Raw genomic sequence first — 120,124 nt, forward strand, 5'->3', positions numbered from 1 at the left:
GGTAGAGGGTGAATTAGTCTGCGGCAGAGTGCTTCATGCAGCAACAGATGGGATCAATATTTACAGACACTCCCCTGCTTTAGACAGCATTCATGTCAGTACGAACAAACAATCCTAACTACAAGCGTAATGTCCAGCCCACACACTACACTACACGTTCTCACAGACTAACGTACATACTCTTTTCTTGTCCTTCACTCTCCCCTCCACACAAAGATACCCCATCCTGAGACAAAAGTGCAGGTAGAGGTTGACAAAAGGTGTCTATGGATCTTTTGAGCTGCAAACAGCAACCCCGGTCTGCATTCACCCTGCAATTATCTCCTTACAGACCTAATCCTGGCAGTTAAGTGGCTGGCTAAAAGCATGTGTACACAAACAGAGCCAGAGAGCAAGGTGCTGCATGCCGTTTATCTGCCATCGCCATCACAGCATGTACAGCCTGACAGGAAACTAGTCAATGTGAACTTACCTCTAGAGATGCATGCAAAAAGATTAACACAGAACATCATATTGTGATTTTTTAAAATTTTTTTGGAAATTACCACAGGACAATGTAATTGTTTGCTTCTCAACCGTTTTACTGCTGAAGACGATGGAAGCCAACAATATCGGTTGTCCATCAAGTGACTTTGTTGCTAATAGCTTTGCAAGGTTAATCTTTTTCTAAGCTTTCAATCGAGCATCGATGTCCCTGAAACAAATTCTTCTAAATTTTCTTTTCTCTATGTGATTGATCCTTGCCTGTATTTGTTCAAAGGCTACACACAGATTTTCTTAGTTGACTGTTCCTCTAGCCGACCTAAAATTGTTCCTGACTGTTCCCTTGAAGGACGTCCCAATGCCACATATGCTCTTGTAGAATAGAATTAAGTGAGGGAAACATCGATAAGGTAGGGAGATTCAATACTCAATCAATGTGAGTTCCATGTGAATGATCGGCACTGAAAAACAGACTAGAAGAATCCGTAAGTCCGCTGTGATACTCCAGCAACCCCGTGACCCACAAAAGCGGAGGAAACGGTACAGAAAATGAATGTATGATTGAATGGATCCCTATAATAATAGATGAAGACATGATTAAAAATATTGTGCACTTACTCTAAAACATACAAATGTTAAGTTGTTATTGAAATGTAAAATAAAATAATAACAACAGAGTGTAACATTTTTGATTCTGAGACATCATAAGAAGACATAGGCAATTTGCAACACAACATCCATACTCCAAAGTATGCAACAGCCACCCTGTATAAACTGCAAAAGCAGAAAAGGGTGGGAGAGGTAACTTGAGCCAGTGTGAATGGACTCATTGTTGCTTTGGCTTAATTAGGCGTGACAAGTGAGGCGTGAACAGATTCCCATCATTAGGCCCCTAAAAAGTCCATTAGAATCAATGGGCCACACTCCGGTCAGACTTTCTGTCTACGAGCCAGCCAGCCTCCTGCCCCTTTAACAGGGCACTGGATACAGTTACAGCCACCCAGCCACGGTGAGCTCAAACAAGGCAACTCTATCGCTGTGGACCTAACACCCAAGGTAATGCAGCTGACGCCATGTTCAAAGAGAAAGAGAGCAATGATAAGGTAGGGACAGAAGTGCATGACTGGTGTTTTTCAGTACATGAAGTGTGTGTGTACAAGAAAGAGCTTGTGTGTGAGGGAGCAGAGTGTGTGCCCACAAGCACGAGTTTGTGTGTTCGACAGAGAACTGTAGCAGACAACGGATCCCGGCAGCCAGTGTGGCTGATAAACTGCTTGGATTAGCAGGCACTTCTGGAGCCCAAGTGGCTCTATCAATACAGGACCAGGCCCATTGATCTGTTGTCTGGGTGGGTGCTGGGGCTAATTCCTGGACCTTGGCTCTGAGTGCTCCTCGCAAAGGGAGGTGGGAGGAGGATGGGGTTGGGGGAGAGACTGGCTGGCTACAAGTGGCGCCATCCACAGACCCTACTGGATTTGAGGCTCTGCGTTTACCATACGGTAGACCAACTCAATAGTCTCATTACCACAGCACGGCTTATTGAAGGATATGAGACCAGTCCAGCATGTATTACAGTTCTCAAAAATTCAATAAGCAGTCCTTTGAATAACCATTTATACACACAGATGACTTCATGGCGAACATGGAAAAAACTGGCGCTGAAACTAAAACATATTCCCTCACATGGCTAATCAGGAAATTATAAATTCCGCTTGCTCTGTTAAGTAGCTACTGTATCATGTTTAATCCACTCAGAGAAGCTGTAATAATATTACAAAAGACAACATTTACTATCGAGTAGTTGAGAATGATTAATTTCCATATTGAGAGTTTGTTTACCTGAAAGTTTGTAAACTTATCCTCGTAATGAGATCGGTTTTCTAGTGGACGTCAATGAGCAAGAGCAAGGTATATCCTTACCAGACGTTTCTGTAAACAAATTACACTCCCAAAACTTTTGTCACTGTCTGGTATGGAAATTGCAGAGTGGTGACAAATGAATCTTATCTAGAGTAGAGTAGCCCACATTAGCACCTCCGTGTAATCCCTTTCTGTCAAAGATATGACCAATGGAGTAAGGGTGGAGTGGAGTAAAAAGGATAGTATGATAAGAAGGGGCAACTCAGAGGGGTGAGGTTTGTGTGTGTGTGTGTGTGTGTGTGTGTGTGTGTGTGTGTGTGTGTGTGTGTGTGTGTGTGTGTGTGTGTGTGTGTGTGTGTGTGTGTGTTTGTGTGTGTGTGTGTATGTGTGTGTGTGTGTGTGTGTGTGTGTGTGTGTGTGCGTACGTGCGTACGTGCGTGTGTGCGTGTGTGCGTGTGTGCGTGTGTGTGTGTGTGTGTGTGTGTGTGTATGGGGTGGTTGAAAGGAGTAGTTATGATGTAGTTATAATGTACTGTAATTATAATGAATCCAGAGTAAATAATCATTCACCATGTGTAACAAACAATAGACTTTCTGACTGTTTTAGTCACATGACCACAACAGGAAGATAAGTAATCTAAAACACACACACACACACCAAAAATAAATCTGAGAGCTATGTCTTGCGGATATAAAACATGACGGAGGTGGTTCGTGCCGGAGAGTTGGACATTAGGATAACTGGAGATACCAACAGAGCTAAGGATAACGTAGAACACCGCGGTGGAATAAGAGAAAGAGAGAAGAGTGGATGATGGACAGGTCTACTTCATGCAGTGGTAAAGAATGTCAAAGGACAAGCACTCCGCTGAATATTTAATGGCTAAAACTGACTGACTGATTCAGTGCCATTTTCATTCCACCGCTCTCATACACAACCTACATTTTCCTGAGATGCCAGAGCATAGACAGGTAATGCAGCACTAAAAATATTAGTGCTACAGATCACAGGTACACAACATACTGTATGTTAATGCAAAACAATGAATAAACAAGAAACTAACAAAATAAAAGCATTGAGATTGATATACTGTGTGTGTGTGTGTGTGTGTGTGTGTGTGTGTGTGTGTGTGTCTGTCTGTCTGTCTGTCTGTCTGTCTGTCTGTCTGTCTGTCTGTCTGTCTGTCTGTCTGTCTGTCTGTCTGTCTGTCTGTCTGTCTGTCTGTCTGTCTGTCTGTCTATCTATCTATCTATCTATCTATCTATCTATCTATCTATCCATCCATCTATCCATTAAATAGAGCTAGGGTTAATAATATCACAGTTTTGGACAAGTTTGTAATTTTGATCTGATCATTAAAAGTAAAGCAATAAAATTTATTACGACCCATCGTATGGAGAACATGAAGACTCAGTGGTGGAAATATACTAGTACTGTCATCCAAAGAGCCACTAGCATGCCGATGAAACAGTCCAGCTGAATGTGGCATATTTTTAGCGCTATAATGCCAAAGGCATCAAATTTGATACAAGCATATCTGAGACCTATTGCATCAACTTATGGGAAAATCTTCTCTCAAAGTTCTCCTGTATCCTGTCTGATACTCTGGTATTCCACTGCCTGATGAATATTTTGAAATATTAGTAATATTCTAACATGAACATTAAATGTGTTGAACCAAGATATTATTACATAATTTTTGCATTTTAGTACGCAGTAAAATTGTGTGTAAATTTTGTTTAAATTTGACACTATAGGTATAAGGTGGAATTTGGTAGTAAATCCCTAATTTGCCATTATCTTTCTTTTCTTGGTGCAATGTGCATTATATTGATGATTGTATATCATATACATGCTTTTGTCAATCAGTTACACAAATTAGAGATTGAAGTGTTATATTTACAACAAATAATTGCACTTGAATATTGATAAACCTATATATCTTACTTTAGATGGCTAAACGGTAAAATGTTGAAGATGTCCTACGCTTCTGTGATAACAATTCAAGAGACAGAGGATGTGATGTCTGCAGATGATGATGTTGGATAAAGACTGTATCCCTAGTGCAGACTATTAAGAGAACTCTAGTGCCAGTAATAGCAATTGAGTGGATGTGCTGACGCTCACTCACACATCACAGTTACAGCTTTCATCTAACTATATTTCTTCAATAATTACACTCACCTGCACACAGCTGCAGAAAAATCTAAGTTCATGTCATAATGTGTAAAGATACAACAGTTTGCAAAAGAAAATGGTCCAAACACTAGGTCATACTCTAACGATCATGTGGAGAATTTATGACGTGACAGGTTGACCCGTAATTACTGGGTTTAGCAGAAATATGGAAAGGGAATATGTTTGAAAGAAGGCATCCTTAATAGGCCTGACTTACATGAAATATTTTTTTTCCTCATTAGTAGAGCACAGTGCTTCGTGTAGCACGACATTTATCCCAGATTAAATATCCCATGTAGCATTTGTTGAAATGTTTATGCAACGCAAAGAAAAATAGTGAAGGACAATTAATGCTTTTTTTAACAACTGCACTTGAACACACACAACATAAATTACTATTTTGAGATATCTTCAATGATATCAAAACACACAAAATAAACAGGGGAATTCTTTGTTATGTCAAATGTGATCTAGGTGCCTTTCAAAGCTAGATTGTTGAAATATGACAACAGGTGGAGTTGTGATATAGCGTCTTAAATATACTGTATGAATAGCCTATAGTCAGAAGTGAAGTATGTGTTCTCTTATTTCAGCCTCCATTCCACCTTGTCACCACTTTCCCTCATTTCCCCCTCTCTCCTATAGTCAGAAGTGAAGTATGTGTTCTCTTATTTCAGCCTCCATTCCACCTTGTCACCACTTTCCCTCATTTCCCCCTCTCTGCCCTTACTGGGTCATCTCCATCTCTCCATCGACTCTCATCTTTCAGTCAAACCATCCCCCTAAAATCAACTCAAAGTAACGTTTCACCTCCAAATTCCTTCCAGAGACATCCGTTACCTCTCTGCAGCCTTCAGAGACTAAAGCCATTCATATTTGATTCACATTTGAGCAGAAATGGCAGTAATGTCTCCCATAATAATGACAAGTGTAATCAGGCGGGCTTTTGATGGGCTAACGGTTGGACGCACAATCCACTACTGTGTCAAGAGTAATATTACATTTGGCAGCTGTGTCATATTTTTCTAAAAGGCTTTTCTTTGATTTTTCAGACAAAAAGCTCTTAAGATTCCACCGACGTTTAAATAAAATTTCCTTTGTAACCATATGTTTTTGTTAGAGGAGTTTTCGTTTAAATAGGGTTTTCCAGTATTCTTACATAGTATTTTCATGTATTTTCACCTGTTGGCAATTGATTTAAATATATTCATTTGAATACATCTCACAAAGAAGGATTATATATATATACCCTCAGATATATATATATATATATATAAATGAATATGATTAATGTTCACATTCAAATGTTTTCTGGTTTTTATTCTCAGATGTTGAGAATAACTTTACAGAACTCTACAGAATTATAATCCAAGAATATAACTCTGAATATTAAAAAATTATGTCAGCTTATAGTTTAGTGACCATAGCCAATGGATGTATAAAACACCTGAAACATTGAAAACAACAGGTGGCTGAAACAGCCTGACATGCTGACTTCATAAAAAGACATCTGAATTAATTCCCTTTATTCTATTTTTTACCATCGCTTGAGTTTGGCTATTTTTTTTACTTTCAGACATTTCGTGGGTCTAACTTACTCTCCACCTCACCAAGCTGTGAGTGTTGACTTTAACAAAATACACCTGTGTGTTATTAACAGAAACATTCCTACAGGTGAAAAGGTTCTACGATGACTGGGGGATGGGTGGCGGCGGCGGCGGCGGCGGCACTGAAATGGCTTTAATGTGTCATGTAATCGCGACAAGTGTGAGATCAAGCAGGTTTTGATGGGCGAACTGTTGAAGTGCTCTCCCCTCACATGTCAGGAGGGATATCGCAGTTGGCAGCCTTGTCACGTTTTTCGTAAAAGCTTTTCTGTGATTTGCTGACAATAAAAGGCGCTATTGAGATTCTCACCACATTTATTCCATTACCTTTTCTCTCCTCTGTTAGGGAAAAGGAGCCTCTGCAGCCATAAGCCAAGCAAATCTTCAGGCACAAAGCTGCATTAATCTGGGATATGGATCAATGGTAAATCAATGAAAATCCTGTCATTAGCTTCCCTTTTTTCCTGTGCAGGCGTCATCTTCCTCAGTCTCCTTCAACTGCGAGCCAATCATTTCCAGCAGGCTGACTAATACCGCACTCAAAACTCTGAAATGTGCTTTATTCTTTTACGTATCGTTTCTCCTTGAGGTTTTTGGCATCATGTCCTGTTTGTGTGGATTGAGTTTCCAGTTGCACATTGCTGCTCAGCCCAGGACCTGCCTAATCAGGCCAGACACCACACCAGAGGCCTCTTATCCTACCCCTAACTAATTCCAACCTCACCAACAACTTCCACTGCTCCTCTACTGGGCTGTCAGGGGCCAGAGTATGGCTCCAATCAAACCATACTGACGGCAAATAGCTTCCAGAGCTGTGCCAAGCCTATTATTTCACATCCAGAACCTGCACAGGCTCAGGTGCAATTGGTCAAGCTGGAAAAGGACGAGGGTCAACTTGGGGTTAACACGTATTACAAAGCATTCAAAAGTCTACACACACGCAAACGTTATCACAATTCTGACAGCAAAAGTGCAGTCCTATCTTTCATACACTTAAATTTTATCTTATACAGTAAAATCAAGTTTAGACATGTGCCCAAAAGGAAGTGAGGATTCTTGAGGTTGGGTCTGAAAACAAACTTTCAGGAGGAATCACATTAATTCTAAGTAGAGTTATAAAGTTGGTCGTCCTCCCTCAAAGTGAAGCCACATTATTTCGATAATCATACAGGAAAGTCCACACTGTAAGGGAAATATTACATCGGTTTTTCTGATTATTTCAAGACAGGAAAGGAAATTGGTGTTGCCCCAAGAATGATGAAGTCTACCCAGTCAGGATGTCATACAGCACTTTGTGATCTGATGCTGTCAGATTGCCACAGCTCATCACTGGGTACATGAAAGGCTCACCTTTGAAATGCAAGCTACTGAACTTGATTCTAAAGACAGCAGCCAGGTGTGAAATGATTAACTACCCAGAATTTGCTTTCCCATCTCTGAAATGTCAAGGTTGCCTTCCCTCTACAGGCGTTGCCAAAACACACAGATTAACTGCATTCCCCTAAAGCAACAGCCAAATTGACCCAACTTTGTCTTTTTCCCTAAATCATTATCTTCAAATCTGCTCCCTTGTCAGAGGAGATTGGCATGTTTACTGAAACAGGGGACAAACTAGTTTCTAAACTTTCATGTCACTCTGTAAATTATTTCCATGACTGACACATGGATCATCACACCTACATTCCCCCCCCCCCTCCTCACAGACCTCATTCTCCCTTATATGTAGTTTGTTTTAATTGGAAAAGCGGATACAAATATTTCAAGTCGTACGGCAAGTCGGAGTCTCTGCGGCGGTGGTAGAGGAGGTAATGTGAACCTTTAAAACTCTTTAAGTGAGTCCCTCACTATCTTGGCCTTGGGGCAAGGCAGGACTTGTTTCAGCACACCTAAGCGGAACATCGCCTGAAGCTGCGATTCGACAGTAATTTGTGAGGGGTCACTGGGGCAGTGTGCGGGTACAAACGGAAGGAGGGCATGATATTACTCATATTTCTTTATTAGAACAAATTATAAGAAGCTCGGATGTTTTGGGGATTTTTTTTTGGTCAACACATTCCTTAAGTTAAGTATTTTTTAATCACATAGATGAACAGCTTTCGCACAAACACACAGGCCAGGATCTAAATAGGATTATACAGTATAAAGGCCATGTCTGATGAAGTTACCAAACAAAAGACGATTTTCATCAAAAATAAATGGAAAAATCTCTTTCTGAATTGCTCTCTTGTAGTATGTGATTCCCTGTGTGAAAAACTGCTAGTATTACCATTCTGAGAAAAGGGGGGTGGCAAAAAAAAAAGGAAATGCATCTTGGAACGCACATTTGGGACTTTCCTGCAGCAGGAGACAGGATAAAACAAAAGCTGCCTATGATTGGCTGGATGAGTCACAAAAAAAAAACGAAAAAGCATCCGGCAACATGATAAGAATAAATCACTGTAGTGTGTGAGTGTGTGTTGATTACTTGTGCCCATCATGGGCCCCCTCCATTGCAAGTCAGCTGTGCTCTTTGAGAAGGAGGAATTAATAGCCCCAATGATAACTCTATGAGTGATTAGTGTTGCTAAGAACCAACAAATGTCGAAATACCCTTGATCCTCACAACGCCTCAGTTGTTCCTCTATTGGTCCATTTAGAGATTTAACCCATGCAGTTATATAAGTCTATCTTGTATGAGTATTTTGGGACCTTGCAAAGAATTTTTTTCCCAAATATGAGTGAAAAGAAGTGAAATTACTGTCTGTTGTTCTCCTTCCTTGGCTCCCCTTTCCCTGGTTCCCATCTCTGCTCTGTGTCTCCCTCACCTCATCACCTCTCAGTGTCTCACCGCTGTGAAGAAAGGAAGCCATGAGGAGCATCGCAAGCCTGATTTATTTGATGCACCAATCTCCTCTGTGCAGTGCACATTTGTGTGCGTGCACATATGGAAGGGGATGAATCACTCAAAGAGGAGAAGAGAGATGAAAGCTATCATTAATAGCACATCATATTTGACATGAGGTCCAGGTGAAGAGGTAGGACAGCTTCGGTGAGGTTCACGGCAGACATATTGCATCCATACACAAACATATACACACAGTTATCCCTGGAGTGTGCCCCTCCCTTGTCAGCCAAGTGGTGCTATGCTTTGATCTTGACACTGGATCAACCCAATCCCCCATCTCGTTTCTGTCTCTCTTACACTTTCCCTCTCTCTTTCTTTCTCTCTGGCTCTGTCTCCCTCCCTCCAGCCGTCTGGATAGCTGACCCAACAGCCTTGGGGTGTTTAGGCTCTGGAGGGATCCCAATTTCCTCTTCTAATCATGACATCATCCTGCCTCAATAGCTTAAAGATGTGGCCAGGATATTCCTTGCTTCCTTGTTCTGCAGCCTCCCATCAAATTGCACACATTACGTTTTGCCAGCCACACCAACAAACTCTATTACACTCTGTTTCCTAAAAAAAAAAAAAAATAGCAGGAGCTAGCGTACACGTGGAAGGAATGCTGCTCGGTTGAGGGTTCAACATCATGGATAGTTGACCTCAGTATGCGAACACATTTAGAGCATTTGTGCATTTTGTTAGTGATGCATATATAAGTTTCAGTGCAGCCCGTATCCAGGTCATGAGGTAATTGAATAGTGCTGTTCATCAGTAGTTTGGCGATAGAGTCACAGCCTCCGACATGATTAAAGTCTAAGGCTGATTAGAGGTGAAGAGTAGCCATGGCCTGCCTGGCCTGTCAATAGCTGTTAACTTCAGCTCCACCAGCTCAAGCAATCACACCAAAAGAGGCTCATCTGGTCGACCAAACTGTGGGTGTTTCTTCTCTTCTCTTCTCTTCTCTTCTCTTCTCTTCTCTTCTCTTCTCTTCTCTTCTCTTCTCTTCTCTTCTCTTCTCTTCTCTTCTCTTATTTCGCCTCCGCTGCAGCAGCATTTCAGCCCTGTTAAGTGAGCAGCTAATAAAATTCCCAGATTACGATCAAATTTTTAATTTTCTGCCAGGCCGACAGCTGTGCTCACCCATCAAGCACATAATGAAATAATGTGAGTGGAACATTTCGGGCCAAGATCACCATTGTCATCTTGAGGCTCCCTTTAGTCACAGCAATTTTTCAAACTGACAACAAACTGTGCCGTTCTTGAATACATACTGTATTCACAAATGCGCTTATCTGTTTATCATTTAAAACTAGTTCATAATAATTATACTAATACTCAAGTATTTTGTTTGTTTTATTCAAGTTTGGGTTGGCTTTATCCCCCTGAACTGGAATGATAGATTTCTGATTTTAGTTAAATGTAGTGGGTAACGCTAAATACACCCCTGTATCCTGTTTATGTACCAGTCTACTTCCGCTTGCTTTTACTGTGCCAGTATGAATTAAAAACTCACAGGGACAAGGGATTGAGTGTTGCGGTTTGGGAATTTGGGGTTAAGTTTCATTTCTACATTGGATTAAAGATAAACAGCGGTTGCTGCAAACAGCCAGGCTTCATAACCATAGGAATCCATGTGCCATACCCCTAAACCTAACTGACCATCCAGTGGAATGGTCCCATCATTTCTGGTAGTTAACATTCCCATCCACCTGTTCCTGCATCAGCTAATGAGAAGGTCTCATGGGCTCAACTTGGGGAAAGATTCATTCGCCACTGCTGAGTCTGGAAACATGAGCCCTGAATTCTAAGTCCATAGAGGGAGACTTTCAAACCAAAGTGGACCAACAAGGATCTCAAGCTCTTAAACAGATTTCAAGCTCTGAAGAGGCCCCCAGTAATCATATAATAGTTTTGTAGTGATCATAATAATTATGGATGAGTTTTCATTTTATATAACATTTTATTTTATTTGGTCATTTATATTTTATAAAACTTTTTTTTGTCATTTTCAAATTTATATGACTGTATATATTTACATTATATTTTATTTAGCTGTGGAAAGGCTGTCATTTATAAGCCTTGACACCAAATTTGAAATGAAAACAAGATCACACACCGAAATTTGCATAGAAGAAATGACGGCAATCAAATTAATCACATTTATCATCAATGAATCACAGTTAATTACATACAGTATATACAAGTCATTCGTTAGCATCAGCATAGTTGCTTGAGGTGCTTGCTGGTCTTCCATCTCTGCCATGTTTAAGATGTCCCACTTTCTTTCTTTTTTATATTCATTGCTAAAGCGTCAACAAACCTGTTATCAAAGATGATCCTCCTGACTTGTTGTGAAGGACAGCTCACCTCTGAAATATGTGCACTCAACTTTGCTTTTATTTAAACTTCCATCTGGAAGCTTTTTAAAGTGAACCTTGCTGTTCAACACACCAGGGGATGTTTCCTCACCCTTTACGTTATATGCATTTAATAGTCCTTTGTGAAAATCTGTACTGGAATTACATGAGGAAATTTCAGTAATTTATTTAATTTGTGTCAAGTGAAAAATTAACACATTAGGTTTTGTAGATTAATCAGGAATCACTAACGGGTTTTAAATGGACACCTTCAGGTTTCCACAGGGAATGATCAGGCAACTACAAGAAAAAATGCAGGCAGATGCCATGAGAATCCACAGAAAGTTAACGCCGTAACCTTTACTGTAGTAGACTGGATCGCGTACAGCCAAGGCATGTTTTATATTAAGGGATAAGACGATTGGAATAAGATGCTTGAACTTGGCAGTGCTAACTTTTATGGTGGTAGAGAGACGGTTGACGTAAAACTCACACAGCCGTTTTTCATTCTTTCAAACTTTTTAATCTTTCATTCAAAATTGCGTTGGTGGAAATTATGCATTTCTCACCGTGGTGATAAAGAAATACCTCCTGATTTATTAGAAAAACATAGCAACACTGATCTGGCAAATAAAGTCATCTGACATTTATAAAAGAGACATTATACTGTCTGTTTTCTGAAAGCCTTCCAGTCCGGCAAAACAACATACCTTGAGTTTGATTACCGGTTAGCACGTGTACTCATGCACTTACGAGCATATCTCTCCTTTTATTTGCAAAATGAGAAAGGTGGGAGAGTCAGGGAATTGGATTCCTCCGACCCTGCTGTTCCTAGTCAGTGCTGCTGTAGACAGCTGGGCGCCCACTACAGTTAAGATCAGAGGCCTTGATAACCTGGGCTCTGATTTATGGAGAGCAAGCGGCCTCTGCAATCACCTAATGAGGTAGAGAACGCAGAGTGTTTACATGTTTATTAGATAGCTAAAACCAGCTGGGGACACTTTTTCCCTCCACCCCTGTTTCTCCCTCTTTCTCTGTCTCAGCATTCAAAGATCAAGTCGCCACCAATTTCCTCTGGAAGACATAACTATGAAATGAAATTATGAAGCCTTCCTACCTGGCTATCTTTCTGTCTGTATAATCACGCTACATTAAGTTTTGCACATCATTCTTGTCCTAAAATAAATCATCAGCATCATAGCCGGAGAACATCTGCGCCCCATTTCTGATCCTTACTTAATTCTGACATAAAATCCTGATCCAAAAAGAGAAGAAGACTCAGCAGAAGCCAATATTAAGGGGAAAACAAACACGCCTTTTTATACTGTAGCCAGTAATTAGTGGCTGGTTAATAGAGATACGGTCACGGGCATGTAACAATGAGTGTTTGCCTTCTTCGTAATCAGTCTGGCACAGGCATTTTATGATCCCCAGCAGACCCTATTGTCTGCTTCCACATCCAAAACTGCAACACATACTTTGCACACTCTCATTACAGGAGGTCATAGAAAGTGTCCCCAGTAGGGGCTCTAAAACCTCAAGGCCTTTTCCCAGCTAACGGCAACTGAGGCTTACACTATGTTGCAGCACCTTGGCCTCAAAATCTGCAGCTTCAACATCGCCTTGCCCGCCTGTATTGGTAATTCAGTTTCTGTGTTTGTGTTTGCCTGCACGATTGCGTGCATCCATTTATAGACACTTTCCGTAACTGGAAATTAGATCTCACAATCCCTGTTGCTGACTATTCTCTTAAAACGAAAAGCAGGAACAAATGGTTGTAAAGGCCTATCCTTGTTTTATGCAAGTAGTTTATGTGAATGTGCATACAAATGGTATCATTTCCAACAATGTTACGGAGGTACAAAGTTACAGCTCTCAGTGATAGATGGTAAAATAAGACGCAAGCACAAGATCATACTATTTCTCCCTCAACATCTCTGGAACCTTACAGCACATGGAAAAATCTGCTGTCCAACAAAAAAAGAGAAGAAATAATGCACAACAGACTGATTTCTCTTGTACTCTCTCGCCCTCTCTTTCTCCTTTTGGCCTTGTAAAACCTTAGCAATCAAATATGCGTTCCATCTCATCGGGGGTTTTGTTTTTGTTGGTGCTTCTAAGAGCTTGTCATTCAATGACACAGAATCTGCGCCGCCACTTGGTTCTTGTTACGTGACCTGTGAGCACAGCACACCGTGTCAGAATGGTTGCTGGATCCAGAGAAAGTTTTGCGTGGCTCCTGACGCTTCTTGAAGAATGGGTGACCTGTGCGATTACAGTGTCAAGCTCTTCTGACATTTCTCTGCTTAGCCTTTTGTCATTCTGGTACTTGTTATCGACTTCCTCTCTTCATTTGTTCAGTTGCCTGCCTGTTCTGACATTTATAAATCCAGGGAACATACTGCAACTGTTGGCTGAGAATTAAGTTCAGCTCCCCTGCTTAAAGCCTGACCCTCTGCTTAGTTTCTCCTGACATGTGTTTTACCTATGTGGAAAATACCCACGCAAAGATGCAAAAATATAAATCTTACTAAAGTCCTTGCACAAGGAGGCACAGACTTTGGTAGAGACGGATTTGAATTATGAACCTTCAACTAACTCCTTGGCAGAACAGCTAGATTCCCTTAGGGATAAATCAATGCATGCTTTAAACAGCAGCAGATTTACACACCTACTGGTTTTACACAGCTACAGTTACATACTGGAGGAGCTTAATCATCAAAGTCTCTTGTCTCAGGTTCTGTATTCCCTCTTCTCTTTTTGTCCTCAGATGCCGACTGAACGGCGCTCCCAACCCCAACAAATCACTCATTTTTATACAATTACCTCCCGCTCCCTTTCCTGCACATGGCTGGGCACAAGTGTCGCTCGTCTGTCTGCCATTGTGTGCTAATTTTAGGCCCATTATTTGTTCTAACAAATGTGCAATGGGCAGAGTCACTTTCACATTAATAGTTTGCACCCAGAGGGGAAGTCTTCCCCCTCATCATGGATCAAAGGTCTCCTCTATTGTATCTGACTTCCTGTTTCCCTTTATAGCCACTGTGTGTTGTGTTTTCTCACTCTCTCAACCCGGACCGAACTACACAGAGCTTCAAATTGGACACTGCTGTGAATGACAAGCATGAGGAGATGCCCTTCGACCTGCCCGACGACTGCAGGAGAGCCGTCAGGTGATTTGTGGCAGAAGAGAAGAGGGAAGACGCAGAGTGAAATCTCGTGCCGCTGATATTGTATGTCCGCAGAGAAATCTGGATTCCATTGTTGTGCTGTCAGTAGAGGTGTCCAAATTTGATAAAATATCTCATCTCAACTCTTGAGCTCAACTCCCACACATGGTGCAGCAGCTGAGATTACCATGACCTCGGTCTCCCAAAAATAAACTTTTTCTGAGTCGATCAGGCAACTTTGGACTTTTGACAGAATGCAGAGTGAAAGCCAACTACACTTTATTTTCACGCCAAAGGTTTCTTACAGATCACACCAAGTGAGTGTCTACTTTGGACTGCAGCTTCTCAGTGTTACAGGAAGCAGTGCAGTAGCAGGGGTATAACAAATCTCAATCCACCTTTGTACAGTGAGCAGCTGATCCAGGGACAGATAGTGTACAATAAATAAAAATGCCCCAAGCAATTTCTTAACTGACGTTTTACTAAGTGCAACATAAATAGTTACAATACAGAGTGTTTAGATACAGGCTTCCATATCATTTATAATGAGCTTTAATTTTACGTGCATCATTTTTTTTAGCTTAAGCTATCGTATGAAGAATACATCACTTCTTTGCTGTATTGACAGGATTCTGTGGTTAGGCCTTTTTCCTTCAAAAGGTATTTAATATGTGCTCACTCTGTGAAAACATGTCACACACACACACATGCACGCACGCACTCACACACACACACACAGTCATCTGCAGCAATAGAAGTTAACAGATGTGTTATTTTGTGATAAACAAATACCAGACAAGGAGCTGGACTGAGAAGCCGTGGCTTGCTGAGGAGCCTAGCGATCCTGTAATCAAGGCCACACAGAAGGTGAAAGGGATTGCTCATTGCTGAGGAAGTGACCTCTTCAGCGATTCGGGGTCGAGTGATGCTGCTGTTGCTGCAGCAACAGGAGTCCGTCATCCTCTGTAGGGTGACGTGTCCATGTTAATGCAAAGTGTCCCCTGTGGGATATGAAAGAGACTGAGCCCTTCAGATTTACAGAATGAGCAGTTTCATCACGACGCTTCAGGTCAAGCATTCTCTTCCCAGCAGTTAAGGCTGATGATTTCACAGAAACTGCGTGGAGAGCCACAGCCAACTCACAGCTACTGGGTTTTATGACTATATTCATTATTATTGTATTACTGACAGAAAAAATAATAATTTATATTATTAAAGATTGAAACAGAATATGAAACAGTTTGCATCCCCCCTTGATTGCTACCGATACTATCATGCACATTTTCTTTAAAAATATTTTATCCTGTTGTGTCTGCCACAATACATGAAGGTCGCAAAAGTAACTCGCTAAGATACATTACTGTAAAACAATCATGAAACTATTCTAACCACTAAAACAAGAGAACTACTTTATTTAATAGTACCTCATGCCTATTACACAAATGGCAAAATGTTTTTGAAAATAAATCAGTGCTTACTCTATAATTATAGGTGTAATATGACCAGTGCAATCATTCATTGACAGATTTTAGTGTTTTGTGATTCTGAATGCACTTTGGATGAAGGAAATCATCAGTCATCGTAAAGCCCATAATTCTGTTAACTCGCTTTTTCTCATGCGTCTTCTATGTTCTTATGCTTCTTTTTACGTTATGTGTATTTATGTAAATATGTAACATCTTTTTGTCTGTGTCAGCTACTATCTATCTATCTATCTATCTATCTATCTATCTATCTATCTATCTATCTATCTATCTATCTATCTATCTATCTATCTATCTATCTATCTATCTATCTATCTATCTATCTATCTATCTATCTATCTATCTATCTATCTATCTACTGTATAAATAAAAAGGGAAATTTTGACATATGAATAACTTTTTTAACTGAGAGGTCACATAGGAAACCACACTTTATGAATGGCTATTGTGGTTTTCTTCCATGTTGGACACAGCCTGCTTCCTCAGCCTCGGTTCAGGGGTTCGAAGGACAACAGAAAAACTGACTTTATCTTGGTTTGTAAAGTTCAGGGGTCTGGCAGACGGACGGACACACACAGATGGGAAAGAATATCTCTGAGCATCAGTATGTCATGGAGTCAGGAGTTATCTCACGGGGCATGTTTAGAGAGTACAGAGCAGGGTTGAGGGGCACCGGAGATATGTGCTTAGTGGAATGGAGCAGACTGGGGTGGGGGGGCAGGTCACTGTGTCCTCAGGCAGGTGGGGGTGGGCTCAGGAGTTAATTGGTGGTTTGGGGTTTGATGCTGAATGGTGATGACAAGTCTGTGTTGCCAGACTCAGTGAGCCCCTGCTGCATATTCACAGTGTCGCAGGGCATTGTGGCAACTGTCACGGCTCAGAGACGTAGAAATGGAGGAAGGATGTGTTTTCTTCTTTCCTTTAAATTGTTTTTTTTTTCATGCTGGCATTTAGATTATTGAGTAGGAATGGGGAAAGCTATGACTCTTTCAGTCACAGCTTCTAAGTGGGAGAGGGGGGAAACTGGGGCCAGAATGAGGCTCCGTGAAACGCATGACACTGGGGTGACTCAGTGAAGCCCTGGTCCTAATTGTGGCCCAAGGAAACCATAGTAACCAGGGTTTATGTCACTCCAGGCTCCAGGAAGGTTACACTGGCCCTCTTAAACCTGTTGTTGCCCGGCGCTCACATAAAAATGACACCTCGTTAATACGTACAGCGAGGGAGTGTGTGAGGCGGGACAAGGTCAGTAACTTTTCTGAACTTTACCCTTTCAACTTGCAGTCACCTTGGTTCTGCTGCCAACTGCCTGTTTAGTTGTTCGCTAACAGTCTGCATGTGAAACAAGCAGCTCAGGGGGGCTGTTTGGGGGTGGGGGTGATGGGGGGGGGCATGTTGCTCCTGGTGCACATCCTACTTCTTTTAAAATTGGCACAATTTCTTCTGTGCTATTGCTCTTGTCTGCCTCTTCTTTCAGTGGTGTTTTAATCCAGACAGGAGGTTACCCTTGAACAGAAACAAGCCTTCCTTGTGTTCCCAAACTCATTCCGGAGACTGACGCAGCTTCGGATGTGAAAAAGGCAGCTGATGCAACATTAAGTTGCATAGCTTAGGTAATAATATCTACTGTAGTAGATAGGAATCTCCTGTTAGGGATCTAGGATGCTGAAAACAAGTCATCTGGATCTGACAATGGTTGATAATAAAGAAAATCAACGTACTTGCATCGGAGCTTCCATTGTTTTTTTTTAAGACTATGGGTGATCTTTAGACATTTTTTGTATCTGTTAGCATATTTCTAGCATTAGTAAACTCTTTGAACAAAATGCTGGTTCTTCAAGTTTTCAAGAATGATGTTGCTTCTGTTGAATGAGCTATTATTTGCACATCATGAGATACATGTACATTTAACAAGGGGAAGCCATGGGAGAAGTTTGATGTTTCTGTAGAGATCTGACATGGAGAAGGTGGATAAACCAGAAGTAGAAGAAATGCAGCAGATTTATGAAGATAATCCTGTTAGTTTGTCCTTCACTGACTTGTCATCCCAACTATTCTACTTCTGGACAATGAATTGGTTTACGTATTTAAAAATTAATTGGGCCGTAGGCAAGAAATCATGCTGGATTGAACCACAGTGCCAACACATGAAATGACGTTCACCTTGTACACAGTCAAAACACTTTTTCGGTATCCCCAGGAATGACAAAGGTACTGGATTATTACACACCTCACAATTTACACTCAGCGTAAATAGTCTGTACCAATGCAAGGGATAGCATGTCCTTTCAGCAATGCAGAAAATAAGTATCAAGGTCAGAGTAATTATATATCTGCACAATATCATAGTGGAAAATTTATCATCCATCAATCTTTTTTTATTTGTGCATCCTTTTGTAGTCAGTCAAATAATAATCAAGCAAGAGGGAAATCTAATTTAGAAATATCATTGTCTACAATAACAAGCATATACAGTACATACACAGTATTTTTCCTGGACAATATAACCTACCTACCTGTTTCTGCCCTCACTTTCCCTTATTCAGGCTTGTCCCTGCTGGGCTGGCATGTTTGAAGGTTCTCTAGAGACATCATCACAAAAGAGCAAAACAGCAAATGGCCCAGAAGGAGGAGTCCCTCCACTGGAGAATGCAGCAAAATTAAACCCATGGGCACAAGGAGTACAAGCAATTCATTTCTAAAAGTGGTCACAAGGAGAAAAGACATTCAATTACATGCGAGGTTTGTGATTGCACATTGAACATTCTGTAAAAAATTTTTTATTGGAGAACAGTGAATTGGTTTAGGTGGGCTCCCTTGGCAACACAGGAAGGGAGCAGGAGCATTTACATGGTAATGGTGGTTAAGTTCATAGGGTCTCTGTCATGAAAAGCACATAAATAATCAAACACTGGTGTGGTTCATTTATTTAGCTGAAGTGATTCCAAATATAAACATCTTGGCTATTTTTTTTTTAAATCAGTTGAAATCTTGCATCTGCTTTTTGATGATGCAAAAATGAGGAGGCATAATTTGAGCTACACAGAAATCACAACATGTACCTGTGAACTATGCGCATGTCATAATAGGTACAGTCATGCTTACAGTACACACACAAACATGTAGCGAGCACACTTGCATGATCTGGCACAAACACAAATCAAGATAAAGCATAATGTGTAAACTTTGCGCTCAGTGGCGGAGGCCTGTGTTGCTTTGAGCCGTGAGGCCTCTGATGGAGGCCATTGAAGTTTAGAATGTGTTGTCATAAACTATTGGGGACGTAAATCATATCTTATAAAAAGCCTGTTGCTTTATTTAGAAAGTAGACAGAAAAAAAAGTGGAAGTTTAAAGTGATGAGGAGGGTTGTGAATCTTCTCAAAGCCTAAGCAAATGAGAAACTTCCCAGACGCTCACACACAAGGTCACCTTCACCATTAACAGCAGGAACCAATAGTGCGTGGATTCAATAGGGAAATTTTAAATAGAGTGTAATTGCTGCTTTGTTTGTGTTCACCTTTAATCCATCCTGGAAATCTACATCTTTGAGGACACATAGTCAGGAGTTCAAGGTGATGACTGGGGTGACCAAAGAGTGAATTGTAAATTAATTTCAGAGTGCAACAGGTGTTTGATTTTGACCCATTGAAAATGAATTATTATATTTCAGTTTTGGCCCTCCATGGGAAAGTTTTTTAAAATATGCTAATTCACTGGGTATGAACTGGATGGCTGGTTTTGGAGAACGATCAATTTAGTTTGGGTGTTTTGAACAGATTGTCCTTCTCGTACCGCAGCGTACTAAATGAAGTCCATCTATCCTACCGGTGAGAATCAGTAAGAGTCTGCAAAGAGCTTTGGTTTTCTACAGAGGTTGTAGGAGTGCAGTGTGTGTCACACACCACTCAACCCTCACCTCCAGCCCTCTTTAAGCTCTCTCCACACTCTTTAGCTACTATTTATATAAAACTCATGGTCAGGATAAGCACACAAACACCTTAGCTCAAAATGATATCGATTCACAGGGAAACTCAAGAGAATGTCTGGTAGGGATGATGCTGAGGTACAAGACCAAAGAAATACAAATATAGAAATAACGAGACCCAAGTGAAGACAGTCAGGGGTGGATAAAACTGACGAGCAGCAGGAAGTTTGAACGCTGATGAGTGGTTAATCACAAGACAATATAAGAAACAGAATTTGCAAAAAACCTTTCAAAATAAAAACATGACCTAACTAGCAGGATGGGGTGAGTCAGCCGCGTTGTGCCTGTGTGGTTGTTCTGATTTTCTCATTTGGAAGTGAATGGGTTTGCATCAGAGCCACATTACAGACCACTGTGTCTTAAACAGATGCTAAAGTGTACATTCTACGTCTGGATGACACGCCGAGGTATGTAACATAACTGTTGGATTTAATACCCTGTGAATGAGCCCCGGCTGCCCCGCCACAAGCAGCCCACTGATACTCAGAAGACGATGTTTGTGGTCGGCGACACTTTTCCCTCATTGGTTTTAATAGGCTGCTCAAGCAGGATGCGGAGAGGCCAGTTCCGGTGTTTCACCCAGATTGGGGTATCATTTAGTTAACATCAGGGAAATACTTTTTTTCACTGTTAGCTTTTTGCTAAACTAAGCTAAGGCAACCAACCCAGGCTATGGAGATGGGATGATCTTGTCATCTACATAACTCCCCACAGAAAGTTAAATTCTAAACATGGTGAATTATACTTGGTTCTGGAACTAATACATTTTTTTAAAACATCTGCAGATACAATCATTTCAATATTCAACTCTTTTTTTTTTCCTGATCGTAAACAAATGCCAAAAAATGAAAATGAAAAATAAAACCAAAGAGAGAAATCCTTAGAGAAGCTTAGAAGTTTGTAAATTCAGGATGGTTTTTTTAATCTCATTGTTTTTCTACTTCTGTAGTTCATATCTCTTTAGCATGTCTAAGATTTTCCATTTGGCTGTCACTTTAGATCTACTTCCTATTTCCTAAGAACTCGTCTACTTCTCTTGGCAGCTAATGGAAAAGTGTGGGGGTCTGACACAAAGATAGACACTGTCAGTATGGTGGAATACCTCCCTATGATGGCTTTCAATATCTCAGGTATAAAGAAGGAGGTTGGGCCGGTGATAAAATAAATTAGGTCTCTAATGTCTCTGCTGAAGACATTTAGGTCACAGCATATCAAACTTATTGAATTCTTTGACTACACAAATAATTGCATTTGGGAGTCAAATGACAGCCATGATGGTTTAACTCATTTATGTCAGTGTTTGGTCAAAGGGACATCAGAGATGAAGCTGTATGAAACAAACAAACCTGATAAACTTCTTCATAATAGAGCGACAACAACACAGACGAGTGATGAAAAAAGCGTTGGTGGTGCCGAAAACCATCGGCAAGATGGAGGAACTTCACTGTAACTCGGTGCACATTTTAATGGAGCATATACTCCTGCAATTGCAACCAGCTGCTGAGCTCCATTTGCTGCTGAGGGGGGAGCGAAGATAAATCAGAAGTCAGACGTCAATACGCCATTGGCCAAATCTCTCAACCTGATGAAACACACGAATAATCTGATTTAGAGATGCTTTTTGGGAATGGAAGTTCTTGGGGAGTGTTAGTGTTTGATGATGTTATGCACAGAAAGGACGGAACAAGGATCACTTTTACTGACTGACTGACTGACTGACTGTCCAAAACAATTGTGTTTTCAATGTGTTGTGGAGTTCTTGGGCTGGGGAGGGTTGCAGGTTCTTCTCCCCTGATCCCAGCAGCTTTGTTCATGAACACAGAGGAGAAGTGTTCTTTGTGGAGGACTAAGGATATGTTTGTTGATTTGTGGGTCAGATAACAGTCGAGCAATTGAGAGGTTTGCCAATGAATTAGTTTCGGCAATTTTTGTCATATAATTTTTTTGGTGTGCTTCTGTGTCCCGTCTTCTTTTCAATCCATTGTAGGAATAGCTATACGGCTCAAGTGTCTTGTGTGTGCCTGTAAGCGTATTAGTACAGTAATTATCTTTAGATGGTGAAAACCTGTTACCTCTGTTGCATGTCACGGGTGTGTTCCTCACAATCACAGTTAACATGTGCAGAAAAGCCCGGAAACATATATTCTTTTCTGACAACTTGAATATGCGACACATCATTTGTAGTTTACATTTGCGCACCTTGCCTTTGCATTCTGATTGCTCTCTTGCCATCGCTAGCTCAGCAGCTGACTGCCTGCATTTTTACAATGACATGCATTTATCTGTAAAAACGTGAAAGGGGTATGTAATCGTTTCAAACGTGACTCATCTTCATAACCAAGCATGTTTAGACAGGAAAGTTTGCTACAACACTCATATTTTCTAAATTCTAAACAGTCAAAAGCAACCAATAAACTTCTGCTCATAAGCAGTAAAATAAATGAGCTCTCACGGACACAGACCCCTGTGCTGTATTTAAATTTATATTAAATGTTAAATGTTCTGTTGTGGTGCGTCACCTTACTTTGTGTTCATCTGGAAGATCTTTACTCCTCTTGACGTTCAATGTTCAGTGGAGTGGTTTGCATTTCCACATTTTTACTAGCAAAAAACAGACTCGGTCAAAGTCATTGTAAACTCAATAAATGCTAAAAAAATAAAAAGATTCAACACATTAAAATATTGTAATAAAAATAAAGCCTTGTTGATGATGCAGATTAGACTACTAAATTAATCAGACTTTTAAGTGGATGCAAACATTTAACCATCAGTTGTCTTTTTTGGTAAACTGCTGTCCTTTTCTTAGTCAAATATTAAATAAAATAATGGAAACCAGGTTTTTTTCTGGACAATTCTCTTGGCTTATATTGTATATGTTATAGATCAATTCTGAATTGCATTATGGAGCTCTTACAGTTCAATTTTGTGTCCTGAATGTCTCATCATGGCTGCAGAATTTGTTCTAATCTGAAAAATAAGCAATTTATAAGTATATTATTAGTATAAATTATTAGTATATGTTGTTCATTTATAGTTTTGTTTTTTGTACTACTATTGTTCTATTTAATAAATGAATCTCTCTCAACGCCATAACGCAAACGCAACGTTTACGCAGCGTCACCGTCAAATTTCATCATCGGCTCGGCCGTTCGTTTGATCCACACCTCTCAGCTCTGTTAGGGGGAGTGACAGAGTGCGGGGTGGGGGTGGGGGTGGGGTACAGGAAACTTCGACAGTCAGTTTGCTGGATTTTCTGAATTGTTATATACAGTATACAATTTTTTATTCTGACTTTAGGAGCAACATTTTTCGCGCGCTTGCGCTCGAGCATTGTGCGTCTCTGGCTGTGTGTGTGTGTGTGTGTGTGTGTGTGTGTGTGTGTGTGTGTGTGTGTGTGTGTGTGTGTGTGTGTGTGTGTGTGTGTGTGTGTGTGTGTGTGTGTGTGTGAGGGGGGGGGGGGGGTGTTGTGGAAAGGTGGGGGAATGGAAGTGGGTGTGGGGTGGGGGGTACAGTATCATGCCGGTCAGGTAGTCAGTAATCACACACACCAGAGTATTTCCGTGGAGCAGAGACAGAGAGGCCTGAATCCGGTAAAGTAAGCATTTGAACTATTTAAAAATTGCGGCCCGTGTGTTTTCTCATTTCAGCTTTCAAGTTTGAGTTGACTTTTTTCATAACGTGAGTGACTAGAACGCGCAGGCGTGACCCGTTGCATGCAGGAGACAGCAAACAGACCCCTATTGCCCCCCCCTCCCTCCCCCCATAAAATCTAATTTACTCTGAAAAGCAACAATTTCTCTCTTAAATATTTTAGAATTTATTTTGACAATCAATCCTGAGTGTGAATGAGAAGACAGAGTTAGATTTATTTTAGATCGGTTACGAAAGAAATCCAAAAGTATCAGACTTTCTAAAACGTCACTTTACTTCACTAATTAGACCTATTTTATTTAAGCGCAAGAAAAAACTGCATGTAGAAGACGTTTGGAGCTGGATAGGAAAATACCAGCATCCTTTAAAATTAGATGCAATTATCAGAAGACATTAAAAGACTTTTATCACAAGTGTCGATATTTATATACTATTACTGATACCACTATAACTATTACTAGTACTAATAAGAATAATAAGGGCAATTGTATATAATAACTGTATTATTAAACATAATGGTACAGATGTTATTTCTTTTACTTTATTTATTTTTATTATTAATATGCAGGTACAGCATTCTGTTTTCAGTGTGTGTTCTATACAGTTCCCTAGCGCCATACAGCGGCAGGAGAGCTTTTCCCCCCCTCGGTTTCTTTGCGGTCTCTCTCTGGCCACGCGTGATTTATGCGCCCCGTGTCTGACGCCTTGTGAGGCGCTTTTTGTACTAATTACAAAGTGCGACTTTTTTTTATTCCTTATTACGACGAACTGACATTTGTAAAATATGATTCCAGCCACTTTTTACTCATTAACATTTTTTTTCCCTTTAGCTGTTAACTAGCCATTAATAAAATATTGGTAACTAAAATATGTTTTATTCTCTGACAGTAGAGGAAAGGAAGGAAAACTAAAATTAAGTTTTCTTTAAGTCAGCTTTGATGTCGAGATTCAAAATCGTTTTAGCAAGAAATCCGTTTCGGGGAGGGGGGTGGGTGGATGTGAGGTGGGGGGGCTAATCGCGTAATTGGGTCTATTTTATCAAATGGATACAATAACATCCTCCCGCTCCGTTCAAAGAAAACTGTGATTCTTCTTTTTTTTTCTGCCTCTTTTTTTCTTTGTCTAATGACCCCTACAATTTTCCTTCACCCGGATTCATTTACCGGGCGAGGGGAGGAAAAATTACATGGGACCATTTGAGGACGTTTTGTATTTGAAACAGTTTCTCCATGTAGCTCCGGGGGGGGGGGGTAGGGTTAGGGGGTGCATTTGAAAACATGTCGGCTTTAATTAGCGCTTCAGACATTACACGGGAGTCCAGGAGATTGTCCCGTTTCGGATTTTGAAAGTACAACAGCCATAAAAAAATTTCAATTTTAAATGTAAAGTAAACGCATTATAACGCACACACACACACACACACACACACACACACACACACACACACACACACACACACACACACAGCCAGAGACGCATATATATATATATATATATATATATATATATATATATATATATATATATATATATATATATATATATATATATATATATATATATGTGTGTGTGTGTGTGTGTGTGTGTGTGTGTGTGTGTGTGTGTGTGTACAGTGTGTACAGTGTGTACAGTGTGTACAGTGTGTACAGTGTGTATATATATCCTTTATTAAATATCCTATTATATTATATTTATTATTTATTTGCACATGATTTAAAGAAAATTGTTTAACTTGCTAAAGTATTAAAATGTCCCTCTAAATTTTCCACCTCCTGAAAATTGAGTGACGATGTTTAAGAAGCTGCAACTGCACCGTATTGACGCAGTTTAACGTATATGTAAATAGTGAGACACAATTCATTGTGCAGCATACAAAACGAGAATGTCTGAACAAAGACCGGTTGGAAGAGACACCAGATAATTCGTTTTTCATTACTGTGAGGATATTTCCCAGTTTTATTTCTGTTTTATAAAGAAGCTCAATCCACAACAATGTGTTTACGTATTTATTTATGATATATTGAAATTATTTTTATTATAACATCTACTTATTAATGTGGTTTTTCAAATAACCACCAATTTTAAAGCAATTCTTTCTAATTGTTTCAAAAACCGTGTTAAGGCTTTGCTTCAACACGGCTTTAAATTAATAGAAACCATGATTTCTTTTTTTTTAAATTTATAAATTCCAGTTACTGTTCTTGTGAAGGAATATGATTCCATGTCATGGCTTTTCAGCCACATTATGCAGTGATTACAGTGGTATCATAGCATCCATTTACCCAAGTTGCCTATTAATCACTTTCCATTAGTGTCTTTTTGGCTTTCAGACGGGCTTGCGGGATCCAGGATCCAACCTTCAAAAATATCAACACTGCAAAAGAAGAAAAAAAGTACATGCAAATATATGTTACTCTACTTTTTTGTTATATGTGTCTCCTCTGCACACTTTTTCAATTGGCATTGGAACACAAACATATTGATTTAAAAACTGCTTTCCCATGCAACGCCAGCACTGGACAGCCTCCCATGGGATCCCAGGGCTTGGTGTTGGGCAGAGGGAAGGAATGGCGAGTATCGAGCCTCGTGTGCAACACTTTAAAAGAGGAGGGTTCTCCATCTTGCTCTGTCAGGGCGCCTGTTGACATGGGGAAACATCTGCTGCATAGAAATAGAGACTGATGACTCAAATTATACGCAGTCAGATGGTCTGCCAGGGTGTATGGAGAATGTAATGGCATACAATATGGATAGACAGCATCCGTTTGACCCCATGCCCCCTCCAAAAAAAGTATGGGCTCCAAAGCTGACAGAAAATCCTTTTTCTTCATTCCTGTGTTGTCGTTGAACCAATGTTACACATTGCGGTGATTGTGTGCAAAGATAAGGTGCTATATGTTAACCCTGAGCGGATCCACATGTCAGAATGCACCTAACATCGCGTGCTATGTTGGACTACCACAAAAAAAAAAAAAAACCCACCTATCAGCACGGGGTTGTTTGTTGTCTGTCTCTAATAATCAGCCTTTCTGCCATTTGATCTGGAAGCTGAGATGTCTGACTCAGTCTACTGCATGTTCCTTGTTGTGCTGGTCCACTTGAGTGAAAATTGAATTTTTTTTAAGGGCACATTTCACCTCTTGGTTTACTCTGCAACAGCAGCCCGCTGATGCTTTTATGATTAGGACAACTAAATTAGAACCAGAGGAAGCAAAGCAAGGGAAAGATGGAAAGAAAGAAACCGAGTGAGTGGCAAAACAGTGATCGCCTCCGCCTGCTACCTTTTTTTTTTTTTTTTACTGTTCACACACAGAGCCAATAAAGCCTCATTTTAAATAGATCAGTGTCGTCATTGTTATCATGATGACAAACACCACATACAAGGGCACACGGCATGAAGAAGCGCTGCTCCTTGATGGCACGCCAGTTGCTATGAGTTTGAAGGCAGACAGGCACAACATTGCTCCTTAGAATGTTTCATGTAACGTCTCCACCATAATAGTGTTGATTTACATGCAATTGCCAATCCCCCATTTGAATAACAAAAGGAAGCCCAAAAGCAGAGAAAGATGATGGTGTGTTTATGTTCTCGGTTTCAGCCATGTCAGTAAGCTGATTTATCTTACCATAAGAAGCAGATCTAGAAAATATGCGAGGATAGAGAAAGAGAGAGAGCTAATGGATCATTATTATGTGTTCCTCATAGCCCTATCATTCCAATGACCGCAAGCTTTTGCGATTCTGGCTTTGATTTGGAGCCAGTTCCCCAATGTGACTTAAGTGAAATATTTGAGCTAAGACACAATTTTCAGGAGATTGTGGAATAAGTGCCTTTGGCAAAACCTTTTGATCTATATGGCGCTTGACTCACTCCCTCTCAAAAAGCATGGAGAGATAGAGTTTTCTAGCTGTTTTTAATTGGACATTAAAGGATTAAAATCACTATGGGTGTGGGTCAAAAGAAATAATCATCATGTAAGTAGTTTGCAATGCTTTTTTTTAATGACGATTTAATGACACCTTATGTTTCATGTGGTGTTTTCTGTCTGGATGTGCTCAGTCTTTTCCAAAAGATGTCCTCTCAGTACAAACACAGTCATTCAGTGCTGCTTTGCAGCAATGCTGTTTGCTCAGGTAGGATTTTATCAAAGAGCACGAGATGAGCTAAATTCTTATGGCTCTTAGAATTTTATATTTGTTCTCTCCCCAAAAAGCAAAGAAATCAAACATTTCAAGAGGAAAAGGGCAACCATGATGAGTCTCAAACTGCCATCTATCTTGACAGCTCACCGACATTTGATTTATTAAGTTCAAATGTCACACTGCTGAAGCTGAACACTTGGCACTGCTTGATGTTTCCAGCAAACACTGAAGTTTTAATTATGTTAGACTGTCTCTATTTTACATAACTCTATCCCCTATAGCAATGAATCTCTCAGTCAACAGTGTCTTTGCACGAGTTTGTATTTACCAGAGTGTTTCCTCCCTTGAACTTTCAGCGAGGATTAATTCATTTAACTAAAAACAGGAAATGAGAGTTGTTTTGAACCTGCAGTCCTACCTGTTTGCAGGTCATTCAAGTCAAATTCAAATATGCAAATCTATAGTTCATCTATAGACTAACATCTCTCCCTTGTGGGCATGGAAGACATTGCACAAGTGAGGAGAAGAAAAATGTTTTCAACTTCTCTCTGTCGCTCAAGCTCTATCACACCTCCTTTGAGTGTCACAGCTGTTGTGACTTCCTGTGTTTTCTCTGTTTATTCACCACTTCCTGAAACCGAACTTTCTGATCATTTACACATCTTCCGGCAGGACTCATTTGTGGTGTATCACAGGCCCACCACAGACACATCATACATACACAGTACAAACCATAAACCTTACACAATACATTCAGAAGTGTCATTTCACTGTGTCATTTCCCAGTAGGTGAAAATTTTAACATTTTGTTGTTGGAATTTATACAACAGTAAAGTTTTGATAAGTGTGGAGAGTCAAATATTTTGGATTACAAATCCTGTCATTCTTTTTTTTTTATTGTGTGGTAATCAACAATGATGACAAGCCATAAAGTTGGACAATGATCCCTTGCTTAGCAAAATACGACAGTTGCCATGTGACAAAAATAGGAATGTATAATTACTAAGGTGAGAGGCAGTTTGCCATCAGCATAAGTAGTACTAAAATTTTCTTTGACACAGGTGTGCCGTTGTTTCGCAAGTGTATCAAACATGCCTCAGTCAATTATAGCTGCAGGCTGGACCCTCCTCTTGATAATTAGTTTGAATAATTAATGAAATAATGAAACAATGAGTCTGGAGAGGCTGTATTTTACATCCCAGAGGCGTTGATAGACCTCATCGTCGTGCCAAGGAGTTTGAAGTATCCGTTGGCTTATTGGTTTTAAGAATCAGCAGAAAGTATCGCATCGGTGTAAAAATAAATAACATTATGTCTTCTAAAGATGAAAAGTTCACATTAACATGAGCATATTAAGATTTACGTGATGAAAGTGAAAAGAGGAACTTTAAAGAAGATATATTGTATAGTACAGATGAATATATGACAGGCACATGCATCCATGTAAACACAGGTTTTACACCACAGCTTTAGTTGTTGTTTTTTTAATTTAAGATGGAAATTATTTTATTATTTTAGTTTGAACATGGGATTTGTTTTGAAGACATTATTATTTATTACAGTAAATCTATGTGTGGTTTGTCTTCCATAAACTCAGAGTTAATAGAGTTTAAGTCTTACTGTCTTACTGTCCAAACTGATCATCTTGAAAATGCAGTGGAAAGAATCGATCGTTAGTCAGTTTCATTGATCGGTTCCAGTTAATGTACAAAAAAAATTTTCGCCATCTGTTTTTTAATGTAATCTTTTATTTGATATAAAAATACCTTTAAACCAACTATAAAATAGAACAAACACCTTCATCAGAAGAAAGGTTCTTATCTGGAATGACTGAGGTCTAATTTAGAATTGAAACTAACTGGAACACTAAACTTTTATTACATACTGTACTATAAAAAGATTTAGTGAATGTTTCGTTTGGATACTTCTTTTATTTGTATTTGTAGGCTGTGGCAAGTGAGAGATAATCTTTCAAAAGTAAAATAAACCAAACAAACAAGTGGAACCTCTTTTTCCAGTAGTGTTCCAAAAGCATCGCTGATGGTGTCACAGCAACAAAGACAACAGGATCACTTCCTGAACCAACAACAACCACAACAAAGTTTAAGTTCATCCAATCGTTTAATCTATAATGCAATAAAATGTTGATCACAGTGGAGCTAGCTGGACTGGATCACGAGACGGTGATATGAAGGAGAAGCAAGTTTTAAAGGGAATCAGTCTAAAAAAACAATGATCATGAGGGATATCAGGCCAGGCTTAGGGTTATTAGTTCATATACTGATTACAACACATAAGTAATGAAGTACATGCAGTCGTTGTTGAAACTGAGACACTGAATGAATTATTCTTGTCATCATTCTTGACTGTCCTCTGGTTTTTCATTTCCTTCTCAGCCTGTGTTGCTTGTGGTAAACAGTCATTAAGGAGAAATAATGTCTTTTGAACATTTATATATGACGTTAATGACTAATATTTTTTTCCTCTTGTGATTTATAATATGTTCAAATGAGAGGCACCCCAGGTCTGTGCTGAAGCCTGCAGACCTTTTATCTTCCTGTTCAAACCAGTTAATGTGTGAAGTGGAACTCTCGTTGGGCTTGAAGGATGTAACACCCCCACGATGAGAGTTGTGCAGGCAAGAGGAAACTGCAAAAACTCTGCATGCTCCTTCAGGGGCCCCCTTCTGATAAAAACTATTTATGCAAATACTGAGACTGTGGATGAAGAGCACTCCCAGACAAAATCAGATGTTTTGTAACCGGCTGCCATGCTGAGTTGGCAGATGCTCTGTCACTCCGGCGGGGACCCTTTAAACAAAAGCTGTTAATGGTTCTCTACGCTGAGCGTAAGCTGTGCCAAGAGCTGCATTTCCTTGGAGCCATCTGGAAGATGGCTGAGGATTTGCTTGGCTGGGGCTGGCCTTGCACTGGGCCATCAGGAGGCGAGGGCACTAACTGAAACAAATACTGATGGCCTAATAATAGCATCGGATTGCCTCCAACGCCGGTATTTGGACATTTCATACCAACTTTTAAATGTAGCTTGATAGCGGTGATGTTAAATTCAAGATGGGGGAGATTAGTACATGTTTAAAGCAATGGATCACTTGATTATTACAATTATCCACATTAAATGGAACATTTCTTTTTTCAGGAAAGAATTCATTGATGTTTAAAAAAATACTTTTTAAAGAATCCTCACCAAATAAAACCAGTTTTGTAGATTCACAAGTGTAACATGTATTTTATGACATGCAAAATGAAAACTTCAAAAGGAGCAATAATATTTGAGTCTAATATAATCCCATAAATAGCAGAGAACACAAGTTATAATGTAATTGCGTGAGAGTCAATTCCTGTAATGATGTTAACCCAAAGATTACACGTTTGAGAAACAGTCATGCATTTTCATCTTTACACAGCGCTACCATGTCATTTACGACTGATGGAAAATATTTCTTTTTGTTCCAAATTTGTGCAATTACTGTTTATCAAATTATAATAAATCTTGAGAGCAGTTGCAAAAAGTTTATTCTGTCAAAAAAAGACAGATCTAGTTGAGTGTTGTGACACATTTAGATGAAGATACAGGCAGCGATGCAAACAATGGGTGTGTCTATTTCAAATAAAAAGATGACATCAGTTTAAACAGAGGTGTGGCTCACACTTCCTTCTCTAAACCAGTTCCTTCATTATTCTCAAGTCTGAGTGAAACGTCATTTGAAACGTCATTTGAAATCATGAATTTCTTCACTGTGCCGATGCCAGATCTGATAACAAGCCCTTTAAGACCACAACCATGTCAGGACTGGTTTGGTGCTTGTGTCTCATTTAGAAATGGTCCTGGCTTTTTCACACAGGCTGCCTGCCAGGAAAAGTGATGCCAGATTGAAAACACATCTACGTCGGTGTAAAAACCTGAACCAGTTAGATCAGGGCCTGGTGTCTCTCATTGTAAAAACAGTTCCTGGTGAACCGACTCTGGATTGGCTCCAACGCCAGCCTGGAACTGGCACGTGGTGGAAAAAAAAGGGCTGCAGAGCTTTGAACCCTTCCTGACCCGACTGACCCATCAGAGGTCAGACCCACCACGTTGCTAATGCCCCTATGTGTGTGTGTATGTGTGTGTTTTTCTTTTGAGTTGAGTTTAATGCTGCCACTATCTACAAAGTGGTGTGAAGCTACATCCCCCAGCTGGCCCTCCTTGTGACTGGAGCACTCTCACAGGTCATGTGGAGTGACAGAATGGATGCAGCCCTGATCTTTCACACACTTCAGTTCCATTCAAGCTGTCCTATGAGGCCGCCGAGACGAAGGGAAGGTCACTCCTGCAAGGACCTGCATCCACCAGCATGGCCGTCAACGTTGAATCACACTGAGCATGTTCATCTAAAGTACAAAGTTTACTGTATATCTTCACTATACAGGTTTATAGGTTTTTCGAGTTTGCTTTTATCTCTGGCAGGCTTTAATTCTCTTGTGGTATCTTTTCTGAATTGAAAGAAATCTTTCACCATCTTAAATCCCTTCATTAGTGGTGCAATAGATTTTAAGACTTTAATTTCTTCACCTGTCAGAAATGCTTTTAATGTGTCACTCTGGATCCCTCAGGTTTTCTGGCAGAGGCCTTTCAGTTCATGCAGGGTGAGGACCGTGAAATACAGGTGAGGCTGCGGTTACTGTGGAGCAACCTGAATAGGAAATGAGGGAATCATAATTTTTATTTCATCAACGGAAACTTAAAAACTCAATGATCAGACGTTTTCTTAACCATGTACAGTATACTAGCATTGCTCGTTTTACTGGTGATGTTATTGCTTTATCTCCTTATGGCTCATTCTCCTATGTGTCTTCTTTGTAATGGCGTTTTTATTTAATTGTTAAGCATCTTTTTTGGCAACTTAAAACTTCAATAAAGAATGATTGATCAATAAACTGTGAGTAACAGTGTTCTGAATATGTTGTAGAATCATGAGAATTGAAAAAACATTCCCATGAAATGTTGCCATTCAGCTAAAAGATGCCGTTTTTTTTTTTTTTTTTTACATTCTTTTTCAAGAACCCAGCGAGCTGCGGTTTACTCTAAATACATCCATCTCCTGTTCCTGACAGGGTTTGTCTGAACAACCTTGTCGTCACATGAGCAACACTTTTGTCTGAAGAGCAATGATAAAATGTCATTGAATTGTAATTGTGTTTCTGCTAATGTCAAACCAGATCCTGGCCTCCTTTGTCCAGCCTGCAGGCCATTTGGCCGCAGCAATGCACTCGGAAAGCAAGATGACAGGTGAACAGCCATGGTCTAATAGGCCATCTGTAGAAAACACATTGCAGTCAATTAAGAGTCCACTGCCTCCAGTTGTGATGGTCATTAGCCAACCGCACTAGGACAAGTGACTCTTCAGTGGCTTTTACTCTTCAGCTTCTCCCTCCTCCCTGTGCATTCATGGTGTCCTCGAGCTGCCCAGTCCATCAGAAACCCACGTTTGTCTGATTTTCTTCTCCACCGGGCCTCTCCAGTGAAATACGGTTTTCCACTCAAGGATTCTGTGTGACCCTGATGCTAAAAAAAAAATAAAAAAATTCATTCATTACCTCTTTTCCTCTCTTGTCCTCACATTTTCAGCCTGGCTACATCTCACATAAAAAAGAGCAATGCTCTCACAAAGAGGAAGTCCTTTAAAACCATTACATGCACACAAAGCGCTAACTTAAATGTCCATAACATCTGTTTCACTAATGGGGATTATTTTCTTGCATGCTCTCTCACAATGCTTGGACTACTTGCACAACTTGCACGGCAACGTTGTTGACTAATTGGTGGCGAGTATCATTTTCTCAACTGGTTTCCTGGTCGTGCAGCAGCTGTGAAAGATAGCACGCCAGGGTTTCTGAAATCAAACATCAGATACGCCGCCGTGACCTGGAGCTTCCAGCAGCCCCCGGTGCTGACATTAATGTCGGTGTGAGCACAGAGTAATGATATGACACTCCTTGTTTGGTGGCTCAGTGCCATTTGTTTAGCCAGTTCAGTTTTTTGTCAGCATGCAGGTAAGTGCTGGGAAAGCACTCTTAATTACGTGGTTGAACTGCATTTACTAGCACTCTGTACATGTATGCTTTCTAGGAGAATTTAACCAGCTCATTTTGCACATATGTATGCATTAGGAATATACGTGGAATACCTTGTAGAACAGGAAGGGTTGATGACAATGATTGGCCAACCGCATTCTAAACTCCACGCTCAGCCTTGTTCATAAAAACAGGAGTTATGCTTCCATTAAAGATGAAACCCCCCCAGATGTTGTGACTTCTCCAGACAAAGACTGAACCTCTCAACAGCACAGTGAATTAAAAGACTCATTGTTCTCTTCTTCACACAGTTTGTGATGTGGTCATCATCATTCTTCCTTTTGTAGAGTGGATTCACACCATTTCGCATGAACCGTCAGGTATTGATTCGATGAAGAAGAATAATAGTGTGAGATAAATATCAAATGATTTGAATTTTTTTAGATTATGAACCCATTTTCCATGTATTAGTCTAAAATAATCTTTCATTTAAACCTATTTCTAGCACCAACGTTTAGGGATTCAACTCTTATTATCACAACTTGCTCAAAGTCAGCACTTGTAAAAGAAAATTCCTTCATAAAGGTTAAATACCTCTTGACAATATATTCAAACAATTAGGTGGGTACTACACATAGAGACACACACGCACGCACGCACGCACGCACACACACACACACACACACACACACACATCTGGTTGTTTATTCTGTTTAAGCATGTTGTGCTCTGTAAAATAATGTTCCAAATGATATTTAATGCTGATTGAATGTGGTGCACTAATCAAAGGCAATGACCTCAAAATGACACTTCTCTAAAAACATGTTGTGAAGTTACACCAAGTATTAGTCACCAAAAAAACCAAGAAGAATACGGCAGAAATGGGGGTTGAGTCCTTAAAGGAGAACGCTGAACATAATATACTTTTCAAGAGTTTTAATAACTTATTAAAAAAGAGTGTAAAAGTAACAGATCTCCCCAACTAAAGTGGATCTGTTTGATATTCAAAGTGATGACAAATGTTACAAACTTTTGCAAACTTGCCCTTGTATGTACATTTGCGTACACTTGCTTGGCAATTTAAAACCTCTTGGCTGTAATTAAATGAGTTTTGTTCTGTATACTGTATATAAAAAAAAGCTCACACCAAAATAAAAAAAAATAAAAAAATAAAACAAAATTGATATGAGTCACTTGAAAGTAAACCAACCAGCATGAAATGTACAGCTTCAAGAAATTCCAAAAAACACAGCTGAAAAGTGTATATACAAACATGCTAGGAAGCTAACAGAGAGGTGGGCCTTTCTAATGGTTTGTTTGACATCATTTAGAAAAGCCAATGAAATAAAGCCAACTCTTAAATATTCGACGATCTTGTGATGTTCACCTTATATTGCCTATTTCAAGTCTGTTTTTTTTAGCAGAAGAGGAACACTATAAATATAGAGTATACTGTATCCCCTAATCAATTAGTTTAATTTAAACTCATTAAATAAAAAGGTAACAGGTTCAGTATCTGTAGAGTAACAAAAAACAGAAAAACAATTTTCTTTGACAAATGCAAATGTTCGTACTGTGTTCACTTCTAAAAACATGGTTGTGTCCATCACCTTTATCATTAAGTGCCTGCCTGGAAGAGGTATTATATATATTTGTATGTGTATGTTTGTGTATGTATGCGTGTGTGTGCGTGCGTGTGTGTCATATATATATATATATATATATATATATATATATATATATATATATATATATATATATATATATATATGAGACGCACATCAGATGATATAATTTGTATAAATATGGAATATGTACAATTGCATTAAAAGGACAATTCATATATCATATCCCAAGACCATTCTTTCGTAGTCAATTGGGGACAAAAGGCCTTGTTTAAGTTTCTTATTTAGTTGTTTTAAATATTAAAAATAAGTCTAAATTCTTTGCATGTCTTACATTAAAAACACTTCTGTTTCAACAGGTCAAACGTCTTCCGTTGTGTTCATATCTACAACACTTTGGAGGGTAAGGAAAAAAAGTGCCATTATCAAATGTTCCCCCTTCCTGGTAAACGGGGACGTTTGCCTCTTTCTGAGTAAAGTTTAAAGTCACATAAACCCGACTGCCAGCCCCAAGAAGACAGCGCAGTTCTATACAAAAATGTATCACTGACCTAACAAAGCCATGAGTTTGTGTCATCATGCTATTTGGGATGATTGTACAACGTGGTGTTTTTGCTGCCCTGCACAGGTGTCCTTTCTCACAGGTGAGGGTGTAGAGAGGATAATACAGAACATCTCTATAAAAGTCATCCACAGATTCTTCAAATACCACTGAGGGGAGTAACCCGAATGGGGCATAATGCAGCTCAGATCGAGTGCCTGTTAATGTTGTGATGTGTCAGCAGTTGGACAGATCCATTTGTTTGCCCTCAACTGAAAGCACCATTAATTGGCTCCACACCAGTTGCCTTTGCAGGTTGCTGCCCTTTGCAATTAAAATTTTAATTGTTCAGAGCATTCCACTCGTATTACATTCGAGGCATGGGAGAGTCTGGCTTGCCCCAATTCTTTTATTTGGCCAATAAATCCACATCCAGCAGAAACAACAGAGGAGCTCTGGTGCTCTCTGGTGCCCAGAGGGAGGAAGCGTAGGCACAGAGGAAGTGAAGTCAAGCAGCCAATCTCCCCTTAGAGTCGTCCTCGGTCCCTTGCAGCTAAAGCATGTTCAGGATGGCGTTGTACATTTGGGTCAGCACAGCTAAATGAACGGGCAAGCAGGACTGGCGGTCTTGGGTGGCGGGTGTGCATGTCAGCCAAGAAAGAGCGTTGTACTGCTCCAATACGAACCTGGGATGGAAAAACAGCGTGAGACAAACAGAAATGGCTTCTTATTGAGGCTTTCTGGTCGGTGCACTTAATATTATCAATATGAATTTATTATTGTGATATAAATAATAAGCAGACAACTGAGTCTCAGTATTGAAAATTAATATTTCTAAAGTATAGGTTATTGATGGGCCAACTTTTATTGTATGCAATAGAACTTAAAATACTGTTGTTGATTCTGTAAGGTCATTGAATTTACCTTTAGAGACAACAGCAATGAACAATATTTTCTTAAATCTGAAATCACCGTCTTCTATCAGCTGTGATGACTGTGCACATGCTAATGTTTTCTCAATCAGTACAAATGAATCTCTGTTATTTATTTTGTTTTTGACAGCAAAATAATTCATGTCATTTCAAAGGAACGTAAGATTTTTAACTCTACAGATCTCTGCCTGAGACGTGATGATGGCTGCAGATGTCGAATGCTTCATCCTGTCTGCGCTCACCCTCTGCTATCTGCTCTCCTCTCGCGGGTCTGCACAGCAGACCAGAGAGAAATGTGAAGGGACAACATGTGTTTGGTGTTAACCTGAGAACATCGGAGGTGGTCTTTGAGTCTAAGGGGTGAGGGGTCCTCTTGGTCTTGTCTGACGCCAGCTCATCTGACTGGGCGATGGAGATGTGATGGTGGAGGGAGGCCTGGAGGGAATGTAAAAAAGGGTGCAAATCAAATGTTGAAGCACGTCAGCTTATGGAGAGCAGCTGTGAGCCTCTTTTACCTTAAAACCTCATAATTAAAAGCCTTTTTTTTTCTTTTTTTTTTAACATCTGGGTCATCTGTCACACTTTCATTCTGTGTGTTTTCTCTCTCGAGTAAAACAAGCTTTCCTTGCATTCTCTTGTCAAACACACTCAGACACACGCTTGAAATATCAAGTACCTTGAGGAAGAGTGGACATTGACTCTCTGCCTGTGGGCAGGAGGCCCAGAACCAGTGAGGAAGCCCGCTAGCCTGTGCCGTGGAGACGTAGTAGCCGAGAGCCAGTGGCTGCTGTTTCAGCTCTTCTGGAGGACTGTCCCTGGACAACAAGCGCTCCCCCTGGCTCTGTAGACACGGAATAAGACCACTGATTACATACTTTCTTATGAGGTGACTAACGGCTCATGGTGTCCACCTTTTATTTCTCCATCTACATTCCAGTCATCTCAGTGCATCGTCTCGTACGAGCAGGGCAAATAAAACTGGTTATAAAAATAAAAATACATTTCTCGTACCATTGAAAGCATCATCCTGCACTCGTGCAGCAGTTAACAGCCACATGAGATCTGCGTATCATTTGGTTTCCCATGAGCTGAGCTGTGCTCCACCCTTTAATTAGTTTGTGTCAAGTCAGTCATTGTGAGGTTACAACTTGTGGCGCTTTTACAACCCTGATTCCAAAATTATTGGGACGCCGTGTACAGCATAAATAACAACATGGTGCAATGATCTGCTCGCAAACTGTGTTTACCATCAATGGTTTTTACAGAGTGTACTAAAGCACACATAGTAAAATCCTTCAAACAAATCTTTGGCTCTTCAAGGCGGCAAACTTCACCCCCTCCTCACTCGACACTGACTGGGCGTTTTGAGGATGCTACCTGCTAACCTGTACCCGGTTTGTTACCCTTGAAAACGTTCTCATATCAGGTGTCTGCAATTCCCCCAGCTCCTTTTTGCAGCACCTGTCCCATCTTGTTTGAAAGTTGATGCTACCATCAAATTCAGAATAAGCAAACCTGACAAAGCTAATGAAGAAAATGTTGGGAAAAAATTTTCTGTGTACAGGTTTTAGCTGTGTTTTTGACGACTTTGATTTTGATTTTTTTTGGGGGGGGGTGTAGACCTTAATAGGTATGTACAGCACTTGACGCCATCATGCTGCTCAGTTTAGGCTACAAGAAAATTAGAAACTATTACTAAAGGAACAAAATAAATGCATGCACGCAGCAATAATTTAAATACGTGCCACAGTATAACCTATCACTTACTGTCGAATAGCTGCACTTCAGCTGTTCCCACAGTTTGTCAGTACCAAATGACATATGCAGCGATACAGTCTGTCAACACATCTCTGCCTCCGTGCCTCCAAGACAAATTCTTTTCCATCAATTATACTTGGCAAAAGTCAAACTCTGATTCTCATTTGATAATATATAGTGTTGACTGTCAGAAAAGACTGCTGAAGGGAAGCTCGCATGCTTTGGAGTGCAAGATCAAATATGAACCTGAAGAGAAACGTCATCAGGATATATTTAGATGTGCCTCAGTATAACCAAACGTCTCTCTGTGATGTTTATAGCAAAGTAAATGATAATTTTTCAATTGCTTAAGAAGCTCCTATTATGAAAATCACATTTTTTCAGGTCTCTACCTATACATGATGGTCCTCCCTAACCCGACCAACTCCTAGAATCTGGTGAACAAACGCTTCCTACATCAATAAGTGTTCGGATTTTTAGGAATTCATGGCCCGGACCGAATCAAAATGATTGGATTTTGCTAGAGTTTGCCCTTTGTTACGTCACAAACGGCGCTCTGTGATTGGACAGGTCAAAAGGATCAGCCCATGTTGTGTTTACATACATGAACAACGGAGTCAGAAATCAAGTTATTAACAAGAAAGACAAACACAAGAAAAATAAGAGCAAAATACGTTTTGGGGGAAGAACCGATTTTATAAATATTCAATCAAAGATATTGAGGACCACAGATCACTTTGGGGCAAGACATTTCATATACAGTGTAGTTGGACATCTGGCAGCTGAATGACATGAATTAAAAAAAGCATAATATGGGACCTTTAAGGTTGATTTTGAGGTTTCTTTCCTCATTGTGCTCCAAAAAACCCATAGAATGATTTTCCTCCCTTGTTACTGACTCACCTTGGTGTGCTGGAAATGTGATCCCATTCCCAAGGAGGGCGAGCCAGGCGAGGGCACGGGAGAGGTGTTGGGAGAAGGGTGGAGGTTCCCTGTGATCAGCATCATGTCATGGCCAATGTCATTCTCCAGTTCATCAGGAAAGGGCAGGTCGAACATGTCATCTGAGAGAAGCGGCGGCGATGAAAACATTAGCACCAATAAATATTCTCACTAGGGTTCATATCTATGACAGAATATCCACGAATCATCCGTGACTGATATTTTAACACAAAGACGTCAACCATTTCTGACTTATATTAGTTTTTATTTCTGTCTAAAGATATAATAACTATAGTATGTGTTGTTCTGCTGGTTCTCACCATTATTGTCCTCAGTGGGATAGGAGCTGGGCGCCAACTGGGTGGTCGCAGAAGTTGGAAAGACCAGAATGTGTGTACAGGAAGCATCCTGAGGAGTGTTTAGCTGCGATGTCTGCAAGTTCAAAGCAGTGCTGCGGCCGAACACCGAACCCATGGTTACCGCATCTGGACAAAAACACACAGAAAAACAAAGTAAATGAGAGGTTTCTGTTTAGACTCACAAAAATATGATGAAAATAGCTATAAAATATAAATAATCCAGATGTGTTTGACAGAATAACGATACATTAATGTAAGAAAAATGTCTTAAAATGATTTCAAGATGTATTTCTTTGATTTTTTCTGTTAATTAAGTCCATGTGAATATGAAGTACGAAACAGAATTCAAGTGGACTACAACAGACAACGTGATAACCACCATAACCACGAACATGACGGCTGTCTCAGTTATTAATATGTAACTGTCATCCTACAACAGTGGATAAAGAGGCTACTAACCCGGCATGACCACGAGGGAGCCCTGCGGCTCCATGGCGACCAGGCAGGCGCTGAGGATCGTGGGGGAGTCAGCAGCTGAGATCCCACACATTCGACATGCCTCCCTCAGCTGGCGTCCCACTGAATGGAGGGAATGCTCCCCGAGGAGGGAGCTCCAGTCTAGATAAGGGGGATAATGGTCATATGATAAACTCATCACTATCCAGTTTACATTGACTGTTCCAATATCTCAATTTTTTAAGAGAAAATAAGACCAAAACAGACGAAAAATAGAGACAGATAGACAAGGTATGTGTTTGAGTTAATTTTTCATTTTCATGAGGTAAGTAAAGAGTGAAATCAAATCAGTTATTGAATGGAAAGATGAATTAGAGTTGAAAGACGATACATTCACACTATTCTGTACAAGTGTTTCTAGATAAAATACACGAATGTTGGCTTTTTTAGAATATGATAAAATCACACAAAATTATTATGGTGTTTATACTGTTTTATCTTCATTAAATACAAAATAACCGCACTGGCATCATGCCCAGAGTGTCCCCTGCCTCACGCCCCCAGCCAGATGGGACAAGCTCCAGCACCCCATGACCCGCAATAACAAAAAGGGCGGGTCAAGAAGATGAATGAATGAATAAATACAAAAGAAATTTTAAAAAAACAGGTATTGGTATATCCTGTTGTTTTTTTTCACTTACCTTTTAGCTCCCCATGGCCCAATCTGCCTAATCGACCAATCACAATCCTCCAAGGCAATGAGGTCATCTGTATGAGACCGATACACCATTCCCACAACTTCTGAAGTCCCATCTTCCGGGCCGAAACCTTGGGCCGCCGTGCTCTGTAGTGAACACCAATGAAAAGTGTGGATGATTTTAAATTTTATCCACACACTAGAAAAACAAATATAGAATTACAAGCTAAAGAAAGTTCTCCAGACCTGTTGGGTACGTCAACATTGATAATGCTTGTCTCCAGCAGCTCCCCCTGCTGGTCAGTGCAGGACACCAGAATCCAACGCTGGTCATGTGATAGACAGTATCCAACATAAAGCACATTGTATTTGGGAGGGATCTCTGCCCATATCTCCCCCTGTTCTGGCTGTTTGGGACGGGTTGGACCAAGAATGAACGGGGGAGAGTAAAGCTGCACAGGATTGGGGTGCTGGAAGACCAAAGAATTCAATTATCACAGGCCCAGTGAAAGAAAAAAACTCAGAACTAAATCAAGCTTGTGAAATTTACAGCCTACCTCTGGATCCTTCAGTACGGAGTTGGCAGTGGACACGGGTCCGAAGCCGGTCAGGGACTTGATGTGTGTTTGTTGGGGCAGCAGACGTCTGCATTGGGAGTAACAGGAGAAAGCCAGGGATCGCAGCTGCTGCAGATACAAATGGCTCTCCCCACTGGCCGGCTGGAGGAGATACTGGCACGGCACCACCTGGGTAAAAAATATTAAGATAGATAGAAATGTTCAAGACAGAAAAAATGGATTCTATTGAATGCTACCCACTGTGGATCTCAGTATCTTCTTACCTGTAGCACCAGCGCTGGTCTTGTCGCCTCTGGCAACGTCTGCAGCATCTCTGTGTAGCAACGGAGGAGCCCTAGAAGCCATATGCTACCTGTCTCCACCTCATCACTCTCTTCTTCCTCCCCACCTTCATTTCCTGCTCCATTTGAGCTAAGAAAAGCATCCACTATGTAAATAACAATTGCTGGTGGGTTGGTGTGGCTGTCCATAGAGTCAGCGACAGTTGGGATGCCAATTCTAGATTGCTCCGAGGTACTGAAAGAGAGCAGCGAAGTTTAATCAAATCAAATCAAAGTTTATTTACATTGCACTTTTCATACATAAAAAATGCAACTCAAAGTGCTTCACAAGATAAAACGTGATAGAATAATGAAACATAGAATGACATAGTTAGAAGTATTTCAATTCTTTTAGTTAAAGTATGTGTTGCATGGTTTGAAATAACAGCAGTGTTAATTTGGGTCTTACAGATCAGGGGTTTCTGCTGGTGTGTTGGTGGGTGGTGTGGTACTGGAAGGCCCCGTGGGATCATTGGGAACTCCTTGGGTGGATTCCCCGGTCTGGTTTGACGTCACTCCACTCGGTGTCAGAGCGTTTCCTGAACTGGGGGCCCCTGGTACTTGTTCACCATCGGGACCCCATGCTTGAGGCTGCCCCGAAGAGGCCAGTTGGGCTGAGGATGTGGCGTTTGAGGGAGGTGGGACTTTGGGAGGCAAGAGCAGACTGCTGTCCAAATGTAGGGTCGATAGCTGGGGACCTGCATTTAAAAGAATTTTTTAAAAAGAAGAAGTCTATGATATATTTTATTCAGATTAGATTAGATTACTTAACATTAGAAGGTTTCTACATTCTCACCAAGTTGTTTCTTGCAGGTGTAAGCATAGTGTTTTAGTTTGCAGAGGTTGACGTTGTGTTGCTGTCCAGCCCAGGGTCCAGTCAGCCACTGATCCACATCCAGCTCCTCCAGCTTTTCCGGCTCCACTTCTTCACCCACGCGTACGATTCCATCCCTGGACACCTTGGCCAGAGGACGGTGCTTCCCCAAGCGGCATGTCTAGAAATTTCAGACAGCATTACTCTTCAAAATGTCTTTACAAAACCTATATTGTACATTTACAATATATGTTGAAATTCTACCATGCGTCTGAATGGGAATCTTATCTTCTACCTCATATACAGCGCTGAGCTCCTGAAAGAAGGCCTGGGCTGCAGCCAATAAAGAGGGGCTGTTGGGACACACCACCAAATATGCTACATCCCGCTGCCCCCCATAAGGCTCAAGTAGTAACTTCTCCCAGAAGGGTAATGCCAAAGGGGACAACGCCAGGAAGTCCCGATCACGGTCGTAGCCCAGTAACACTGTGGGGATGGGTAAGGGCTCTGGAGACTCCTCCGATCCTTCAACGACAAGAGACAACATCCTTAGCTAATCAACAACTTCCTCACATTCAAAAATTGCTCAGTAGAAAAGTCAGGACAGTGTGAGCTCACCATAGGATCCTCTCCCAGCCATCTTATGGAACTGCTGCCAGGTGAGTGGACCCTGAACATGCTGGATGTTTTCCCAAGTCCGTCCGGTTCTCTTTTTCTGAATGGCGTCTTGTAGGAAAGGCTGCAGAGAAAGCAGCATGCGAACCATATCCTGGGATGACAGCATGTTCATATCCACCACTGTGGAAATTTGGGAGACAGGGGGGGAAGAAAAACACACAAACACAATGACACAGATGTTCACATGATCCAAAAGAAACAAATGCACACATATCAAAAGTAATCAATACATAGTGTAGAACAGAAACGCAGGAGGGTATACAGAAAAATAATATACTCCTCCAAAATCTTTCTGAACTTTTATGTTGCCTACTTTAATAAATTTTTCAAATTTGCAACAAGTTATGTCATATTTTCTTAACCAAATGAAGCTTCTTACCATTTGTGTGAGGCCAGGAGTGAAGGGCGGTACTTCTAACAACAGCTGGATCTACTTTCCCTCCGTTGGGATTATCCACGTACTGCAGCCCCTGTTCCAAAGCGTTGTAACACTCCACACAGGAATCACTCCCATCAGCCCACTGCTTTTCAGACATCCAGCTTTGGAGCAATACCCCCTGGCGGCCATGGCAAGAACAGCTGAGGGGGAGATGCAGTGATGCCAGGGAGGAAATGGGTTGGGAACACTGTTCTTGCAGGAGGATCATGACTGATGGAGAAGCAGGGGATGCATCCTGTGGCCTTTTGGCCCTGGGGTCGCCCATAGTTGGATCCCGCCGACAAAGAGCCAATCGTCTTTCAGCGGCCCGGCCTACCTCGGAAGTCCGGCCGAAAATATCCAGCTCATCCTCTAGGAAAAGGCCTGTGCCGTGGGCCAGCAGCCTGTTCACAATGGCGCTGAAGCCACACATACAGCGGTACTGATCCTCACAGGTGGAATCAGGGATGTACACCCCGACATCAGCTCCTTTGACATTCATATTACAGGCACAAATACAACAGCTGTCAAAGTTGCGATCCTTGAAGACGTTGAGGACCGAGTCGGAAAGAAGGAGGACAGCGTACAGACTGTGGGCCTCAGGCAGAGATGGGCCGGGTCGGGCTAGGGGCTCCACGGAGCTCAGATGCATGCTGGTGGAGGGCGTGGAGACCGGGGAACTGAGCTCGGTACCATCCTGCTTAACCGAACCCTGACCAGAGCTTGCAGCATTGATACCCCGTGGGGTGCGAGGTGTTCGTGGAGTGGGTACGGAGAAGCGGGGGGTGGCAGGAGAAGGGAGGATCCCAGCAGTGGTGCTAACTGAGGCAGTGGTGGCGCTCATCTGACCATAGTCCTGGTCGGTGAGGGTGTTGACACTGGGGGTGTTTCTGAAAAACACACACAAATCATGATAAAATAAAAGCGGGCAATCTGTCATCAATACAAATTCTGCAGTCAGACCGAGTAAAAAACTTAAAAGAGAAGCATCAAAATCTTCACAAATAAAGTTGTTAGCTACTCACATGTATCCATCTCTGATTAAAGTGTTATTCTGGGGATGCATAACTGTTGGGAAATGCTCCATCTTAGGCAGGAGGGACCAGGATGGGCGATAGTAGCACTGCTCAGGAAGCTTGAGAGGCGGTAGATTCTGACTGGGTAAGCAGGTCAGCGGAGCAAACATGGAGGAGCTTATCTGTGGCTGCAAGAGGAGACATAACAGATTAATATGTGTTTATTGTTTGGTAATGAAACAGACATGTATGTCATGGTCAAATGGTCAAACTGTGTGATGGACATTCTATGGTAGAAATCACAACATATGCATGTTTCAGTAACTTAGGTTACACACTTTACTGGAGTTATGTGTAATATATGAGACAATCATGGTGGATTGCCTCCAGAGATTTTACTGATAAAAACTCTATTAAGGGACAAGTATGGAAATATTGTATGTTTTTTTTCTTGCCAATAAAACTCCCTAAAAGACAGAGAACAGTGACCTATGGCACAGACAAATAAGCAAATTAGCCTTTTGGTTATATTGATAAACTATCAGTAATCAACCTCCTGGTAAGGAAAAATGAAGTTTCCTTTGATGATTAAATTCTGATGGAAAATATCTTAGTAGTATTGGAGGGGTATAACTAAATTCAGTCAAAACAAAAGAAGGATGTACAGACACTCTGTCAACTTCATGTTATATTTCATCATTAGATTTGAAATTGTCATTATTTATTATACTCTACAATTTTCTAACATTTGTTTTTTGACATAAGTGAAATAAGCATAGAAGAGCTGTTGGCAGAAGTAATGGAGATCTGAGTGTTTTCTATTCTGAGTTGGAATGATGAATGTCTGGTATGCTGGACAGAGACAATCCAAACCATATTACTTGTTAAAGACAGCAAAAATCTGTAACAATATTTATATACTCTTCAATACTCCATTTTAATGATCACGTGTCCACTTTAGCCTCTCTTCTAATTCTGTTTATTACAGAGAAATCTTTAATTCCTGTTAGTTTAAAGAAATCTGGAAAAGATTATAGTCCCAACATCAATCCCAGCTGAATGCAAGTCGATTATACACAACATCACACTCTATAAATATAAAGGCTGTGGTGCAATAAAATCTATTACATCTGGAGCTAACACTCTGTTGTCATTAACTTACTTTGATCCAGTCAATACCAAAGCTGAAGTGAGCCCTTTAATCCTGTGCGCATATTTAAGGAATTGAGTTGGATTAGAAATACTTGTAATTGAAGAAGCTGGTCTTTGTGTTAACATGTAGATGCAATGAATGACGGCCACTTAGAGCCTTCTGCTATAATTATGAGCTCACAGAGCCTGCAGTCTGTGCAGATGTCTGACTCATAACACAGACACAACTAATTAGCGTGCTACAGGTATGAGCGATGTAATTTCAATGTGATACGAGAGCGGGACCACCTGCCAGTCACACAAGTCCTTCACGAGAGTATATCTATACCTGCCCATACATGTGTTATTAACCAGACATCGATTCCGACTCTCACCTTAATATCCTCCTGCCGGGGGCTTGACATCCCCTCCTCAATCTCCATCCTGTATTCTGTAAACTGGGTGGAGGTAAATGACGGCAGGTGATCGGCTGCTCCGCTGGGCGCGGGCGGCTCTTGGCTCGGGGTGTCGCGATATGTCATGATGGGCGAGAAGGCTGGATGCTGCTCTAAAGAAGGAGGCGTGGGAAACATCCGCTGGAGGTCTGCTACTGCTGAAAGGAGACAGAGGTAGAGATAGAGATGGAGAGAGGAAGAGGGGGAAAATGTACCGTATTTTCCGCACTATATGGCGCACCTAAAAGCCTAAGATTTTCTCATAAACCCGTGGTGCGCCTCATAATCCGGTGCGTCTTATATATGGATTAATATTCATATTAATATTGGTTAAAAACATGATCGCTGAAAAAAAGCCGGCAGTCTGGCCGCCAGTCATGCCGCACTCCGCCACCAGAGGCGCACCCTCACAAGGCACTCGGGCCTACGCCCCCTAACAACGGTAGTCAAGGGGCGTCACCCAAGTCCCGGCTCTAACTGAGCTGCTCAGAGGTAGAGCAGACTGTAGGAGCACCGGTGATTACGTAGCAAAACATAAGGAACTTTCAACAATTCTATTAATAAAGTTTGACTGACTGACTGATCTCAGTATTTATTAACTATTTGGCGTTGGAAATAACCCACTTTAAACTTAATTGGTCTTAAAAACCTCCGACTGGACTATCGATCGATCGAAACAATATTTAATTAATAAACGAAGACGAACTTCTTTCTGAGATGGCAAAGTGATCAAGTGATCAGGTTTCCTTGATGAGGCTCAGAATGGCTTATTGACAACAATAAGGGGTCATTCAAAGGTAGTCAGGAAGTCATGAATGCAATCATGACTGCCTGAGCAGCGCGGCTCTATCTAGTGGACGGATTGCACAACTACAGCCGCTGCAGTTTATTAAATAAATTTTATTTATTTTTTATTGTGTGCGCCTTATAATCCGGTGCGCCTTATATATGAAATAAATTATAAAACAAACAACTTTTTGAGGGTGCGCCTTATAGTCCAGTGCACCTCATAGTGCGGAAAATACTGTAGTTTGCACAAAGGTAATGGGATAAAGAAAACCACTGCAATAGCACTAATGTAGTGAATATGTATGTGGACACTGTACTCACTTGATGGATAAGGTACTGCAACTCTTCCTTCTTTCCCCAGGGGGCGATCTTCTGTGGAGGCTGGAGGCTTGGTGGTGTGCTGTATAGGGTAAACAGTCTGCAAATTATTACACAGAGGATCAGTTTGTTAAGTACAATCATTTCTAAAATATAATGGAACGATGATAACGACCTGTATGAATTCAAAAAAATCTAGGGAGAGCCACTTCTGTCACATTTTAACATGTTTATAAGTGTTTCTACTTCAAGTACTTCCTACTTGACTCTAAACTAAACAGTGTTTTTCAAGTTGAATTTTAGACGAGGATTGAAATACATGGAATAAAATACACAGGGTCAAACTCAACACATACACCATTTTGAAACTACAGCCTTTACTTTTATCTGTTGTAACAAGAAGATTTTTCACATGGAAGGCAACATCAAACTTTTTTGGTCTGCTAATTAAAAACTACTTACTGTACTTAAACAGTATAACTTACAGACCGAAGCAGGTCTTAAAATCAAATTAAATGCACTACATGCGCTTATATATAATCCATGATGCCTCACCCCCAGCTCTTCCTCATCTTCATCAAATATGTTGTCGAGATCAGAGATGTTGACCACTAGATCTTTTTCTCTCGTCAGAGAAGGATTGGCTTTGGCTCCTCCGTCATCCTGACCTGATTCATCTGAAACAAGACAAAAGTGCTTCGATATATTTGCTGGGGGGAAAAAGCCCATGAATAACTGCAGTCTGAAATATGGGCCGCACTGCGTATAGTGTATAATATATATATATATGATGGCAGCAGTCATGTCCCACCTGATTTTGGAGCTGAGTTAAAAATAGACATAGCATCCTTCCCATCAGGCAGCGCTCCATTGGTGGTGATTTCTTCTCCCTGCTGGATGAATTACAAAAAAATAAGAATATTCTAAGTTCCTCTTCCAACCTTACTCCTGACTCTTTCAAGTAAAGATTATTTGAAGAACGCACTTTTTAGCACCTATCCTCGTTGCAGAGGTGACGTTTTACTGTCTTCCTACATGTATTACACATCACAGAATGATAAGGCCTAATTTGTTACATGATGAGGAGAAAGCTGTAATAGTGTTTCTGTGTTGTCCTACCTTGACTTTCTTGCTGGGTTCTCGCCCTTGACCCTTTAACCGCTTGAACGTGGAGAACGTGTACTCGATATCCCCTTCCTTAAAGTCATAGGGATCATCTCCTGGCTCCCGCAGCGCCTCCACACCTGGCTGCTGGAACAGGTCCAGAGTTTGGATGTGTTCCTTCACTTTCTCCTCCGAGAGTTTAAACCTCTTGTGAGTCTGTGTGTAAAGTCTGGAGGAGACAAGGAGGAGGAGGTGAAGTGACGTATCAGAACACCAAGCAGGTGCTCTTGCGAGCTGAAAACCATAGCTTGCTTTTGGCTTCATTTTTTAAATCTAATCTCACGTCTCCAGTGTGCATTCACTGGATTTGTCACACAGGGACTCAAGCTCCATTTTAGCTGGTGATGTTTTATATCTTATATATTTAAAGCTAATATTTGCCTTCTGCTCCAAACGGCCCCGGGCATTTTGCAAAATACTTCCCTTGTTTCTTTTCCTACCTTTTTAGCGGCGTTCCCTCAGCGGCTGTCTCTGTCTTCAGCTCCTCTAACTTATCGGAGGGGAGCTCAGCGGGCCTGAAGTCAGTCTTGTCAGACCTGGGAGTCCTGAAGCCCCTCCACCAGCCAGCACCATTCTCTCTTTGCCTGAGCAGAGCTGTGTAGACAGCCGTCTCGCTGGCAATCACCAGTCCCGAAGCCCCTTCCGCACAGATTGGCATCTCCACAGGTCCATCCAGAACTTCTGCGTCCCGCACTCGGGGGTGAGGGCTGAGTGTCGGGGGAAGTGGAGACATCGGTGAATGGAGAAGCGACTCTGGGGCTTTTCGGCCGTTGGAGAGGGGTTTCGGAAACTTGCAGCTTGGAAGAGCAGCCAGAGATTCCAGGGGTGGCTCCAGCGTCACAAGACCCCCAAGCTGGGGCCCTCCTGGTGAGTCCTGTTCTAAAGGGATCTGCTGTGTTGCAGACAGGCGGTGGTGAAAGGGGATGGTAGCTGGCCTCTTGGACTGTTTGTCGGCCTTTTCCGTCTTGTCACTGGTTTTGTGTTTGAGCACGGAGGGGGAGTATAACGATGAGCCGGAGGACTGGGTGGGGTTGGCGCCGGTTTGGGAGTTGGCAGCGGTGGCTGTCGTCAGATTCAGTTTCTGCTGCTTCAACCTGCAATGAAGTCCAATGGAATCAAACACGGAAACAAAAACTAATGAGAATCTCACTACCGCTTCCCTCTTATTAGAGCATTTCCCATTTCAGACAACTACAACTGATTATTGTCAAGATAAAAAAAATCCCCCGAATAAAGTCTTAACTAGAGCATGGGAGGGTTTTTAGATGCTTCATACGTATTCATATGTATTATCTGTTTATGCATACCTGTTTATGTTTACACTGCTTATGTTTACACTGTTACATTTACACCGTCTACGCTGTTCATAACAACACACAAAATGCTGCCACAATATGAAACGTTTCTGATGGATATCTTTATAGTGTTATGATTTATCTTTTTTTAATATATTTATTAGCTCACTGCACATACCTGTTTATATATTTACATTTCTGTTTATTGTGTATTTTACTGTTAGTGTTGGTTTTCTGTGTATTGAGTCTGGTTGTTTCTCTTTGCACTCTGCATGTCCTTTGGTACCAGTACTGCTTTATGTGCCTTCAATTGCCCCTTTGGGACAAATATTTTTGGATTTGAACTGAATTTGAATTGAATTACTGAACAGCGTGTGTGCAGCTCTGATACCTGGAGCAGCTGCAGGACGCTCTGGCTCCCAGATCGTTGAAGTCCCACGTGGAAACTCCGTTTGGCACTTCCGTCTTCAGAGTCACGTCGGTCGGCTGATTCGATCTGCAGGGAGTGAACAGATCCGTGAGGCTCACCTGCATCCCATAATAATCATACAACACAAACTTAATCAGCGATTTAACTTACACATACTGAGGCTGATTGAGATAGCACTCCCTCCAGGCCTGATGCACGACCTGACAGGATAGCTTCTTCCCAGAATGCTTTGGGCTTATGCTGGTGATCCCGATGGCGCTATCTGCTGTGGGAACGCTGGAGACGGACGTCACGAAGCCACTGTCCGCTGAGGTAACATGTGGAACAGACGCATTGAATGGGATATACATGTTATACAGAGGTAACGGTTGCTTAGCATCACAGAGAATGAACACATATTTGTGCTTTTGTTACCTGAGCAGGGCTGCTGGGGCGACGTTGGCGGCGTGAGCGGCACGCTGCAGTGGTTTAACTCCCTGTTGAGACCCTGAGCTGCAGGAACAGGTGGAGGCTGTTCCACCGGAAGATCCCCCTGGGCAATCAGCACTAGAGCAGCAGGGTACGTCATCCTCACTCCACCTAAGAAGACAAAAATAACGATGTTACTCACAGGAAAAAGTGTAAAAACACTGCTCATTTTTATCCACGTTTTGATGAAATGGCTAAAAATGACAGGACTGTGATATTATAACCTGATCGATAAATGCAACTTCACACGCCTTCCGTCAATGCTAATATCACTTTAAATCCTGTCACATCCTCTCTTCTTCTATCATTTACAGCATCAATGATTAGGCACACAGCTTAAATACAAACAATGTACTATATTGATCTAGCAACACAGGTTTCACCAGCTCAGATGTAAAACACTCATTTTCAGAAGTTCGAATGTTTGAGATCGAATGAGAACAAACCGACATGTATTTTACAGCATGGGGACGTTCACCAACATTGAGACCGCCAACGATTCAGGTCAGGTTGAGTTAGAGCCAGTACTGAGGATGACAGGGTATTGACAGGGTTGTCCTCCTGTCAGAACTAAATGATGTACGAACCAATGTTGGTCGTGTTACATTTCTGCTTGGAATCATTATCCGTTGGATGCTGAATGTTTTGCTGTTTGATGTTAACTATTGTTCGAGTTAACTGACAAATTTAATAACGTATTAAACTTTTGATTACCAGGAAGCGCATCAGCACGTGATTCACGTTAGTGCGGTGAAATAACTCAGTGGATTAAAGCTCGGCCTAGCCTCTACACCCCCCAAGGATAAAATTAATTCAGCAGAGGTAAAGATATGAAAGTTAAATGTTCTCCCTGTGTCTGCATGTGTTCTCTCCAGGTTCTCCATCCTTCTCCTACCTCCTAAAGCAAGCATCTTAGGTGAACTGATCAATCCAAATTGACTGTAGGTGTGTGTGTGTGTGTGTGTGTGTGTGTGTGTGTGTGTGTGTGTGTGTGTGTGTGTGTGTGTGTGTGTGTGTGTGTGTGTGTGTGTGTGTGTGTGTGTGTGTGTGTGTGTGTGCGTGTGTGTGTGTGAGTGGTTGTTTGTCTTTCATGTGGCCCCATGATGTAATGGCGATGCGTCCTGGGCGTAACCCGCTTCTTGTCCATAGCCAGCTGGGATAGCCTCCAGCAGACCAATGACCCACAAGGAGGAAAAGATTATGACAGTCGTCTTGTTTCCAAGAAAACGACGTATGGATGATGGATACCAGTTCCAAATAACTGATGCTTAAAAATTTTCATCGGAATATGTTCAAAATCTGGAAATATTCAGCCCTTCGTGTTTAGATAAAGGCAAATATTCACCTTGAATAAAGTATGAGCTCATATTTCTTTGTTTGGACAAAATCTCAAGTGAGAGACACAAACATGATGAAAAAAAAAACGTTTGAAAAAAGCAAGTAAAAACATTACCAGTCAAACAAGATCCAGTACTGTTAATCATGTACTTGTTTCGTGAGCATGACCTCTTTTATTCCATTGCACATGTTTTCGGTAATGCCATAATGGACTCATAAGCTAGTTTTTTACTACAACGGAGCCTATCCTCAAGTCTGTTCTGTTTCAGTCTCTGCTGGGATTGTTCAGGGATCCCCTTGGAAATGGCGTGATGCATCTCAAGAGGTCTGTCTTGATATAATAAAATCTGTTGATTTAGCAGAGTAACTTCACTGCAGGCTGTTTTTTTATAAATATATATATATAGCTGTTATAGTCCCTCGAATGTCTGTTTGATTTAATAAAATCTTTAATTCTGCCACAGGGGATCATTTCTTTCAAACTAACAAACAAGCTGAATTTCTCCATACCTACGATGACCTCCACTGCCACATGATGGTTGTGATGGAAAGCCTGACTCCCTTCCTCCGTTTCCCTTTCTCCTCTTCCCTCTTTCTGCTGAAGTACCATGGGGTAGAAGTAACTCCATTCCTCCATCAGCTTCCGGGCTGCTGGGTCGCTCATTTTGAAGGCCTGGCCTGTCAGGGTGCCGCTCAGGCCATACGGACTCAGGATCACTGCAGACAAATAAAAGGGATTCATTATATTGTAAAGCCAAGATGTACAGAGATTTAGACTCTTAAACTTTGCAACATGATTTAGTTAATAAGAATTGATGTAACACTTGAATAATCTTCATAAAATCAAGATTTTTACTTCTTATTTGAGTTGCAATTTAGTTCATTTACTCAAGTACAGAATTCAAGTACAACTTTTAGGTATTTGCCTATTAAATATCTAATTTCCTCCTATTTTTCTCTTTGACTTTGCAGAAGTCCAAAGGGGAGTACTCTCACATATAAATGCAACAGGAAGTTCAGAGACTGCAAAACTCCACCAAGGATAAGAATTCCCTCCAAAGGATCCCACTGGTTACATCCTTATTTATATGCAACACCTGCGCTTGGGATTTTCACCATGAGAACGTACACTAAGAACTCTACAGCACAAAAACGTCTGTTTTATCTGGATCTACTCAAAGACTCAATGGTTACATCTATGAGGCATTTCCACGCTCCTCCACCCAGTTTCACGGCAATTCGTCAAGTATATCTGTCAAGTAGTTTTTGCGTTACTCAATTGAAACAATTAAGTCTCATAAAATAATGATTATTTTGTTCAACGTGTATAAACTGCGGCTCTGTTCTGCAGTGTCATTACCTTGGATTGGTGTGATGGAGAGCTGCGCGAGGCGGATGTGATTTTCTGTGATATAGTATGCAGGCTGGTGCTGGGCGATCTCCACACTCGTGCACACGTTGCTCTCCCCGTGGAGGAAGAAGGAGAAGGAGCACGATAGGTGTTCGCTGAGGGGAGAGGATGGTAAATGTTTAGACCATGATACCACACCGCTATGTGTGTGTGTGTGTGTGTGTGTGTGTGTGTGTGTGTGTGTGTGTGTGTGTGTGTGTGTGTGTGTGTGTGTGTGTGTGTGTTTGTGTGTGTATGTGCGCAGAAACAGCACAAACTCCTTGTCCCATTTAATTCCATTCCTATTTACCTTTACCACTGTTAACATAATTAAATTAAAATTTGAATGGAATCAAAATTATATTTAATGATGTTAAACCTGATATTAAAGAAATCCATAAATCAGAGCAACTGAAAAATAAACGTCCAACGTGAGTGAGCTGCTTTTCCAGGCGGCGGCCTGACAGATGATGAGAGCTTTTCTCCAAACACCAATTTAGAGAGAGAACACACTCGGAGTGTGTCTTTGTGAAAGCCTCGCTCAACTCTGCCTGCATTGATCATCTTCATCGTTTCCCACACGGCCTCCTTATTGCAGGTATAAATCCTCATTTGCTTATGACTGATTGTGGTGACGACATGTTTACATATGCGGTGCCTCTCTTTATTACACAGTCCAGGCACAGTTTGTCATGCATTGCTCCTTTTTTTAATCACACACAAGTAACTGTCGGGGCTTTAGTGCATTCTACATGCAAGTGGGCAGGCTGGACATCATTAACTACCAAGATGGCTTCACTGATGTATATTTTTAATCTATAAAGCTCGTTGCCACCTTGGTTTCAGATGCGCTACATCACACTGACAATAAAGTCAAGAGGTACTGTAATCTCCTTGTGATTGCCCTGCTGCCTATGCAATATCTCCTTTGCCCTGAGGGAGGTGGACCTCTACTTGAGCTGTAATGGATCATCAAATTCAATAAAATAGCCAGTTCCAGTCCCTCACGAGCAGGGCTTAACGCTGTCATAAGAGAGCCAAATATCTCGCGGCACTGACCGCGACGCCCTCCAGATGGCGCTGAGCGCAACCAAAGGGAGGAGAGGCCAATTTCTCTGCTTCATAAACCCTGATGTTCCCTGCTAAAAAAGAAAAACATACACTCCTAACAGGTGGGTTGGTCACAGGTCTGCACAATCAGAGGCGGGGGAGCTGAGCTGAACGGCATACACTTGCAAATGCATAAACCTGCAACAAACAAACACACACACACACAAACACGAGCGCGCACCGACACAAACGTGCATACAGAAGAATTCGCAATTTACGTCCATACAACACAAGATTCAAATGCTGTCAGTGTCACTGCCCTCCAACCAACCCTCCTCACTGGATCATTGCACCATGTGAATAGCTATATATAGCTGCACAGGAAAGCTCACTGGAACAGCTGCAAGTCAAGAGATCCAGCAAAGCTAACTGTCTGGCACATATGCACCAAAAGTCAATTTACATTTAGGATAATTAACCATTCAACTGAAAAGCATGAATGTTTAAATTATATTCTGATTCATAAGTAATCCACCTTTATAGATAGAATAAGGTTTAAAGTCTGTTCTTTAAAAGAAGAATGACTAATTGGCTAAACTTTGCGTATTTCCACTGCGCAGAATACATAAGGCAACAAAATGAAGCATCCATTCAATTTATTTGCTGGTGTTGATGATTCTGTTTATACTGTATATTTTTACGAGATGTGTGTGTACTGATCAGCACTGATGTGTGTGGAAAAACCACGAGTCCCTTAAGACCCCTCGTAAAAAATGCAGCTCTGGAGAAAGAGCAGTGAGTTTTCTCTTCTACTCATCCCTCCTCTTTATCTATCATGACTCTTTCAGACCCTAAAATAACAGGATTATTATTGACCTGATGTTTACACAAGAATTACTGTGAGCGGATTAAGAATTGTTTACCTTTTCTCTCGCAATTAATTCTTTAAATTAATTGTAAACCAAAGTCCAGAAAAGGATGATGGATTAAAATCTGTGAAGTCAGAAAAAAATTAACTAAATTATATCGGCAGAAATTAATATGCAACAATTAAAATGGCAATATGATGCAATTAAATGGGAGTCAACAAAAAAGCAGGAATATGAAAAGAGAGCATCAAACACTAAGCTGACACAGCTGGGAGAATGATGCTCCCTGTCCTTTTACAAAGGGCATTTTTCTGCACAGTAAGCGGGTGTGAGTGTGTGGACACACTGCGCTTCTTGCATCCTTGGGGACATTTGTGCAGTTGGGAAGCACAGGCGTGTGTGTTTGTGCGTGTGTGTGCATGTGTGTGTGTGTGTATGCGTTTTTGTGGGAGAGCCGTGGACAGAGATGTGAGGCAGCTGTGCGTGCTGTGTATGAGTACAGGTATTAATAAATGAAGAGAAGTGATGGCTGAGACTCGCCTCCGGGCTGACAGTACTGGAAAAAGATAGAGAGAGGAGATGGAGAGAAGGAAGCAGGTGGGTGAGAGGGTTGAGAGGAAGAAGAAGAGCGAGTGGAGGAAGAAAGGAGGAATGGAAGAGTGGAAAGAGAGACAGTAACATTGAGCACAAGTGGTAAAAGAAAAAATGAAGGATATGCATGAATGAAGCTGACACGCAAAGGGGAAAAAAAGAAGGATACAGGAAATTAGGAGGACAAGGAATGGGGGGATAAGTATAAAATGAGGAATGAGAGCAAGGCGAGTGTGTGAGAAAGAGGAGGAGGTGAATAATTCAGTGCTGTGGACTTAAATTGCGGCACACATATCGATGAGATCAGAGTTTTAATGGCTGGCTTCTGAGCATAATTCTACAGTGAAATCAATCAGATAATGTATAGTCAGAGAACACAGACCAGATCGTGACACCTGTGTGTGTGCGTGCGTGTGTGTGTGTGTGTGTGTGTGTGTGGGTGGGTGTGCAATGTGTGTCTGTTACATGACAGCATTAACAGTTTTTCTTTTCATGTGATACACGCACGCACAGCACCAATGAATGCATAGTCCTGTGGTTATAGAAGAAAATCTGAACACACGTTTGAATGCCAGTGGGAGAAAACAGGTATCCAAAAAAAAAAAAAAAAAGGTAAAGCATCTCTGCCGGTTTCCTGTGACAACATGTGTCTTTTCACCTCTTCATCATCACAACCAGTCCAGTCAGTCTGCAGGGGAGCCGGTTCAAGCCTGACATGCATCATGGATTCGACAGGCATGCTCCTGCATCTACAGCAGGCGCACATACTAATCTGTATCTGGTGTCTTTATTCTAAGAGCGTCTAACCCAGTGGAGAAAAGCATAAAACAATATTAGATTAAAAGGAGATTGAAAGCGGTAAAGGATGAAACCCTCATTTGCACCATGTGGTAGCGCAGACAAAGACTCTATTACCGCTGTTAGAAGCGTCTAAAGGTCATGCTGTGATGACTGTGTTTACATATCGTTAACTACAGTTTTATGCACTAAGCAGTGGAAGATAACATTTTGTTAGATTCCCTCAAATCTGGGGGATTCGTCTCTTTAATCTGCACCTTCGATTCCCCGCCTGCTTCTACGACACGATGAGATATCCTCTCCTTCTGGCTGCTTAAACACTTCCTTTACAATTTGAAAGCATCTTTTGGAAGCGCGAGTGTGCAGACTCTGTTCATGTGGACTCGTGTAAAAGAGGATGTTTACTCTATTGTTAGCTTTAGCGAGCGGCGTGTATACACGTGGCCAAAAAGTCCTTCCGCTGCACTGACAGAGTAAGCTTATTCTACACAAACAAATATAAACACCAAACATTCATAATACTCTGAAGCTTACGCAGGTGTGTGCACATGCTCCCATGTGCGCTCGCAACACAAAAGTATTAACACAGGCACAATTGGGAGTGGGGGGGGGGTGTAGTCAGCTTGATGTATTATTCAGTGGCCCCAAGTGGGTGGCTTTAGACGGTGTTGGTATCACAATGTTTGTGCTCAAACACTCCTCACACTATTTAAATGGCTTCACAATGAAAAGGTGTCACACTCAAGTACGTCACTCATCACACCTATGAGCAAAAGACAGCTCATAAAAAAGTCTATTGCCATTTGAAATAAGATTTCTAGCCAGTCTTGAAAGGTGGCAGATGACCACTGTGAATACTTAGTAGGATATTCCCACCAGAACGCTGCCAAGGAGAGCAGCATAAGCTGCTAAAACGTCAGTTGTGTTGATCAGTCTGGGCTATCACAGGCATTTACCTTCATATCTGTGGCGCTAATTACAAGAAGAAGAAGAGAAGAATCTGATCGGGTTTCTCTATATTGATCCATGCGGGGGTTTTTTTAATTTTCTGTCTTTGTCACTCTTTCTTCCCGTTGATTTTAGCGATTGATTTGGAAAAGCATCGCCTATTCTCTGGTTTTAGTCTCCAGACGAGCTGAGGCACACACAGAACCAGTATATTTACTGAGTGAAATTTATGACAACGTAACAAAACTAATTGGGAATTGCTCATTTATCGCACTGGATAAACACTCATTACAAATCCAACAGCTCAAACTCAAACTTTTAAAATTATAATAAGGCTTTTCTTTTCTCATAACTACTCTCGATGATGAACCGTTCATTCAATCGGCAAATCGTTTAATGTGATCAATTAGCCTGCCAGTCAGTTCGTAAGTGTTTATCTATCAGTTGGATGTCCTACTACATTTTTAGAAGAGTCACATTAATAGAAATCTATTTCAATAATAATTCAATAACTATTGAGGATGACATCCTTCCTTTATTTAGCAACTGGGAGCTTCATGCACAACAATGTGGTGACATCTGGAGACTTTGACCTTCTGACGAGAGAGGAGAGGAGTTCAGTCATTTTTTAAAACACAGTTTAAACAGGCAATGAAACTTGTTTGTGTTTGGTCAAGTACCAAAGGACATTAGAGCATCATTAATGCATGAGTTTACAGCCATTAATGTAAATGAAGGCTCGTATATTAACAGATATACTGTGTGCTGCACTTGGCATGCTTAAAATTGACTGAACTAATGAGAGAGACAGACTCTAATACATCCATTGAGATGTCTATAGTGATGATTAATTTACGACCCCCCACCTTCTCTGATCCCCACGTCCCCAACACACACACACACACACACACACACACACACACACACACACGGAGCCTCCTCCCCTCTCCTCTCCCTCACTCACACGCTCTCTCTGCATCCCAGTGACTCTCCCCTCGCTCCCCCTCAGCATCTGATGCAATCCGTTACCAACCCAGAGTGCTTCCCTCTGATTCAGACACAAAGAGAGCGCCGGTGTTGTGCTGAGAGTGGAGACAGAGGCGGGTGGGTGGCGGGAGAGGAGGGCGGTTTGGATGTGTCCTGGATGTGCCAATCCTGACAGTGTCCCCGGGGACACAAACGAGATAAACACCAGATAAGCCTGACAAAGACAGCAGTGCCAGAACACAGGAGTTGGCACTGGTCTGGGGGCATGGCGTGGATTTTAGCACAGAAGCGCCCCCTGTTGGGGATAAATGGCACAGTGTGGGAGTGCAGAAGAGACAAAGGAGCTGGTTACAGCAGAGGCAGGAGGTCAGTGTATGCCTAAATGAGCAATGTTCCCTCACGGCAGGAAAACACTGATGGCGTGGGATCTGCGGGGATTTTTCTGGCTCGCACCGTCAAGTGTGGAGCAGCGCTACTATTCTGGGAACAAGGGATGGTGCATGCATGGGAATTTAGGACAGCATGTGTGTTTGCATGTGCACTGGGAGCAAGCAGTGGAGATATGTGGAAAGGAAAATACATCACGGCTCATTTACACCATGTGATACATGCTACAAGGATGAGCAGTGCAGACATTTGTGTAAGATTTGTATTTGTTTAATGACTACATGTTCAAGAATGTTTCTTGTCTTCTCCCTCTCTGGCTCTCCTTTCAGAGCGTTCAATAATTCACAGACACATCCAGTCAGGATTGGCTCAGCAGGGGGCGTACCAGCTGACAGCATATTAATACAGAACTGTCAAAACGAAGAGGAATTACATGATGTACAAAGGAAACACACATACACATAAATATGTGTATTAACGTCAACGCTCAGTGTCTGAGCATGTTTTTATTTACACAATATATTCAAGCACAAATGTTATAAATTCACCTTCTGGTAAGTTGAGATGTTTCTTTTCTTTTCTCTTCAAAGCAAATAATTTTTTTAGTGATAATTAAATGAGTCCAAAATATTATAAATGTGAAGTAGGAATTATCTGTAAAATATTTTATTTCATTTTATTTTAGATTTTTAAAAATGTCTCAATTAATAATAATAAGAACCAATGCAGTCACACACTGCAACATCCCGCGTCACCCCTGAATTCAAAATTTTACCCTGACCTACTTGCATATGTCAAAGGTCAAAGCTAGTGCTCTGACCTACTGTCATAGATCAAAGCACTAGCTTTGATCTATGGTCTTACTCACACCGGTATTCTCCCTTGTCTTTCTATCTTATTGGGTTCCTGAGTGTACAAAAGTTGAAATTTGACCATGACCCAGTTTTCTCAAGGTCAAGGTCATCGTCTCATTTTCATCCCCTTTGCCATCCGAGTAATGTGCTTTTTGTTTCATCTTTCTATCTGCTACAGCTGCAAAGATATTTGGTGGACATACGAACGGACGAACAGATACACGAACACTGATAATTACATTACATCACCGCTTTGAAGCGGGATGTATTTATTGTTATTATTATTATCATTATTATTAATATTGTCATCATCATCATTTATTCAATTCAATTCAAATTTCTTGAATATTATTATTATTATGAAAACTGTATGACAGAACACAATCATCAGGCCATGTTTGCTCTCACATTTATCTACGCAAATGCAAAAGCTACTAAAAGAAAATGAAGGAAAATAAAAAAATATCAATAAAACGTCTCTTTAATTGTTGGGCCAGCTTTAACACTGACTGTTATAGATTCTCCAACCCCTTCAAAATTTCTTTCCAGCCCTTAATTTTAAAACCTCCTAAAATGTTCATTGGGGTTGAAGGCAGAGTCCATAACGTGTTATTCACATCGTTTCTCCTCTCCGATCACTGACCTCCTTGGGTCCTGTGTCTCCTTTATGTTTCGTCATTCATTTATTATAGAAGGGTTTTCCTTCAAATTATATGGAGTTCCCAGTCACCTCAAAATGCTACACCTAGTAGCGCAGTGTGACAGACAGCATGTAGGAACTTCCACCTGCTAAGAAAAGCACTTTTTTTTTATTCCACATTACAGACGACTGCATCTGCATCAGCAACCTTCCAACAACAGCTTCCTGCATCTCTCTTCATTTGCACCACAGATTGAGTGATGATGCACTTAACTGCTTTCCAGTTCAGAAAATACAGAGCAAATATCAATAGAAGGATGATTTTTGAACTTGCTGCCCTGAAGCCCAATTTCTAAAACGAGCCATTTGACAGTTAAGTGGTTTCATAGCTGCAATTTACTCGGATACTTGGGATTTGAGTGCAGCTATGCTGGGAATGTAAGGAATGTTGCATCCTAAGCAGCACGAGGAGCTGAAGGAGCTGAAGTGGGAAGAGGGAACTATCAGGGCTGGAGCAACAAGTTTAGCAACTGTCATCACACCCACCCCTCTCTTTTTACACAGTCACACAGTGACACACACACACACATAGAAAGAGAGAGAGAGCCAGGCTCAGCTCGCCTCTTACCTCGCACCACCATTCACAGTCCTGGTTTTAAATAGTCTCACATCACGAGCCAGCTGCTGGAACATCAGAGGCTCAACAAGTACTGAATCACATAAAAGCCATTCACACTGCCTGGTTGTGTCACACTTACAGCCACATGATCACACACATTGACTACCGCGGTGTGCATTTCTCACAAACCTACCGAAAGAAATCCAAAGACAATTGCTCATTGAAGCGTGAGTGTGTGTTTGTGTGTTTTATGTTCTCCTTACCTGTTGCCCAAAGACTTTTCTTCCTGTTCATGCGGCTTGAAAAACCACTTCCCAATCCTCAAAAATCCTTTATCCATCAAACATCTGCAGCAGCGAGGAAGAGGAAGAGAAAGAATGTTATTCATGACACCACAACTTCTCTCTCATTATGTACAAGAAGATGATTAAAGGAGAGGAAGAAGGACGACTGCAGTAAGACTTATAATTCACTTCCATGTAAGATCACATCCACCAATTAGGATTCTGATTGGAGTTTTCATCAAACGTGTACAGAATTTAGGAAATTAAATGTAACTACATCCAAACAATCAAAAGCATGAACACGCTCTACATGAAGAAATGTGTTACAAACACCACAAGAGACAACATGGTGTCACTGCAGTGTGTAAAACGTTCAAAATAGGGGGGGAAAAAACATTTTCTGTTATTCCAAATACATCCATGCTCCATGTTTCATTGGCAGAATGAAACACAATTGCATTTATGGACACCAGGTTGAGGTGGTCGGGTTAGATGGTATACAAAACCCAAGACTCTCACACAGGCGCCAGTGTTTACATCACACACAAAATCACTTTGGGTGAGTGTGTTAAAGTTTGTACATTGAATGACACTCTATCTTAACAAGAAAACATAATTCACATACAGAAATGAAACTTCAGTTTACTACTGTTTAGCTTTTCTACAACTCATCTCCATCTACATGACGTTATGGCTGACCCCGATCACCACTACTGTCAAGGACAGTAGTTGCAACACAACATACTAAAGAGAAGGTCTGTAAATACAGAAACTAATAGCAGAAGGGTTTCCTGGTTACGGATTATAAATGTTTGTTCCTGTGGTTTAGGACTCGTGTTATTTGTTTACGTTTGTGTTTAACTTTGAATTATTTTCCTTGATGTTTTTACCTAAAACTAACCAACTGTTACACTTGGTCAAACCTTCACCATTTTAGGAAAGGAAAATAAGGGTCTTCCACAAATCAAAATCTTGAAAACACCACAGCTGCAACCCAGCATCACAGCATCTTGTGGAATAGTGACCAAAGTTAAACAGAGGTTTACTTCTTTTCTTGTGCAGTTAATGGCATTAAAGGAAGTGTGGAATAAAAGGAGAGATTATCTGGTTTCCGCCGAGTGGTATGTGCGTTTACACATAGCTTTGCTAAACCTTTGCTTTTATTAGATCAAAATTAACATCAAACAGTTCAGTCATCATGCTCCTTATTTGGCTATCCCACCATCTGGGCACTTCTTTAACTCATTTCAGCCTCCTTTCACAGACAAAACTCTGCTCTTGGAACTTTGACTCATCCCTGTGAGCAGGTGCCAGTGAAATCCCTGTTGAGTCCTCTGACCCGGGTCAAAGAATTACAAAATGATTTTAAGAAACACTCTCTATCCAGCGCTTTAAGCCTCTCTCTCTACCGTCTTTGGTGCATTCTCACCCTCATGTTTTCTTATCTAATGGCTACTGACTGTACAAAGACTCTCTCATGTGAGTTTAAAATGACAATAAGCAGACAAAACGCAATTGAAACGCTTCATAAGTTCAATACTGGCTCCTATACAAGTTTTATCAGATCAGTGCATCCTTAAGTATGGTTACTGCATTGAAGCCATACAAAGGAATAATGGCATCTAACAGCTTACTAAACCCACGGAGGAGCAATTGTGATAAAAGCTGGAGCTAATGCTGAACAGGCTCCAGTTGCAATTCCTTTAATATCTGCTAAATGCTAGCTGAAAAAAGTATTACAATTTTAGCTGAAGCCAATAATATTTATCCGACCTCTCTCCATGCCAGCCAATTTTGTTTCATCTGATTCAAGTTTAGTTGGGAATTTTGTTTGTTCTCATCTAATGAGTAAAAGTTTGCATTTGCATATTTATTTTTTCCAAATCATGGAGGCATCACACTAAACTGCAAACACAGCATTTAGTATACAGATATTTAGTATACAGATAATGTACAGATAAAAACTTTTTCCTAAGACTTACCAGAAACAATTACAGGACATAAAATCAACACATAAATGAAATAAAATACTCTACTACCGTAATGTAACCTTACATCTCTACCTCTGCTGAATGAATTTTATGCTCTGGGGTGCGGAGACTAAGTCAAACTTTAAGCCACTGAGGTTTTCCACCGCACTTACATACATGAATGATGCGCTGGATTTCTACTTCAAAAAAGTTGTTTTTCCATGACAAAGTTGTGAAAATTATCGTTCTGCACATAAATCAGTCAAATCAAAAGAAAGTACAGTAGTGTAGTGTGCATGCTGATGGATAGCATTGGAATGACAACCTGAATGCATCCCTTCTTCATTGTCTTCCACTGTCAGTTAGATAACAAAACAAAACAAACAGTTTGTGGTTTATACATTGTTGATATCTATAGTTTATCTTCCACATTGAAATTATACTAAAGCTCAGTATATTAAGCTATGGATAAATAAGGATCAGCCGCTTTAAAAAACAGCTGGCTGCTAGCTGTTTGTATCTCAGCTCATTTTTAGTCACTGAACAAACCCTGCAACCCCTCAGTCAAGTTAGTGGAAGAATATTTCAAGCAAATATTAGAAAAAAAAAAAAAATATACACACACACACACACACACAAACAGACACTAACAAACTGACCAGGAAGTCCCTGCTCCACTACCTATTTGACCATTTTTTAATTAGCAGTGAGTATGAACCACTGAACCAGCATCACAGAAACTAGATTCATGTTTGACACAGTCTATGATATTAGTAGTGACATGCATGTAGATAAATATGACTTTGTCACTATGGACTTCTTGTCCCACTTATGGTGCAACATTATGTAGTCATATGCAAACCTGTGAGTCATGTGAGGCTGTGATTCTTATTTATGTTGACTACTATATTGTTCCTACACGTCGACCTCATGTATCAGTTCTTTAATATTCATTTAAATACTCGTATATTCTGTAATCATATTTACTTGGATCAATTAATTTAAATGCAATTCTAAATAAAAAGAAAAACAACAACAATCCGTTACAGAGGTCAAATCCACTTTTTATGATATGAAAAAGAAAATGGAAATTGTCCCGCTGTGTTGAAATAGTGAGCAATAAAAGAAGTTAGCTTCAAGGTAATAGGAAGGTTAATTCAGCCTGCCCCCTATGATGATCACTGATGCTTAACTTAACAGAGAGCAAATATGTGCTGCTTCATTTAACAGATGGGTCTGACTCAGAAAGGAGAGCTTTGGGTACTTGAGCAAGTGATTCAGCACTCAGATAATAATTTCATTAAGGTGAAGATGCTGCAAGAAAACTACAGCTGCCTATGATGAGCCATTCAGTTCATTTTGTTGAGTGATTTTTTGCATCAACAGTATGACTTTGTAGCTAATTTGGCGAACTAAAATAACAGATTTCAAGTACTTGCATCTGTTTACAAAAATAAATTAGCGTGTTAGAAGTTATTTATGATATATTAATAGGCTTGTTAAAAAAGGCTATATTAAAAAAAACTCAAAAAGCAAAAGTTACATAGATCAAACAGGAGTCACTACAACACAAGGTGTAACATTTCATTCTGTGTTAATTATTCAGCAGTCATCAGTGTGTGGCTAACGCAATGAATTCTGTCATTGATAGATTTACCTTTCCAGCAGGTTGTGTATAGCCTTGAACAAGAGGGTCCTGCACTCGTAGGACAGCCCACACTCCCAGAGCCCCTCCTCAGCCACTGAAAGAAAAGACAGAAAAAAATTCTTACATTATACGTCTCCGAATTTTATATCTCTGTAGTAAAAAAAAAAAGATTATGAGTTGTGAAATTTTACACGACAGCGAGGCCTATTCAAACACTAGCTTGAGGATAATAAACAAGCGCATTTAACTCGCTGTGCTTATGTCAAAACAACCAACATGTGCCGAGGAGAAAACCTGCACATCATATCAGGATTTACACCAAAGACAAGGTTGCGGTTGCACGAGAACTCGTGCGTTCACTTTCAGAGGTTGCTCGGTTGCACAGCTGTCAGGTTGGCTGCGGCGATGGCCCAGTCAAACCCCATGCAGTTGTCAGCCTCAGTTAGCTGGGAGGAGATAGTGCGGATAGATCTGTGCAAGCGGACACACACATGCTTGCGTGTTCAGGTTTGTACATGCATGCAGCTCTGAAGTCAACTTTTCTTTTCCAGCAGCCGGAGACAAGCGCGGTCAAATCAGCTGCTCTCTGATCGAGCTTCTGACACGGCAGCAGCAGCAGCGGCTGCACATGTGTCAAATGTGATTTCTTTAACCTCTGCGACCCCGAAACCAACCCCCATTGCTATTCTCCACAAAACAACAACACAACAGACACACGCGCACGCACACACACACACACACACACACACACACACACACACACACACACACACACACACACATACACACACACACACACACACACACACACACACACACACACACACAGGGGCCGGTTAACAGTGTTTCTCTTTGTTCTTTGCCATATACCTGCAGGGCTCCTAGAAGAACTGCAGGCTTGTGGGTGGGTGTTGTGTTTGCTTATAGGGTGGTGCAAACAAACCAAGCATCACAGAAATACATAAGAAAAATGGAATGAGAGACAGAGGCAGAGGCAGATTGCCTGGGGGATGGGTGGCGTAAAACCCAGTAGACGTTTTCTCGTCCCTCTTCTTCCTCCTCTGCTTTCTCTTCCCTGTTTTTTTTCTCCTCTCCCCTCCTCTGTTGCATTGTGATATTTCCCTCCTCCTCCCCATTCTTCTTCTTCTTCTTCTTCACCTTTCTTCTTCTTCACAGTGAATGAAATTTCCTTACTCGCCAGAATTGCCCTGTAACCATGGAAACGCTGGCGGTGAGAACATGGCGCCCTGGCATTCAGTTTCAACACTGGTCCCTCCCGCTGCTCACCCTCCTCCTTCTCCTCCTTCCTCTGTTCTATTGCTTCCAATATCCCTCCACCGCCACCTCCCCCACACCCCTCATTTACTCCTGCTTCAGGGCTCAGACAGGAAGCTCACTCGAGCCAGCTCTTCTACGGTGGAGAGATAGGGCGAGTATCAAGAGCAGAATGCCAAGTCTCCAGCAAAAAATCCAGTTCATTAGCTCCAACAGTCTCCATACCTCCTTCTCTCCCTCTCCAAAAAAAGCCCACAGACTTCGAACTTCTCCCTCCGATTCTGCCAATCCTACATAACCCATCTTCATTTAGTCTTGTCATGAGCGGCTCCACCCCATGGCTCTTGATCCTGACTGTTTCACACACTCCTGAACCTCATGACACTCTCGCCCAAAAGTCCACCACAGCTCACACCCCTAACAAACTGGCTATGGGAAACTTTTCTGCATTTCTTTTAAATTCATGCATGTGCTTCTTATCTCTTAAAATAGCAGGTACACTGTGTCTTACAAATCCCAGCAGTGCTAACAGTATGTACTATTATGCCTGGAGAACATGAAATCCACAATAGATGTTCCTGTTTATGTTATGGTTGTCCAAGAGGTGGCTCGCTGTATCGTATCAACACAAAGTGTGACAAATCACTCCTTCAAGCATGCAAGGTCAGGCATCAACACAAGAATACACATAGAGCCCCACACAAACATGACAAATATAGAAAATGTAGTGTGAAATAAAACAATGATCTAATGTGTTAAAGCAGTGGGATCCCATAGGGCTGTGTGATGCCTATACTTGAGAAAAACACCATGAAGCTGTCATTTCAGCAACAGACTGTCAGTAAGCATCATGTTTTGAATTTGTACTGCCTAATAATGAGAGGAGGAACACAAATGGCTCAAGGGAGGAGTGTGCTGCAGTCACTAAATGCACAGCTAAGTGCAATGGGGTTTTAAAGCATCATGATCCATCATTCATCACATCCTGAGCTACAGGGAACCGCGTCATGCCTGACTTAAAAGAAGTGGATGAAATCAGCCTTGATTAGATTAAACTGAGAAGCTCTTTTTTTTTTTGCTTATTTTTGATGACAATTAGCCAGATTTCTTTAAGTGAAACGTTTGTGTCCATGAAAACAGATGATCCTTTACTGGAAAAAAATCAATATGTGCTAATCTGGATGGATTGTAACCTTTATCGTAAATGGGTGTGAGGAAACTGAGATGCAAATTTCAAAAAATTTAAATCTGCTTAAAATGGGGGGGGATGAAAACCAATTCAATGAAGCACACATTTAGGGCTCCCTTAATGCTTGTGTGAAATTTCCCTAAATTTAAATAAATAAATAAAAACTTAAACATCAGCTGAGACCAGACCTCATTCCTTTTCAAGGAGAAAGACAGGGGGCGTGTTCGTGTGACTTTTGGGTTTTTTTTATACTTCATCATTTTTTATACATAATTATTTATGCACAGGCAAAGTATGCATGTCTATTGGTTGATAAAATGTGGGGGGGGGCTTTATGGAGCTTTTTTACAAGATGAAAATTATTTTAGTTCTTTTAAAGAAAGAATTAAACCCATAGGACAGATTAAGCTTGTCTCGAGGTTCCACTGTACATTCCTACAATAAAGGCCAAAGATAAAAATGTCACTGTCCCCTGTGACAAGAAAAAAAAGCTTTTTGCTCATTCCGAACAATTTAAACACAGGGTGTGTGCAGATCTACATTGTCACAGTGTGTTTGCATACGTGCAGAGAACATAAACATTTCGGTGTGAGAGGGACATCAGACACCACAGAACCATGACAAAACGTGTGTGTGTGTGTGTGTGTGTGTGTGCGTGCGTGCGTGTTCGCGTGCGTGCGTGTGCAGTGTGTCTAGAGACTGTTTCCCATAATGCCTCAGAGCATATAGGTCGTTGTTGAGTGTACAGTCAGCTAACATCCAGACCCTTCATACCTCCGTCCTCCTGCCTGGATGCTCTTAACTGCTGCACAAACAAGCAGTGATGGAACTGGGTCGCCTTTACGATTCTCTGGATTCCATCTTTATTTCTCTCTGTCTCATCTTCTATCTAAATGTATAGCCGCCGTCCCATGTGTTAAATAAACCCTCTTACATCCGTCTTTCAACTGTTTTTCGAGTGTCTTGGCCTCAAACCACTAGAGGGAGTGACCTTTCACCACTACAACACTGTTCCTACACACCACAGAGACATATTGATCCAAGGGGGAGAGACGGCGGGACTAGAGGTGTGACAACACTGTCTTGCACAAGATGACCCCTCTCCACACATTTCCTTCCTCCTCAACCTCACCCCCCTCGCCCCCCGTCTCTTTCTCTCTCTCATTCACTAATTTGTCTTAGATCAATAGCACCAACAGTCTTGGTGTCCAGTGGTGTCTCTGCAGTGTTCCGGCAACTGTAGGTGTTCTTGCAGGGTGCGTGTGTGCGTGTATGTGTGTGTGTGTGTGTGTGTGTGTGTGTGTCTGTGTCTGTGTGTGTGCGTGTGTAACCCCACTGCTACTTTACTAATTAGCTGCCCTGCTGCATGTCGACCACAGGTTCGGCTCTGATTGCTGCGTGCGTGTGTGCATTTGTATGAAGTCCCAGTGGTGCGTTCACAGTGCCTCAGAACACTGGTGTGTTTTCACTAATATGAGAGAAAGATACAGATTCCAAGGCTCTATAGATGGACAGAGATATGACAGAGAGAATCAAAGGGACACATGGACAGAGAAGGACAAGATGACGACGATGATGATGATGTATAAGAAGGAATGAATGAATGAATGAATGTTAACTACAGATAGAACAATGATCATCAGAACAGATAAATATAAACATCGAAGTTTATTTGTTTCTGTTTGTTGAGTTGAGTTGTTTGTTTATTCCTTCTTTCCTCTCTTCCTTCCTTCTTCCCTCGTTCGCTCGTTCATTCATACGTTTGTTCGTTCGTTTGCTCGCTCGCTCGTTTGTTCGGTTGGTCGGTTTTGTCTTCAACATAAGCTAAAATCCACTGAGCATGAATCGGAGATAACACACAAGGATAACTTGGAGATGTCTACAAATGTCTTGGTGTCTTTTGAAGTTAACGCAATACCACCTGACGCTGAAAATAACGTGAGTGTAAGCATCAACATGTAAGGCTTCTAGGGCATAGTCGTAAAACATCACCAAAGAAAGTCAAAGCGACCATAAATGCTGCCTGTTTCAAATCCAAGGAGCAGAACTGAGCAGCGAGGTTCAGATCAGCAGAGAGAAAAGTAACTGCTTGCTCTCTCTGATTAACAACGCTATCAAACTCTGCAGATGTGTTTTTGTATTTTAAATTGAAAGCAGGGGTGAGTCTGACTTTTTGCACGTCTTGATTCAAGCCTCCACCGATATAGAAAGTTCTCACCATAGACATGTTTTTGTGTCATATGAGCAACCCAGAAACCTTCTAACAAGCCATTTAACACTCACATGGATGTCAGGACACACAGAGAAACATGTGCAAGGAGACAGCCCTGAGGGAGTTACTTGCAGCCTTTACCTATACAGTAATAGCAGTTCACTGACTTTGTACTGGCTGTTAATACAGCAATAATATGCTGTATTACTCTGGCAGTGAGCCAGAGTTAATGCAGCTGGGCCAGCTGCACCGTGCAGCCCTCAATACAAAATATAAAATGGATAGAACCTCAATCCATTCAGCAAAAGAAAGGGAACAAATCCCACTTTGACAGTATATTTTTCCAGATGATGTTAGAGGAACCATTAAAATGGATTCTGAGGCCCCTTAGCTCCTTCACCAGATGAAGAATCTGTGTTCTGTGTTTTGTTGTGGCAAACAAACATTAATACAATGAATCTTAGTTGTAGTTCTTGTAGTTCTTGCAGGTGGCAATCTCCTACAATGGGTCACAAATGTTTTGGGTTAAACTAGCCTTATTTTTTCCCATCAAAAATGATGTGAAATAATCATTTGATATTCCTTAAGCTGACAAACTACAGGATGATGCTCTTTAAGTATCTTTGCAGTCATAACAGTGTGTCTTTGAGATACACTACTGCAACCTTGGGTATCCTAATTTGCTATCTTTTAAATATTTGTCTTCATGAGCTACTGCATATTGGGAAATACATAAATAAAACAAGTTTTTAAAAAGTTGCGACAGGACCATGTTTTCCATTGTGATGCAGCACATTTTCTTTTGACACTCAGTAACCGTTCAGGGAGAGGACACCAGCTACTGTAATGAAAGAGGAATTCTGTCCCTGACTTGCTTGATATATGACTTCAGTTATTCAATAGTCTGAGGTCTTTGTTGTCATATTTTCCACTTCATAATGCACCACATATTTTCAATGGAGGACAGGTTTGGACTGCTGGCAGTAAAGTCTAATGCCTGGACTCTTTAGCACTGGCTGGCTTGGCATTGGCAAAATCCCAATTCCATTTTTTAAACCTAACCCTTTATTTTTCAGTGTCACTGTTTAGAAATGGAGTGCCACTCCTCATGGCATCAGTAGATAAGTTACATTATGGTGAAGATAATTACTGCAGATAATTCTAAATCAACTCTCTCCTGCAGAAGTTGTGTAGCTGATTTATTTTCTACTTGAAATATGTTTAGATGCCTGGTTTGTTCAGATGTCCCTTGAATACAATAGTATTGCAGTTATATACAGACACGTTAGTGCTACTATTATCAGCCCATACCATCACAAATACATATTGTTGGACCTCTGAATAGTAACAATCTGGCCATTTTCCTTTTCAGACCAAAGACCAAAAGGAAGTCCTTGATAAATGGCTTGTGTTTCACATGGTAGAGTGTTAAATCACACTGGTAGACGCAACAATAAACTGTGTTTAATATGCTTCACAGAGGCATGTTGGTTTTTATGCAGTGTTGCCTCAGGGATGGAAGGTTACTGGCCTTCATTGTTGGTTTTCCTTGCCCTTTACGTGCAGAGATTTCTCCAGATTCTCTGAATCGTTTGATATTACAGACTGCAGGTGGTGAAACGCTGCTGTCCTGCATTGAGAAACATTATTCTTAACCTGTTGTGACTTTCTCCCATCCTTTGCTTGTGAATGATACTTTCAGGGATTCCCCTTTCATACTCAATCCTGAAATATCACCTGTTACCCATCAATCTCGTTCCTTGTAGGTTGGTCCAATCTGGGATTTTTGAGATGTGCTGCTGAAATAGAATTACGAAGAAGCATATTTTTTTTACAAAAAACAATGAAGATTTTTAGATATTTTCTCAAGGAACTGTCTCCCAGTGAACTGAATGTCCTAAAGGCCAAGGAAATGATCACATTCCATCTCAACTTCTTTGGAATCAGGGTTTTAGATCAGCATTCCATACTTATGAGGCTTAAGACACATACTTCCAGCATTTAATTACGCTCCAGTAAGCTCATTTTTGGAAAGAGTGTGTTTCATTTCCAGGAGCTGTTACAGTCTCATTTGAGAAACACGCTGAAACTCTGAAACACACCTTCTGAGGTCACCCTCGTACAACTTCAGCACCAAAGGCAAAACTTTGTAGAGCTGATCAGCTACATGATACCATGGTTCAACTTCGATTGATGATTAAACTGTGGCAACAAGTCTTCTGGAGGGAACAAGATTGTACTGCTTAACAATTGCTGTCCCAAAGTCAGCATGACTACCTTGACATCTGTGTTGAAAAATGAGCTTGTTTGCCACCAGACACACATTTCCATGGAACTTAGAAAAGTCTCCATCCCGTAGCCACACTAGCCACATTTTTTTAGAGATCAAAGAGGCTCCTTTGTACTTGTTATCCAGGGTTGGAAATTAGTACCGCCAAAAGCCAAATGTGGGTAAAATATAGTCATGGAACAGTGATTTATGAACGATCACAACACAAACTCAATCAGGAGTTTCAGCTTGATTCACGTCAGCACCTTTACAAGGAGCACAGCTGGTTGGCTCTTTATGTTTAGGAAGATAAGAGCCCGGTCTACTCTTCCTTGTAAACCACTACTCATTGTTGATAACATGAGAAGGAAGGAGAGTTATCTTGGTAAGCAAAAATTATAACATGAGCTTGAATTTTATAAAGTCAACACAATCACAGCATCAGTTCACATTTTTTGTGCATTTTTTAAATAGGTGTCAGTAATTACTTTAACAATTAAAAATGTTGTGAAATAGAACAACATACTGCTCTAACAACGTAGATCTAGCAATAAATCTTTTTTAATTTATTTTTAATCACTGCAGCCATCCCCTTTGTTCAACAGTTTCTCTTGAAACAATAAGACTCTTATGAGAACTGTGACCTTGGTAACGGTAACTAACTCTTTGTTTTAGCCCACTCTTTCCTGTTGTAGCCGTGGAAAGCAGTAAAATTAGCAGCTGTGGGGTTTATCCTTCAAACCAATAAGTTTCTGAGTTGCATGGTTGGAATCCAAAGCGCTACATGCCTCGCTGGGTTGTTATTACTTATTATTATTTTTCTCCAGCTTTCAGTCACATGAGCATCAAGCTGGCTGATGAGAGAGATTCCTTTACAGAAAAGAACAAGGATCATGCGAGGCCAATTAGACATCAACTGGCAGCATGAGGGTACGGCATCTCACTGGGCCTTTTATCCAGCAGTATGTAAATACAGCGTATTTGAACATAGTCTACTCTAATACACAAGCTTGTAATACTCAGTTCAAGCATCTTTGAGCCTACAGTGTCACCTTGAACATAAATGAATCAAAAAAGCACAAGTTGGTAAGCTTTACAATATTTTTTGGCATCAAACCAAAAAGAAATAGATATTTTCTTCTGAATTTCGCACCTCATTTGTATCTGCTTCTCTGTTCATTAACCATCAAATGTCTTGCATCTTCCAACCCTGTCAATGAGAGCGCAACAGGCTCCACTCTCATTTTCTAGTGATGCCATTTCTTAAACTTGTCAATGACACCTGCCCAAATCAACACAAACAGAGCCTCTGCTATGCTTCTATGTCCATGCATTAACCACCATCAACAGGAAAATGAAGGCTTTTAAATGAAACAGATTACATTTAGCTCATCCAACCTTTAAGCAATGACTCACATAGCGTCCATCTCAGCCTGGACACAAGGTTAGAACTTCAATTTGATGGCAATTTGCTAATCAAATCAAGTTATTCCGGCAGCAGGTGCAACAAGGCATCTGAACATGAACTGGCATTTCATCTAATGATACCAGTCTGTTTTTAGGCTACCTGACATCATCTTCAACCTTTAACATTTTGTAATACACAAATAAATACACATCAATGCATACATGTGTGTATTAATAAGCTGAATATGCATGGCAGGCACTGAGACCAAGATATTCTAGAACAACGGACGAAGACAAACGAGGGGTAGCAATGACAGTGAAGAGGAAGAGGAGGAGGAGGCTCAGAGTGAAGGGATGAGGAGAGAGTCTGGAATCAATTAGGTGACTGAGTTGCAGTTGCTTGCATAGTTGTGGGAGTGAGTCAGGCAGAAAAGCAAGACCAGCAAAGGGGCGTGAGTGTTGTGCCATGAGTCTATGAATTCATATAAACACCAGCACACAAAAGCAACTACAGCATAGAGTGAGTCTTCAGTATTTGGTGACATATCTAATTGACCGTGCCAGTATTCTGTTCAACTTAAATGTGTTTGATCATCCACCCCCCACCCCCACCCCCAGCACAGCTTGGATCAGAGGAGTCAAGTTGCAGCCAGAAAAAGCCCCACCTCTCGTGAGCTGAGGTCAAAACAGAGGGTAAGAACGAGTGGCTGGCAGGGACCCAGGCCATGTCAACGCAACAGCATTCACTTCTCCCTTACACAACTTCCCCTCGATTACTTCTTTGCAGGCTGAATTCACAGCGTTTTGTTTTCTACCACTGCCTCTAATGACAGATTTGGCATGAATTTGCTTTTTTAAACGGACAAAAGTACCAACTTTTTGAGCACATGTTGTAAAAAAAAAAAAAACTGGCTTTGCATCTCGCTGCGCATGCAGCTGAGGTTTGCAGAACAAATCTGAATTTGCAGACATAACAGTATGCACAGAGTACATCATGTCACAGCTTTATGCAACACACACTGCGGTTTATTCACATGCTATTTCTGCACAAGCATGTCACAGTGCTGCCAGTGAAGATGATGATGATGATGTGATACTATGAATACTAGAGGAGCCTTTCAGTCCCTCTGCTGCTTGTGTGTGTATGGATATAACGATATGGAGAGGTAGAGGTAAGTAAGACGTGAAAATATGAAGTGTGAGCTTCACTATACATGCATCTACTTATGTAAAATCAGGGGATGAATTCTGCTGCATGCAACGCCATGTAAACACTGGAAAGCAGATGCTTGTGACTAAAGCGCTTCCATCAAGCAAACAAGAAAAATTGCACATATCACTTAGTTCAAATTAAATTGCCGGTGTAAGAATTTACTCACTTGTAAGGTTCAACACTTTCCAGCTTAATGGGAATGCATTATTTACTCTGAATATGTCAGATACAAACAGCATAGAAGCTTTTCAATTCTTTGAAGCAGCTCTCCTCTGTCAGACCAGTGCTGATTTGGAGTGATACTGTGTGTCACTCCATCGCCTGTTATTACTGCAACGGCATGTTGACACAGCAATTTATAATTTACGGGATATCTACTGTATTAATACAAAGTCAACGGTGTAATTAGAGTGACTGAGGAGGATCTAGCTGGAGCTATTATACCAATATCATACCACAAAATGAGATTAGAAAGTGAGGTGAATGGTTGTATGGAGAGCATACATGGTGAATACACAGATAAAAGAGACAAAAAGAAGTACTAAAACATGGCTGCTTGAAACACAAGGATTCCTTAAAAGTAGTCGCAGAAATGGTATTTAAAAAAACAGGCGTGTGCGTGTGTCTCTGTGTGTGTGCACTCCTCTCGCCAACGCTGACAATCAAAAAAAGACAACTGTGCTGCGAAAAGCCAACAGATTTATCCCACATTATTACATAATTTGACAGTAACTTAGCTCATTCAACCCAGCACGTACACACACACACACACACACACACAAACACACACATGCTAATCTTTCTGATGTTTGGGATGCTGTGAATGGAAGGATGATAAGTGCTAAGTGCCATAAGTCACTGGGAATTTACAAAAAAAAAGAAAAAAGAATGGAACATGGTGTGTGAACTGTTTTTTCATGTAAACACATTTGGTCTCTGTGGTGTCACAAAGTCACAACTGCCCTCTTAGATTTTAGAATAAACAGTAAAAATGAATGAGCATGAAATATTCAGGATCCCTTGCTATGGGTGAATTTCATCGAATGCAGTAAGAAATGAGTTCTTTCAAGTTGTTCATGTGAGAAAGTGAATGAACATACAATACAGGTAGTCCTCAAGATACAAACATCAAACTTATGAACATTCATAGATACGACCAACCATGCGCTGCCACATCAGACAACTACAGTTCTCCTTCCTGCGTCGTACCTTGGATACCTCGCTGTTTATCATAGCCCATAAAGCAAAGGTTACTAGTGGTACTGGAAAAATCCATAAGGTAAGTGATGATAGTGGTTGAGGTAAAGAAACACGCTTGGGAGTTTTGATTTAGCTCTAATGTATTCTGTTTTTCCAGCCAGAGCAGCCCCTTTTACTCACTGGCTGCCACTGACGTCTACAAACGTCAATTCTGTTTTTCAATGGGGAGCGCTGAGGTACCGTCTGGCGAAGTCCGTCAGTGAAAATTAGGCTTCTAATCATGGAATTTAGCCTAATGGGGCCTGATCCAGTTACGGAACAGAGGGTGGCGAATCAGAGGAAGACAGAGACATTGTGGCTTATGATGCAACAAATTTTGCATATGTCCTGTAATAATTTTAGGGAATAGAATTTTGTAATATATATATATATATGTGTGTGTGTGTGTGTGTGTGTGTGTGTGTGTGTACACACACATATATACACACACACACACACACACACACACACACACACATAGTGTGCCCTTGTTTCTCGTGGGTAATGCATTACAGGAACCACACGTGATTAACAAATTCCACAATTCCGCTTTAGAACGACAAACTACCGTATTGTGTATCACGGAACATCAAGGCTCATTGAACATAGCGCACTTCCGGAAGCCGTCAGCCAATAGAATGCGCATAAGGTATCACGTGACTGCCTACCAAAAATCCACGATGAGGTGAAGTCGCAAGTGCTGATGTGCAAATGCGCGAGGGCGCACTGTATATATAATAACATCTCCAATATATGAGAGGTGTGCATGTAATTTTTAGCAATTGGAAACTCCTGTTGTAAATTCCTGTTATCACGATGGACACAAAAAATAGAACAAAAATGATAGAACTCCATAAATAGCACAAGGCATCACTTTGGCACTGAGTTTTGTTGGGGAACAAAACATTTTTTATTGACACCTACTCCAGAACAACAACCCATCAGAATGATCTTAAAGGAAAAGCCATATATGGTCTGTTACCTACACCTGTGTCCTTCACATTGACACTGATGCAACCTCAGTAGGGTTAATACAGTGATGCCGGAAGGAGGTTGCGATGATGTACAGTACATAGTCAATGCAAAGCGACAAAAGGTACATCGAGCCAAAAGTTAAATTGAGACACGTTTCCTCCCTTTCTCACTTCACTTTTTTCTTCATCATTTCTTTACATAGTGTATTTGTCAAGCCTTGCTGGACTCAAAGGTACAGTTCCCTCAACAACATCCGGTAGTGTGGTTCCATTCCATTCATCACATCTGTGTCCGAACATGTACCCAAATATATGTTGTGTGTAAAAGGATTTGGAAATGAAACGTGACAAACAGCAGGGGATCCTTAATCCTTCAGTCTTAAACTCATGACATTTTGATATTGATCAAAACTGAAATGGTTTGTTTTGACAATCTTAAGTTAACATTAAAGCATTTCCAGGGGATGTGATTCATATCCACACACAAACAGTTTCTGAAGTCCCTGAACCTCAATCATGAGGCTTAATTTTGCCGACTGTTGTTCAACAAGATATTTACCAGTTGACAGTATCATTATAATAAAGTACACTAACTTCAGTTTTGGGTTTGTTGACTTTCATACTGCAGCATAAAACCATGAAATCATCCTGCTCTGATTTTTCTACTTCTCGACTGTCGTCTGCTTCGACCCAGAATCTTATCAACTGTTTATTTCTGTTTGTATAGCTGAATTTGCATTTACATTTTGCCATTAAAGTAACCAGCTGTTTCCGTGCAACTGAAGTGTAGGACACATGGGTTTTATCCACTTTTTTTTTTTGCTTCATCTGGATAAAATCACACTAACAAGAATAGATGCTGTTGTCAGTTATAGGGTAAATGGGCCATAAGGGGATTACAATGGAGGAGGGGTGGAATCGCTGGGAACTCCTCTTTACATTTGCATGTTTCCATTCACCTGTTTTTATAAGTGTTTTAAATTAGAACATAACAGAACAGGATTTTGCCTGCAAAAGTTGGTGTCTCAAAAAAAGACAAGCACTTTTTTAGACAATTAATTTCAGGTGCATCAATACATTTTGACACGCAGTTGCACATCACAGCAGACCAAACATCTGTGTGTAAAAAATGTAAGCCAGATTTTCTACCGTCATCTTCATTCTTTCTTCATTGTCCGCTCTTCTGCTGAGAAGGTTTAAAGCCATGTAATTACAGAACTAGTCAACCCAACTCCATGCACCCAAACCCAAATTTTTATAGTATGTTCTTCTTTTCCTTTGGCTTTTCCTTTCAGGGTCAGTCTCCTCCACCTAACCCTGTCTTCTGCCTCCTCTTCTCTCACACCAACTACCTTCATGTCCTCTTTCATTACATCCATAAACCTCCTCTTTGATCTTCCTCTTGACCTCCTGCCTGGCAGTTCAAAACTCAGCATCCTTCTACCAATATATTCACTATCTCTCCTCTGGACATGTCCAAACCATCTCAGTCCAGCCTCTCTGACTTTATCTCCAAAACTTCTAACATGTGCTGTCCCTCTGATGTAATCATTCCTGATCCTATCCATCCTGGTCACTCCCAGAGAGAACCTCAGCATCTTCATCTCTGCTACCTCCAGCTCTGTCTCCTGTCTTTTCCTCAGTGACACTGTCTCTAGACCAAACAACATCGCTGGTCTCACCACAGTTTTGTACACCTTTCCTTTCATTTTAGCTGAAACTCTTCTATCACACATCACACCTGACACTTTTCTCCACCCGTTCCATCCTGCCTGTACACACTTCTTCACCTCTTTTCCACACTCTCCGTTGCTCTGGACTGTTGACCCTAAGTACTTAAAATCCTCCACCTTCTTGATCTCTTCTCCCTCTAACCTCACTCTTCTACTTGGGTCCCTCTCATTCACACACATGTACTGTGTCTTACTGTGGTTAACCTTCATTCCTCTCCTTTCCAGGACAAACCTCCAACTCTCTAGCTTCTCCTCCACCTGTTCCCTGCTCTCACTGCAGATCACAATATCATCTGCAAACATCATAGTCCATGGAGATTCCTGTATAACCTCATCAGTCAGCCTGTCCATCACCATAGCGAACAAGAAGGGGCACAGATGCAGTCCCACCTCCACCTTGAACTCCTCTGTCACACCTACAGCACACCTCACCACTGTCTTACAGTCCTCATACATGTCCTGCACCATTCTAACATACTTCTCTGCCACTCCAGACTTCCTCATACAATACCACAGTTCCTCTCTGGGCACCCTGTCATAAGCTTTCTCCAGATCTACAAAAACACAATGCAGCTCCCTTTGGCCTTCTCTGTACTAGTATAGTAGTAGTAAATGAAGCATGAATACATTAGTGTTTTATTTTTGCTGATTTTCTAGAAATTTGAAAAGTCACTCCACTAATTGGAGAACCACAATCAGACCAGTGATTACCCGCAAGGCTGAGTCACACAAACCCACACAGGCCTTAACATCCTTTCTTCATTTATGTTTCGGCTGAAGACAAGAGCAGAATACAGGTGTGGGGTTAAATATAAGGATTGTTATGCGGGGAAGCCATTGGTGCTAATTAATTAGTGCTGATGTGGAAAATCTGCAAAACTACTGCAAAACATAACCATCTAGAGAAACTTCTTCCTTTTTTTCTTCTCACCTTCACCTCTTATATTTTTCTTTTCCTTCTTAGCTGTAAATTGTCATAAGTTGACAAAAAACTAAAAGGGACAGGAAAGAGATTGCCTCAATTTTTCCAGCTAAAGTAGATCATTAATTTTAAGTTTTTAAAGCTGTTACAACTTAAAATTAATGACCTGCTCTACTTGGAAATTTTGAGGCAATAGGTTTCTTGACTTTTTTGTAAAGTCACTTATTACAATTTACAGTGAAACCAAGCATGACATCAACTCGACACTGAACTCTGTCCTGTATAACTGTGGAGGAAAGCATGTAATAGAGGGAAAGTGCACATTATGTGCACTGGCAGCAGGGACTATTACAGCTATTACTGAAAACTGATCAAGAATGTGTCTGGCTGGGAAGTCATGGTGACTTCAGGGGATTTAGTTTGTTTTGTAAAACACCATCGACTCAGATGAGACCAGCGCTCAGATCCTTGATATTTTAAGGGTTCGGGTTGAGAGGATCTTTCCTTTTACGGCCATTCATTCATGTAAGTGATGCCGTCAAGAGAATATGTCAAGTGTCAAACAAAAAAGAGAAGACAAGCCAAGTAGCTTCTTGTTTTAAAATCCTAAAAAAATCAGTCACCTACTTTTGACATGAGCAAATGCTCTGAGGTTAGAAGTTAGGAAACCAACTGAGAAAGAAGTCTGATAGACATAAAAAACAAACAATTCAATCAACACAGAAAAAACTGAAACACCTTCAGATTCAGATATAAGAACATCATATAATTTTCACTTTAGCATTTGCCAGAAATAGTGGCGTAAAAGACCCATTTCTGTGGTGTTGACCCTCATGTAAAGCCAGAGACACTTGAGCACCTCATTAGAAGTGAATGGGCCTCGAGGTGGGAGACCGGGCAGCTATTGAGAGGCTTAGCGGGACTCCACGGGGCTTCCTAACTGCCACTAGAAGAGAGAGGAAGGAAGGACGGAGATAAACTGACAGCAAGGCTCTCTCTCTCACGCACACACACACACACACACACACACACACAGACACATTCTCTATGAATGATGAGGAGGAGGAGAAGAAGAAGAAATCAACTTTATTAGTCCCCCGTAGGGAAAATTATTTGTCCACTCTATTTTTAGTTGTTAATCACACGTCTGTGTGTCGATATATGTTTGTATATTTATACCGTAAATATACCGTGTGTGTGTGTGTGTGTGTGTGTGTGTGTGTGTGTGTGTGTGTGTGTGTGTGTACGTGTGTGTGTGTGTGTGTGTGTGTGTGTGTGTGTGTGTGTGTGTGTGTGTACAGGGCCGTCACACACACACACACAAGGGGGCCTGTAAGCATGCAGAAAATGAGAGGCTGAGCAGCCCCTCTGTGGTTGCAGCCAGTGAGCAACTTGTAAGGGAACGGTGCACAAGGGCACCTCGGCAGTGCTCAGAAGGTGAACTGGCACCTCTCTATTGGTCCATATTAAACTTTTTGGTCCACGTGGGCCTTGAGCCAGTGACCCTCTGGTCCGCAGCCCAAGGCAAACAAGCCAACCTGTAGTTCACCCACAAGACTACCTGCATCAGATTCCTTCTCAGTTCTCAGAGCACTTGTGGTGCAAACCAACAACAACATTGAGTATGTGTTTATCTCAAAGTGGACGTTCAATTCAGAAGAATTTAAAGGCAATCATTTCACAAAAGAACTACAGTAAGTATTAGAAGGAATTTTGTTCCTTAAATGTTCCTTAATTCAAATCAGGCTCATTAAAGCAGTGGACTGTAGACCTCAACGCTATCTGCTATACACACATGGAATAAAAGCTGGAAATATCATTCAGTTTAGAATTTTATGTGGGGGGGGGGGGTTTCTTACTTAATCATGTTTCCATCTGAATACATAGCAGTGTACATTATCCGGTTTTAATTTTTCAATGTAATATAGCAGTTGCATGTGAAAACAAACTAAAAAAGGATGTATTTAACTTCAGAAACTATCACTTCTTCTTTTGGCTTCACAAGTTCTTAGGATATAATTCACAGTGTTTTGTTAGTTCAGTGGGAAATGTGGTTGTACAATATTTAGGATAAATGGATGTTGGTGACACCAGCAAACAGAAATGCAAAAAAATTCTAGTTATAAAAGATCACTTTACTGAATGTGTTGCATTTTAACTATATTTAAACATAGTTCATTATGCATAGCATATAATGACGACTGAGACGACAACAAAGACATCAAAACCGTCATGCTTTCGGAAAAGGTATAAAAGTTTTATGACACTGTTAATTGTTAAAAAAAACAGCTTCTTCTATAGGACAGAAGACAGACATTGATTTTGTGGGGTGACTGTAATAAAATCAACATTTCTATGCTTGGTATAAAAAATGCTGTGGGAAATAAAAAATCAATTTGGCAGTTGTAGACACTCAATGCCGGGCGAGAGGCTCCATGCAAACAGACATCAAAGGCAGCTGGCTCGGCTTCAGAGAGGAGGACGGAGGGTAACAACAACTGTATTCACTCAATTTAATCCTAAAATTATTTAATTACAAATATAAGTATATGTAGCTGCATTCCTTTTTTTTTTTTTGCTTTAGTCTGAGTATAATACAGACGCCCTGAGGCAAAATTATGACAGGCTAAAGTAAAATGTCTTTATGTCTGCTGGCAGGATTAAACAGAATCTACTGGTGGGATTTTGGTGGAACTTGGTGGAAATGTTGGACACGTTAAAAGAGAAGAACCTGAATGTTATGATGAATCATCATTCTGGAGTAAGTTATTAGTGAAATATTTTATGCAAGGATTTTTTAAAAATAGTCACTGCATAATGATATCAATGCACTTCCAAATTCCAAATTTTGCAATAAGGGTCAAACTATCATGGGACTTCTGCTTTTAGGTACAACATAACAGATAAACTGATCAGAGGTTGAGAATATTTATCTTGACAAATACATGAATTTTTTATTTGTTATTTATTTGCTTGAGGTGTTGTTTGTTTTTTTTTCTTTAGACGTTCTTCCATGCATTGTAATTGCTACATTCAAACACTTGCACAGGCTTGCTGAACATCACATTGTGATATATTGTCAAGTTTATTTATACAAACAAACAAAGAAAAAGATTTAGAATCTTGATAACATGAAGTTTGATTCCCCCATCCCCACCCCAATCCACCACCCAACAATACATAGAGTATTGTAAAAAAAAAATAATTCTGTATTCTACATTAAAACTAAACTGTCAGTGGCTGAACATAAAACAGAAACATCATATTCCTCATTTCTCCTCACTTTGCCCCAACAAGCAACTCTGTTCCCTTTCTTAACTTCTTCTGCACTCTCTCTCTCTTTCATTCTCTCTCTCTCTCTCTCTTTCATTCTCTCTCTTTCATTCTCTCTCTCTCTCTTTCATTCTCTCTCTTTCATTCTCTCTCTCTCTTTCATTCTCTCTCTCTATCTCTCTCCTTCTCGCTCTTCTCTCGTCCCTCCATCTCTTTCTCTCTCTCGTCTAATACGCACACTCAAACACACAAAGCTCTCATTCTTTCAGTTTGTGGCTTTCCTTTCAAAACTGAAAGCTTGCAAAGGAAAAGAAATGCACACCCCCACCCCTTCTCTGTGCAGCTGGGAAACTTCACCCCTAACATCTCATCTCTCTCTCTCTGTCTCCCTCTCTCTCTCACACACACACACACAAACACAGTGCAGGGTCAGGAGGTCACAGGCCACGCCCTGACAACCGGCAAGGGGTAGAGAGAAGAAGAGGAGGCGGGAAGGAAATCGGAGATTCTCCGTCCTTCCCCACAAATTTAAACATGACTGAGGCGAGTAAACATGAATGAGGCAATTTTTCCTCGGCTCTCAGTCTGTTTCCTTCATTTTTCCTTCCCTAGCTCACATTCCCTCCTCCCTCTGTGTAAATCTGCACCCACATCTGTCAATGAAAAGCAACAGGAACAAGTTTAACTCTTCGCGATTGTGTTACAGCACACTGGTTCATCGGTCGCCCCCATCACAAACAGCCACAGGCTGAAGGACAGACTTATCCTTTCTGATAGATCTGATATGAGGAAGATGTGAACAGGAGGTGTGAAGTAACCAATTTTCTAAATAAGTGCGTATCCTTCTCTCTCTGAGTCACGACGGCAACTAGGAAACAGAAAACACAGAAACAGAAAAAGGAAACGTGCAAAGCAAAAGTGGCTTCATATCTAGCTGCTTAAAGAGAAATCACAGATGTTCATCTCTCCTTCCAAACAAACCACTTCTTTTCTTCTTTTTGAAGCATGAATTCCCATCTCTCTCACACACACACACGCACACACGCACACACACACACACACACACAAAACCCTCCCTTCCTCCCCTCTTTCTCGCTACATGTATGTCTCCCTTGTCCTACCCCTCCTCTTCTTCTCCCTGCTCTTCCCGCCCCTATTCCTCTCCTTTTTTTTTGTAGCTCATGTTTTCTTTTCTTCTTTTTTTTTGGCTATCATGGAATTGCCGCTTTCCACATGTGACTCACTTTTTCACCAGCAAAAGCCAGACAGGAAAAAAATAAAAATCCAAACACTGCTCTCTCTCTCTCTCTCTCGCTCCCTCTCTCTGTGTCCTTCTCGCTAGGTGAAGCAGCATTCCTTTAGGGGGTTCTCATATCCTACATAGGTCTCCATTAAGACATTTGTCAGCTGGCGACCTAGTTCCTGATTCTAGGAAAAATTGGGAGGCTAATTATTCATTCCCTCTGTTTGAGTTTGGCTTCTGTGAGCTCTTCCTAAGACAAACCCCGGAGGAATAAAGAGACAGAGTAGGCCTTGATTGGCAACTGTACACCCCCACTTTTTATTTGCCAAGAAACCAAGCATGCTCACAGACATGTGCCACCCTAACATCACAGAAAGCAACTCCCCCCCACCCACCCACCCCAAAAAGCAGAGGAAAAATAAAGCGCAACAAAGCCTGAAAGGAGGAGGAGTTGCCGTGAGGAGGGGGAAGGATGAAGAGAGGGCTGGAAGAGGCGAACGTCAGAGGAAAGAATGAATGCCAACTAAAACTTGTTGACACAGAAAAGGGGTTCGGGAGTCATTTTAGATCAGGGGTTTAGTTTTCTTTTCTTATTTAAATCTCAATTAAAAGTGTCTGACTGAAAATCTGAGCTGAGCTTGTCTGTATTTTCTCCCATCAGCAGAACAGATACAACTCAGAGCAACTCACCCCACAATGGAATTTTTCCAGCTATGGTAAAGGCTAGTGGTAATGAGTGTGTGCTTTGTAAAAATGGAGTAGCAGGTTGCTGTGGATGACCTCATATTAAAAAAAAAAGCCATTCCACATCCAGAGATATCCTTCTCTTTCATGGACTCTCTTTTATTCACTCCATCTGTTTTATTTTATCCTAATTGACCCTGATGGCCCTCATCTTGTTCATCTTTAATGCTTTTCATCCAATTCATATTCACTGATTTACAACTAGATGTCCTAATAAGGTCCTGTACAGAAAAAAGAAACCGCTTTCATCCAGGTTATCAGGTGAGAAGCACACAATACTACCTGGTGTTCGTCACACATATTGAAAGGAATGTTAGTGCAACCCTCATTATTTCTCTTGTGCATTCATTCACAAAGCCGCTGTAAAACCCTCCTGATTATTAACTTTCTTTATTGATTTGCTTTTCATTTGCAAATTTGGGATTTGATGCTATTATATTGATATCTGTAACAATGGTTGGATAGGTGGGGGGGGGGTGGAAAGCGAGGAAAAATGAAAGGGAAAACATCACGGAGAAGCAGCGGGAGAAACAAGGAGAATTATAGAAGAAGTCATAATATATGAAAGACCTAGAAAGTGTGTCAGCTGGAGGGTAAAGTTACATACAGTATATATCTAGCAGCTCATCATAGGAACCATCATTTGGTTACAGCTCACGCTGGATAAGTACTTGAAGAGGCGACACTTGAGGACCACCAGTTTGAATCCTGACCGTGATAATGGGAAGCGTGAAGAGGAAACCTGTGTCTGTTCACTTAACAAATACCGTTAAGATGCCCTTGAGGAGGACACGCCATCCATCACTAATTCAAGAAGTTCTAAGTAGAAGATTATTGCAGGACTGCACAGGAGATGACAGAGCTCACAGGTGGACGGGCGTAAACGTCTGTGGTAATATGAGGAGGTTGCTATAAATTACAAGCCTGCTTTATGAATAAATAAATATAACAAGAAGAGTATACAAATAGGCATTTTGGAATTCATGTGAATTCATTTTCAAGATGAGGCTCAGATAAGAAAATCAATGCCGCTCTCAGGCCTGTGGTCTGTCTGCACTACAGGACCAGAAACAGGAAACAACTTGCTTGTCAATTCTTGACCAGCTTTAAAACTTACTGTATAACATATATGTCTATTTTCAAAGTCAGCACTGTTCTGATCCGATGACTATTTGGGAGAAAACAGTTTCAAAGCTAAAACAGAGTTCTTGGAATTCAAACTACGAAACAGTGAAATCATTGCTATATTACTCAACAGCTATTTGACATTTGTTCAGGCTACCTGTAAATACATATAGCGATAAAAATATCTTACTTCAATTTGTATGCTCAAAGTATATCTTGATTGCTTCGTAAAAAAAAAAAAAATTTGCCGTGGGCCATAGAATTCCTTGACAAGGTGCAATGACTTCTTACAGTTTTGTTATGGGGTTGCTAGGAAACCAGCAAACATATAATAATTTAATGGTTCATCACTTTACCCTTTGTAAAAGTCCCTGTCATGTTTACACCAGGCTAAATCATTTTGCCAAAATGTCAAACTGTTCCATTATTGATACGGACTTTGAAAGACATAATTAATGAGGTTGTAGCTTTTTAAATAGACAATTTAATCATTTTTCTTTCCAACTAAGGGTGAACCAGTCAGAATATTAAAAAAATGTTTTAAAGCACATATGTGTAAAATCATTATTACTCACTCGTACACATGGGATACACAAAAGTGACGCAATGAAGACCCTCACTTACGAAACAGTGAGGGTGGGACACCATTCTGGTGCACAACGCTGTTCCGCAAGAATAAGAGGTGTGCTGTATATATTGGTACAGATACTGTGTTGTCAGTTCATACATCAGGGGCAGTGTATGATTCATAATTCAGACAGAAAAAAGTACTTCCTTCAACGATGTGTTCAATGACCTCACAGACCACTACTACCAGTTCTATGGAGGTTCTTCTATGTTCTTCTATGTTCTACATTGTTACTCTCTCCACTTCCAACCAAGGAAGTGACAACGGCTTTATAAAGAACAGTGAGGTAGAACAAAGCTGAAACAGTCTCACATTTCACATGCGAGCGCAGGTCACAGTCTAACCTCTATCAAACAGCAAAGTGCTGCTTTAACTGTGAAGAAATCAAAAAACTCATCCGTGATATCTGTGGCACCTTCAATCCTCCTATCAGAAATGGGCTCTGTTTGTTCTGTTTATACTCAGTTAAATTATCTTCTTGCTTTTGAAAAAAAAAAAAAAAAAGACACCGGTAAAGCTGGTGTTGTTTTTTTTATCAAATGATTTGAATGCTTTATTTTCTCTGTATTAAACTAACAATCAGCCTGGTTCATATGAAGTTAACACATGTCCAGTCAAACAAACATATTTTATTGACATTTATAATTGATTTATTTAGTGCATAAATAAATCAATTATGCACTAAATTAATTACAAAAAGATTGTAAGATATCGGAAAGAGGATGAAAAACAAGGAAGTCCTTCATCCTCTTCAAGAAACATTAAACTCTTCTATCTCAAACTCAACATGTTAAATTAATGTCTTCCGTTATAAATTGACAGCGTCGCCTCTTTTTTTATCTAGTATGACAAAGGTTTAGATCATTTAATAAAATAAATAACTGTTGCATTATTAATGATATTTTTTAATATTAAAAACATGAAAACACATTGTTTATCCAGTCAGCAATGAAGTTTAGAAAAAGCCAATTGTTCACTGTATTTTTTATTTATTTATCGGACGAATCAGGTAACAAATGTTTAAAAAAAACACACAAAAAACTGCACCTTCAACGCGTGCATGAAATGCTTTTGATGTTGGTAATCCAATCGGCAGAGTTTCCTCGATAAAAACCCAGCTACCTGTTTCCGATGTGAAATATAAATGTGGGTTAGCATACGTTTTTATCGCCAAAATAAACAGGAAATCATTTGCAGCACATAACTAAATGAGAATCCTCACCAGCAGAGCCATAACAGAAATAACCTCAATCTAACCTGTATTTCTAAAGCAGGTGGCAAGTGGTGAAGAGGGTTTGTCTCCACAGGCCAGATTATGGGTTCACAGCCAGACATGGACAGATGGAGGCAGAGGTTAGTTCTCCCTCCTGCGCTTTGCTTTACACACACACACACACACCACACACGCACACACACATATTTGGAAACCAGTTTTCACAGGACAATTACCTTGCAATCTCTGCCAACCCCCACTTACACACAAACACACACAGACACACACACAAACACACACCTTTTGCCAATTACAGACACATACTAGATATGATAACACGGTCTCGCCGCGCACACACACACACACACACACACACACACACACACACACACACACACACACACACACACACACTCACACATGAACCTGTCATGGTGCGTACATGCATTCTTCACAAACCTCCAGCTCCACAAAATATGGCAACCAGCTCTGCTTATGAAGGGCACAGCAGCCGGCTGCAGCTTCCCTAACAGAGGACAGACAGGCTGAGACTCTCTCCTACATATTTGGCACACATATTTTTTCGTATGCCTGAAGTCATGTCCCATTCACACCCTCTCTCTGTTCTGTTAATTCCATTATCTCTGATTACTTTCTCACAAGCATTGTTGCTCTAATCCACTTGTTGGTCATATATCACTGTTGCAGCAGCCAACCGCTGAACTGATAATGCATGTGCACGACCCGGGTTTTTAATGCAGTACCCCCCTCTCTTCTTGGTCTAATTTTGACTGCTTGTTTGATGTTGAAAATCACATTAAAAATACCCAAAAAAAAGGCGGGGGGGCGCTACAGGTGAAAGATTTGTCAGTTCTGCAAATGTAAAATAACAGACGCATTGTTTAATCATCTAAAAGCAGATTTTGCTATTCAGTTAGGAATTTTGTAATATGATTTTGAATTACGTATGTACAAAATTTCTCTGAAATGGTGTGGTAAAAAAACCCATTTCTGAAAAAAACACTCACTCCTAACTAGGATTGATTCCAGTCAGAATGTTGTTGTTTTTTTCTCCCAGATTTTCCCTACTTTGTATTCCTCTCAGCTTTAATACAATTTCACAAAAGAAAAGAGAAACTCGGGGTGGTGGAAGGCTGTCTCTTTGTGAAAAAGAAACATACAGTAGATATTGAATTCACTCATAACCCTTCTATATAGCGTTCTTCTTTACTGTGACACTCATCTGATTGGAAAATTAAAGTATTCTGATTATACAACGTAAACTCATTTGTTAAAACTGCTATGCTGTGTTAAATGAAGCTGTCTCTCTTCCTCCTGCATTCACCTTGACCACCTGCTGTTACGGTGGCACAAAGGAGCACCTCCTATGGTGTTATCAAAGTCATTAGCCGTAGTTTTGTGCTGTAGAAACTCCTAACTAGAGAAGGCTACATCTACCCGCTCCTCAGCAAGTCCATAATCAATCCTGTCACAGTTCCCCTGTCTGGTTGTAAATCGAGCACATGTGTGAGCCCTAAAATGACACTGACATCTTCATTTTTGTAATCTAGCTGATGCATTAATTAGCAAGACATTTGCAAATGATCCTTTTTCTGTGATTTCCTAGCAGATTTTGAGCAGATTTTCACAATAGATGCAATAAATTGGAATAATAGCAAAACAGTATTGAGCTTCTCATGATATGAGGAAAATACTTTTTGAAGCCCCTTTTTGAAATTGGCCTCAGATTTTTGTCTCATCTGAATGGCTGCAGAAAATAAGAATGATAATTTTTATTAAAACAGGAACAGTTTGTAAAACAGGTAAACTAGACTAATATGCATCCGAATCAGTTATAGGTTCTGAAGAGGAGGTAATAAGTCACGCTTGTCTAATGCAGACGGGAAGGTCGTTCCTCCACGGGGGAGAAAGGACACAGGAAGGCCACTGTGAAGAGACAGATACATAATTGGACAATTGTACAAGAGCAGTGAGCACGGACAGGAGTCTAGGTCACAACCTGAAAGTATGAATTTTGTTTGCAGCGTGTACAGCTGTGCGCAGGGTGGCCCAATAATATGACAGGAAATTAAGGGACACTGAGGACGAGGTGCTGTCATGGATGAGAAACAAGGACAGAGGAAGAGTCCCAGTAATGTGGTTTATAGATGCTTTAATTTGGGAGATGTGGTGAGTTCACATCATAACTATGCTGTGGGGCACACGTGGAAGATTGAAGTCACTAATCTGCGCAGAGTTTGAAAAAAAAAAAGAACAGCAGCACCGTCTTTACAAGCTTGACCTTGACTTTGCAGACAAGCATCCAACTAGAGATGTCAGGGAGGAAAGAGCAGATGAACTCTGTGTCCCCCACATGTCAGACTCCCAGCTGTTGGAGGATAAAAAGTAAACATGGCTGGTCTTAGATCAGCAGGAAAAAAGCACAAAATAGAAGCGAGAGCCAAGAATTGGAGTACACGAATGTGAAGTTAGGCCAAGGAATGAATCTTAAGGTTGGGACTCATCCAAATGGAACTTTTAATTCACATTTAATACTTGATTTATTTTTATATATATACACTGTCTATGTGTAAAAAACTGACAATGAATATGATTTAAATGGCTGCACTTCCTTTAATGTTCACTGGACTGGACCACAGAGTGATTTATGTGAAATCCAGACAGTTACTTTCTTGAAGTAAAAGAAATGCAAAAATTACAAATACATAAATAAATTAACAAAATACCAAAATGGACATTGTTTTTATGAGGCAGTTTATGAGAACAGTTCTTTGCAGTGTATTGGTATAAAATTATTTTTTGTCTTTTGTTCAAGTTTCATCTCATTTTTGATTTAACAAAACATCGGCTAAAAGAATCAATAGGATCTATAAATTTTTTACTGGTATATTACTGTATTGATTTATTTATTTGTCTAATTTCCACGAGATGCTCTAAAAATGTTTTGTTTTAATCCTGACTGAGCATTCTACTCTGTAAGACAGATATTTTGATATTTATTTATTTGATATTTCTTTCCTTCTTTCTTTTATTTCTTTCTTTCTTCTAACTTAACGTGACAGTTGTCAGGTTAACAGGTTATAGACCTTATAGAACTTCATGCTCTCAGACATATAACGTCTTATTACTGCTAATGTCTTTGCTGAGCAGTAAATTGTAAAACTTGTCACGTTTATCAAACAAAACAAGTTTAGAAGAGTAGCTTTAATATAATTAACAGCATAGGCTCTGAAAACTATCCTGAAACTCTCTCTGAGGACCAAATTGTTCAAATAGTTGCCACGGAAATGCAAAAAAAAATAAAGACAGACAGACAGAATCAGAATCAGACTCACCTTTTCATTCCAGGGGAATAAAAGGCTGATTCTATTTACCAACATATGCAACAAAATCCACTTTTACAGATGTGCTAACTTATTTTTGTCTGTGATGAATCAGCGAATCACCACCCAGTCCCACAAACACAGAGACAGAGGTGTGAGTTTGTGTGCACAACCTATGGTGACAATGCGTTTTGTGTTTGTCTGCATATAAGATCTGCTGGACAGAACACAATGCTTCATAAGGTTCACATCGCTCAGTCACAGGCTTACTGTGTGTGTGTGTGTGCGTGCGTGCGTGCGTGCGTGCGTGTGTGTGTGTGTGGTGTGTGCCGTATGTACATATATGCCTGCCTGCACATTCACAGCTTGCATAAATGCTTGTGTGTGCATGAATGTGTATTTATGACTCATGTCCAAAATGTGGCAGTTTTTCTATGGCTGTGCTAGAGAAATACTGACAACACAGTGGTTTCAAAACATTAATCCTGTTTCCTCACCCACACATGTACATGAGCCAATGCCATTTGATTTTTAGAATTTTAAGAAAGCGGTAATTTGATGGCGATGCTTAAACACCGAACAAAAGATTATCAGAGACGGTGCTGGAGTACGGAGAAAGATAATCAGAACACGATAGCTGTTACTACTGACACTATCTCAGAGGCATGATCTATTTAGACCAGAGAGAGGATTCATCATCTTCATACTTTATCAAGTCGCTAAGACTCAACCGGCTTTGTAAGATTCACAGATTCTTTGTCACTGTTGCCTCCATCCATCACAAGATTTAGTTTATTTCGTAGATTTGCAACAGCATTTCAGATCCTCCTTCCTGCCCCATCACCTTAGATGACATGGGGGCATTATCCTCATATCTACATGAGTAACAGCCAATCAGCTCATGCATCTAATGATTGCACTCAGCTATCATCTATGATTACTAGTGCAGCATCTGGGAAACTGCCTGTCTGTGCGTTGTTGTAGCTGTTGCGAATTTAAATAATACCTGAAAGAAAATTCCAGTTCAATGCATTAAAATGTGTTTTTTTTTTGTTTTTTTTTACAATGGACTAAAAATGCACAGTCTGTCTTTTACTTTTTGTTGTTTAAGTCCTTTTCTGGACATTACATGTCGAACACACAATCTCAATAATCACCAATACCGTGCTCTGCTGGCAGACGATGCTGTGATGCTGTATAGCCAGCTCATTGGAAAACATGTTAATTCACACGGCTTTAATATTTACTACAAGAATGGAAATATAATTATCCAGATGATTATTCATGCTAAATGTGCATATAAGCCAGCAGCTAAGGCTGTACATTCAAATGTGTATAAATCAGCATTTCTAACAGACGGTAACAGAAGAAACACACCTGCATCAAAACTTTTCACAAAGCAGTTCAGTCTCCACATTACATCATCAAGTCCCACAATAGTTTGACCTGAGGATGCAAATCTGACACCTATGTGATTCAGCACAGGTTCAGATTCAATTGATCTTAGATGCAATTCTGTAGAATAATTATTTGTTACCTCGCAGGACTGAATTACTAAATGTGGAGTGTACTTTTAATTCTGGTACGAATACAATAAAGTTGTGTTAATTGTAAATTAACACGACTTTATCTGAAAATCATTCTTGAAGGTAAAATGTATACTGTATTTTGAATGCTAAAGTAGCAGAGGAAGAGATACAGCTGAGTAATGGCATCCTGAACATAGGATGACTTCACACACTGTGTGTGTGTGTGTGTGTGTGTGTGTGTGTGTGTGTGTGTGTGTGTGTGTGTGTGTGTGTGTGTGTGTGTGTGTGTGTGTGTGTGTGTGTGTGTGTGTGTGTGTGTGTGTGTGTCCTCTGTGCATCTGTCTTCAACATGACTGTCTCGTGTTACAACTAAACAACACTAAGATAAGTGTCTGAAGAGGTCAGAGGTCAGGAAAAGGTCCTTGGGTTCATGAAAGCATAAATAGTTTCACAAATATTTTGTAATATAAAATTTACTGCATTAAAAATGAGGGATTCATATACTTAGTATCCAAGGTTAGCTATTGATATGTGACACTTCCAGAAAACAGTTCTGCATATCAGTTACATCGATGGAGAGAAAAAGGATGAAATCAAGGCGACATGAAGAAGATGGAGAGAGCCAACAGTGAGACAGAGAAATAACACACAGAAAATCCCCGCAGAGAGTAGAAATTCAGGTGTGGAGCTTTCTTAAGACTTGGCAAATATTCCCACTGTTACGGCCGATTGTAATTTGGAGGCAATCCAGTCTCACTTTAATGAACAATTATCAGCTCCTTCTAACACCCCAAGTGCTATTTTCAATACTTAATAGCAATTATGCATAGAGTCCTGCGAGATTTTACAGTAGAGGTAAAGAGCCGTATTATCATAATTGTGTGGCACATGCATGTGTAGGTGTCTGTCTGTTGTTGAGTAAGAGTCCTTATACCCCCCACAAGTTAACACTGACTCATAGTGGAGAGCATTGCGTTAGATTAGTGATAATAACCTAAACATCAAAATGCATTTAGGATTATAGTTATAATTTATAATATACTTATGAACAGTCATACTTATTTTTTCCTCAAAATTTGCTGAACACGATTTGATCCATCACTATTCTTCTTTCCTATTAAATTGAGACATGTCAATAAATACTTCTATGAAAAGTCCTAAGGTCACGTCTGTGTCCCAGACCCTGGAGACAGAATTGCGTGAAGACACAGCTAACCCTGTAGAACTGAGCGACACAGCATTTTAATAGTTGCAGCTCAATAATAATAATTGTTCTGAGATATTAATGCAATATAACAGCTTAATGTACAATTATGGCAGTATGTTCAATTGTTTACCCATCAGTGAAAAATTATATGTGAACTGTGCAATAATTATTTACGCTGTTATAATTATAGAACAATTATGACATTCATGTCACTTGTTATTTACTCGGCTGCTTATCGCACATCGATGTGTCTGCTATAGCATAACCCATACTCATTATTAACGCTATGATATTTTATGTCACTTTATTGCACTTTATTTCATTTGGCAGTGTTTTTCTCTTTCCTCTGAGCAGCCACAAAGTATTTTTGATAATGATTAGTAGCTCATCGTCACGCATAGCAACAAGATCCTTAGACCAGTGGGTACTAATCGGTAGCTGTAAAATTGTATTCAACAGGTTATGATTATTATCAATTTCCTTAGACATCAATGTGAGAGTCATCATTGAGAGATTAGGGTTACATTAACAGCTTGCAAACTGGTGTTGTCGCACCGCTTCATACTTGTTACATGGCTCCAGGTGAAGCATTTTTTGCTGTGAATATCAAATTCCTGAGGATAAAAAGTCACATGACTGACAACAAGAGAAAACACATGACAGAGGAATTAAGGATAAAGACACTAGATAACTCGTTATTACCCCACAGAAAGCAGCACAATAAATTACCTCGGCACCTGTTCGCGATGGAGACGGGAATCAATTGGTGTGTACAGTATCTATTCTCTATACATGTTTGTGCAGTCTGTGTAAAAGGTTCTCCCCAATGACGGTGAGAACATCTGTCAAACATCTACGGCACTGCCTGAAAGGCATTTTCACATCAGCTGAGCTTTAATAGGCAACTGAAGACTGAGATTCTTGCTATCGCTTGAAACCCTCCATCCAACAATACTGCTTCTTTCTTCTTTTTTTTCTGTCTGCCTGCTGCTCTGCTAAACCAAACCCACGATAATCCCTCTCCTGTTTCCTCCTCTCCCTGTCTTCCCAAGGCTTAGTCGATATGTCGGACTTCTCCACACATGCACGGTGAGATAATGAAAATGTTTCTATAAATAGGGACAATACTGCTGACAGTCGCACTCTCTCAAGTGAGATATCTGAGTGTAATTTTCACTAACACTCGCATACACACACACACACACACACATACACATACACACACATGTTCACAAGCTCGCAGTAAATACAGGGAAGAAAAATCTCCTCTATTGTCTTGTGCTTCATCATAGTGATAGTCCTGAAGCAGCATATTAACACTTGCAAAGCAAACACAATTCAAATATGTGCTATATGAGACTCAAACCCTCCACAGAACAGATCAATGTGGCCTCCACATCTTAAACAAACAGCACACAGCGTGCTTCAGCTGACTATACATATTCATGCAGCTAATAGAAACCACCACCTATGCTAAGACACTGCAGTTCATATATGATACAAATGCATTATCCTACACCTTAGTACTCAAGGTTATTTGCAACCCATAGATATAAAATTGACAGTGATTTTTCATAGAATCATTCTTCAGGCTATATAATCCAAGAAAACACCTCTAACCTACATTTTCAAAGCATCGCTCTGAAGCTAAAGCGAAGACCGATGGGATGGAAAAATAATTGAGATGGATCTGGCAGAGAAACCTCAGACTTCATAATTCATTCTCTATCTCACCTTCCAGCTCGTGATGAATGATATCGGAGAGGTTGGGCTCTTCACCCCACCAGAAGATCCACAGCTCCTTGGTGTCGGGCCTGATCTTGCGTCGCCATACGCACAGCAGGTTGGCCTGCACGCAGCGCATGAAGCTGCGCAGCACGGGGTCGTCCTGGGCCGGGGCCGAGATCACCGGTCCGTATTCCCCACCGCTGCGGAAGCAGTAGCAACGCCATTTAATGCCTGTCAACTCCGCCTAGGAGAGGAGGATGGAAAGCAGTGATTAAAGCCACAGTCCTTTCAGCAACCTCCAAATTACAAACAACATTGTTATTATGTGTATTGACTAATGTTGTAGTTTTACTCTTCAGGCATCCATACAAACAGGGATAAATGTAAAAGCAGTCAGAGAGCAGATTAATGTCCTAAGATTCGCCCCGAGTAACAATCAAAATCAAATCGGTGAAAAACTTTTCAAATTATATAATGGATAAACAGAACGATCACTTAAGAAACAAACACTTACGATCACATGATCTCATTCAAACGTTGCTGGAAGAGGGCTTTTTTTTTTTATTCTTTTTTTTTTAAATCACTGCAAAATTAATCAACAAAAAATGAATCCATAATGGTATGAATGGGCTATTTGTGCTAGCCTTACATCTAAAGTTATCCTACATTTTTCTAGATTTTTTCTGACATTTTATAGGGTACACAATTGACTGATTAAGTTAGTCAAAAGATAAATCCATTATTATCATTCATGATTAAATAAAATATGTTTTATCTATCAATCCATGTCGTGACAGAAATCTAATCAGTGTTGTGTTAATTGTGAAGTGCTGTACTAAAGTGCACATGGATTTCTCACATGACAAGAGTATCAGACTACCCTGACTCCATTGGTAAAATGACAGTCTTTGTCTGGGTTAAATCCACTATATCAGTGTCTATATTATGTTTTCACTAACAACTGATTTCATAGCTATGATCCCATGTTTTGGTACATTTAAGTTCCTCTTGTGCCACCACAACCTCATTTAACCAATATTGCGTCTTTCCTCAGTACTATTAATACCGTCCAGATACAAACGGAGCGTGTGTGTGACAACCAGCTGCGAGAGGAAGTAGAGAGTGGCGGTGAAACATAAAGAACGGCCTTGAGTGAAATACAGGGAATGATCTACTACTGGAGAGGCAGCGCTGAAATACAGAAGGAGCTACAAAGAGTGAGATACACGAGAAGCGGAAATGTTGTTGGGGGTCAATGGTTGGAGCCCGGCCCAGGAACTGACATCGTCTCCATTTAATCTAATGGGATGATAGGTGTTTATGTTGCCTGTTGCAGACTTGGACGCTCTCTGCCATGAGGCATTTAGCGATGAGCCAGTAAAAAGAGGCAAGCTTCTACTCCTACCAGACCCAGACACACAGTAAACACGCAGGTTAGAATAAATTTTGTAAATTAACATACATATGAAAACAAATGAGATCATTGGTGGAACCCCCCCCCCCCCCCCCCAACGCTTGTGTGCTTTGGAAATGCGTTTCATGTTCGTCCGTGTCGATGTGTTTGTGCGTGACCGAGCGTGCAAAAGACGGGACAGAGATTTGGCAGGTGTGTCACGTTGCCCTCCTCTCCTGTGTTCACCCAGCTGTGAGTGTTTGGCACTCCGGATCAGATGCCGAGACGGCCAAGACCAGCTGGGAGAGGACAAGAACAAAAAAAAAAAAAAAAAAACGGTCACCCCTTTAACAGGTAGAGAGGAGAAATGAAAGCCGGTGGCTCTGAGTGGATGAAGAAAAGGAAGAGCAAGAGCTTTGGTGGCTATAAACCATACAGTGTGTTCTCAGTATGAGGTAGCACAACTATGTCCAACTCAAAGTACATTCAGAGGAGGTGTGTACAACCTTTGAAAAGCATTCACTACCACACTGCAGAATGTTATGAGTGAGCGTACAGTGGGTACGCACAACAATTACACACACGGCCCTCCCCGTAATGACAGTGGAGATATAAACATTTGCACTGTGATAAGCCCAGACCTAAGATTAGCCCTGACAAGGTCAAGGATGCTGTTTCTCCCTAAGCAAAGAGGAAGACATCTGCTTGCTCTGCCTTGTCACTCCTAGTCAATGTCAAAATTTCCTCCACCGTTTGACACAGATGTCTGCCGCTACTGAATAAGCAGCGCAGAGAAGAAGTGAAATGTCAGAAAATATATTCAGAATAAAGATGGACCGTTTGTTTGATTTTACAGGGTGATTTTTACAAGCTCTACAGCGAACTGGCTGTCCATGAACCTCCCAGACGGGTTTTTTGAGAAACAAAAATAGTCCATTTAGAAAAATATTTTGAGACTGTGCGTTGAATAATTAGATACTGTTTTGTTCCAGTGTAAAGAATACGTTTTGGCATTCTTTTAGCATTCTTTACAGTTAATGCAGCAGTTTCCTAGCTGATTTCTAAGCGTATGTCAGCTGTACAGGATGTTGAGTTGAATAATCTCTTACTTTATGTTGATGAGCCTCTGTTATTAATGTTTTTAGTTATCAGCCTCACTTCTCAGACCTTTTTTGTGTTCCTATAACTGAACAACATATGTCTTTTAGCAAACAACCTGAAATGGTCTCTCCTATAGATCTATTAACACAATTAACCAAACGGTCTGTGATAAATGTTAAACTACATCACAGATTGTGAGTCATAGACAAAAACGAGAGAAAACGTAAACGGATCAGCAATCAATCAATGAGATCATACAGAAATTGTGCAAAATTGTTGACTTTAAAGTGCCACCTACTCCTTCTCTTCTCCCATCATTGTAAAATATAGGCTCTATAAATATGATATGCATTAAAGTTGGGAAAAAGTTCCCTCAACTGGTGGTGAAGTCATAAAATCACGCCCATACGTTCACACCTCAAACTTAGATTGAGGATAACTACAGAGAAACTTACTTCCTTTGGCCGATATCTGGGAAATCAGCCCTCAGGCGTTGAACCGCTCACATACATCATCCTCTAGAGTTAAGGTCAAACATTCAAGTGTAGTAACAACAGCCAAAAAGAATTGTTAAATGTGAGGGTAAATCTATTCCCTGTTTAGTGCAGAAAAAAAAAAAGACATTTTCCCATAACATGTTGTATTTCATGAGAAATATTATAATAAAGGGCAACAGACTGAGCTCTTTGTTCCCAAAGCCCAAAACACAGGTGCTGTGTGTTTGTTGGCCATGTGTAAAGCCCTGACCTACAGCGCCCTGCTGAACGCCTGTTCAGAATTAGCCGTGATACAGTTGCAGGAAGAGGAACAGTGCTGCAGTCAGGCAGCTACAAACGCATGCCTGTACACACAAACAGTGACACACACACACACACACACACACACACACACACACACACCACACAGCAGCTGTGACGATGTGCAGAGCAGAAGCGCTCAAAAACACTGACATACATCAGGAGACATATTTTCCAACTGATGTTATTTTTCATCGACGTCAGCAAAGACGTGACTGTCTCTGTCTGTGTCTGCACTGTGTGTGCGTGTGTGTGTGTGAGCAGAGAGCTTCATCTACACTAAATCATTGCTCCCGAGGTCACAGTACCACCACTACTACCAAACAGCAAATATTCAAGTTTCTATAAATAAGTCATCACTTGTAACGCGAGAAAGCAGAGAAAACCTGTCAAGCATGTTGGGCAATTATCTCTGCATCTTTATCGACAAATCTGTGTTCAGTTACAATCAGTCATGCATATAAAAACAACCTTTAATCGTTTCAGCTGTCGTTCCATCACTGTTTGTCATTAATGACTTGCAGCGCCCCGGCTAACTTTTTAAAATGTTGGCACTTGTCACATCCAACATTTCATTCATGCATTTATGTGTAGTAAATAAAACATTTTAAGTGCTTTCCATCACCTACCATGCATATTGGAAGTTTCTTAACACTTTATGTTAACAGAGATAAATCTGCAAATAAATCTTTGTTCACACATTGCATCACACTCAAAAACAAGCCAAAGTATGTTAAATTAGATAACTAGAAATAAGTTAAAAACTGCTTTGTGAAACTACATTTTCTGGACACCTCAGTGCATGTGTTTAAATTGAAAAACCTGGGATTGAATCCATGCCTATTGATCTAGAAAGCTCTACCAGATGAAGATTTTGTCAGAGTATCTTTTAAAGTTGTGTAAAGGCACTGAACTCCCAGAGATGAGACACAGAGAGAAAGATCATGTGGAAAGATGGCAGGATGATGAGTGTGGATTGATGTGAGAAAAGAAAACACACTTCCCCTCATTTCATATATATAAACTGTGCTGCAGATTGGATTGTCTGATAATGATGATGATGATGATGATATGTGCTGCAGTATGTTAATCAACAAAACAGACACAGCAGCTGAGCTTAGATGCCATCAAAAGCAACAAAATTCTTCACCGCCCTTCAGAAAAGGAAAGAGCAAATCGGTGATTATTTCAGGCAGCTGTCTCCATCTCTTTTTTAAAAAAAAAAAATGCCACAGCAGTAAAACGGCACAGAGGTCAAGGAAATGTTGGGTGGATTTAGCTGCACTGTCAATATTGCCAACACTCCTCCAGGTCCCTCGTTCTGGAGGTTAGCTGGTTCAGCTGCTGATTGAGTGCAGTACCCAAAAACAAGAGCTTTTTCCTTCCAATGCTACAACGGAGCAAAGCTGTGACCTTACTCTCACCTCTATTATCTGTCTTGTCTGCACTCTCCTTCTCATCTCTCAATACTCTCTCAATGTCATGGATGACTACTGAATACACCCAGGAGTGTCTCGCACTCTCCTTCTCACATTTTTTTTTCTTCTTATTCGCATTCTCTGTGTCTTTTTGCCTCAATAAAGAAAAGATAACAGCTGTTCCAAGATTATTTTGAGCACAGACAAGTCTCAAAATCATCACCGCAATGCCATTTTTTTTAAAAATCTGTCACAATTGTGGGGTTAGACATGGATTCCAAGGTTATGTGGTTTAACAAAGCCAGGGTTTGTATTCACAAGCTGGTTCTACAGAACCTGAGGCCAGATGTCATCAGTATCATAATGATGGTCATGAACTTCTTCCTGTAACAACATGTTTTCCTCATCAAGCTTATTGTTCACATGAAAAAGATTTGGTTTGGCATTTGCTGAAACACTTGACTTCTTGTGCACAAATACGCCGATTGCACACCACCTACTTGTGTTAAAATGAGCAGGTTGTTATAACGGTGAACTAAAATAATGAAACAAATATTAACAGCATCAACCTTGTTGCTGTGAATAATCAAGAGAGGAGTGTGGGTAGAAGGTTTCTGCTCAGGTTTGGCCCATATCAGAGCAAAAAACGCATGAATGCTTCCCAGAAACGCAGGACAAATCACCATCCCATGTGATCCATGACAGAGATACTACGTGACTCATCTGTGCACATTTTCAAATGTTAAAATTAATAATGAAAAATAATGATTTCCATTTGCAGCGAGGAAAAAAATTACAAAGGATAAGCATGCAGTCAGAGCTGCTGTAATTACACTCAGAAACATTACTAATTACTAAGAAACAGCTCAGCAAGTTTAACTATACGACATAGTCCCTCAGCTGAGAATATGGATAGAGAGGTTTACTCAGGAAAAGAAAAGGAGAAAGGATGGTGCTTTTTTTTGCCAGTTATAATCCGAGACTCTTTGAACGTCGCCCTTTCTCGACTGCCTTCAGTGAATAGCATGCATTATCGTAGTCGGGTTAGAAGAGAGCCACCTTTGTGACATTGAAAACGTTGACTTCGGGCTTTGTATACCTTGGTAGCCCATCAATCTTGCCCCGTGGTGCACCAGATATGTGCTAGTAATAAAAAGGAAATATGGAAGTCAGAAAAGAGAATCCCATTTCCAGAGATTCAATTTTCCTGTTGAACGTCTAAAACTCCAACACATGCATAAGACATACCTTGTGTATTCTGTGTATTGTTTAAAGCCCAGAGGTTTACAATATGGAGGAAACCCCCATAGCTTAGATATCAGCGCTCAGAGGAAATCACACGTGACGTGCACTTTGCAGGAATGTTTCTGCTGACTGAAAATATTCATACGCCTCCGGTTCTTCCTCATAGACTTGAGAGACCTTTTGAATGGACTTCCTGAACTTCCCCAACACGCAGTGAATGTATGCTTGTGTTGTACTTCCATATAGGAAAGCAGAGACAGACTCAGACACTTTTACATTCTTTTTTTTTTTCCACAAAGGCTGAGAAAAGCAAGAGTAAGAAAAGCAATGACAGCACATTCAAACCGGACTCTGTGTTCATCGAGCACTTCCTTTCACTTTCCTGACAAACGTGCAACATGAAGCTAACTAAAGGAGCGATCGTCAAAAAAAGATGTTCGGTGAGGACACTCAGTATTTGCATCTCTCAGGAGAAGTGTCTCAAGCTACATCAAAGATGACAGAGAGAGTATGACGATGTCGTCTAAGAGAAACGCCACATCTTTAGGAATCTCACAACAGTATAAGAGTCTCACAGCCTGATAGTCTGACAAAGGAGGCACTTTAGGCAATTGAGAGACAGCTTGTATCAGCAGTTTTTCCTACTCTGGCACAAGCGAAACACTTATTCTGTCAGAGTGGCATAGCTTTCTCATCAACGTCAAATCTGTTTAGACACTTGACAAGCTGCCAATATTTGAGGGGGGGTTTCAGATCGCTTGTGATGCCTGTTAGTCTTGAGATAAGACTCGATGGCTCCATCAGACACGTGTAACATCCATCCCTCTTTCATTTAATGTCAAGGGGAATTCAATTATTTCTGGGAGTCACTGTGAGGGAATTGACCCATTACAGCTTTTTTCAAGTTTTAGTACAAACATGAAACCCAGTTTAATGATGATGATTCAATGTATTTAGATTCTATTTATATCTGTATTGTTGTAGAAGTCAGGGAGTACACCATTTTGAAAATTAAAATAGCCTTGAAAAGAAGAGGAAGTAATATGGATCAAGGACAAATTCACAACTAATGAAGCATGAATCGAAAATGCATAAATAAAACAGTAATTTGGGTATTTTTTAACCACAGTTTTAAATAACCAACACTCATTAAGGCATTTTGTACTGTTGCATTTTTAATTAAATATTCTGGATCTTGTGCTTCATTCCTGACTGATATTCAGTGTTTGGTGTAATTCTTGCCACATCACAACCGTGGTTACCACCGGTAACCAGGTCTGAAATGTTTAATGAGTTCATAAATACCACAGCTGGCAGGTCGAAGCAGTTTGACATCATGTGTTTAAAGCCGACGCAAGACCAACACAAAGAGCGGCTGTGATGCTAAGTCAGTCGTAAGAAGTCACCAGTTAGAAGACAGAGTGGCAGACAGCAGAACAGGCAAAGAACTCCCCCTTCATCAATTAACCCACTGAAATCAAATTAAGGAGTTGCACTCCCCTCTGGCATTTTATACCACAAATGAAGAGCAGAGCACATTACTGCTCTTGTGAGGGAATGGGAGCGACACAAAAGCACCAAACAGGTGTAGAAAGAAGGCCTCTGGGGCTGAAGACACTTAACAGATGCTTTTCTGCTGCCTACTGCCGCCACCTTTACAAGTCCCTACAAAACAAGGGACCGTCATTTGATCTGTGTTCTGCGAAAGCATCCAACCCTGGGAGGTGAGCGAGCCAAGCGACCTAATTAGAACACTGAGAGTCCCCAGGGTTGAGTGACGGATAGACCTGCCAATCACGTGGCAGAAAGCCTCCATCAAGCCGTGACTTCTCACCTGACACAAAGAGAGGCAGGAGGCAGGAAGAGACAGCGGTGGGAGACCAATAAGGACAACAAGGTATTGTGTACGGAGGCGCTGCTGCTGTTAAAAGGCCTGACAAGATCCCCAGCCATTTGGCAAAGAACACAAGACAAAGCTGCAGTGTCAGGCCGCTTGTAAAGTGTTAAGGAACGAGGTAAAACGGTGGCCCTACTTATTCTAAATTATTAACGTGCAAATAAATTAACCAGTCGCTGCTTTACTGGTGTCTCTGGTGTAAATTAATTAACCGCGACAAGCCCTAAAGAAGGAGAGATGAGTGAAAGACAAAGACAGAAAAACTGGGAATCACAAAGAGGAAAAAAAAACAGACGATGGAGACAAAACTAAAAACAGTTGCTAGGCAACATAAAACATATATAGGAATTGAGCAGGGTATTACATTTTTGAGATTTCTGTCTCCTGGGCTACAGTGAAGATACAACATTGGTTTCTTGGCTTTAAAAATCAAAAATGGGGGTACTACAGGTTAATGTGTGTTGAATTTTCATAACAGAAAACCTTTGTTTGCTTCCTTAGAACTCAATTAATCCATTAGAACTGAGACGGAGTTGCTATCAAGCACATCACACACGTCAGGAACGGAAAGGAAAGTCCTGGGTTTTCCATATGCAAGTAATTTGTCAATACAGGATAACTCTCTTTAGCGCGCAAACAAGAGAATGCAGTAATCATACAATTAGAAGTGCACGGGGGCTTCCACAATACCTACAAGGAGTTCACAGCCTAACTGTTCATGAAATTGGGGAAATGGAGTCTGTGGGGAATGAAAAATACCTCAATTGGCTTGTAATTTCCTGCATTGATTCTTTCCACAGGGATCCTATTTCAGATAAAATGACAGGCCCGCATTAGTCACCGTGACTTTTCCTTGTTTCATTACACACCAGATCAACAAACTATAAAGGAGAAAAACTGGAATGTAGCAATGCCTCTGTGTGGCTGAGTGTGTGTGTGTGTGTGTGTGTGTGTGTGTGTGTGTGTGTGTGTGTGTGTGTGTGTGTGTGTGTGTGTGTGTGTGTGTGTGTGTGTGTGTGTGTGTGTGTGTGTGTGTGTGTGTGTGTGTGTGTGTGTGTGTGTGTGTGTGTGTGTGTGTGCAGGACCCAGACACAGTCGGCCCATTAACTTCGCCGACCTCGACAGGTTTCAACCTGTAAACTCACCTGGCTGCTGGCGGTAATCTTTGCTTACTAAGTGGGAGCGGCAGCCAATCAGTGCTTTGACACTGAAGGTTCTACTCTACCCAGGCCATCCTATCCTGTCCGTTCACTCTGGAGTCATGGTGAATTCACATTTTTTGCTAACACCACCATACTTAAATGTTCCAAGCTCACCCAGTCACGCCTGGTAAATACACAATCAAACATTTTGTGTCTGGCTTTTATATTGCAAAGCCCAATTATCCTATGAGGCAAACCCACAACTGAAATTGAGCTGTACAAATTTTCATTAGCTTCCGAAAAATCATGGGTGTCTGCCTAATTCAAGATGAGAGAGAGTGTCGTTTGGCACCGAGGGCAGAATCAATGCATCACAAATGGCAGTGAATCAACAGTCTGCACATAATGTGTTTGTTCTCATCAAGTGCCTGCCTGATTGGTCGCAGATAATCTCTCAACGGAACACCAACGTATGATAATTAGAGATCGCAATAGCAAAGCCGACAATGTTTTCTCTCTCCCCTTAGTTTGCCCACCCTTTAACCCAAGTGTGCTCTAACTGCAATTGAATCCCAGCCAACCATGATATTGGCAAAGATGTCTGGCTTGCAGAAATATTCACCTAGTTACAAGTGGGGCAGCATCCTCTTAAGAAGAAACACTCCTTATCCGTGTGTCGGCAGTCAGGTGCAGAGAAAAGGAAACAGATTTAGAGACAAAGTGAACAAAAAGTGAAAGGCAGAAACACCAAACTTGGTTTAGATCTTGAGAATTTGGCAACAGGCCACGGAATTTATTTGATCAATCAATTACGTAACAAATCTGACACACTGACGGAAGGAATCACCATCCTTAGGAGGAAATATACTTGGTCAGACTTATAAACTAATTTATCTTTGGTCCTCCGTTACAATATGACCAGTCCTCACCACATATTTGTTTAGGAGTAGCACACCCACGTCTAATCCTCTCTCTCACATAATTTCCTTTATACAGACTCACACTGGGCAGGTGCAGCGGTACATGAACAGTTTCTCTGATAAAAGATCTCACTGTTCAGTGGTGAATTTTCTACGTTTCCTTTACAAAGAGAAATAATCTTTAGCATCACACCAACAGTGGTGCAAGCACTCTTGCTCAATATACTGCAGGCCTACTTGTGACTTTGTTTCAGACTTGTAGGTGCACCTGGCTGACATCCGGCAACTTGATGGTTTTCATTGTTGCGATAGGCCATGTCATTACCAAAGAGCCCCCCAACACAGAAACGGCTCACTTATTGTTGGAATAGCAGTTGAAAAAAAATCCAAAATGCTGTGTTTTTGTGCAACATTCTGGCACATCCTGCTGATGCAGAGGTAGACAGACACACACAGACCCTTCACTGGTCACATGATCAAACCTCTGCTGCAGGTCCTCACCTAAGGTTAAGTATTTTATTTTCTAGCAATGTTTTTGAGCACAATTATGCTTTATTTTATAATCCAAAAACTGACATTTTTAGAACCCTGTCAGTAACTTTTTCTTCCATAAAAGATTCTCATCATATGAAAGAATTTAACTACAAATGTTTACAACTTTTCATGACATTGATGTTGGTATATTTGATGTAACTGTTATTATTCAACTTCGTGAAAACTGATATAAAATCACACTGTGGCTTATTAACAGCCTATCAAATACCCTCATCAGCAGGAGACACAAAAACGGTCGAAGGAAAGTAGCCGTGAACACTGGTGAACGTAGATGTTGTCCAATCGGATCATCAACGTGTGATGCAACATCAGCACAACAGTGCAGAGTGCAACAAATAAATAAAACCAACACAAAATGTGAGGATACAGTAGGTCTGGTTGTGCAAACTAATCCTCAAGCGAATAATAGAGACTTTCACAGTCAGTTCAAGGCAGAACTGTTTTGCCTTTCTTTTTTTTTGCACCTCATCTGTCTGTCTGAAATTGTATAGCCATCATTGTCGTCACTGTTGTTATGCCTCTGAGGTTGAAACAGCACTGAACTGACGTCTGTATAAATGAAGCAAGATGATGAGACACAAGACAGATCCTTGTGCGCCTCAGAATTTCTGATTTTTGAGAGTTCATTTCAAATTGGGGATCAATAAAAGCTTATCTGATCTGAGTAAAACTTTTCACGCTGCAAATATTTTTTTCACAATGCACATACTTCTAAAGTTTTGACTTAGCAAGTGATTTTGTGTGTGTGTGTGTGTGTGTGTGTGTGTGTGTGTGTGTGTGTGTGTGTGTGTGTGTGTGTGTGTGTGTGTGTGTGTGTGTGTGTGTGTGTGTGTGTGTGTGTGTGTGTGTGTGTGTGTGTGTGTGTGTGTGTGTGTCTGTGTGTGTGTGTGTGTGTGTGTGTGTGTGTGTGTGTGTGTGTGTGTGTGTGTGTGTGTGCGTGCTGTGAGGATGTCTGGGGTTGCAGTCTTGATGACAGCTCTGATCTCGTTTACACAAACTTCTTCTATTGAGTGATTGATATTTGCTTTCTACTGAAAATGGTTTGAAGTGACTGAAGACTCAACAACTTACGTGTGTTCTCGTATTTTAAGCGGTCATCACTTCCTAATATATGTACTGCATAAACTCCTTTTATGAATTACATTTATTGGCTCCTTTCATGTTAATGCACAGGTAAACATAATGAAAGGGACCATTCTGCAAAATTAGAAGATAGTCTTAATATCACAGTCCATTATTATGCTAATAGATAAATACCTCTGAATGAGATTTTTAATGGAGAACTTTTCCTTGTGATGACTTTGCTCAGGGAAGGATTATTCTTTACACTCGGGCAAAGAATTTGACTACTTCCACCACAGCAGCACCACTGGGACAATATTATTATCCTGTTAATCATCTAACTTTCAAGCAATCGCAAGAACTCGATGGCACCAGTTATTACCCCATTCCGACCAATCCTCCTCCCCACTCAGGCTTCTGCCGCCCTGCAACATTCAGGACCAACCAGCGGGTGCCAATAATAGAACACAGCTGGCACTGCAGGGCTTACATATTTCACACTCAAGCCACCGTGCTCCAAAATACTCGTGCCCATCCCGTCCCTTTCCCAACTCTGGGACCACTGGTGGATTCCCTCCTCCCAGTCTCCTCCCTGTCTCTTCCCTTCCTCTCCTTCTTTGAACCGTTCTTCACCTACGTCCCAGGGCCCCGACAGGCTGAGCGCTCAAATAAGGTCCATGACTACGCTCCAGAGAATATAACAGACACGAGATGCGCGGTAAAAAACACATGAGCACAAGTGAGGAGGAGCCTCGTCTTCCTGATCCAGACCCACACCCGGCCCTTCATCCGTCAGAAGCTAACCCCGTAACAACTCTTGTTCACAAACCGTTTTGTTATGGCAGCACATCTGCGTCTGACAGACACAGTGCCATGTTCACATGGGCCACCACCGCGTTGAGTCCCATCGCGATGACAAGGGATTTCCACAGCAGCGACAGGGGCAGATTAGTGGGAGGCGCCACACACAGGCTGGAGGTGAAGTCGGTGCTTGCTGTCAAAATTGTAAGTGAGCAGAGCCAAAATCACAGGGTTGGGTGCAGGGGGTTGGCTGGATAGCAGGAAACCACCTGATGGAGCAGCAGAAGACTGAAGGTGTTTCCTCACGAACCTGGACTGATCCCCTCTTTGTGTAAAATGACACTGGCTTTAATGCATCTTCAGATATATTTGTCATCTTTATATATGTGTATATATATATACACATACCTATTTATAGTCTATTTATACATATTTATATTTATATGTGTTAATATTTATAGTCTATTTTTAGTCCATCACAGTCTTACTATCAAGCACTGGCAGCTGGCTGTGACGCCTTTTCAGATCACAGTGACTTTACCTACTTCTGCTTTAAATTTTTAAATCTGTTGATGATGTATTTTCTGCACATAGTCAACAAATTTCATTAAACTACAACCAACAAGAATAAAGTCATCCTGCTAATAGCATTTGCATTTAATTGTGTTGTGGTGGTTTGGACCTCTATCTTTGTCCAAAGAAAAACTAGGGAAACGTTAGATTCTGGAAGCCCATGTTGATAATATTGATATTATATAAGTTTGCAAATTCAACATTTATATTTGGTCAGTTTTGTACAAAAACAGATAAGATAAATGATTTTATGAGGATCCTGGATTGTTACAGGTATAGTCATTTGCATAATGACAAGAATAGCTTCTATTCATCTGTATAAATACAGCTGGATTAAAGGGAAATGTCATGTTTCCTGAGCTTGGACTTAATGACATCTGGTTACTCTTATTCTGCTATGAGCGGGGAATTAAATGACCCTTTAATACCACCAACCGTTTGTGTCTAAAGGCACTTAACTTTTCAATGAGCATCTATTGATGTGACCATCATGGATCATTTAGTGGCAAAGCCAAACACCCCAGCGCCGCTGTGGGCATGTTTTAGTTTCAAGGCAGATGAGAAATATTCGGAGGCCATTGGTCAAATTTGTCCCAAAAAGCCCGCAACCAGAAGTCCACCTTCATGTGAGAGTCGGAATATAAACATGGAGGAGCCAGATAATGGATCTTCATTTTTATGAAGATTATTTGAACAATTTTACTGTAATTAGACTAATACTATAATGGTGGAATAAAATAAAGAGGACAAATCCCTAATTTCTTTTTTTTTTTTTCGAGCAATTAGTCGTCAGCTAAAATTTCACGACTGTGAGAGTCTCAGAAAGCCGCCATAACTTATTCAAGAAATGTAATTGAGACATTTTACGGCTAAAAATACCCTTGAAAAAAAAAAAACTCAGCGTCCGATTACTGAGAAAATAGGCAAAACTTTTCAACACAAAATAATTTCTAGTCCAACCTTTAGGACCAGTGTTGACAAAATTCAAATCTGCAGATCAGGACAGCTTCTTCTACCTGCTGCCTAGTTCTCCTTCCCAAACATCTTTTCCGTATCCACCACCTTTAATGATGTTGAAATGCAAACAGTCTGTATTAAAATGGCCCCGTTCCTGATTACCTGCTTCTTCTTACAAGGCACGGCCGCTAACCTGCCATAAATCAACACACTGCTATTAATGGTATTCCCAAAGCCTCATCTCTTACCCCTTTATTTCCATGCCAGACAGCGGCAGCATTATTATACATGCAAGATCTCTATTGGAATGCAGTTTGGCTAATGAGCACCTCTTAGTTGATCACATTAAACCTGTACTTGAGGACACTTAATTACCAGTGTTGCACTCTGTTGAGGGGACAGAGGAGGTCCTTTAATTAAGGTCTCTGCATCCTACCCATGTTTGTGCAAGCGTGCATCCTTTGGATGTAAGATGCATTCGCAGCCCAAATAAGGGTGCTAAACATGTGATGTACAGTATGTGTGTGTGTGTGTGTGCGTGCGTGCGTGCGTGCGTGCGTGTGTGTGTGTGCGTGCGTGTGTGTGTGTGTGTGTGTGCGTGTGTGTGGGAGACTTAGTATGTGCATTTGTGACACATATGTTTGTGTGACCATAAGGGTGTTTTGTTTTTTCTTTCCTTCGTGATGGTGTGTGTTCGGCGTGCATGTGTGTGTGTGTGTGTGGGTGTGTATGTGTGTTTGTGATATGATGGCTGTTTGAAGTTTGTCTCTTGAGTCTGAGATGGTTTACAGTGTTTACAATACACACACACACACACACACACTGAGGCTTCCTGTGTCGTCTTTCCTTGCATTTCATATTCAGGCTCAGGGACTCTGGCTCGAGTCAGTGTCAGAAGAAAACCTGCCCAGTCCACAGAAAGACGACTGTTTTCTCTCTCATTACATTCCTCCCTCTTTAATTTTCTCCCTCGCTCTGTCTCACCCTCTCTGCCCCAGCTTCTCTTTCAGAAAGGCTGGGGCTAGCAGTCAGGAAATGCACATCAGTCATAATTCTTTCCTAAAATGAAAACAGATTCCTCTGCAGTCCTTCAGTCTCTCTCTCACTCACTCCCTCGGCTGAAAACATTCCTCTGTTTCTCCTCTCGTCCTCCACCCTTCCCTCCTTCGTTGCCACTTCAACTTAGCTCACCAGTTCACTTCTTTTCCTCCCCGTTTACAAGGTTTTGTTTGCTTTCTGTCACAGACGGATGATCACCAGCAGACGAGACAGTTGTTTTGTGGGTTGTATGTGATCACAGCGATCCCCAGCATGTGAACCAGGATGACAGTGATCTGCTGTTCCCCCATAAAGTCCAACAGAATAGGGCTCTCATGCTTTCTAAGGTACTTTTTATTGATGCAGGCTTCAATAGCAGCCAGTAAATCAGCGTGAGGGACGAGGCTGGTGGATGGTGGAATGCTGTTTAACAGGCTGTCAGACTAGAGTGCTCACCAGTTAGCTACAAGACCTTTATGCAAGCATGTCCTCTTGACACAAGCAAATTAGATGCATGTTATTAGCATTTTTGTCTTCACCGACACATTTCTGACTATATAAAATTGCATGAAATAATCTAAATGATAGCTTTTTGAAACGTTGAAGTAATCAAAACCGCTAATAGGTTTTCTTTTTGCATCAGTGACATGGACAAAAGGCAGAAACCTTTTAAGGAGCAAGCTATAAAACTTCACTTATTACCATTTACTGTATTAAAATTCTTTTGACTAATCGGTTTACGTGCTATTAGTTCCATCATTGACCTGAGTTTAAAGTGGTCAAATGCATGCAGAAAAATCAAAGCAGGGGAATCTATTTCCTGTAAAATACATGTTTTTCTTTGCTGGGTCAATACTAGGATTCACTAATTTACTGCGGTATTAACAGCAGCATCCGTCTGCACTTCTCAACCTTATTGTGCACATACCGTAACTCTGGCTCGCAGCATCAGGATGCAATCTGCATCGCTCTGTCTGTCTCTTTGTCTCAGTGGTACCCTCTAACCGAGATGTTTTGGTGTATCGTTTGTGTTTTGCTCTATCTTGGACTTCCCTGTAGGAGCCCCTGCCAGTGAGAAGCCGCTGTGGCACCAGCCAGTCATAAATATTCTCAACAAGCCAGCTGATGGATGGTCTCATTCCCCCTCAGTTTGAAAAGGATGTTCACAGGGCCAGCACGATTGCCAACAATGCCATCACGAGTGAATGAGGGCTTTTTCCAACCAGGGATAGCCTCGACTGAGTAGTTGACAGAGATGTAATCACTGTTTTCAGCCTTTGCAAGTCAGGTGAATTCATTTCGGTGTCAGTGCACAATTCAGACTATTTGCTTTTAAGGTATTAATTCAAATCCCTTTATCCCCTGATGGCTCCTTCGGAAAATTGACTGAAATGCATGAAAACAAAGAACGCACAGAGTTATGTTTGACATTTTTAGAAATTTCTGCAACCTGTGTGACAAATGCAAACTTTCCCTTCTACAGTCACCAAAAACAATCACAACCCACAGCGAGTGACGTATGTTTCTTTCGCTCTGCATTGGCATGTGTGGAAGCCGGCTGTTGTTGCTGGTGCACGACCAGCATGATCACCTAAAAAGCCCTTAGGACCCCTATGTTGTTGTGGTTCTCAGCAGCCTACGCCTGAGCTCAGACTACTGCATGCCTTTCCACTTGGCTGCCTGTTGTAGTAGGACAGTTAGTCCGCTGATTGTAGGATGAAAACTGTGAAAACACATCGCTTCATCTCCTGCACCCTCAAAACCATTGAATTCTGCAGAAATGACAGTGCCTGTGGAGTCAAAAAACCCCTTTTCAGATAAACAGAGTGTGAAAGTGCTGTTTCCACTGAGTGTTTGATTCATGCCATCTGTGCAAATCCTCCTCGCATTCTCACAAAATAAATAAATAAATAAATTGCCCAACCTTTCAATTTGGAACCTCAGATCAACACATGATCCCATTTTTCAAATTAAGATTTCAGATTTTAGAAACAATTAGAAGGACGCAGTAGCTCCTAATTTTCCAAGTTTGTTGCTTACCAATGCAACAGTTCCAGATGCATTTCACTTAAATGATTATTTAAGAGGTGGTGGGAATGGAAGGGAGGGGGATAATGGCCTGAGCAAACTGTACTCTTGATGGGGGGGTGGGGGGGTGCTCATGTATCTGCTGAACTCATGCCAAAAACTGCAAATGGATGCCAAAATAAATCTGTTTGTTTGTTTTGACGTTTTTTCAAACTGTATTCCAGCACCTTGAGATGTTGTTTTGCCTTGCAATGGGTTCACATAAAGTGGACTTACTCTTTAAACGCCATGTTGATTTAGGCTCCTATCCTGAGATGTGTTATTATAACAAGCTTATTTGGAAAAAATGTGGCGCTTTTTTTTTTTTTCCACCACCAGCACCCCCACACACACACACACACACACACACACCACTAACCCGTGGTAATGATTACCTAATAACAACATGAGGCGATTGGTTCACCTTTGTACAGCAGACACACACTTACGCGTGCCTCCCGCTGTCTTGTGACTTGTCTATCACAACCGGATCGCATGTCTGTTGCCTGAGCGTGATTTATTGATACTGTACCAGAGAAAAGATGTTGGAGTGGCAGTCCTCAAGGCTTGCCCCGTTAGCCCCCCAATTCGCTGTTGTAGTCATAATCGTCCGCCGTTGGGGTCGTCAGCGCTGGGCATGTCGAAATCCTACATCGGTATCAACCACCAAAGCAGGGATGACAAATCGGTTCCCTTTACGCGTGGGCCAAAAACAAGCAGGCGTATTGGAAAAACAAAAAAAAACAACAAAAAACAAAAACAAAAAAAAAAACCCTCACAAGAGGTCCAGATAATAGATTCGGGATGGTCGGGCAGAGGAATGGGCGTATTCAAAAAGAAGTGCGGAACGCATCCATGGAGCCCCAGCGGATATCATGTAATGTCATAAATCCGAGCGTGTGCGGGGATCAAAACATCGTTACGATCCAGGTCAGGCGCTTCCAAATGTGATCATTGTCAGAGGAGCAAGGGGAGACGGATCCATTTAAATCCAGGCACGGAGAAAAGATCAGCCCGTTTCCATATCATTCTTCACCCCTGATAGTTTCATCATTAAACGAGCGTAATCCATGAGGGGAAACGTCTCCTTCTCTTCCGCGCGTAGGAAATAGCCCCAAATCACAAAATTAGGAGTCGAAACTTCTTTTAGAATATTACAATTTCGCTGATCTGCATAATAATGAAGTTAGAGCCCGAGACATTACACGCAGGATATCTGATTCCGTCTGCTCCACAAGCTGATGCACCACTTGTGATAGTTTTCGAGAATTGCATGAGCTATTTTTAGCCTTCTTTCTTACCGTTCCTCTCACAATGTAACCGAGCTCGCTTCGCGCAAACAGGCGCCGCGACCAGGAATGTTTAATCCTTCTGTTGCTCTTGAATTAAACGCACCGAGAACGAAAGAGAGAGAGAGAGGGGGGGGTCTCAGAAATACCAAAGCCTTCCCCCCAACACTAAAAAAAAAAAAAAAAAAAAAAAAGAGAGAGAGAGATCCTCCGTGGCAGGGCGGACAAAAAAAAAAAAAAGTCGAGCGGGTTCCCAGTAACCCCGATTCATGAGTCAAACCGTGGAGACAAGAAAAACTATTCTTACACTCCACCACCAGGAAAACGACAAGCAAGGCTTCTGTGGGAGGTTTGAAAAAATCCTTCCTTCCTTTCAGCTTCATATCATTACGAAACGTCCTCCCACGGCCCACAGCAGTCTCAATTACGCAAAAAAAAAAAAAAATCTGGTGGGATTTTTATTTTTTTTATTTATTTTTTTTGGGGGGGGGGGTTGTTGTTTTCTTTATATATATAAAATATATTTATATATAATCCAGTGCTCAAGCAAAAGTGACAGTTCCTGTCTGGCAAGCCATCGAGGACGTGGAAAAAAAAATGTTGCACGCTGCAGAATGTTTCTTTACACCAAAAAAAAAAAAAAAAAAAAAAAAAAACACGCCGCAACATTTAAAGCGTGTCCTCCTCTTTCTTCTTCTTCTTCTTCTTCTTCTTCTGGTTGGAATGCTTGATTTGTTTATTGAATTAAATCCACAAATATGTGCATGATTTCCTCGGTATTGACATCCTTTGTCACGGCTATCTGTCAGAGCGTGTTATTACATTGGTAAATAAGTGTGCGTGGATCCAGCCCGTGTCATTCTCACCCTCCGTGTGTTTGCTTTACGCGAAGCGCCGCTGTTGCTTTTTTTTTTTTTTTTTTTTTTTTTTTTTTTTTTGTTGTTTCGCGCACGTCCAGCCCACCAAGCATTGTAATGTAATGGCGGTCGGTAGCGGACTACCGACACTCGCCTTCCCATTTGACCAAGTTTGTGTCCACGTGATCAAAGTCTGGGATTACAGTAGTGTTTAGTATCTCTGATAATAGACTGGATGCGGCGCTGGAGACGCCGTCGTGCGCGCCGACTGTCGACGGCCACAGGAATCTCTTTCTAGTTCCACTCTTTGTCTTAAAAATCTTCCACGCGTGTGTCCGTCAAAGTGCTCCGAGCTTATTTGCACGTTGTTGTCCGTCGCTGTGTGATGCGTTTGTTATATAATGTTACTGTGCTCCCACAACAGGGGATGTGACAGAATAGAGGTCAGAGTGACTTACTAAGCTCATAGTGTGTTTCATAAGAGGCGTCTATGTAGGTTAGTCTTACACTCACCAAATTCATGACATCATCACACATGGAACACGTTGTGGCTGTTATTGAATTGAATCAATGGGAATTATCTTGATGCAGATAATAGTCCCATCAAAAGATGCCAAATATGTTCTTTTATATCTATCATTTCATAATATATTCTAACACAGGGATAGGGCTTCAGTTTTTATTTAAAGCAACAGAACTAATATTTTTATATCAACAAAATTACCATGTAATGTGACACCGTTTTTTACACTGTGGTGTTCCCTACTTGTGTCGCCTTTGTTCATTTGCACTGAACAAACCAAAGGCTACGTAACACCGCCCAAGCGTGTGATTTTAGACGGCATTCCAGCAACAAAATAATAAGAACAAATATTTACTTTCCTTGTTACACGGCGGTGGAGCTCGTCTCCACTTGGCAGAGAAGGCGCTCCCAGTAGTGTGTGCACCATTTGAACACATTTTCACTCGCTTTTCTTATACGTTACTTCTTGTTTAGCTACTACCAGCTTCTTTTGAAGTGTCGAAGTTGTGGCTCATGCACTTTACATTTAAAAAAGAAAGCAACTTCCCCCATTCCCCCTTTACACAGACATCAACTTGGTGCTGTCACCATTTCGGAGGTGAAACAGCAATGTTTGTACTGATATTTGGAAAGGTGTGGCACAATGAAGGTTGAACGGTCCCACTTGAACGGCGGGTCTGGTATGTTAAGAACAAGTAAAGTTAGTGACAACCAGGTAAAAACACTGAATCGTTTGACAGCAGTTTTTTTGTCAATGAACTGGTGGAAACAAAAAACAGAGCTAATTGCAAAAGGATGAGTTAAACTACATTGGCCGGGACTAACACTCTTATGTTGTTTTGAATCTGCTCAGTGTGTAAAAGGCCTCTGTTAGTCAACACTGTCAAGTTTGGAAGGTAACGATAAGGTTTTACTCGTGTTTGATAGTCAGGTGTTTAGATGCTGTTGATTCAATAAATGCCTATGTAATTGATTATATAGACAAACTACAGCCGAAAGTTTTTGATTCCAACTCGCATTGCATGAGAGGATCTGCCACGCAAAGCTAACACTCCAGATTTACAAGCTCACATACTGTATGTATGTAGGGGTCGTCAAACTGCGACATGACTGGGCCAGGTACGCATCGTTTTTTTAATCAAAGATAAAGTACTGTAGTTTATTTTCTTGCAGAGGCATCACTGTGCCTTCAAGGCAGAAACATGCTGCCTTGAACATCGATGCCATCCTGTGAGCTGAAGTGTCTGAAAAAGGAGACACCGAGGTAAATGGAATCTCAGGTGGCCAGAAGACACAGGCAGTATGGTTCATTGATTCTAGAAGGTCTGCTAGGTACATTTACCGTAGGTTGTACATCACTTGCACCACAGTTTTCAGATGCTTTTACTTGCCTCTTTGCACTGGTAATGATAAAGTTTCTCTTGAGTTTGGACGATCCACTCGTAGCTCTGCATCAGTTGCGAGACATCCTGAAATGTCAGAAATCCATCCGGCTTTACAACAGTTCATTCATTTGCTTTTCTGCTACAAGCAGTAATATTATATCATCATGACGTAATCCAATACTGTACCCCCTTTAAATCATTTAGTTTAATCTCCCACGTCAGGGTCCAACTGTACAGAGTGTTTGAAGATCACAGGCTGTTCATGCCTTTGAATATTTATATTTGATTAACCTGTCTGTTTTTCCTGCTATGGAAACAATGAAAACAGTATTTTTTCGGTCAAAACATAATTTTATCAAGATGTGATGTCATTTGTATTTTTTTTACTTATATTTCTAATTTGTGCTTATGTATTTAAAAAAATTTTGACAAAAAAGTTGGGCAATTATTAGATGTTTAAGTCTCCTGTCTAAAGGTTAGGAGATGTCAATAGTCTCTGTCTTATAGTTAAATTAAATGCTGAAAGTATTCTAGTTAAACAGAAGAAGCATGTATTTGTACTTTTCTTACGTGTGATGCATTTTCATGTCTATGTGGCCACACTTTTGTTATCTTGCTCACTTTGTCAGTAAAGCAGTGTTTCAGTTGCTCTGTCGATTCTCCAAGACTGCAGGTGGTGTCCTTTGAGGCTAAAGAACAAAAGATTATTAATACAGTCCCAGTTTCCTGAGGTGGCTAAGGTAGCTACGAGAGTTATCCATACATGGAGACTGAAAAAATAATGGCTGTACTCTCTTTAAGTGAGATGTGCTGAAAGCATGAAGCAGGAAGAGTCACTGGTTGGTCAGAACTGTAACGGATGCAGCCTGAAGGTTCGTCAGAGGAGGACATTAATAATGTAAAAACTGTTCTGGACTACTCTGTGTAATCTTTGCTTTGTTTATTTGTTTATTTCTCTGTTTCATATATGTGTGCAACTGTGTGTTTTAAAAAAAGGTGCTATTTATATAAAGTTGGGCAAATGGATACATAAGCTCAGCAAAGACAATGAGTAAAAAACATTTTCTTAGCAGGATGACCATCTCAGTCACAGTCAGAGTTTATTTTTATGTCACAAGCCTTTGGAATTTTACATTTTCTCAGGCATTTCAACATCATGTGGTGTGTATAAATGGATGCACTGTGGCACTGGTATGAGTTCTGTTTCATAATTTATGTTTTTACTGACTGAATTTCTACACAAGAGACTTTATCTGTGAGTGTAAATCTAACAGCTATTTATAGGCGGCTATAGATTCCTTTTAAACACATAGCTTGAATGAAGATCACCAAATACTGTCATAATAAGTCTATTATGATATAGGTTCATGTCTGACATAAACTACTCCATGCAGCTTTATGTATCTGAGAAAAAACAGGACATTTTGCCACAGAGTGGAAGCCACTAGTCTGGTGATTCCTCTTATATGTGGAAAGCAGAAGGGGAAAGATAGGAATCAGATGGATGAGCGAGAGCTGAGCCTGGCGGTTATTGATCCCTTTTTCCCCAGGAATGATCCAAGAGTCATTTGGAGACTTCTTTTTCTCCTTTTGTTCAATACATCCTTAAAGTCATTGAAAAGACTCTCGTACACTGTTTGGTGGCGCTGCCATGGAGCTGATGGGATGAGATGCTATCAGCATGAATAAATCTATTTCAATACTCCACATATTTTCCCTCATCAGGCCCCCACTGACTTGATCTGTCTGTGAGGAGCAAAAATGCATCAGTGCTCTGATTAAAGATAATATCTTTTTTCTGGACGATGTGTTTCGGTTTAGATGAAGTCTAAAGATGTGTGTGTGTGTGTGTGTGTGTGTGTGTGTGTGTGTGTGTGTGTGTGTCCAGGTGGGGTTAATCTGTGTCTCCTGTCTCCTATCATATAAAATGACAAGATGCAGTCAATTTCAAACATGTTCAGTACGTTCATTAAATTCCCTTAAACCTTGAACAAATCAAAATGATGTCTTTGTACAGTTCATATAAATTAAAGATTAAAGCAACAGTAAGGAGGAAAAAACAACCACACGTATTATTTATGAAGATGTTTACTCTAAAATAATGAGAATTCACTTAATTAGGAGCCGTTGCAGTTGGCAAGTTCAAGTGTTAATGAAGCATTTACATAAACAGGTTGCACCATAGGTGTTACTAAATATTTACAGGATGTACTTGCTAGGTGTAATTCAAAAAGCTGTTGGTGAGCTATTACTGTACCTTAGACTGAAGAATAACACGTGTGTGTGACACACATTTTATATATATATATATATATATATATATATATATATATATATATATACTGTATATATATACACACACTGTATAAGGCCTGTCAGTTGTCAGTGGTGAAGTGATTCCCGACTTAACAGTGTGATACAGGCTGTTTGCCGCATGGAGCTCCTTCTCTCTTTGTGCAATGAATTAGGAGAACATGAAAACTGAGCAGACTTTCAGGAATACATTATGTATGAGGACCTTGAAGGCTCCTACTGAATTCTGTTCAGGTGGCATCAGAGGGTGCAGCCAAGTGGAAATGCTGGCTGGTCACTGAAAGCACACTATCTCTGGTAATATTTCTACATGAAAGTGCAACACACGGCTGGGGCTATACTCTAGTTCTTGCTTTTTGAAATATGCAACACAACCAGGCTTCCATAGTGGCCACAGAAGAGGTTTACTGGGGCAACAGGGGATTAAAGGCCTTGCTCTCACCTCTAGGCTACCTCACAGCCTGCATAACTTTAAGCTACTATTTGCAATTTAAATTAAAATCTATATTTTGTTTCTAATCTCGCACTTGATTTACTAGTTACAGTAGGAAGCTTGCAGCACAAGCGTCATCTATGTTAGCAAGTTGCTTTGAAGGTTTGACATGATTTCAAAATCAGATAGCATACCATAGTATCTTCTGGTGTTGACAGATAACATCTAATTTCGCAGTGTCTCCAGTAATCTCACAAAGACGTTGTTTGCTCATCGTGAAATCAATATACTGTGGAAACACCATTACAACAGTTATCACGGTGCTTCAGTGAATCGCTCAAGATCACAGAACACATCACAAGACCACAGCTAAATATTAGCATGTAGTGTGAGACTGAATGACAATCAATAATAAAAGTGATTATTTCCATCAACACAATTCACTTTTTTAAAGTCCTTATGTTACTCCTTTATTTA

The 120,124-nt window shown here is 40.8% G+C and overlaps 1 protein-coding gene and 2 long non-coding RNA genes across 8 annotated transcripts; 2 read left to right on the forward strand and 1 right to left on the reverse strand.

Annotated features, from left to right (window-relative positions):
* The first annotated feature begins 1,423 nt into the window (after window positions 1-1,423).
* LOC137608739 (uncharacterized) lies at window positions 1,424-15,980 on the forward strand. The gene is made up of 4 exons (XR_011038225.1): window positions 1,424-1,586; window positions 6,476-6,553; window positions 8,949-9,143; window positions 14,120-15,980. It is a non-coding gene; the product is annotated as an uncharacterized lncRNA (long non-coding RNA).
* Window positions 15,981-29,673: 13,693 nt separating this feature from the next.
* On the forward strand, window positions 29,674-33,339 carry LOC137608540 (uncharacterized). The gene is made up of 3 exons (XR_011038196.1): window positions 29,674-32,179; window positions 32,397-32,449; window positions 33,003-33,339. It is a non-coding gene; the product is annotated as an uncharacterized lncRNA (long non-coding RNA).
* Window positions 33,340-34,778: 1,439 nt separating this feature from the next.
* LOC137608475 (mediator of RNA polymerase II transcription subunit 13-like) lies at window positions 34,779-114,545 on the reverse strand. 6 transcript variants are annotated; one of them, XM_068334886.1, is made up of 31 exons: window positions 113,380-114,545; window positions 95,888-96,125; window positions 65,424-65,508; window positions 61,776-61,859; window positions 53,740-53,885; window positions 52,890-53,096; window positions 50,988-51,152; window positions 50,730-50,880; window positions 50,535-50,639; window positions 49,289-49,942; window positions 48,804-49,017; window positions 48,496-48,577; window positions 48,240-48,361; window positions 47,688-47,784; window positions 46,518-46,735; window positions 45,001-45,179; window positions 43,937-44,865; window positions 43,498-43,677; window positions 43,175-43,404; window positions 42,862-43,060; window positions 42,475-42,763; window positions 42,009-42,261; window positions 41,725-41,913; window positions 41,414-41,637; window positions 41,172-41,314; window positions 40,474-40,632; window positions 39,976-40,140; window positions 39,617-39,777; window positions 37,632-37,796; window positions 37,281-37,390; window positions 34,779-36,709 (listed from the first exon to the last, which is right to left on the reverse strand). In XM_068334886.1, exons 1-31 carry the CDS (start codon window positions 113,449-113,451, stop codon window positions 36,577-36,579), a joined length of 6,348 nt encoding a protein of 2,115 aa, XP_068190987.1. In that variant the 5' UTR covers window positions 113,452-114,545; the 3' UTR covers window positions 34,779-36,576. The 6 variants fall into 6 exon arrangements, with proteins under 6 accessions (XP_068190987.1, XP_068190985.1, XP_068190989.1 ...); XM_068334884.1 differs by having other exon boundaries at window positions 48,496-48,574; window positions 50,724-50,880; XM_068334888.1 differs by having other exon boundaries at window positions 46,518-46,732; window positions 47,688-47,766; window positions 50,724-50,880.
* Between the last annotated feature and the right edge of the window lie 5,579 nt (window positions 114,546-120,124).

Source organism: Antennarius striatus, chromosome 15 (assembly GCF_040054535.1).
Source record: "Antennarius striatus isolate MH-2024 chromosome 15, ASM4005453v1, whole genome shotgun sequence".
Taxonomy (NCBI): domain Eukaryota; kingdom Metazoa; phylum Chordata; class Actinopteri; order Lophiiformes; family Antennariidae; genus Antennarius; species Antennarius striatus.

Bases quoted from the DNA above. Each gene is read 5' to 3' on its own strand.
- LOC137608475 (XM_068334881.1), bottom strand. From the start codon at position 113,451: ATGACTACAACAGCGAATTGGGGGGCTAACGGGGCAAGCCTTGAGGAC. The intron at 50,881-50,987 runs GTAACAAAAGCA...ATGTTACCTCAG, and splicing joins GCCCCAGCAGCCCTGCTCAG to CGGACAGTGGCTTCGTGACG. The intron at 45,180-46,517 runs GTGAGAGTCGGA...CTCCTCTTGCAG, and splicing joins CCCGGCAGGAGGATATTAAG to CCACAGATAAGCTCCTCCAT.